Source organism: Hemiscyllium ocellatum, chromosome 15 (genome assembly GCF_020745735.1).
Source record: "Hemiscyllium ocellatum isolate sHemOce1 chromosome 15, sHemOce1.pat.X.cur, whole genome shotgun sequence".
Taxonomy (NCBI): Eukaryota; Metazoa; Chordata; class Chondrichthyes; order Orectolobiformes; family Hemiscylliidae; genus Hemiscyllium; species Hemiscyllium ocellatum.
This window is the reverse complement of record NC_083415.1, coordinates 6,542,401-6,646,142: the sequence shown is the minus strand read 5'-3', so window position 1 is coordinate 6,646,142 and position 103,742 is coordinate 6,542,401. Positions and strand designations below refer to the sequence as shown.

General features: G+C 44.4%; 2 protein-coding genes and 1 pseudogene across 4 annotated transcripts; 2 read left to right on the top strand and 1 right to left on the bottom strand.

Moving 5' to 3' along the window:
- Positions 1-25,020: 25,020 nt before the first annotated feature.
- Positions 25,021-94,943, bottom strand: bcl2l1 (BCL2 like 1). Of its 2 annotated transcripts, none has more exons than XM_060835941.1 (2): positions 94,391-94,943; positions 25,021-25,141 (listed from the first exon to the last, which is right to left on the bottom strand). In XM_060835941.1, exons 1-2 carry the CDS (start codon positions 94,859-94,861, stop codon positions 25,103-25,105), a joined length of 510 nt encoding a protein of 169 aa, XP_060691924.1. In that variant the 5' UTR covers positions 94,862-94,943; the 3' UTR covers positions 25,021-25,102. The 2 variants fall into 2 exon arrangements, with proteins under 2 accessions (XP_060691924.1, XP_060691923.1); XM_060835940.1 differs by lacking the exon at positions 25,021-25,141 and adding an exon at positions 60,905-62,158 and having other exon boundaries at positions 94,391-94,942.
- LOC132822687 (cytochrome c oxidase subunit 4 isoform 1, mitochondrial-like) lies at positions 29,543-54,989 on the top strand. 2 transcript variants are annotated; one of them, XM_060835939.1, is made up of 5 exons: positions 29,543-29,731; positions 46,377-46,467; positions 48,067-48,231; positions 49,017-49,148; positions 54,665-54,989. In XM_060835939.1, exons 2-5 carry the CDS (start codon positions 46,377-46,379, stop codon positions 54,799-54,801), a joined length of 525 nt encoding a protein of 174 aa, XP_060691922.1. In that variant the 5' UTR covers positions 29,543-29,731; the 3' UTR covers positions 54,802-54,989. The 2 variants fall into 2 exon arrangements, with proteins under 2 accessions (XP_060691922.1, XP_060691921.1); XM_060835938.1 differs by having other exon boundaries at positions 29,545-29,679.
- A 7,595-nt stretch (positions 94,944-102,538) lies between the features above and the next one.
- On the top strand, positions 102,539-102,940 carry LOC132822638 (small ribosomal subunit protein eS12-like; annotated as a pseudogene).
- Positions 102,941-103,742: the final 802 nt, after the last annotated feature.

Sequence of the window (103,742 nt, the reverse complement as noted above, 5' to 3'; positions counted from 1 at the left end):
TCATATGACGTAAAAACACAGAAAATGGTATCAGAAGTAGGCCATTCAGCTCTTTGAGCCAGCTCTGGCATTCAAATGATCATAGCTGATCATCCAACTCGGTGCCCTGTTGCTGCTTTGTCCCCATATCTTTTGATTATTTAGTCCGAAGAACTGTATCTACCTCTTTCTTGAAAAGATAGAATGTTTTGGCCTCAACCATTTATTGTGGAAGGGAATTCCACAGGTTTACCCTTTCTCCTCATCTCAGTCCTAAATGGCCTATCTTTACACCGTGACCCCTGGTTCTGGACTACCTAGTCATCAGAAACATTCTTCCTGCTTTTACCCTTTCTGGTCCTGTTTCTTCTAATCTCCAGTGAATATAGTCCTAACCAATCCAATCTCTCTTCATGCATCCTGTCACTGACTCCCACAGCTACCTAGACTACACTTCCACCCACCTTGCCCCTTGTAAAAACACCATCCCATACTCCCAATTCCTTTGTCTCCGCCGCATCTGCTCCCAGGAGGACCAGTTCCAATACCGTACAACCCAAATGGCCTCCTTCTTCAAAGACCGAAATTTCCCCCCAGCCGTGATCGACGATGCCCTCCACTGCATCTCCTCCACTTCCCGCTCCTCTGCCCTTCAGCCCCGCCCCTCCAATCGCCACCAGGACAGAACTCCACTGATCCTCACCTACCACCCCACCAACCTCCATATACATCGTATCATCCGTCGTCATTTCCGCCACCTCCAAACGGACCCCACCACCAGGGATATATTTCCCTCCCCTCCCCTATCAGCGTTCCGAAAAGACCACTCCCTCCGTGACTCCCTCGTCAGGTCCACACCCCTCACCAACCCAACCTCCACTCCCAGCACCTTCCCCTGCAACCGCAAGAAATGCAAAACTTGCGCCCACACCTCCCCCCTTACTTCCCTCCAAGGCCCCAAGGGATCCTTCTATATCCGCCACAAATTCACCTGCACCTCCACGCACATCATTTACTGCATCCGCTGCACCCGATGTGGCCTCCTCTATGTTGGGGAGACAGGCCGCCTACTTGCGGAACGTTTCAGGGAACACTTCTGGGACACCCGGACCAACAAATCCAACCACCCTGTGGCTCAACACTTCAATTCCCCCTCCCACTCCACCAAGGACATGCAGGTCCTTGGACTTCTCCATCGCCAGACCATAGCAACACGACGGCTGGAGGAAGAGCGCCTCATATTCTGCCTAGGAACCCTCCAACCACAAGGGATGAACTCAGATTTCTCCAGTATCCTCATTTCCCCTCCCCCCACCTTGTCTCAGTCAAATCCCTCGAACTCAGCACCGCCTTCCTAACCTCTTCTTCCTGACCTCTCCGCCCCCAACCCCACTCTGGCCTATCACCATCACCTTGACCTCCTTCCACCTATCGCATTCCCAACGCCCCTCCCCCAAATCCCTCCTCTCTACCTTTTGTCTTTCCTCATTCCTGAAGAAGGGCTCATGCCCGAAATGTTGACTCTCCTGCTCCTTGGATGCTGCCTGACCTGCTGCGCTTTTCCAGCACCACATTTTCAACTATATTCCCTGGAATGTATAACCTGCTTAAAGAGCTTGATAGGTTTTCACTGAAAAATTATTTTCCATTGCTGGGGAGTCTCAAACTACATAAGGGTCATGTTCTCAAAATAAGGGATCAACTTCGGACTGAGATGAGGAGAAATTGCTTAACTCAAAGATTTGTGGATTTTTGGAATGCACTACCCCAGAGGACTATGGATGCTCAGTTATTGAGTATCAAGCCAAAGTTTTATAGATTTTTTTTGGATATTAAGGAATTTAACAAATTTAGGCCTAGTGAAAGACAAGGAAATTGAGGTAGGGAATCAGCTGTGATGGATGTAGGTTTGCTCGCTGAGCTGGAAGGTTCATTTCCAGACACTTTGTCACCCGACTAGGTAACATTTTCAGTGGGCCTAGTAAGGTGACAAAACACCTGGAAATGAACCTTCCAACTCAGTGAGCAAACCTACATCCAAAACATCAACCTGAGCTTCAAAACTTCTCAAAAACTCACTCATCAGCTGTGATCATACTGAATGGCCTACTCCAGTTTCCCATTTTGTGTGTTCTCATTTTCTAAGATACATGTGTGATGTGAATTTATAACCCTCTCCAGTTCGATAGTTGCCACATGATCGAAAGAATGGAAGGAGTCTTGCTCCTCACATCCTGCCCCTGCCCCCATGAATACATCCTGAATACCGATCAGGTGATCAGCAGAGGGAACTCAGTTCTGGGATTAATCTGTGATGTTCCCATCATTGCTCTCACAATTAACAATACTAACGACCTTTCTCTGATCTGTGCAGATACGCAGGGACCTAAACATATTGCGAATGCTTAATTGTTTGAACGAAAAACTTGACCTCCTGCAACAAGTAGTCACCGAGAGTTGGAAACTTCTGCACTTGGACATGTGTTATTATCAATACCTCACTACCGCTAGGTGAGAAAGGGAGAAAAGGATAGTACCATAGTTAAAATTATTGCTATCAGAACAAATGTTTGAATATAGCAGAGGTTAAATAGCTTAGCTGAAAATATGGAGCAATTTTATCCACTAGAGAGAGACACTGTCCATGTTAGAGGGCTGCACACTCTGCCTACCAAGCTTTTAGCCAAGTTTCAGATGCCTCTGAACAAAAAAGTTGTCGATCCAAAACCGACTTCAAAGACCTCAGCAGGTAACCAAGGCTGGAACTCCAGTGCAATTGTGAGGGTGTCCTGCAGTGTAGGAGGTGTCTCGGATGAGATATTAACCTCGGATGAGATATTAACCTCGGTCGAGTCGACCCTCAGGTAAATGCTAAAGACATCCTGACACTTTTAAAGAATAGCAGGTGTGTGATGTCCTGGCCAGTATTTATTGCTCAACAACTACTTAAAACATCATCTGGCCATTTATTTTATTGCTATTAGTGGGTGCTTGCTGTGTGCAACTGGCTGCTATTTTTCCTACAATACAGTAATGAGTAATCTAGTGATTCTGATGTGTGGAAGTTGGAATGTCTTGAGGTTAGAAAAGGTGCTGTCTGGAACTGGATAACAATTAGAGATTACAAAGTTTCAGTTTAAACTGATACAGTTGCTGTTTCCTTTGTCAGTGAAATACTGAATGGTTGGTTGAAATGTTGACTCCATATCGGCCTTTTGTATCTCAGCCATGTATTAGAATAGTGATCTTTTCCTCATCACAGCAGTGACATGGACTAAATATTAATTTATTTACATCCATTGTTCAATTTAAAGTGATCACTAACAATGAAAGGAAAATTTCCAAGTAACTCAAATCCTTCAGGTCAGAGTCTTAAAGCTGCAGTTTAGTATTTGCCTTCCTCAGCTGACTCCTCCTGATCCTCCATTTGGCAGGGTTATGAGTGTCAGATGTTCAAGGGCATTTCTGTGTGGGTTTGTGAGAGATGATACAAGGGTCTGAAATGCCCCTCAGCCTCAGCTTCATATGTGCATCTACTTCAGTAATGCTTTCTGGGAAAGCGCTAGGTAACCTCAGAGTATAATGCAACACATTCCCCAGGCAAAAGACAAAGGAAGATTATCCTGAATGTGTAAAGTGTGACTAAAATAGTGTTTTGTATAACTTCAGCATTTCCTCATTGCTTTTGAATTCTACTTTTATTTTTAAAATATAGAATCCATATGTTTTTAACAGCTTTGTCAATATATCTCCCCATTCTAAAGCTCTGTGTACCGGAACCTAAAATTCTCTTACAACTCTTAACATTTAAGAAGTTGTCATTTGATAATGTTTATTTCAACTCAAACGATAGAAAGACAAAACAGAAGATGGCAATTCATTGGTTCATTTCCCAGGGCAGTGTTTTGGCCAATTGGAATCAATCTGTATGTTTAAATTTAAACAAAGATTGGCAGTTAGCTGTCAGTCATCATCTAACTGGTGCATTCTGCCTAGCAGTGCCTCTATCAGTCAGATACCATTTGCCGAACAGTTTGCACGCTCTGCTCGTAAGATATAAAACAGGTTGTTTTTCTCTTTACATGGGTATTTCAAGTGAGTTGTCCTGTCAAGTGCAAGATATAATGCTTTGATAAAATGTCTGTTTTCAAATATATTTCACATTTTAATATATATTTTGTATCTTTATTTTTCCTCCTAAAATGTATAAGCTGTCCTTTCTCTGCACCCAACATCAATCTGTACAATCAATATATCCCATTAATCCATGCTGTCTGAAGTGACTATGGTCTGTCCTCTGTATCTGTGTTATCTGGACATTTGGGTTCAGGTGATCTTCATAAAATGAGAAGAGCAATGATTCGATCACTCTTTATACTCTGCAAAATGGCTATTGACCAGGACTCTCTTTTATGTTCCTTAACTAACCTTCCATTCATGCTCCTGCATCCCAGCAAATGCCTTAATTTTATTAACAAACTGCCTATGTTTCTCCTTCCCAAAGACCTTCTTTAAACACCATCCAATGCATTTTTATTAACAGTGAACTCTGCTATTTTCTCAAAAACCTCTATCGATATATATCATACTGAATATGATGATGTTTACAAGTCCATGCTGGCAGCCTTCAAATAACCAGTAATGTTGAGGTGAATATTAATTTGATCCCATTTGGAACTGAAACAATACCATTGAACGCTGAAAATACACGTGTTACGCATTCAAGCTTTGCATCCCAGGTGACCATAGATGTTTGGATACAATTGTCGCCATTTATGAATTAACCATCTGCACCTCCCCTGAGCGAAACACTTCACTGAGATTTCATATACAGACTGGAATCCATCCCGTTGTATTTCAGTCTGCTGAAAGCTAGGGGATGGAGAGTAGAAAATTCCACACTACCGGTCCAACTGACAAGAATCTATGAGTTGTAACATTTTAAGTATACCAGCAAGTAGACAGACTGGATGCGAGTACTTCCCTCTGTTTGAGGAATCTAGAACCAAGAGCCACAGTCTCAGGATAAAGAGTAGGCCATTTAGGTTTGAGATGAGGAGACATTTCTTCACTGAGGGAGTGGTCACTCTGTGGAATTTGCTACCAGATGAAGCTGCAATCATAGTAAATGGCAGTACTGTCTCAAAGGGCCGAATGGCCTACTCCTGCGTCTGGTTTCTGTGTTTCTAATCCAGCTCCACAAGTGGCTGGATCTTCCTCCTCTCCCCTTTTGTCAATGACACTGCTGTATTGGTGTACTGAGGTGAGAAGCTCTGGTCAATTAATTATGAACATTCTGCCAAGGCTCCATGTTCATCACTTCAATGCTCAGGGATCAGAATTACTTATTTTTTTAAAAATGAACAGGACTCAACAGGAGCAGAAATAATTTCATATTACTTCAGCAATAACATTGAAGAGGACAGGGGCTATTATCCCTGGAGCCTCGAGGCTGAGGGGTGACCTTATAGAAGTTTCTAAAACCATGAGGGGCCTGGTTAGGGTGAGTAGCCGAGGTCTTTTCACCAAGATGGGCGAGTCCAAAACTAGAGGCAGAGGTTTAAGGTGAGAAGGAAAAGATTTAAAAGGGGCCTGAGAGCAATTTTTTTGTGGAGAGGATGGTGCATGGATGGTATGAGTTGCCAAAGGAAGTAGTGGAGAGTGGTACAATTACAGCATCTAAAAGGAATCTGGATAGGTACATGAACAGGAAGCGTTCAGAGGGATATGGGCCAAATGCTGGCAAATGGGACTAGATTAATTTAGGATATCTGATTGACATGGATAAGTTGGATCGAAGGTTCTCTTCCTGTGCTGTGTATCTCTCCGACTCTATTTGTGGCACTCACCATTTTAACCAATTTTGTTAGCATATTTGCTGGGAGCATGCCCTTGAATATGCAGAGCAGATAGCTCATGTTGTCTGTCAATCAGCAAGGAATGCTGACTTGATTGTAGTGGTGCTTTTTTTTAACATCCATGCAGCCCTAACAGCATCTTTTAACTTCACAAAGCTGAACATGAAACCGGCCATTAAAAGGAACAAATCCACCAGAGCTCCTGAGAGGGTTCCTCAGCTACTTTAAGGTGGATTTCTCCTGGCTCTAGGTGGTGATGTGACATGTAATGATGCCTTTGCTTCTGACTTTGAGTTCAAATCACACTCCTTGCTCCCAGACATGGATTATGTAGTTTCTTTGTCCTTGGTTGGTACATCTGACTGTAGTACCAATGAACACACCCTCAATTCCTTGTTGAACAAGCCTCAAATGTCATACAATCCATGTATTACCGGCCACCCAAGACCTCACAGACAAATCATTCTCTGTTCTGCATTCCCATAAACGTTTATGTGTTATTGGCTATCCCAGTGCTCCTACACAGCATAGCTGTTGAAAACTGCTGACTTTCACTCGGGGAGGTTGGTCCTGAGCTGTCTTGGATCCAGGTCCAGGACTATATCACCAGTAATAGGCAGAAATAAAGGCATTGATGGGGTGGCAGTGGTAGGAGTTTGCAAGCTGATATCCTGAAAGAGGACAGCGGGTTTGTCCTTCACTGCCAATCCCCTAGATAGCACTCCAACAATTGAACTGAATTATGTTTATTGTCACATGAAAACACATGATTATAGTGAAGTGTTTACAAGTCACCATTTATTGCATCATTTTAGGTACAAGGGTTGCTAGGTATAGTATCTAGTAATTCTGGTAACTTGCTGCTGTAGGAAGATGGGAGGCTACTTTTTCTATTCATTCATGGGATGTAGATGTCAGACAGGACCAGAATTTATTACCCATCCCATGGTGCCCTGGAGAAGGTAATGATGGGACACCTTCTGAAACGACTGTAATCCATTTGATGCAGGTATGCCCACAATGATGTTAGGGAGGGAGCTCCAGGATTTTAACCCAATGACTCTGAAGAAATAGCTGTGTATTTCCAGGTCAGGGGGATTAGTAACTTAGGGGTGAATTTGTAGGTGTTGGGTTTTCCCTTGTATCTTTCCCTGCAGGGACTTACCTCCTGCTCTGACTACAACCTGAGACCCTGCTCCTTATCAAACCTGAATCATTTACAGTATCAGTATCCAAGCTGGTGCTTCTGCATATCAGAATGACTGATGTTGTTTCATCTTTATCCGTCTCTCCTTATGGGTAACATGGTGGCACAGTGGTTAGCACTGCTGCCTCACAGTGCTAGGGACCTGGGTTCAATTCCAGCCTTGAGCAACTGTCTGGGTGGAGTTTACGCATTCTCCCCATGTCTACATGGGTTTGCTTATAAGTGCTGTGGTTTTCTCCAACAGTCCAAAGATGGGTGGGTTAGGTGGCTTGGCTATGGGAAATGCAGGGTGGCTCTGGGTGGGATGCTCTTCAGAGGGGTTATAGGAATAGGGTAGGGAGATTTGGTTTGGGTGGGATGCTGTGTGGAGAGTCAGTGTGGACACGATGGGCAGAATGGCCTCTTTTCATACTGTAGGGATTCTATAATTCCACCATCCTTGGTTTGTTCCTGTACCTGTTCCCCTGCCTGGCCAGATTGCAGTTCTTTGGTATCTGGAGAAAGACACAATTACAGGGTTAAGGTGAACATAGAACAATACAGCACAGTACCGGCCCTTCAGTCTTCAGTGTTGTGCTGGCCTTCTATCTGACTCTGAGATCAAATTAACCTACATACCCTTCATTGTACTAACTTCTATGTGCCTATCCAAGAATCCCTAATGTATCTGAGTGGGTGAGTAGAAGTCAAGAGGTGCTTGCTTACAACATCTGCCACTTTTAATTCAGGGTGAGGGCAAGTGGGATATGAGAAAGTAGACTAACACTGATATACCGTCCTCCTTAAGGATTTCCCCCTGCTGTGGCTCTGGCCTCAACCACTTGTAATACTAGGACGCACCATCTCCTCCCAAAGGCCAAAGACAGGCAGCAGTGCCTGACTCACCAGTTGGCCACTGCCTCTGGTTGTGTGCCACCTTCTCCTGCAAGAATCAAAGAGATTTAACAGCTTAGAAAGAGGCCCTTCAGCCCATTGTGTCTGCCCTAGTTATTAAACATTCTTCTACTGTTGGCCTGTTTACTTGTATGCTGTGGCATTTCAAGTGTTGAACAATGTACCTCTTAAATGTCTTGAGGGTTCCTGCCTCTGCTACCTATTTAGGCGGTGAGTTTCAGATGTCCATCACCCTCTGGGTGAAATAAGTTTCCTCAAATTTCTGTGAAATCTCCAGTCCCTGCCTTAAAACTATGCCTCTAGGTATTGACCCCTTTCCTAAGTACTTACCCTCTACAGTGATTTGGTTAATAAAGACAAGTATCCCACATGCCTTCTTAACCTGCTGCCTTCAAGGATTTATGATCAAGTACAGCTCTGAACTTCAGTACTTCCGAGGGTGCTACCATTCAATGCACGTGTACCCCCTTGCCTTGTTAGTCCTCTCAAAATGCGTCTCATTTTTCAGGATTAAATTCTATTTCAACCCATCTGTCCAGCCCATCTATTTTCTAAGGTTTTCCACCAATCTGTTTAATGCACCATCAGTTTTCATTACATTCATAACTAAATCATTAACATACACTACAAACAGCAAGGTATTCAGCACTGAACCCTGTGGTACACCAGGCTTCCAATCACAACACTACCCTTTGACCATCAGCCTCTGCTTTCTGCTGTTAAGTTAATGTTGGATCCAGTTTGATTCAGGAACAGCTTCTTCCCCACTGTTATCAGACTTTTAAATGGACCACTCAAGTGTTAATTCTGATCTCTCATTCTCCACTTCCCCTGCAGCTGTAACACTATTGTGCACTCCCTTCTGCTCCCCTGATGCACCTTCTATGGTACGATCTGTACAGCATGTAAAAAAAACGCTATTCACTGTATCGCAGTAAAATGTGACGACGATAAATTCGTCAACCAATTTGCCAAATTTTCCTGGGTCCCATGGGTTCTTAGCTCCTTAACCTGTCTCCCATGCAAGACCTTGCCACAAGTTTTACTGAACTCCATACGGATTGCATCAACTGCACTACTTTCATCTACACACCTAGTTAGCTCCCTCAAAACATCAATCAAATTTTTTAGGCATGATCCCCGCCCCCACCCCCCCCATCTTTATTAAATGTTGCCTCTCAAAATGGAAATTTGTTCTGTCCCACAATTATTTTTTCCAATAGTTTCCCTACTACAGTTGTTACATTCACTGGCCTGCAATTTCCTGGTTGTCCCTGACACACTTCTTGAATAATGGAACCACATTAATTGCCCTCCATCCTCTGGCACCTCTCCTGTGGCCAGAGAGGATTTGAAAATTAATATCAGAGCCTCTGCAGTCTCCATCCTGGTCTCCCACAACAGCCTGGAATACATCCTATTTGGTCCTCTGTCTTTATCCATTTCCAGGCCTGTTAAAATCACTCAAAGTCTTTTCTCTCTCAATGCATGGTCACTTGTAATGTTGGTCACTCAGTCTAATTATTACCCACATGTGAAGTGGAAATGTATGTAGTTCAGTACACACAATTCTGTTTGTATAATTTTTTGCTTATCCAAGCTGGGTCCATTAGCAAATTCTTGAGTCATCCACTTAATTATAAGATTCCCCAAAATGCTGACAATTTCCTCTAAACAAGATGTCCAACAATGCACTGTAACGTAATGGAGAGGTTAGAGTTACATCTCTTCACATCATTAATGGAAGACCTACACTCCATGAATAACAGTGACCACACTTTATTCCTACATTCCTGGTTTATGTTAATCCCACTATCATTTTTACTACACTGTAGAGAGTTTATTGAGACTCCCTCTTTAAAATAATTGGATTGTGGTTTATAACAATAGTGGAGATAATGTAATTCCCTCTTTGATTGATCTCCAAAGTGAGAACACCATATCAATGAAATCAGAAATATAAGAAACCTTCTTTAATTGTCATTTATTTATATCAGAGAGTGATGAAAGGAGGCTGAATAGTAACTTTCAGAAGGGAATTCAATGCAGAATTGAGTAGGAGATGTTTCCATTGTCCAGGGGGAAAGACCAGACATGAGGGATTGAATGGCCTCCTGTTACCTTGTTTGAGTCCTTGATTCTTATCTATCTGGTTTCCCAGTACTTCAGGATTTTCCATATCTCAATTATTCTGATTTTAAGGAGTGTATTTTTTCCTGTTCTTGAACCATATTTTCTCTCTGCAGATTTTTCCAGTGGCTTCCTGAGCGAATTCGAATTCCTTCTCGCAGGGTCATGTGCAGATCCTCACCGTGTCGATTCAGGAGACGTTGCTGCACTCGCTCCTGCTGGGAGAGCCTGCTGTGATCAGTGAGTACACGTCATCCGACAAGAAAACAACCACTGTGTGTTCACAGCCAAGTCAACATCGATCAGGGGCACATTCTTCCATAAGGAGTGTCACTCATGTTTAAAAATGTGGAGGTGCCGGTGTTGGACTGGAGTGGACAAAGTTATAAATCACACAACACCAGGTTTATTTGGAAGCACTAACTTTCAGAGCGCTCCACAGCTACTTTATGAAGGAGCAGCACTCCGAAAGCTAGTGCTTCCAAATAAACCTGTTGGACTATAACCTGGTGTTGTATGATTTTTAACCCTGTTTAAAGAGACTTTATAGGTAAAAACCAATGACTGCAGATGCTGGAAACCAGATTCTGGATTAGTGGTGCTGGAAGAGCATAGCAGTTCAGGCAGCATCCGAGGAGCAGCAAAATCGATGTTTCGGGCAAAAGCCCTTCATCAGGAATAAAGGCAGAGAGCCTGAAGCGTGGAGAGATAAGCTAGAGGAGGGTGTGGGTGGGGAGAAAGTAGCCTAGAGTACAATAGGTGAGTGGGGGAGGGGATGAAGGTGATAGGTCAGGGAGGAGGGTGGAGTGGATAGGTGGAAAAGAAGATAGGCTTGTAGGACAAGTCATGGAGACAGTGCTGAGCTGGAAGTTGGGAACTAGGGTGAGGTGGGGGGAGGGGAAATGAGGAAACTGTTGAAGACCACATTGATGCCCTGGGGTTGAAGTGTTCCGAGGCGGAAGATGAGGTGTTCTTCCTCCAGGCATTAGGTGGTGAAGGAGTGGCGGTGAAGGAGGCCCAGGACCTCCATGTCCTTGGCAGAGTGGAAGGGGGAGTTGAAATGGTGGGCCGCAGGGTGGTGTGGTTGATTGGTGCAGGTGTTCCGGAGATGTTCCCTAAAGCGCTCTGCTAGGAGGCGCCCAGTCTCCCCAATGTAGAGGAGACCGCATCGGGAGCAACGGATACAATAAATGATATTGGTGGATGTGCAGGTAAAACTTTGATGGAGGTGGAAGGCTCCTTTAGGGCCTTGGATGGAGGTGAGGGAGGAGGTGTGGGTGCAGGTTTTGGAATTCCTGCGGTGGCAGGGGAAGGTGCCAGGATGGGAGAGTGGGTTGTAGGGGGGCGTGGACCTGACCAGGTAGTCACGGAGGGAACGGTCTTTGCGGAAGGCGGAAAGGGGTGGGGAGGGAAATATATCCCTGGTGGTGGGGTCTGTTTGGAGGTGGCGGAAATGTCAGCGGATGATTTGGTTAATGCGAAGGTTGGTAGGGTGGAAGGTGAGCACCAGGAGTGTTCTGTCCTTGTTACGGTTGGAGGGATGGGGCCTGAGGGCTGAGGTGCGGGATGTGGAGGAGATGCGTTGGAGGGCATCTTTAACCACGTGGGAAGGAAAATTGCGGTCTCTAAAGAAGGAGGCCATCTGGTGTGTTCTATGGTGGAACTGGTCCTCCTGGGAGCAGATATGGTGGAGGCGGAGGAATTGGGAATATGGGATGGCATTTTTGCAGGAGGTAAGGTGGGAAGAGGTGTAATCCAGGTATCTGTGGGAGTCGGTGGGTTTGCAAAAAATGTCGGTGTCAAGTCGGTCGTCATTAATGGAGATGGAGAGGTCCAGGAAGGGGAGGGAGGTGTCAGAGATGGTCCAGGTAAATTTAAAGTCAGGGTGGAATGGGTTAGTGAAGTTGATGAATTGCTCAACCTCCTCGCGGGAGCACGAGGTGGCGCCAATGCAGTAATCAATGTAGTGGAGGAAGAGGTGGGGAGTGGTGCCGGTGTAATTACGGAAGATCGACTATTCTACGTAGCTAACAAAGAGACAGGCATAGCTGGGGCCCATACGTGTGCCCACGGCTGCCCCTTTGGTCTGGAGGCAGTGGGAGGATTCGAAAGAGAAATTGTTAAAGGTGAGGACCAGTTCGGCCAAACGAGTGAGAGTGTCGGTGGAAGGTGGAAGGGTACTGTTGGGGACGTCGGGAGAGGAAAAAAACGGAGGGCTTGGAGGCCCTGGTCATGGCTTATGGAGGTGTAGAGGGATTGGATATCCATGGTGAAGATGAGGCGTTGGGGGCCGGGGAAATGGATGTCTTGGAGCAGGTGGAGGTTGTGGGTGGTATGTGGGGAGTTCCTGGACTAGGGGGGGTAGGACAGTGTCGAGGTAGGTAGAAATGAGTTCAGTGGGGCAGGAGCATGCTGAGACAATGGGTCGGCCAGGGTGGTCAGGCTTGAGGATCTTGGGAAGGAGGTAGAACCGGGCAGTGCGGGGTTCCCGGACTATGAAGTTGGAAGCTGTGGGTGGGAGATCTCCTGAGGTGATGAGGTTCTGTATGGTCTGGGAGATGATGGTTTGGTGATGGGGGTTGGGGTCATGGTTGAGGGGGCGGTAGGAAGAGGTGTCCTCGAGTTGGCGTTTAGCTTCATCGGTGTAGAGGTCAGTGCGCCAGACTACCACTGCGCCCCCTTTATCTGCTGGCTTAATGGTGGGGTTGGGATTGGAGCAGAGGGATTGGAGGGCAGCGCGTTGTGAGGTTGAGAGGTTGGAGTGGGGGAGGGGGGTAGACAAGTTGAGGCAGTTAATGTCCTGGCGGCAGTTGGAAATGAAGTGGTCGAGTACGGGTAATAGGCCAGCGCGGGGTGTCCAGGTGGTTGCAGTGTGTTGGAGGTGGGCGAAGGGGTCCTCAGAAGGTGGGTGGGAATGATGATTATGAAAGTAAGCTCAGAGGCAGAGGAAGAAGTGTTCGACGTAATGGCGTGTATTAAATTTATTGATGCGTGGACGGAGGGGGATGATGGTGAGTCCTTTGCTGAGGACTGATCAATCGTCCTCAGGGAGGGGGAGGTCTGAGGGGATGGTGAAAACTCGGCAGAGCTGGGAGCTGGGATATGGTGTGGGTGTGGAGCTGGGAGTAGGGGCGGAGCCTGTAACTGGAGTGGGTGTGCTGATGGGGGGAATGGGGGTGGAGTCATGAGCAGGGGTGGTGTTCCCCTCGGGGTTTTGGGGCCGGGGATGGTGACAGTGGGGTCTGTGGGGGGGGGCGTGTCAACTGAATGCAGGTGAGTGGCGCTGGTGGGGGCGGAAGTGGTAGCAAACACGGCAGTAGCGGGGGTGGACGTCACTCAGTATGTGACGTCAGTGATGATGTGAGGGCCGGAGGTGATGTCACATGTGGTGCATTGTGAGGGGCAGACGTGGCTGTAGGATAAACATCAAAAACTGTAAGTACAACAAACCTTTATCTACCCACCTCCATAACCAGTGCTGCTCAAACACTCCAGTAGATTCCCCCGGCCTCTGGAACTGCTTGGACGCCATTAGCCATGCGGCTGGTGCAGCTGCCACCCCCACGCTGATTGATGATGTCACTTCCGCCCCCATCATGGCCGCTCCCAGGAGGACCAGTTCCACCACAGAACACACCAGATGGCCTCCTTCTTTAGAGACCGCAATTTCCCTTCCCATGTGGTTAAAGATGCCCTCCAACGCATCTCCTCCACATCCCACATCTCCGCCCTCAGGCCCCATCCCTCCAACTGTAACAAGGACAGATCGCCCCTATTGCTCATCTTCCACCCTACCAACCTTCACATAAACCAAATCATCTGCTGACATTGCCGCCACCTCCAAACAGACCCCACCACCAGGGATATATTTCCCTCCTCACCCCTTTCCACCTTCCGCAAAGACCGTTCCCTCCGTGACTACCTGGTCAGGTCCACGCCCCCCTACAACCCACGCTCCCATTCTGTTGCCACCTTCTCTTGCCACCGCAGGAATTGCAAAACCTGTGCCCACACCTCCTCCCTCACCTCCATCCAAGGCCCTAAAGGAGCCTTCCACATCCATCAAAGTTTTACCTGCACATCCACCAATATCATTTATTGTATCCGTTGCTCCTGATGTGGTCTCCTCTACATTGGGGAGACTGGACGCCTCCGAGCAGAGCGCTTTAGGGAACATCTCCGGGACACCTGCACTAATCAAGCACACCGCCCTCACCACCAGACGCCTGGAGGAAGAACGCCTTATCTTCCGCCTCAGAACACCTCAACCCCAGGGCATCAATGTGGACTTCAACAGTTTCCTCATTTCCCCTTCCCCCACCTCATCCTAGATCCAAACTTCCAGCTCAGCACTGTCCCCATGACTTGTCCTACCTGTCTATCTTCTTTTCCACCTATCCACTCCACCCTCCTCCCTGACCTACCACCTTCATCCCCTCCCCCACTCATCTATTGTACTCTGCTACTTTCTCCCCACCCCCACCCTCCTCTAGCTTATCTCTCCACCCTTCAGGCTCTCTGTCTGTATTCCTGATGAAGGGCTTTTGCCCAAACGTCGATTTTACTGCTCCTCGGATGCTGCCTGAATTGCTGTGCTCTTCCAGCACCACTGATCCAGAATAAAGAGACCTTGTACCAATTCCAACCAACCATGACCCCAGTCCACAGCAGGTGCAACCCATATGTCTACACAATCCACACCCCAGAATTGACTTCACCCCAGCATTATCCAAATCCCAGCTCTATCCACCTCCCCGCTGCCCCACATTGTCCACACACCCACACTTCAACCCAACAGCACTAGCTACCTCCCATCATTGTCCACCATGCCAATACTATACAACCCACAACACTGCCCTCTCCCCACAACTGCTCACCTCCCCCAGCATTGTCCATCCCCAACACTGTCCACCCCACCCCCAGCACTATCCACCCCCCCAGCATTGTCCATCCCCAACACTGTCCACCTCACCCCAGCACTATTCACCCCCCCCAGCATTGTCCATCCCCAACACTGTCCACCTTGCACCCAACATTGTCCATACCCTCCCAGCACTGTTCACCCCATCCCCAGAACTATCCACCCTATCCCCAGCATTGTCCATCCCCAACACTGTCCACCCTATCCCCAGCACTATCCACCCCCCCAGCATTGTCCACCCCCAGCACTGTCCACTTCCCCCCCCAGCACTGTCCACTTTCTAGCACTGTCCACTCTCTAGCATTGTCCACCCCTGCGGTAGTGTCCACCCACCTCCCCCCCCAGCACAGTCCACTCTCTAGCATTGTCCACCTCCCTAGGACTGTCCACTCTCTAGCACTGTCCACCCCTGCAGTACTGTCCATCCCCCCCAGCACTGTCTGCTCTCTAACATTATCCACACTCCCCCTCGCACTGTCCACCTTCTAGCACTGTCCACCCTCTAGCACTGTCCACACCTCCCCGCACTGTCCACCCTCTAGCACTGTCCGCACCCCCAGCATTGTCCACCCTCTAGCACTGTCCACACTCTATCACTGTCCACTCCCCAGCACTGTCTACTTCCCCAGCACTGTCTACTTCCCCAGCACTGTCCACACTCCCAGCACTATCCACCTCCCAGTACTGTCCACTGTCCACTGCCCCAGCAGTGTCCACACTCCCAACACTGTCCACTGCCCCAGCACTGTCTGCCTCCCAACACTGTCTATACTCCCAACACTGTCCACACTGCCAGCACTGTCCACCTCCCAGCACTGTCCACACTCCCAACACTGTCCACTGCCCCAGCACTGTCTGCCTCCCAACTTTTCCTGATGAAGGGCTTATGCTCGAAACGTCGAATTCTCTATTCCTGAGATGCTGCCTGGCCTGCTGTGCTTTGACCAGCAACACATTTGCAGCTGTGATCTCCAGCATCTGCAGACCTCATTTTTTACTGCCTCCCAACACTGTCCATACTCCCAACACTGTCCACACTCCCAGCACTGTCCACCTCCCAGCACTGTCCACCTCCCAGCACTGTCCACTGCCCCAGCACTGTCCACACTCCCAGCACTGTCCGCCTCCCAACACTGTCCACTGCCCCAGCACTGTCCACACTCCCAGCACTGTCCGCCTCCCAGCACTGTCCACTGCCCCAGCACTGTCCACACTCCCAGCACTGTCCACCTCCCAGCACCGTCCACTGCCCCAGCACTGTCCACCTCCCAGCACTGTCTGCCTCCCAGCACTGTCCACACTCCCAGCACTGTCTGCCTCTCAACACTGTCCACCTCCCAGCACTGTCCATTGCCCCAGCACTGTCCACTTCCCAGCACTGTCCACCTCCCAGCACTGTCCGCCTCCCAACACTGTCCACTGCCCCAGCACTGTCCACTGCCCCAACACTGTCCACCTCCCAGCACTGTCCGCCTCCCAGCACTGTCCACACTCCCAGCAATGTGCACCTCCCAACACTGTCCACTGCCCCAGCACTGTCCACACTCCCAGCACTGTCCACACTCCCAGCAATGTGCACCTCCCAACACTGTCCACTGCCCCAGCACTGTCCACTGCCCCAGCACTGTCCACACTCCCAACACTGTCCACTGCCCCAGCACTGTCCACACTCCTAGCATTGTCCACACTCCCAGCACTGTCCACTGCCCCAGCACTGTCCACCTCCCAACACTGTCCACTGCCCCAGCACTGTCCACCTCCCAACACTGTCCACACTCCCAGCACTGTCCACCTCCCAATACTGTCCACTGCCCCAGCACTGTCCACTGTCCCTGCACTGTCCACCTCCCAGCACTGTCCACCTCCCAACACTGTCCACACTCCCAGCACTGTCCACCTCCCAACACTGTCCACCTCCCAACACTGTCCACACTCCCAGCATTGTCCACACTCCCAACACTGTCCACTGCCCCAGCACTGTCCACCTCCCAACACTGTCCACACTCCCAGCACTGTCCACACTCCCAACACTGTCCACACTCCCAGCACTGTCCACTGCCCCAGCACTGTCCACTGCCACAGCACTGTCCACCTCCCAGCACTATCCACTGCCCCAGCACTGTCCGCCTCCCATCACTGTCCACACTCCCAGCACTGTCCACACTCCCAACACTGTCCACCTCCCAGCACTGTCCACTGCCCCAGCACTATCCACTGCCCCAGCACCGTCCACTGCCCCAGCATTGTCCACACTCCCAGCACTGTCCACTGCCAAAGTACTGTCCACTGCCCCAGCACTGTCCACACTCCCAACACTGTCCACACTCCCAGCACTGTCCACTGCCCCAGCACTGTCCACTGCCCCAGCACTGTCCACCTCCCAGCACTGTCCACTGCCCCAGCACTGTCCGCCTTCCAGCACTGTCCACACTCCCAGCACTGTCCACACTCCCAACACTGTCCACCTCCCAGCACTGTCCACTGCCCCAGCACTGTCCACACTCCCAGCACTATCCACTGCCCCAGCACTGTCCACTGCCCCAGCACTGTCCACACTCCCAGCACTGTCCACTGCCCCAGCACTGTCCACACTCCCAGCACTGTCCACTGCCCCAGTACTGTCCACTGCCCCAGCACTGTCCACACTCCCAACACTGTCCACACTCCCAACACTGTCCACTGCCCCAGTACTGTCCACTGCCCCAGCACTGTCCACACTCCCAACACTGTCCACACTCCCAGCACTGTCCACTGCCCCAACACTGTCCACCTCCCAGCACTGTCCGCCTCCCAGCACTGTCCACACTCCCAGCAATGTGCACCTCCCAACACTGTCCACTGCCCCAGCACTGTCCACACTCCCAGCACTGTCCACACTCCCAGCAATGTGCACCTCCCAACACTGTCCACTGCCCCAGCACTGTCCACTGCCCCAGCACTGTCCACACTCCCAACACTGTCCACTGCCCCAGCACTGTCCACACTCCTAGCATTGTCCACACTCCCAGCACTGTCCACTGCCCCAGCACTGTCCACCTCCCAACACTGTCCACTGCCCCAGCACTGTCCACCTCCCAACACTGTCCACACTCCCAGCACTGTCCACCTCCCAATACTGTCCACTGCCCCAGCACTGTCCACTGTCCCAGCACTGTCCACCTCCCAGCACTGTCCACCTCCCAACACTGTCCACACTCCCAGCACTGTCCACCTCCCAACACTGTCCACCTCCCAACACTGTCCACACTCCCAGCATTGTCCACACTCCCAACACTGTCCACTGCCCCAGCACTGTCCACCTCCCAACACTGTCCACACTCCCAGCACTGTCCACACTCCCAACACTGTCCACACTCCCAGCACTGTCCACTGCCCCAGCACTGTCCACTGCCACAGCACTGTCCACCTCCCAGCACTATCCACTGCCCCAGCACTGTCCGCCTCCCATCACTGTCCACACTCCCAGCACTGTCCACACTCCCAACACTGTCCACCTCCCAGCACTGTCCACTGCCCCAGCACTATCCACTGCCCCAGCACCGTCCACTGCCCCAGCATTGTCCACACTCCCAGCACTGTCCACTGCCAAAGTACTGTCCACTGCCCCAGCACTGTCCACACTCCCAACACTGTCCACACTCCCAGCACTGTCCACTGCCCCAGCACTGTCCACTGCCCCAGCACTGTCCACCTCCCAGCACTGTCCACTGCCCCAGCACTGTCCGCCTTCCAGCACTGTCCACACTCCCAGCACTGTCCACACTCCCAACACTGTCCACCTCCCAGCACTGTCCACTGCCCCAGCACTGTCCACACTCCCAGCACTATCCACTGCCCCAGCACTGTCCACTGCCCCAGCACTGTCCACACTCCCAGCACTGTCCACTGCCCCAGCACTGTCCACACTCCCAGCACTGTCCACTGCCCCAGTACTGTCCACTGCCCCAGCACTGTCCACACTCCCAACACTGTCCACACTCCCAACACTGTCCACTGCCCCAGTACTGTCCACTGCCCCAGCACTGTCCACACTCCCAACACTGTCCACACTCCCAGCACTGTCCACTGCCCCAGCACTGTCCACCTCCCAACACTGTCCACCTCCCAGCACTGTCCACACTCCCAGCACTGTCCACTGCCCCAGTACTGTCCACTGCCCCAGCACTGTCCACACTCCCAACACTGTCCACACTCCCAACACTGTCCACTGCCCCAGTACTGTCCACTGCCCCAGCACTGTCCACACTCCCAACACTGTCCACACTCCCAGCACTGTCCACTGCCCCAGCACTGTCCACTGCCCCAGCACTGTCCACCTCCCAGCACTGTCCACTGCCCCAGCACTGTCCGCCTCTCAGCACTGTCCACACTCCCAGCACTGTCCACACTCCCAACACTGTCCACCTCCCAGCACTGTCCACTGCCCCAGCACTGTCCACACTCCCAGCACTATCCACTGCCCCAGCACTGTCCACTGCCCCAGCACTGTCCACACTCCCAGCACTGTCCACTGCCAAAGTACTGTCCACTGCCCCAGCACTGTCCACACTCCCAACACTGTCCACACTCCCAGCACTGTCCACTGCCCCAGCACTGTCCGCCTCCCAACACTGTCCACTGCCCCAACACTGTCCACCCCCCTAGCACAGAGTGGCAGGTACAAGTTAGATTCCACGTTTAAGGTGAATCCAGATGGCCTTCTTTGTGATTGTGGGACCAGTCCTTCTACATTCATTACTGATTGAAACCACGTTCCTGTGAATATCCTGACAAGTGATTAATGCTGACTACTCATATTACTTGTATACTGCAGGGATCCTGACCTGGTGGTAACAAATGCTCTTTTTAACACAAGATTTGTTGCAATTTGTTGTAGATTTTGAGCTTTCTGTTAGATTTTTCTCTTTTTGTTATGTCAGTTCAAAATTAAGCAATTTTTGCTTTTGACATTTTCCACCATTATTCTTGATAAATATGTCTTTGACAAGGAAGGGGAGTTTGCAAAGGCCTAACAATAGCAGGAACTAGCAAGCCATCAGGTGCTAGTCTGCATTCAGCACTGCCTGAACCGTTAATTGTACTTGACACAAGCTTGGCTGTGTCAGGGAAAATCGAGTTTCACATGTTCAGTCTACCACAAATGACAACGTCTGTGTCAGTCAATCTATGAAAGACATTACCATGTCATGATGTTTTCCTGTTCCCTCAAACACACCCCAGGGACATTGGCCAACTCGGGCAGTTTGAGGTTCAAAATGCCTCAGAGAGGCATAGAAAATAGGAACAGGAGTAGGCCATTCAGCCCTTCGAGCCTGCACCACCATTCAATATGGATCATAATTGCTCATGCAGTTTAAGTATCCCATTCCCACTTTCTTTCCACACGCTTTGATCCCTTTAGCCGTAAGGGCGACGTCCAGTCCCCTCTTAAATATATCTACAGAACTGGCCCCAAAGGCTTTTTGTGGTAGAGGTTTTCACAGGTTCACAACTCTCTGAGAGAAGAAATTCTTCCTCATCTCAGTCCTGAGTGTATTACCCCTTATTCTTGGTTAAAAATCACAAACCCCAGGTTACATACCTGTAGGAGAAAGTGAGGACTGCAGATGCTAGAGATCAGAGTTGAAATGTGTGGTGCTGGAAAAGCACAGCTGGTCAGGCAGCAGCCGAGGAGCAGGAGAGTCGATGTTTTGAATGTCATTCTTGATGAAAAGCTAATGCTTGAAATGTCGACTCTCCTGCTGCTCGGATGCTGCCTCACCGGTTGTGCTTTTCAACATCAGGTTATAGTCCAACAGGTTAATCTGGAAATAGTAGCTTTTGGAGTGCTTCACCTTCATCGGGTGGGGGGGTGGAACAGGGTGATAAGACCCAGAATTTACAGAACAACCTCAATTATCAAATGAAATGGGCGGGGAGTATTTTGTTCGGATAACTGATTGCTTGGATAACTGATTTTTCAGATAATGGATAATATTTTTACGGGACCTTGGGATCATGTTCGGATAATCCAAAATTTGGATAATCGATTTTCAGATAACCGAGATTGTTCTGTAGAGCAAAAGATCTTAGTGTCATGCAACTGAAATGATATATTGAGCAAATCTAGATTGCTGTTAAGTCTTTCATCTTTTGGAATGGGTTGCAGGTTTCGGTTCATTAATATGTAAATCCCAGAACTTCTTCCCAATCACATTCTCGAGATAACTTAATGTTTTATTAAAAAAACGGGACATCTCAGCTCAAACAATACGTTAAGATGTGAGGTTAGAGTCTGTCTGTATCCCAATCTTGAGCCGGGCTGGTTCTATTTTTAAAGTGGGAATTTATAAAATGGATTGACTGGCTGCAGGTTGTGTGTTTTTTGAAAAAAATAGAAAGTATCTGCAGTTACAATTCTACAAATGCAAATTCACCCCATAAACTTATATGTGTGTGCACATGCATGTGAGGGGGAGAGAGAGTGTGAGTTAAGCATGTGAGTGTGTTTGCATCTGAATGTGCTTGCATGTGCTCGGTAGAGGATGTGCGTGAGTGTGAGGGAGTATAAGCTTGTGAGAGGTTGTTTGCATGAGTGTGTGTGTGTGTGTGTGTGTGTGTAGTGGAGTCACCTGTAGTGTGACATGAACCAAGGTCCCAGTTGAGGCCATCATCACGGGTACCAAACTTGGCACACACAAAGTCTATGGGATGAATTTGCATTTGCAGAATTGTAATTGCAGATATATTCTATTTTGTTCAAAAAACACAGAACCTGCAGCCAGTCAATCTATGTAACATTTTATAAACTCCTACTTTGGAAATAGAACCAGTCTGGCTCAATATTAGGATACAATCAGACTCTAGCCTCAAACCTTTAATGCATTGTCTGAGCTGAGATGTTACTTTCTTTTATAAAACTTTAAGTTATCTTGAGATTGTGACTTGAAAGAAGTTCTGGGATTGACACAGTAATGAACCAAACCTGCAACCCATTCTAAAAGATAAAAGACTTAACAGTAATCTAGGTTTATTCAATATATCGTGCCAGTTGCATGACACTGAGATCTTTTACTATAAATTCTGCATCTCATGATCCTACTCCGCCCAGCTACCTGACAAAAGTTAGTATTTCCAAATACACCTGTTCGCCTATAACCTGGTACTGGGTGATTTTTACCTTTGTCCACTGCAGTCCAACACCAGCTCCTCCACATCACCCTGATTCTTGTGACCCCTAGTTCTGAACTTCTCCAAAATCAGGAACATTTTTCCTGTATCCAGCCTGTCCAGTTCCATCAGGATGTTATACGTTTCTGTGAGATTGCCCCACATTCTTCTAAATTCCAGCAAGTGCAAGCCCAAGTTGGTCCAGTCTTTCCTCATATGTCAGTCCTGCCATCCCAGGAATCAGTCTGGTGAACCTTTGCCGGACTCCCTCAATAGCAGGAATGCCCTTTCTCAGACTAGGAGACCAAAACTGCACATAATATTGTAACTGAGCCTTCACTGGTTTCCTCAAGAAGAGGTGACATCATGTGGTCATCAGGAAGTTTATTAACCACGTGACCTTCATGAATAGAAAAGGTTTTGCATTCAGCTAGTGCACAGGTAATTTCTGCTCAAAGAGATGTTATAATGCATTCTAAACCTCAGCTTACATCGAGCTGAATTTTCTGTATCTCACTTTTTCAGAATCAGAGCATTGATGGTAGACTCTATTCGTGATTTTGGGCAACACCAGCTGATGGCAACATATTATATAGAAAAGTCTTTTATGTGAAGTGCAAAAGATTGCTATGAATGTTTGGAAGTGTGAAATAAAAGCAGAAAATGCTACAAGCATATGGTAGGTCCAGCAAACCTCTGCAGGAGAAGGATCACTAATGCTGGTTGTGACCCAGTTCCAATGAAGAGTCACACTTGAAAAAGTGACCTCCTCGGCTTAGTTCTACCTGCACTTCAGTTCCAGTATTTTGTGGATTTACCCATGATGCAGGAACTGTGGCTACACTGTGAAGGGGTTGGGTGTGCATGCAGACTCAGTACACAAAGGCACATACATAGAGACAGATAGGCACTTTCCAACTCCAACAGAACACACAGCTACACAAACAGAATAACCGAGCAGTTGGGTAATGGTGCTATTCGAAAGGATTTGATGGAGGTTACCTGTGAATTTTCAGTGGCAAAAGGAACTTGTCTGATGATGTTAATGCAAAGCATATCTATAATAGTTAAGATTGATTTCAATTAAGTTGTACTCCTGTTTTAAATGATCAAGAGAAAATGTTCATCAGGTCAAGAAAGTTTGAGAGTTCTGTGTAATTGGCATTGAGATGAAATTGCAGCATTTCTAAAAACCTTGACACTAATATGATGACAATGTGGGCTGCAGATGAGCTCAATGATTGAACTCTGAAAGTGAGGAATATTTTACAATGTTGCTATGTTGTACTGGATTGAGTTGTATGACTTGACAGCCATCATTGGCATCTGTCATTGGTAAACATAACTGTACAATTAAGAGAAACAAGGAAAGACAACAATCAAATATTTCATTGAACAATGGTCCTCATGCTACTGGGATCAGGAGTGAAGGAGGTGCAAGTGAATGTAAAATTCCTAATTCTGAAGGCTTGCTATGAATAAAAGGTGGGCCTTGTGTGATAAAAGCAATAGAAATAAAAATCAGGACCTCAAACTCATTAGGGGGAAATCTGAGTTTGAATGAAAACTAAAATTATCAAATTACAGCACTCAAAAAGACTGAATGTGAAAGACAGACAATATTGGCTGACAAAAACAAAGTGCTGCAATACTCAGCAGGTCTGGCAGCATCTGTGGAGAAAGAAACTCTGGAGTTAATCTTTTGACTTTGGTAGAACTTATCTTCATTATATTTCCCAATACCACTCCAACATAAAAAGAAATTTGTTTGTTACCTCTTCTGCTATGCCGACAGGCTATCTCTCACCAAGCCTAATCTTCTGAATACCAAACTAGTCTAGTCAACAAACTCCAACCTTCAAATTCACTTAGGGGAAAGTGAGGACAGCAGGTCCTGGAGATCAGAGTCGAGAGTGTGGTGCTGGAAAAGCACAGCCGGTCAGGCAGCATCCGAGGAGCAGGAGAGTCGACATTTTGGGTACAAGCCTTTCATCAGGAAGTTCTTCAACTTGGTTTCATCTAATTATTATTACTGTGAATCAGGTTTGCTCTTGTAGCTACACAAATTGAATGGAATATGGGAAATATGCTGAGTATTTCTGGCCTGCATGTATTACTGCCGAATGGTCTTGAGAGTGTAGAAATCACTGATCAATAATTAAACTTCACTATTAACTGATCAGAGACTGCAGAAATCATTCATGCAAATCTACAATAATAAGTTCCAAACAATATACTTTTTTTTATTTTAAACATTATAAAGGTATACTACATGACCATTCAAAGTTGACATTAAATAAAATGCAAAATAAATTACAAAATGTTTTCTATATTTGTATGTTGCTAAATCAGTTTCATCCAAAACTGCATGTTACTCAACAAGATGTGGAGGTGCTGTTTTTTTAGATTAACTAGTGTGGAAACAGGCATTTCAGCCCAACAAGTCCACACTGACCCTCCACCTAACACTATGGGCAATTTAGCATGGCTAATTCACCTGACCTGCACATCTTTGGATTGTGGGACACAGGGAGAATGTACAAACTCCACACAGACAGTCACCCAAGGCTAGAATGGAACCTGGGACCCTGGTGCTGTGAGGCAGCAGTGCTAACCACTGAGCTACTGTGCCACTCTCTATGTTGGACTGGAGTGTACAAAGTTAAAAATCACACAATCAGGTTATAGTCGAAAGGTTTATTTGGAAGGACTCATTTTCTGAGTGCTGCTCCTTCATCAGGTAACTGTGGAGCAGGAGCATAAGACACAGAATTTATAGCAAAAGATCACAATGTCATGCAACTGATACGATATATTGAGCAAATCTAGATTGCTGTTAAGTCTCATCTTTTAGAATGGGTTGCAGGTTTTGGTTCATTAATATGTAAATCCCAGAACTTCTTTCAAGTCACATTCTCGAGATAACTTAAGGTTTAACTGTGGATGTTGGATATCTGAAACAAATCAGAAATAGTTGGATAAACTCAACAGGTCTGGCAGCATCTGTGGAGAGAAAGCAGAAGCAAAATTTCAGGTTCAGTGGCCTCCTTCAGTACTGGTTGTAGCCAGGGAAAGGTTGGTATAGATGCTGAAGACAGGGGGGCAGTTAACAATATGGACAAGGAGCCCAGAGGGGGAGAGAGAGAGAGAGAGAGAGAGAGAGAGAGAGAGAGAAAGAACAGCAACTGGGCAGACAAAGGAATGGATAAAAGTGAGCTGAGAAGAAAAGCTGCTAAGGGTCCTCATTTTCCATCCCACCAGCATCTACATCCAAAGGATCATAAACTGCCACTTCCTCCAACTCCTGTGGGATGCTCCCTCCATTGTCATCTGCAGGGACTGTTCCCTCCAGGTCACCCTGGTCCACCCCTCCTGGACACTTTCCCAAGCAACCACAAAATTATAACACCTACCCATTTACTTCCTCCCTCCTCTCCATCCAAAGCTAGGTGAAGCTGTGATTTACCTGCACTCCATTCAATCTAGACCACTGTATTCACTGCTCACACTCTGGAGAGATGAAAGGCAGACTGGGCGATTGCTTTACAGAACACATGTTCTAACCGCAAAAATAATCCTGATCTTCCTGTTGCCTGTCACGTCAGTACACACCGTGTTCCCTGGCCAATGGTCTCAGGCTTGTTGCCATGTTCCAGAACAAGCTGGAAGAACAGCATCTCATTTTCCACTTGAGGACCCTTAACCTTTCAGGTCCCAATATCAAGTTCAATAACTTTATAACCTGAACACTTTATTCCAATTCCTTTCCCCATTCCCATACCCCTGGCCCTGTCATGACAATAAGCTGCTTTCAGCATAGCTAACACACTCTCATCTACTTAAGATCCCCCATTAGCGGTTATTCATTCTCCCAGGCTGACCTTTACCCATTCCCTTCTTTGCCCAACTACTGATCTCTCTGTGGGTTCCATCTCCACCTGTTGGTTACTTCTCTTCCATCTCTCACCACATCCATGAGTTCGGAATTTATATCTTTTTCTAGCTACGACCAGTTCTGAAGAAAGGTCACTGAACTTGAAACATTGCCTCTGCTTTCTCTCCACAGCTGCCTGATTTGCTGAGTTTCTCCAGCTATGAGTGCAGGTTGCTCATATCATTCACAATTACAGGCAATATTGCAATGTTCATTACATGTCAGTCATATAGCTCAAGGAATTTTTGACAGCCTTCGATATATGAAGAATGAAGGACATTGCAGTGGTTGTCCCAAGTTTTAGTGAAGTCCTCATTGCATTGTCCTCGACCCTGGAAAATAAATGCCTTCAAGACTTGGTCACAGACAACTCTTTGCGCTGAAAGACTTGGGTTGGCCTGACAATTTTCTAACTGAATTGATGGTCCTCCAGCTGCTGTTGACTGTTTATCTCAGGATGTATCCTGAGGAACAAGTGTAGAGCAGAACCCTGTGTCTCACAGCTGCTCAGTCTGAACCTTGATAAAACTTGCATCTTTTTCCAGTTCTGCCTTTTAATTCATTCACAGGATGTGTGCATTACTGGCAGGGTGTGTGTTTATTGTCATTGAGAATGTACTGATGAGCTGCCTTCTTGAAACATTGTTGTCACTGAACTGAAGGTAGACCCACAATGCTAATAGGAAAGCAATTCAGGATTTGATACTGAAGGAACAGTGATAAATTTGCAAATCTGGATAGAGAATGACTTGGGATCTTGCAAATGGTTGTGTTCTGAAGTATCTGTTGCTCTTGCCCCTTGAGGAGATATAGAGTCATAGAGATGTACAGCATGGAAACAGACCCTTCGGTCCAACCTGTCCATGCTGAACCAGATATCCCAATCCAATCTAGTCCCACCTGCCAGCACCCGGCCCATATCTCTCCAAACCCTTCCTATTCATATACCCATCCAAATGCCTTTTAAACATTGCAATTGTACCAGCCTCCCCCACTTCCTCTGGCAGCTCAGTCCATACACATATCACCCTCTGTGTGAAAAAGTTGCCCCTTAGGTCTCTTTTATATCTTCCCACTGTCATCCTATACCTATGCCCTCTAGTTCTGCATTCCCCCATCCCAGGGAAAAGACTTTGTCTATTTACCCTATCCCTGCCCCTTATAATTTTATAAACCTCTATAAGGTCACCCCTCAACCTCCGACGCTCCAGGGAAAACAGCCCCAGCCTGTTCAGCCTCTCCCCATAGCCCAAATCCTCCGACCCTTTCACACTGTGACCCCAATTTGAAGCATGAAGGTTGACATGACCCCTCAGAGAGTGGATGCCTAGTTCAGGAGTGCTGTTATAACTCTATCAGAATTCCAAAACAGCCATTGTTGGTTCCCAGGGCAGGAGCCTGAAATATCAATACTGGGAGGGGTCCTGACACTCCCACCCCCAATTTCAGAAATGATGTTTTGACAAAGGTCACAGTCCATTTGAAACATTAACTCTTTCTCTCCACAGATATTGCCTGATGTGCTGAGTGTTTCCAGTATTTTCTGCTTTTATTTTAAGATCTCCTACTGTCACCCACCAATTTTCTATCTTTTTGTTGCTTACCTAGAAATGGTCAGGGAAGGAAGAGGAGATCAAAGGTGGAGAGGGGAACTCAAAGGAGGGTATAGTCAGGAGATTGGAGGGGTAAAAGATCAAGGAACAAAAGCAGAGGCAAGAAAGGAGATTGGTGCATAGAACAGGAGGGGATTGGTACACGGGAAATTGGAAGGGGAGCCAATACTCCAGAGGGGTTGGTGTGCATGTGATTGCAGAGCAAAGCTGCAGATTGGACTTGGGAGGAATTGGGCAAAATAAACAGGAGATCGGAGAGTGGAGAAAGAGATGAGAGGTCAGTGAAAAGATTGTTGGGTGCAAGGGTTTGACAGGAGATCATAGAACTCATCACAGAATCCCTACTGTGTGGAAAGAGATCATTCAGCCCAGTGAGTCCACATTGACCCTCCTGAACATCCCAACCAAACCCACTCCACTGTCCTATCCCTGTAACCCTGCATTTCTCACGGTTAATCTACGTACCATCCCAGACATTTGGGTAATTTAGCATTGCCAATCCACTTAGCCTGCACATCTTTGCACTGTGGGAAGAAACCGAAACAGACACAAGGAGAATATGCACACTCCACACAGATAGTCGCCTTAGGGTGGAATCAAACCTGGGATCGTGAGGCAGAAGTGCTAACCAATCAGCTACTGTGCTGCCCCAAAGGAATCAGGGAAGGCAAGAGCATAGATCCAAGAGGGAAGATGAGATCAGAGGGTGACAGCACAGGAAGCTTATGGGGAGGAAACAGGAGGTCAAAGGAAGGCAAAAGATTGGAGCTGGGTCATTTGTTGGAGCATCGGAGGGCAGGGGATCCCAGAAAGGTTAGTGACCTGAGAGAAGAGACAGGAGATTTTGTCATTTACATAAATGATTTGGATGAGAGCAGAAGAGGTACAGTTAGTAAGTTTGCTGATGACACCAAAATTGGAGGTGTAGTGGACAGCAAAGAGGGTTACCTCAGATTACAACAGGATCTGGGCCAGATGGGCCAATGGGCTGAGAAGTGGCAGATGGAGTTTAATTCAGATAAATGCAAGGTGCAGCATTTTGGGAAAGCAAATCTTAGCAGGACTTATTCACTTAATGGTAAGGTCCTAGGGAGTGTTGCTGAATAAAGAGACGTTGGAGTGCAGGTTCATGTTAAGTGCAGGTAAGTGTATTAATCCTGGTGTTCAGTTCATCAGTGTAGGTAGTGCTGCACTGTCTAAAAAGATCCCTGGCATTATTTTGAAGGTAATGGCCAATATTTCTCAATCAAACATTTACAGAAGGTTTTTATCACTGTCTGTGAGAGCCGTTTCAAATCCAGCTGACCTCTAACTTCATATCAAAGACACCACCTCAGTACAGTATTTCACTGACTGCAAATCACTTTGAGTCATCCAGAAGGATGCCATTTGAATGCAGGCCTTCCCATCAGTGAGCTGGCCCATCTGATTTTGGGGAGTCTACTCAATTTCTGTTGTTCCGGGGTAAGATCGGTATGTCACAAAGCAGAACTGTTGCCTGTTTTGTCGCGCTACCTGAACAAGCTCAGTGTTTTCCATATGAGGTTATTCCCTGTCACTGGCTCCTCGCTTGTTCAGAGACAACAGCCCGAGTATTTAAAACATGAAATAGCGGCAGACGGGTCTTGGTGACCAGTCTACGGCCTGGCCTGGTCTTGACCTCGGTTGCTGGGAGCTGCACAAAGCCAGTTGGCAAGAGGCCGCGGGGGGGGTGGAGCATTAGGAAAAGGGAGTCTGAAATTTGGCTGCAGATTGGGAGATTTTTCGGTGGTCCCGAGTTTGGAAGGGGAGAGGGGGTCAGCGAGAAGTTTGGGAAAGTTTTTTTTTCTTTGCAAAAGTTTAATGCTGGCGGTTCCCATGATTCCGTGCTGAGGGGTTGTCAGCAGACGCCTGGTTGTGAGAGGGAGTGTTTTCCGCCCAGTTCACCCTGACTCCATCCAGGGACAGGCCCAGCTCTGCACAGACCAGGCTCAGGCTCAGGCTCAGACTGCACGGTAAGGCTAGCTTCCCCTCTGACTGCAAACACTCCAACCTCCAGCTCTCAAGGTAGGGGACAAAGCGGGAGCTGTTCTGCACTTGGCCATATGTGCCTTTCCCGTTCCTCTTCCGCCTCAGGAAGGTCACACAGGACACCGGGTTCTGCTTTTCTCTCTGCGCTAATGTTTCCCATTTTAAAAAAAATAAAACCGAGTGGAATCGTTTAAAAAAAAGCAAAAATGCAGCCGCGTGTAGCCTTTCCAAAGACCGTCGGGGAGTGGGCTGGCGGAATGAACAGAAAGGAGAAATAAGCAGAAATAGAGCAAGAGAGGGGGATGGGAATGAGGAAAAGGTGTGTGTGTGTGTGTGAGAGAGAGAGAATTAGCAGAGAGGAAGACGAGGGTGAGAGTAATGAGGCCACAAGAATGAAGAAATTAATGGATTAGGGTAATAATTGTAACGCAGAGAGAGACACTCTCTAGCGGATGGGATTGTAGAGGACAGGCAGGGTAAGGATTGTGTGTGTGTGTGTATAGAGCCCTAGGATCAGGCCTCTGGGTTTGGAACAGCATCTCTCCGCTGTCCCCTGCTGGATGGAGCTTTGCAATCGTTTCCCGGAGCGAAAGGTTTGCCGCTTCGTGCTAAATCATGTCGCTTTCCGGGGCCATCGCCCTGTCAAACCCCCTGAGGTTAGAGAAGCACGTTTTAAGGTTTTCACTGATGTCAAATCGATGAGCGTCAGTCAGTCAGTTTGTGAAGCATAAGAAGTGATTGAGGTAATGATTACGTCGTGTCAAGATTGGGTTTCAAAAATCTGACGATTGTAAGCATATAACTGCATCAAAATCCGAAACGGAAATAGGCCATTTGCCTCAACTGGTTCATACCTGTGTTTAGGCCTCACCCCATCAACATGTCCTCCTGTTTCTCTTTTGCCTCAAACGTGTTCAATTTCTTCTGAGACATCTGTGCTATTTGCTTGAAATGCTACTTGTGATAGTGAGTTTCACATTGTAATCACTGTCTTACTGAAGTGTTTCTCCTGAACCTCCCGTTGGATTATTTGTAACTATTTTGTATCCATGAGCCCTGATTTTGATCACTCCCCATGAGTTGAATCATGTTTATGTCTAACCCATAGGCGTCCTATCTAATTTTGAAAGATCTCTCTCCATTTACTGTCTTCTGTTTCCTAGAGGAAATTACCCAATTTGTTCACCCTTTCTTGATATTTCTAATTTCTCTTCGGTAACCTGCATGAAATATACTTTCTCCTCCACCAGTGGGGAAATTATGTTGTGCTCCTATTGCAAATATGGTCCAACATTGTCTGAATACAATGTCTAAATAAAATGTCCTTGTCTTCAATTCTGTTCCTTTGAAACTGAACACCAAAGTTCTGTTCATGATTTTTGCAGACTTTGTGGGCGGCACGGTGGCACTGCTGCCTCACAGCGCCTAAGACCCGGGTTCAATTCCCGACTCAGGTGACAGACTGTGTGGAGTTTGCACGTTCTCCCCGTGCTCCGGTTTCCTCCCACAGTCCAAAGATGTACAGGTCAGGTGAATTGGCCATGCTAAATTGCCCGTAGTGTTAGGTAAATGTAGGGGTATGGGTGGGTTGCGCTTCGGTGGGTCGGTGTGGACTTGTTGGACCGAAGGGCCTGTAAGTAATCTAATCTAACCTGTGTTGCTAGTTTTAATAATCTGAGCTGAGCAAATCTTTCAAAATTAGACAGGCATAATGGCTTTGTGGTATTATCAGTAGACTATTAACCCAGAAAGTCAGCTAATTTCCTGGGGATCTCAGTTCAAAACTTGCTATGGCAGGGGGTGGAATTTGAGTTCAGTCTTAAACAAAACAAAATCTGGAATTAAGAGTCTAATGATGAAACCATTGCTCATTGTCATGAAAAATGGTTCACCTGGTTCACTAATGGCCTTCAGGGATTTCCAGCTTTATCTGATTTGGCCTAGGCATGACTCCAGACTCTCAGCAATGCGGTTGCCTCTTAACTGCTCTCTGGACAGTGAATGCCCTGCTCTGACTGAAGAATAATAATAATTTGTGATAGAGAACTGAACATCCCTTTCATGTCCTCACCTCCATTTAGACTCTTGTTTCCAAGCAGTGTGTGGCCTCCTCTATTATTCTTACTAAATGCACTGCTCACTTTTCTGTATTGAAATTAATTTGCTGTTCAAATGTCCATCCTGCAAGTTAGTTAATGTCATTTTCTTGTATTGTTTCATTGTCTTCCACAGAACTAACTATATCATTCAGTTTTATGCCAGTTGCAAAGTTTGAAATTCTGTTTTCAATCTGAGTGAATTTCCAGGAACAAGCTCAATTCATGACCCCTAGAGTCCTGTGTGCTGTTTTGATTTCCATAACAACAAAGGAAGGAGAGAATTAAAATGTTTAATTGGAGGTTCATTGGATTGATTGCTGGAATAGGAGTTGACCACAGGGGAGAAATTTAGAAGAGTGAGGTGACTTTTTTTTAATCAAAAACACAATTCTGAGAAGGCTTGGTAGGGCATATGCTAAAAGACTACATTTTCTGACTGGACTATTGGAAATGACAGAAATAGTTTAATGCTCCAGTGTTGGCCATTCACTACTGAGATGCAAAATATCTTCATTCAGAGAGTTGTGAAACTTTGAAAGTTTTTACCATTGAGAGTTGTGAATGATATATTGTTGCATAAGCAGAGATTGAGTTTTTTTTTAGATCAAATGGAATTTTGCTTAAACCTTTTCATCTTGCTGTCATTGGGGCAGGTGCGAGTATATCACCTTTTGAAAGGGACAATTCATACCACATATACAATGAGTAAACAAGTAAACTCTGGCTCAGGTGTTGGTCATGGGGAATGCACAAATGAACAATTAAGCCCCAGGTTTTCTTAAGGAAAGCTGACTCTAGTTGAGGTATGGGAAGTTGCACTGGGAGCCAGTCACAGTCATACGTTACACACATCAATCTTTTGATCCAACCCATCTGCACCAACCAGAGATCCCAGTCTGACCTAATCCCATTTGTCAGCATTTGACCCATATCCCTCTAACATCTTCGAGTTGCTTTTTAAATGTTGTAATTCTACCAGCCTACATAAATTCCTCTGGCAGCTCATTCTATACACGCACTATCCTCTGTGGAAAAAGTTACCCCTCCGCTGCTTTTTTTTAATATCTTTCTCCTCTCACCGTAAACTTATGCCCTCTAGTTCTGGAATCCCCTACTCCAGAGAAAAGACTGTCTATTTATCCTATCCACACCCCTCATATGATTTTATAAACCTCAATAAAGTCACTCCTCAGCCTCCGACGGTCCAGGGAAAACAGCCCCAGCCTGTTCAGCCTCTCCCTATAGCTCAAATCCTTCAACCCTGGCAACATCCTTGTAAATCTTTTCTGACCCCTTTCAAGTTTTACAACAACCTTCCAATAGGAAGGAGACCAGAATTGCACGCAATATTCCAACAGTGGCCTAACCAATGTCCTGTGCAGCCACAGTGTGACCTCCCAACTCCTGTACTCAATACTCTGACCAATAAAGGAAAGCATACCAAACACTGCCTTCACTATCTTATCTACCTGCGACTCTACTTTCAAGGAACTATTAATCTACACTCCAAGGTCTCTTTGCTTAGCAACACTCCACAGGGGCTTACCATTCAGTGTATAAATCCTGCTCTGATTTGATTTTCCAAAATGGAGCAACTCGCATTTATCTAAATTAAACTCCATCTGCCACTCTTCGGTCCCGTTATAATCTGAGGTCACCTTCTTCGCTGTTCAATATGCCTGCAATTTTGATGTAATCTGCAAACTTACTAATTATACCTACTATGTTCATGTCCAAATCATTTATGTAAATGATGAAAAGTAGTGGACCCAGCGCGATCCTTGTGGCACTCCACTGGTCTCAGGCCTTCAGTCTGAAAAGCAACTCTCCATCACTACCCTGTCTTCTATCTTTTGAGCCAGTTCTGTATCCAAATGGCTAGTTCTCCCTGTATTCCATGAGATCTAACCTCGCTAACCCCCCCAACGCTCCTTGGATGCTGCCTGACCTGCTGTTCCTTTCCAGTGACACACTGTCAACTCCATAGCGATCAGTCTACTGCTCTGCCCTCATCAATCCTCTTTGTTACTTGTTCAAAAAACCTAATCAAATTTGTGTGACATGATTTCCCATGCACAAAGTATGCTGACTATCCCTAATCAGCCCTTGCCTTTCCAAATAGGGAATCCTGTCCAGCAACTTGTCCACCACCATTGTCTGGCTCCCCAGTCTATAGTTCACTGGCTTTTCCTTACCATCTTGCATAAATAGTGGCACCATGTTAGCCAACCTTGGGTCTTTGGCACCTCACCTGTGACTATTGACGATACAAATACCTCAGCAAGAAGCCCAGCAATCCCTTCCCTAGCTTCCCACAGAGTTCTAGGATACACCTGATCAGGCCCTGGGCACTTATCCACTTTTATGATTTTCAAGACATCCTCCACCACCACCTCTAATATGGACATTTTTCAAGATGTCACCATCTACTTCCCCATATTTTATATCTTCCATGTCCTTCTGCACAGTAAACACTGATGCAAAACATTCGTTTAGTATTTTCCCCCATCTCCTGCGGCTCCACACAAAGGCTGCCGTGCTGATCTTTGAGGGCCCCTATTCTCTCCCTAGTTACCCTTTTGTCCTTAATGTGTTTATAAAACACCTTTTGGATTCTCCTTAACCCTATTTGCTAAAGCTGTGTCATGTGCCCTTTTTGCCCTCCTGATTTGCCTCTTAAGTATACGCCTATTGCCTTGTACTCTTTTAAGGATTCACTCGATCTTTCCTGGCTATACCTGACATAAGCTTCCTTTTTTACTTTTTAACCAAAATCTCAATTTCTTTCGTCATCCAGCATTCCCTATACCTACCAGCCTTTCCCCTCACCCTGACAGGAATATACAGTCTCTGGACTCTTGTTGAAAATGTGTTGCTGGTTAAAGCACAGCAGGTCAGGCAGCATCCAAGGAACAGGAAATTCGACGTTTCGGGCTAAAGCCCTTCTGTACGGTTATCCACTTTGGTGGCAAGAACAGGAAGGCAGATTACTAACTAAATGGAATCAATTTAGGTAAAGGGACAGTACAGAGAGATCTGGGTGTTCTTATACACCAGTCAATGAAGGCAAGCATGCAGGTACAGCAGGTAGTGAAGAAAGCTAATAGCATACTGGCCTTCATAACAAGAGGGATTGAGTATAGAAGCAAAGATGTTCTTCTGCAGCTGTACAGGGCCCTGGTGAGACCACACCTGGAGTATTGTGTGCAGTTCTGGTCTCCAAATTTGAGGAAAGACATTCTGGCTATTGAGGGAGTGCAGCGTAGGTTCACGAGGTCAATTCCTGGAATAGCGGGATTACCTTACACTGAAAGACTGGAGCGACTGGGCTTGTATACCCTTGAGTTTAGAAGACTGAGGGGATCTGATTGAGACATATAAGATTATTAAAGGATTGGACACTGTGGAGGCAGGAAACATGTTTCCGCTGATGGGTGAGTGCCGATCCAGAGGACACAGCTTAAAAATACGGGGTAGACCATTTAGGACAGAGATGAGGAGAAACTTCTTCACCCAGAGAGTGGTGGCTGTGTGGAATGCACTGCCCCAGAGGGCAGTGAAGGCGCAGTCTCTGGATTCATTTAAGAAAGGTTGGATAGAGCTCTCAAGGATAGTGGAATCAAGGGTTATGGAGATAAGGCAGGAACAGGATACTGATTAAGGATGATCAGCCATGATCGTATTGAATGGTGGTGCAAGCTCGAAGGGCAGAATGGCCTACTACTGCACCTATTGTCTAATAGTCGGGATCCACACTTAAGGAATTACAAAGAGGATTGATGAAGGCAGGGTGTGAGTTTTAATCTGTATGGACTTCAGTAAGGCATTCAACAAGGCTTCTCATGGTAGACTGATTAGCAAGGTTAGATCACATGGAATACAGGGAGAACTGGCCATTTGGATACAGAACTGGCTCGAAGGTAGAAGACAGAGGGTGGTGGTGGAAGGTTGCTTTTCAGTCTGGATGCTGTGATCAGTGGAATGCCACAAGGATCGGTGCTGGGTCCATTACTTTATATCATTACATAAATGATTTGGATCTGAAAATAGTTAATAAGTTTGCAGATGGCACCAAAATTGGAGGCATAATGGACAGCAAAGAAGGTTATCTCAGGAGAGCAAAATGTTGACCAGATGGGCCAATGGGCTGAGGGGTGGCAGATGGAGTTTAATTTAGATAAATGTGAGGGGCTCCATTTTGGGAAAGCAAATCTTGGCAGGACTTATACACTTAATAGTAAGGTACTGTGGAGTGTTGCTGAACAAAAAGACCTTGGAGTTCATAGGTCCTTGAAAGTGGAGTCGCAGGTAGATAGGATAGTGAAGAAGGCGTTTGGTATGCTTTCCTTTATTGGTCAGAGTATGGAGTACAGGAGTTGGAACTGTACAGGACATTGGTTAGGCCACTTTTGGAATATTGCATGCAATTCTGGTCTCCCTCCTATCTGAAGGATGTTGTGAGACTTAAAAGGGTTCAGAAAAGTTTACAAGGATGTTGCCCAGGTTGGAGGGTTTGAACTATAGGAAGAGCCTGAATAGACCGGGGCTGATTTTCCCTGGATTGTCAGAGGCTGAGGGGTGACCTTATTAAGGTTTATTAAATCATGAGGGGCATGGATAGGGTAAATCTTCCCTGGGGTGGGGGAGTCCACAGCTAGGGGTCATAGGTTTAGGGTGAGAGGGAAAGGATAAAAGAGGGACCGAAGGAGCAATATTTTCATGCGGACAATGGTGTGTATGGAATGAGGTGCCAGAGGAAGTGGTGGAGGCTGGTACAATTCCAGCATTTCAAAAGGCATCTGGAAGGGTATATGAATAAGAAGGATTTAGAGGGATATGGGTCAAGTGCTGGCAAATTTAGGATGCGGTCAGCATGGGTGAATTGGATCGAAGGGTCTGTTTCCATGCTTTACATCTCCAGGACTATGACATGTACGTTGTTATCATCTGTCTCCCTTTTATTATTGAAAATGGCCATCTGTTAGATGCGGAGAGTTATCTGTTTTCCATCCTCACCGTATATAGGTTTTCACATCGTGAGAAAGCACCAATTGACTTTGTTCAGATTGACCTGTTAGATAGCTTGTCTTTGCTGTCCAAAGGAAGCCATGCCACTATTTGAGATTGCTTCCCAGGCAGTCCTTGTCTTCTCCCAGTGGCAGGTGGACTTGCTACATTTTGTCATTGTCACAGAGACAGGCCCTTTGGCCTAAACTGTTGCATGCTTTCTAAAATGTCCATTAATGCTAATCCCATTTCCCTGCACTTGGCTCACACCCTTCCAAACATTTCCTATTCATGTATTTGTTGAAATACCTTTTAAATGTTGTTAATGTGCACGCGTTAATTATTTTGACTGGCAGCTCATTTCTTATGCTACCACCCTGTGTAAAAAAACAAGTTGGTCATTAGGTTCCGTTGTTTCTTCTCCTCTAACCTTAAACCTATTCCCTCGAGTTCTTAATTACCTGACCCTGGGAAAAAGACGGAGTGCATTTACCCTATCCACCCCCCCACCCAATTCTCCTAAGCACTAAAAAAAGGTCCTAGCTTGTCCAACCTTTCGGTATAACTTAGACCATTGAGTACAAGCAACAGTCTTGTAAATTTCTTCTGCACTCCTTTTCCGTTTACTTACAACCTTCCTATAGCACGGTGACCAAAACTGAACACGATACTCCATGTGCAGACTCACTAACGTCCTGTACAACTGCAGCATAACTTCCCAACTTCTATACTCAGTGCCCTGACTGGTGAAGGCCAGTGTGTCAAAAGCCTCCTTCACTCCCCTGTCTACCTATGACTCCACTTTCAGAGAACCGTGCACCTGAACTCCAAGGTCCCTCTGTTCCACTACACTTCTTAAGACCCTACCATTCACAATGAAACCTCTACCTTAGTTTGACTTTGTAAAATGCAAGACCTCACACTGAGCTATGTTTGCCATTGCTTGGCCCACTTTCCCAGTTGAACAGGGTCGTGCTGCAATTTCTGATAATCTTCCTCACTGTCCACAATACCTCCTATTTAATGTCATCTGCAAACTTACTGATCATGCCTTGTACATTCCCATCCAAATCATTCATGTAGATTACAAACAGCAGTGGGCCCAGCACTGATCCCTGAGGCACTCCATGAGTCACAGGCCTCCATCCTTCCACTATTACCCTCTGCTTCCTACCATCCAAGCCAATTATGTAGCCAATTTGCCAGTACCCCCTGGATTCCATGCAATCTAACCTTCCAGAGCAGCCTACCATGTGGAACCTTATCAAAGACCTTACTGAAATCCATATGGACTGTCTGCCACTCTGCCCCCGTCAATCTTCCTGGTCACTTCATCAAAGAACCCAAACAAATTTGTGAGGCATGATCTCCCTACCATAAAGCCACATCTCTTATATCTTTGTTTAGCTGAGAAAGGTGCAATGTCTTGATGTTATTTCTGTTTGCACTGGAATATATATAGTTCCTAGAAAGCATAGTGAGTCACATTGTTAACTCATTGGTTATTAATGTAATGTTTAGTTCACTTAAGTCTTTTCTATCAATTTGGTTAAATCACAGAATCACATTGAATGTTGGGCAGTCTATTGTATTTTGTTAGTGGGGTTGGTTGAATATGCTAATTACAGTGCCTATTGTGAATGGCTATGGAGACCTGCCTTAAAATATAATTTGTATATGTCCTACATATCTGGTATCACATTGGCACTGAAATGCATATACCACTTTACATGTTGTTAAAATTAACTATGTAATTTTCAGCTTGACAATAACATTTTGTTAGTGGTGAATACTGCTCATATTGTTACTACATATTATTCATGCAAAACAGTTTAGCCTTAATGGAATTAAGAGATGGGGAGATGGGTCATGAAAGTGACATTGAGGTACATTTACAGCAGTAAAAATAGGAGCCTTCCAACTTGCTGTGCCATACAATGACTTTGTAGCTGATCTTATGGTTCAACAGCATTGTCTTGCACTGTTCCAATATCTGTTGACATTTTTAATATGTAGAAATATCTCCACCTTGGTTCTGAACATGTCCAATAAATGAGCTGCCTTAGCCCTCTGGTTGTAGAGAATCCCAAAACTTCACCAGCTTTTGAGTAAAGAAACCCCCTCTCATCTCAGTTTAAAATGTCCTGCCCTTTATTCTGAGAATATGTCCCCTGGTCCGTGACCCCACTCCATCCTCCCCTCCTGTCCATTCTAGGCAAGAGAATGTGTGCTGTCTGCATATGTCCTGCATGTGTCTTGTTAAGCCTGATGAGAATTTTCTATGTTTGAGATCGCCTCTTAGTTTTCTCAACTCTGGAAAACACAACCCCAGTTTCTTGAATGTTTCCTCATAGTACAATCCATCTGTGCTCGAAATAAGCTTGGTCAACCTCATTACACTTCTCTAATCATCAGCAAAACTACATGATATTTCCAAGTGTGGTCTTGCAAAGCGCAATATAGTTGGAGTAAGATCTCTTTGCTGCTATACTGAGATCCTCTGGTAATAAAATCCAGCTTATCATTTGCTGCCATAAATGCTTGCTGCATCTGCATATTAACTTTGTCATGAATAAAGGCATCCAAGTGCTTTTGAACTCCAACACTTCCCATCTTCTCACTATTTTAAGAAATACTACTTGTGTGCTTTTCGTACCAAAGTGGATACTCTCCACATTGCATTCCATCTGCAAAATGTTTGCCCACTCCCTTAACCTGTCTAAACCTCCTTGCATCCTTGACTTTGCATCCTCCTCACAACTTGTGCTCCCACTTAGTTTTGTGTCATCTGTGAATTTGGAAATGTTACATTTAGTCCCTGCACCCAAATAGTTGATCTAGATCATGAAGAGCTGATGCTTGAGAACTGACCCTTGTCATAGCCCACAAGTCACAACATGCCAAACTGGAAGTGACCCATTTATTCCAACTCGGTCAACAGATCTCCAGAGAACAATCTGTTATTCCGTGTCAGTATGTTCTACCCAAAGCTAAGGGCTCTAACCTAGTTAAGCAAATCTTGTGGGACCTTACTGAAAGCCTTCTGAAAATCTAAATATACCACACCCATCTGAACTATTTTGCTAGTTAAATGCCCAAAAGTGTGCCAACGAATTTATCAAACATGATTTGCTTTCCTAAGTTCGTGTTGACTTCCCTATTGTAGAAGGTAAGTAGTAAGAGCAGGAATAGGCCATCTGGAACCTAGAGACTGTTCTGTCATTCAATATGATCATGGCTGATCTTTTAATGGACTCAGCTCCACTTACCTGCCCCGCTCTCCAAAACCCTTCATTCCTCAACTGTTCAAAAATCTATCTATCTTTGTCTTAAAAAAAAATTCAACAAGGTAAACTCAACTGCTTCACTGGGCAGGGAATTCCAGATTCTCAGCCCTTCGGGTGAAGAAGTCTCTCCTCCCCACAGTTCTAAATCTGCTATTCCTTGTTTTGAGGCTGCGTCCTGTAGTTCTAGTTTCACCCGCCAGTGGAAACAACCTCCCTGCTTCTATCTTATCAATTTTCCTCATAATTTTACAAGTGATTATAGTTCCAGTCTACTCAACCTCTCCTTATAAACCAACCCTCTCAACTCCGGAATCAATCCAGAGTGAACCCTCCTCTGCACCCAGTGTCAGCACATCTTTCCACAAGTAAAGAAACCAAAACTGTGCACAGTACTTCAGGTGTGGCCTCCCCAGCACCCTGTACAGCTGCAACATAATCTCCCTGTTTTCAAACTCCATCCCTCTAGCAATAAAAGACAGTTTTCCCTTTGCCTCCTTGATTACCTGCAAACCAACTATTGTGTTTCATGTACAAGGTCACCCCAATCCCTCCACACTGCAGCATGCTGCAAATTTTCACCACTTAAATAATAATCCATTTTACTGTTCGTTCAATCAAAATGGATGACTTCACATGTACCAATGTTGTACTCTCTGCCAGACACTTGCCTATTCATTTAACCTAAGAGAAAATGAGGACTGCAGATACTGGAGATCAGCGTCGAGAGTGAATGGTGCTGGAAAAGCACAGCAGGTCCGGCAGTAACTGAGAAGCAGGAGAATTGATGTTTTGGCAGGAGCCCCTCATCAGGAATGAGGCTGGGAGCCTCGGGTGGTGAGATAAATGGGGGGGGGGGGGGGCTGGGGAGAAGGTAGCTCATTCCTGACAAAGGGCTCCTGCCTGAAACTCTATCCTCCTGCTTCTCGGATGCTGCATGACCTGCTGTGCTTTTCCAGCACCCCACATTCTCGATTATTCATTTAACTTATCGATATCCCTCTGCAGACTGTCATCTCCATACTTTTCTCTACCACTCATCTTTGTGTCATCTGCAAACTTTGACAGGCTGCATTTGATCCCCTATTCTAAATCATCTTTGTAAAAATTGAAAACAATTGTGGTCCCTGAGGCAGACCACTAGCCACTGATTGGCAATCAGAAAAACACCCATTTATCCTTTTAATGGATTCTTTCATTTTCCTGTGACTGGTGTTTGGATAACAGGTCTGCAATTTCTGGTTATGTTTTCCCTCCTTTCTTCAATTACATAGGGATTACATTTGTACCTTTCTAACTTAGAGGGTCCATTCCAGAGACCATAGACTTTTGTAATACAATCCTATACAGCCAACTGTTTCAGCATTGAGCACCAGGTAGTGGGGATTTATCCATGTTTAAGTCCTACTCAGTTCTCTAGTCCTGATTTCTAACTAATACAGATATTCCGTATTTTGCAGGTCCTCATTTTACACTATTCCCACGATATTTCTCATGAGGATGTGTTTTGCCTTCATTTTGCACTGCTGCCTCACAGCGCCAGAGACCCGGGTTCAATTCCCGACTCTGGTGACTGACTGTAAGGAGTTTGCACATTCTCCCTGTGTCTGTGTGGGTTTCCTCCGGGTGCTCCGGTTTCCTCCCACAGTCCAAAGATATGCAGGTCAGGTGAATTGGCCATGGTAAATTGCCGGTAATGTTAGGCAAAGGGGTAAATGTACGGGAATGGGTGGATTACGCTTCGGCGGGTCGGTGTGGACTTGTTGGGCCGAAGGGCCTGTTTCCACACTATAAGTAATCTAATCTAAAAAAGGAAGCGCACAGATTTTGTTTAGTTTTGCTGCCGTTTCCTTATTCCCCATTTTCAATTTTCATGACTAGTCACAATTATTTTTACTTTTTGTCCCCCATTTTTACTTACTTTAGAAAATTTTAGTGTGTTTGTTTTTAAATTTCTCACTAACTTATTCTCATTCGGTTTTCCCTTAATCTTTCTCCTGGAAGAAATCCCCCAAAAGGAAGACCATGTGAACTCCTTCTATACCTTAGCCCTTTGGAACTAGATCCCCTCGCTACAGTACAAATGCCTGTGTTAATTAAAAGAGCTGCCCCACCACCTTTTGAGTTTAGCCCTTTCTGAATTTTGTGATATTCAGTCTCGGCTTTGGTTTCCGGGTAGCCATGTCTCCCTCGTGGCTATTCAGCTGAACCAAGGGTATTCACTTTGAATAAGGGAAATTATGAAAACAAAGGCCCAATTTTGCTAAGCTGGGTTGGGATAATACGTTCAAGGATTTGAATGTACCCAGGCATGTCCATTCTTAAATACATTTAACTGTCTTTAACTAGTACAGACGTAGAGCAGCTAACAAGGTTGTCGGCTGTGGCTATTGAAAGAAGTTCAGGATTGCATAAGATTGAGAAAAGGCAGATAAAGCAATAACAATAAACCTGAGGATTGGGAAATTGTTCAAATGCAGCAGAACAGCATCACAAAATGTAGGTCGTTTAGAGGCAGACTCAGGAGAATTTGTATTGGGGAATAGAGACATGGCATTGAAGCTAAATGATCACTTTGTGCCTTTTTTTCTCACTGAGGAAGATACCAGAAATCTCCCAGAGATCCAAGTGGCTAGGGAAAAGGAGGAGCTGAAGGAAATTGGGATTTGTAAGAAAGTTGAACTTGGAAAAATTAATGGGGCTGAATATTGACAAATGCTCTGGACCTCGTCTACATTTGAGTGCTGAAGGAGGTGGCTATAGAGATAGTCCGTGCATTGCTGACTTTTTTCTTTGAAAATTCTATAACTTTACCTAACGATTCCTATGGATTGGAAGGTGGCACTATCAATCCACTATTTAGAGAGGGCACAAATGAGATGTGATATTATTAAAAATTCTCTAAATATCTAAATGGATAAACAGGGTAGATGCAGGTAAGGTGGGAGTCTAGAACAGGGGGCACATTTTAAAATAAGAGATCCCATTTGGATCTGAAGTGAAGACAAGAGAATTTTGTAAACTCAGGGTTGTGAATCTTGGGAGTTTTCTCCGCCCTTGAGAATGTGTTTGAGATAGACATGGATAGATTTCTGATCTGTTATATGGATGGGTGGATACAAGGTTTTGAAGAGTTCCATCAGCCATTATTGATGGGTTGAATGGCCTACTCCTATTCTTGAGAGAATACTTTTGGACTTCTATTTCAGCTGAAATTTGCAACAGAGGTGATAAACTGTTGTGGGCATACAGACGCAGAGCACTTAATCCAGTATTTTCACTTTTAGTAAACTCTTGTCCTATCTGCTGGCCCAGTCTTCAGTTGGCAATCATTGCTATACTGATTATAATATTTTTGTAACTAGCTTGATCTCTTACCTTGCAATTTCCCTATAATTTATTCAGTATTCCTCGACACATTCCCCATTGCCCCATGGTTCAAAGCCCTCTCTACTTCCCTAGTTATACAATTGATTGGGAAATTGGCCCTTTCACTGGCTCAGCTGAAATCTGTACCAACAATAAAGCTCCTACGTTCCCCTGTGCTAGTGCTAATGACCCATGAATCTAAAACCATTTCTCCCATGCCAATCTTTGAGTCATGCATTTGTTAAATGATCTTATCCCTGTGCCAATTTTCACATACCTCTGGTAATAATCCAGAGATCATTGCCTTTTGAGATTCTGCTTTACAATGTTGAGCCTAGCCCCCCTTGCACCTGTGTAGATTTTTTTTCTGCCCATACCGATGTCCATGTTGATGACAATGGCAGCTGAATCCTTTCCCGTCCCTGAACTGCACTCCAGTCCTGAGTCAATATCCCAAACCCTGGCAGTGGGCATGAGAAAGGGCCTTCTGGATTCTCACTCTTGGTTACTGAGACCCATGTCCATACCCAGCCATGTCTTCCCCTTCTCCCACCACCAACTTACACACACACACATACACAGCAGAGACTAAGAATACTGCGGCAAGTAACTCCTCACCTGACTCGCTAAAGCCTGTTCACCATCTAGGCCCAAGTCAGGAGTGTGATGGAACACTCCCCATTTGCCTGGATGGGTCCAGCTCCAACAGCACTCAAGAAGTTTGACACCATCCAGGACAAAGCAGCCTGCTTTGATTGGTACCATGTTCACATGCATTCACTCCCTCCATCACCAACACAAAGTACGTACTGCTGCTACTATCTACAAGATACGCTGCAGAAATTCAACAAGTCATCTTAAACAGCACCTTCCAAACCTACAACCACCTTTTCATCTAGAAGGATAAGTGCAGCAGATACATGGGGACACCACCACCACCACATGCAAGTTCCCTTCCAAACCAGTCGCCACCCTGACTTTGAAATACATCACCATTCCTTCAGTGTCCCTGGGTCAAAATCCTGAAATTCCCTCCCTCAGGGTCTACCTACAGCTGGTGGACTGCAGCAGTTCAAGGAAGCAGCTCATTGCCAAGTGCTCAAGGGGCAACTAGGGATGGGCAATAAATGCTGGGCCTGACAGCGAATGCAACATCAGAATTTTAAAACTCACTTTTGTACAGAATGATGAGGTTTGAAGAGTTCTTTAGGCACGCCCAGCTTCTGTTCCTGATATTCTTAAGATCTGAACAGGGGATTGAGACATTAGCCAAATTCTACCCATTAGCTCATTTGAACTGCCATGACAGACTCTAAATGTGAGCAAAGGTAGTCCACATCTTTCACTGAGGGGCTTTTGGGTTTGGACCGATGGCAAAGGCACCTTGTCAGATCTAGCACACTGCCCTGACTTCCCACGATGCTTCAGTGATCTGCCTGAGTTCATCTTCACAAGGAAGTAGGATCTCCATTGTTAAAGATTATTGACTTACTTGTAAATAAGTAGTTAGGTAGAGGGAAAGAAGCAGAGAACAGGATTGAAGAGGGGGAGAAAAATCTGGGGTCCTGGCACCATTATGTATTTTTGTGCAGGGGGACAGCACTTACACCATTAATGATAGGACCTTGGATAGTGTTGAAAATGTGTTGCTGGAAAAGCGCAGCAGGTCAGGCAGCATCCAAGGAACAGGAGAATCGACGTTTCAGGCATAAGCCATTCCTGAAGAAGGGCTTATGCCCGAAACATCGATTCTCCTGTTCCTTGGATGCTGCCTGACCTGCTGCGCTTTTCCAGCAACACTTTCAGCTCTGATCTGCAGTCCTCACTTTCTCCTTGGGTAGTGTTGTAGAATAGAGGGAGCTAAGGGTTCAGATACATAGTTCTTTTGAAGTTTGTATTACTTATACACAGGTTGGTTAAAAAGACATTTAACACGCTTGCGTTCATGCTCAGCCCTTTGTGTACAGGAGTTGGGAAGTCCATTGTTGAGGTAACAGCACATTGGTGAGGCCCCTTCTGGAACATTGTGTCCAGTTCTGGTCACTTTTTTTTTGAAAGGATATAATTAAGCTAGAGAGGATTCTGAAGAGACTTACCAGGATGTTGCTGGGATGGAAGTTTTGAATTACAAAGAAAGGGTTGAGAGGTGACCTTTTTGTAGAGATTTATAAAATCATGAGGGATATAGATAGAAAGAATTAATGGTCAACGTCTTTTCCTTAGGATGGGGGATTTCAAGACTTGGCAGAATATTTTTAAGGTGAGAGGAGAGAGATTTTAAAGAAGACATGAGGGACAAATGTTTTACACGTAGTTTGTGTGTGGTATTAACGTCCTGACAAAATGGTGCATGAAGACATTTGGATAAGTACAGGGTTAGGAAAGGTTTGGAGGGATATGGGCCAGGAGCAGGCAGCTGGGGCTAGTTTAGTCTGGGATTACAGTCAACATGGACTGGTTGGACTGAAGGGTCTGTATTTGTGTTGTATGACTGTATGAAGTTAGCTGTTTTTTAAAATGTTGCATTATTAAACATCTGCCCCCACTCCACCCAAATTCCCCAATGGACATCCTAGACCTACCAAGTTACAAACCAGTTGTTGTATCTTGTCCAGTTGTGACAGATGTTGGAAGATAATATTGTCAACCAACAAATTCTAGACAGATGTAGCTTCACCAGAAACTGGGAGGCAGTGTGAGATGGTGACAAGACCATGGATGTTTAGATGAGGATGCTGTGCTGTTTCCATGGAACCTGATTTGTCACCAACTCCTTCACTGTGTAACCTTTCACACTTTCTGTCAGTTGTAATTTTCTCTGTCTAGTGAACCTCCATTCCATTGCTCCTAGATGTACAAACCTGTTCCTAATAAATCTTGGTGTTCCTCTGTGTGTTTAATTGTGCACTGTTTCTTTTGTAGATGTTGGGACTGTCTGTGTTTCAACGTTCTCATGTCCTGAAAGCTCGGAGTCTTTTATCTGCTGTCAGTGTTCGAGCAGCACATGGACACGGTAAGTGTGCAGAGACCATCTTCTGAATCCCTGCCATTAGCTTACATTGGGTAACAGGATAAGCTTGAGTGTAATGGGTTAGATAGGGTGATCATGGTCTGTACAGGAATATTTAGGACCAGGCCTGGGTGAAAATCTACCAGGCTACCTCCTCCTGTTTTAGGATCCAGTGATTCTGGTTGGGTGTATTAGTGGAGCCATCTCATGAAGGCTGTGCTGCAGCCCACAGTTAAACAAGTCAAAGCTCAGTCTGAGCCCAGCATTGTAGAATGGCTCTTAGGGTGACTATTGGAACGTATTTGCAGTTGGAGAATGATTGATTGAGCAATAAGTGGCTTCAGGAAAGGAAGCAAATGAGTTTAAAACATGACACCGAGGAGAGGATTCGAACTGTTTAGGTACTCTCTGAGGTGTCACCCTGATGCCCTTGAGATGGAGCTATTGGCCACAATGACAGAAATAGAGAGAGCACATTGCTGAAGGTCACCCTGAGTCAGGTGCTGCTGAACAGAGAGGGCCCCCAGCCACCGCTAACAATGCTGTCGTCATGCTTAGGCCGAGTTGTCATGAGCTTTTATCTCGTGTTTAGCTGACTCAGCAACAGCCATATGTACCTGGAAACAGTCCAAATCACCAAGGAGTTTTTCACATTAAATTATTGTTGACAGACGTACCAATTTGGATTTCAATTGAACCAGTTGCTCAAAGCATGCTAGTGCTGAGGAATGTGACAGTGAACATCAGTTCGTCCCAGGACAGGTACAGTACAAGGTTGTATACAGAGTAAAGCTCTCTCTGCACTGTCTCCATCAAACATTCCCAGCATGAGTGCAGTCTATGGTTAGATGGAGAGTGAAACTCCCTCTAAACTGTACCAAGAATATGCTACCAAAGGTTCCAAACTGTGGTTAAAAGACACAGGTGGGTTCCAAGTCATGTGACTGACTGTAACCATTGAGACAAAGGCATGTATTGCACGTAACAACTGTCCATGGCCCATCTTGGAGAATAAGTGGAAAATCATTGACATCTACTTGTGGGATTGTGGTAACTTATTCCATCATGAGTTTTTCTTGGAGAGTTCATTTCTGTGGCAATTTAAGGGTCAATAATTAACATTCCTGCCCTAACAGGAGGTCTCCAAAGTGTTGATTATCTGGCTGACTTTAACTTCTCTGCAAGGTTGCTGCTAAGACCACTCATGGTCATTGCACCTTTTTGGGATTTTTAACTTCTGTTAAACAGTCACAATAGATTTGTATAATTTGTTCATGACAAATAGTTTAGTACTGTACTGACTCAGGCCTGGATTGTAATTACCCTGTTCATTACGCCGAGAAGTTTCAGGCTGAAGTTTGATTTAAGACCAGGGATTGTTTGGTTTAATGAGCTCTGACTTGAGGAACTCATTACCTGACTTGATACCTCTGGTACCTGAATGGGTTAAAGAGAGTAATAGAGATTGATCAGTGAATATGAAACTGCAGAAGTGAGAGGGAAGAGAGTCCGCAGTGAGCCCCATGAGTCTTCCAGGACACTATCTTTATATGTGACAGGGCACTGTGTGAATGACTGACACCTCAACCTATTTCTGTCCAGAGATTGTTAAAAGTGAAGACCTCTCGATGCCCATGTACTGTGATAGGAGGGATACACCTCTCCCTGATATTCCTTACGTACGGAAGCTAAATACAGAACAGACCGCCCTGAAGGAAAAGGAAAAAGGGTCTTGGAAAAACCTGACCAACGAAGAGAAGATTGCATGTAAGCATAATGGGTTTCTTGTGCGTTCTGGGGTTTTCCTGTATTCCAGGGTGTCTTGGTGCTGGGAGGGGAATTCCATAGATTGGAGTGTTTCTAGCTCAGCAAGAAACGGGTTTAAATATGGACTGAAGTTTTCTCTACTCCTTCCTGAGCTGAGAACAGTGTGCCTCACTTGGTCATTTTCCCTCCAGGAAGCTGTTCTGCTGTAATCTGTACAGTAGAAACTGCTGGCTTAATGGGGATCAAGATTTGTTGCCACTGTGCACACACAGCTAGACTCCAATTCCTTGAGCTCATTCTACCTGACGGGGAGCAGATAAAAGAGGTGCACTTTTAATTGGTCAAGAGGTAAACCCGTCCCAATGGCATTGTTTGATTCACTGCATTGTGTCTAATCCAGAGTGGTCAGGACTTAATGGAAAAGTGAATAGTTTTGTACTGAACATCACAAGTTTGTTCCAGAGATTCTGGTCCTATCTCTGTTGTTTTCCACGACCATCACGGACAACTTGAATGTCCAGTATCCCGCTTTTGCAGTTCAGAAAAGTATGATTCAAAGTAAGATTTCACCTGCATTCCTCTCCAGTCACTAAGGTGAGGGCAGAGTTTTGATAATATTTGTCACAATTCTGAAAATCCACTTGTGGCCTATACGGTGAGGTTCATATCAGACAATAGGTTTTCATGATGGGAGCCCTCGTGTTGACTGTGGGTGAAGTGCACAGTGGGTACAGAAGGGGATGGAGAAAGCTGATCATTTTACTGGTGGTTGTGTTTTATCCTAGTGTATCGCATTGCTTTTCATCAAAGCTACCACGACATGACTCAATCGAGCAATGAGTGGAAGACAGTGCTGGGTGGAGCCTTCCTCTTTATAGGATTTACAGGCCTGATTGTGTGGTGGCAGAAGGCCTTTGGTGAGTCTCTACTCCTCCTGTACTGCCTGAAACTTACTTTATACTAGTGACTGACCATCGACTGAGAGACCTCTTTAGGATTTAGAGCATCTTCTACTGATTCAGCCTGCAGTGAGCTGTAGAGCTCCACGATATGGACTTGAATTGCCCAGTGGGAGTCAGGGACCCAGTAGTGCGGTTTCAGTTGGTTTCTGGATTCGGGTGTCCTGTGGTTTCCCTAGGTGTCTCTATGATTGGGGATTGTTAGGGCAGCACAGTGTTTCACAAAGCTATATGTGACGCTTGACTCGAGATGTGACCGTGTAGAGACTGGCTAGTTGGGGAAACAGAAGAATGTTACTGACCAAGGATTGGAGGAGATGCTGTTGACTGAGATGCTGTGGGCACTGACTAAACAGATTAGTTTTGTGTGTGTGTGTGGGGAGGGGAGGGGGGGGGGGGGGGGAAGCAAGGCTTGTTGGTGGCTCTGAGAGCAAGGAATCTCCGTGCTTTTCCAGTGTTTACTTAGTCATGATACACCAATCATGCGTAAGGCTTGGTTACCGGAAGAGTGCTGGGAGAGAGTCAGAGTCATACAGCAGGGAGATGCTGGCAGAGTTGGAGGCACACTCTCCTATCTGAATTGGCCACTTGCCCAAAATAAAGTGGGGCTAAATTTGAATCGCATGAGATATTGCATCATTTACCCTCTGATTGTATAAAGATAACATAATCACATCCAACTTACAAATGTACCACAAATGGGTGGGACGCAGAAGGAAAGAGCTATGACCACTTTTAAACTTCCAAAGCCGTCTGAACTATAATAGTATTAGTAATGTGAAAACCTATGCTTTTAAAGTAATTTGTAAAACTCCCATCATTTCATTTAGTCATATTGATTTCAAGCTCTGTGCATTCTCCAAGACTCAGCGAAGCCCCTTTTTGAGCCTAGGCCAGCTGCACATTTTTCCCTGTAAACCTGACGGCTGCACATTTCCTGCTGGGTGCTGCTCCCTATAAGTACGATGGTGGCATGAGCTTGTCAGAATCTCAAATCCAGCGTCACCTTGTGGCCAACAGAGGCAGTGCAATTTCATTGAAAACCTTTAGGAACACAAGACAAACACAGTCCCAGGAAGAAACAAGAAGGGACATGGGGAGTGGGATAGTTGGTGATGCTGAATTTTGCTTGTTTGCCCAGTACAGCACGAATAAGCCATGTGAAGGTGGTGTTGTAGCCCTTGGAATAGTCCCTGCTTCTGGGACTGGAATTCAGAGACCATGAGGACAGGCTATCACCATGAAGTACTCTGGCACCACCTCACTAGATGGTTTTTAAAACCTAAATCCCACAGCACATCTTCAAGAGGGGAGTTCTCCCCAATGGCTTGGGCAATATATTTCTCTCAACTGTTTTCACTTTTTTAAAAAAAGCTGTTGGTTTGCCCTGTGCATCATTGTAGCGTTTTGGTAGAATTGTATACAAAGTGGCTGCTACATTTCCTACTCCACAACAAGGACTACACTTCAAAGATACTTCAAAATGTTACAGTTGCTAAAAGAAGATACATGTCATCAAAGCTTTTCAATTTGCAAATGTACTAACTTTTGGAAAAACCTAGCATTTCTACTGATGAAAATTCTGATTGGTTAGCAAGTGGACTCTGTAGAGGCATTGCCATTGATTTTCCCCTTTTTATTCTTGTGAATTATCCTGATAAACATGACAAAAGTTTGCAACGAAATGTCTTTTTTTAAATGTTCAAAGGTGCTTAATGGAAGTCAAGTGTTGTGGGATACCCAAAGGTTGTGATCCTGCATCATTTGCTCCTCTTACTGCAGCTCTGTTCCCTCTCCTGTACCAGGCAAAGTATCCATGATGCTTCCAATTTCCCATTCGCTTATAATATCATTTGAAATCAGAAGGTCCTATTCCACAGCCAAGCTGATGTCTGCCATCCCTAACTCCAACCTCTCTCCTGTCTCTGGGGCTTGTTTGATTTCCAGATGGAGAAAAACTTCCTCCACCTCGATCTCTCACCACTGATGTTGAACCAGATGGGACAGCATTTTGAACTCCCATATCTCCTCCCAGAGCTGAGTTTCAGACTGCATGTTATCTCTTTCTGTCTTCAGAACATCAACAGGTGTTTGAATTTTAAGGAAATTACAGCATGACGGGAGGTGAAATTGAGCAAAAAGATCAGCCAGGCACTTTCTGAATTGGAGAGCAGGTTTGAAAAACTGGAGGCCTGCTCCTAAATTCTTGTGTCCTTACTTCAGAGCATCCCTACAGTGTGGGGGAAAAAAGCTCTTCAGCCCAACAAGTCCACACTGACCCTTTGAAGAGTAATCCACTCAGATCTATTCCCCTACCCTATATTTACACCTGACGAATGCACCTAACCTACACATCACTGAACACTATGGGCAAGTTTAGGATGACCAGTTCACCTAATCTGCACATCTTTAGACTGTGGGAGGAAACCAGAGCACCCAGAGGAAGAGAATGTGCAAACTCCACACAGACAGTTTCCCAAGACTGGAATTGAACCTAGGTCCCTGGTGCTATGAGGCAGTGGTGTTAACCACTGAGCCCCTGCAGGGTTGGAGGATTTGTTGTAGTATTCTCCAATCCTGCTTTGTTACTGCCTGAGCCAACCATTTCAATGCTGCCTTTATCAACCTCACATCTTTCAATTCTACTTTTATCAAACATACCTGACAGTTCCATTATAAAATGTATAGTGTTTCATTTTGTAGAGTTATGTGACATACCTGAAGTGAAATGATTGCTAGCTAACTTCTGCTTGGATTATGTTATGCTCATTGTGGTGAGATTACCAAAATGAGATATGGCAGTGAAGTTATATTAAATGTTGTATTTGTGATGACTAGTCAGTGAAAGAAGGTAAAATTCATTTTCACTAGAGATTAGTTTATCCCGTGCAAAACCATTTTTTTCTTTCTTCATTCATGAGATGTGGGTGTCATTAACAAGGCCAGTATTTGTTACCTATCCCTAATTGAATTGAGCAGTTTGCTAGATTATTGTGGACATGCAATCACATGAAGGTCAGACCATGTCAGGGCAGCAGATTTCTTTCCCTGAAAACCATTTTTTTTTTACAACATAGTTCAACATTAATTCCACTACTTTTTAAATTTCAGATTTATTGATTTTTGAATTTAAATTTCACCAACCGTGAAATGTGAACTAGGCTCCTGGGCTACTAGTGTAGTGGGTGAGGGGTGATAGTCAGCGGGAAGTTTCCTTATGCATTTTTGACCTGATGCCATAACACTTCATAGGGTCCGGAGTCAATGTTGAGCATGCTGAGGGCAGCTCCATCTCTGCTGCATGACACGGTGTTGCCACTCTGGCTTGGTCATGCTGGTATCTGGGACATTATCTGTCAGGTACAATTCCAGGAGTATGACAGACTATATCAGGCTGTCGCTTGACCAGTCTGTAAGATAGCTGTCTCAGTTTTGGCACTAACCCTCTAGATGTTGGCAAGGAGGACTCTGCAGGGTTATCAGGGCTATATTGGCTATTGTCATTTTTATTTGAGAGATCTCGGTTATCTGTAAGAATAATAGGGTTGGACTTGTAGGGGATTTTAACTTTCCAAACAGACTGGGACTGCCATAGTGTTGGAGTGGAATTTACGTGTGTACAAGATGATTTTCTTATTCAGAATGTGGATGTACCTACTATGGAAGGAGTAAATCCTGCTATTGGGGAAATAAGGCAGGGCAAGTCACCGAAGTGTCATTGAGGAAGCACTTTGGGATCACTGATCTAATTCTATTAGTTTTTAAAATAGTTATGGAAAAGGACAGACCTGATCCTCATGGTATTAGGAAAGAACTTTCAATGATTGATTGGAGGCAGATATCTACAAATAAAGGGATGGCTGGTAATGGAAAGGCTTCAAAATAAGAATCCAGAGACAATGTGTTGCTGTTACTATGAAGAGCAAGGCTGTTAAGTGTAGGCAATACTGGATGACTAGAGAAATTGAAGCTCTTTTCAAGAAAGACAAGGAAGCATATGTCAGGTATAGACCAGGAGCGAGTGAACTTGTAGAAGAGCATGAAGACAGTAGGAGTATATTGGATTTATAAAGGGTAGGCCACACTTGATTGATTTGATTAAAAATTTGAAGTGATTGAGTAGCTGACAGGAAAAGGTCTCTATGCTGGGCTTTCAGAGGCATTCTGATAAATTCTCTCATACGAAACTGTTAGCTTTAGGTCATGGAATTGAAGACCTCTTTGGCCTGGTTAATAATTTTGGAACTGAAAATGTATTGCTGGAAAAGCGCAGCAGGTCAGGCAGCATCCAAGGAACAGGAGAATCGACATTTCGGGCATAAGCTCAATAATTTGGAAGACTGGCAAAGACAGAGGTGCTTTGGGCAGATACACTCATTGGCAGGACATGACTAGTTCAGTCCTGCAAGAAACTAGATTGTGTCTCAACCATTGGTTATATTCATGAAAGAACTTAGATGATGGAGTAGTAAACTTATTAATATCTTTTGTAATTTTATCAGATTAATGGCAAACAAATTTTAATGCAGGAAGTTGCAAGATGATCCACATTTGATACAATGGATATCACAGTACTTTTATCTCATAAGCTAGAAACAATGGTTGGCCAGAGAGACTTTAGTCGAGACACGCAGATCATTAAAAATGTCATAAATATTGGTCCATAAACTAGAATACAAGAGAGCAGAAATCTTATCACTTATCAAAAGCCCAGGTTAAGCTATATCTACAATCACCGCTCAAGAAGCACATGGTCACTTTGGGATGCAGCATGGATTTAGAAGTAATGATACACGGATTGAATTGTGAGGCAAGATGACACAAGGGTTATATTCCGAAACTATAGGGATTAAGAGATGGGGTTAAAGGCAGGTTAATAGAATTAGGTCACAAATCAGATAGCATTTCATGGAAACTGCATTGTTGTTCCAAGGACTGTCTGGCCTATTTGTCCGTATAACTATTTTAGAAACCCATCTCTCCTCTTCTCTTTTTTTTTTAAAAAGAAACTTGCCACAATCCACCATTCCTGCCCCAAGAATTTCTTCCTATCCTCTAGCAGTAGGAGTAGGTTTTGTTTCTTTAGGGGAAGTAACTTTAGACAAAAGAAAATCCAGACCCTCAGGTTGATGTTTAGGGTCATGGGTTTCAATCCTACGTGGCAAATGGTAAAATTTTTGAATTCAATAAAAAGCTTGTTTATTGATTTGTCAAGGGAAAAAAAACCAGGTTCACAATGTAATCTGCTGTCCTCCATGTGATTACAGACCTATGACACAGTTCACTCTTTATTGCTGTATGAGCAATTTGGGATGGACACTTAGCCAGTAACACCTACATTTCATGAATTTAGAAAAAATATAGCTGACCACAGTTGTAGACTGAATGTAATGTCTGGGCAGTGGGTAAAATTTGAGCATGATTCTAGTGTATAGACCTATTAACTAAACATTTGTTTCTACATATTTCTACAGTGTACCCTCCCAGGCCACACACCTTAACTGAGGAGTGGAAGGAAAAGCAGGCCAGAAGAATGCTGGACATGCAGATAAACCCTGTTGAGGGATTTGCCTCCAAGTGGGATTATGAGAAGAATGAATGGAAAAAGTGAAGTTGCTACTTAAGCAAGGGCATGTATTATAACACAACCGGCAACTTTAAATGGTTTAACCTCATGTTAATCTTAAACCTCTCCAGGGTCTCTGATTAATTGTGAAATGACCACAAACATTCAAGGTTGACATCAGTCACACATCTGAACAAAATGCAATTTATAATAAAGATTGCTCTTACAACAAAGTTCACTACACTCTGTACTGATTGGTATGTTTGGGAAATGTCCCTTGCACAACTCATTGCTGGAAACAAATAGGCAGTGTTGAAAAACATTAGGAGGAAGCAACCTTGAACTTGCAGTACTGCACTAATGTGTGTAAATGTACTTATTCGGTTTACATAGAAGGTGGATTAAAAACACAATGTTGGAAACTCTGTCTGGCAGTGACATGTGAGAGAAAGTTAATGGTACAGATCAATGACACTTCATGAGAAGTTTGTCTCCATAATAATACCTTACTTGCTGAATATATCCAGCATTTTGCTTTTATGTTAGAACAGTCATTGTTATGATGACTGGAACGTGCTTCCAGAAGTTCCGGCTATTAAGTGGAGATGCCTTTGCATTAGCATTAACAATGGACGAGGATCAAGCCCTCTAGCTGTGTACAGTACAATGGAGTCTGCTTTGCCATCTTAATAGGATCTTGGCTGATCTCAACTTGGCCTCCACTCCACTTTGCATTCTGCCCCAATAACGCTTCAACCTGTGAAATCAGGGGTCTCATTCACTGCACTTGGGTGAATTCCATAGATTTAACCCTTTTGAAAGAAATAATTCCTCCTCTGCTCTTTTAAATCTGCCACCCTTTAAACTGCCTAAAACAATTACCGTATATTCTAGATTGAGCAGATATTTCCCTTTGTGGGACAATTTGTATTCTGTCAATCCTTTTTAGCATCTTCTATACCTCAATTAAATCTAGTCAAACTTCTAAACCAGAGTACAGGCCTTAATGATCTGTTTTCTCTTAAGATGAACCTGTCATTTTATCTGCAAAATTGGCTCCCCGCGTGTTCTATCCTGCATTTAAGTCGGTAATATAGATTGTAAATAGTTGGGGTTTAAGGACCGAACCCTGTGGCATCTCACTAATTACAGCCAAATCCCCATTTATTCAGACTCTGATTTCTGTTGGTTAGTCAATGCTCTAACCAAGCTAATATGTTACCTCTAACCCTGTGCGATGTTATGTAATAACCTTGTGTGTGCATCCTGGAAGTCTAGATTTTAACCACATTGACAGGATCCCCAATAATCCTTTTCACTTGTTACATCTGCAAATAACTTTCTGAATAATAGTGCTTATATTAGCATTTGACCAATTCACTAAAGTTTTCCAGAGTCTAATCAATTTTGGAATATTATAAGCAATGTATCCGGTATTTCTTTAAGCCATTAGGCTTTCGGGACTGATCTGCTTTTCAGCCCACTAGCTCAGTACTTTTTTGAAGTGATAGTGAGTGTTTTATGCTTCACTTTTTCTACAAGCTCTGCATTACTTATTACTATTGCAATGGTTTGTGTCCTCCAGGGAAGATGGTACAATGGTAACTAGTAATCTGGAGGCCTAGGCTAATGCTGTGGACTTAATTAGCTCAAATCCCAACATAACAGCTGGTAGAATTTAAAAGGTTATAATAAAGGAACCAAGACACCGTTTAAACCATGTTGAAATTCGAGAGTCTAAGACAAAGCTAAATGGCCTGTAATACTGGAAGTGTAACCGGTCAGGTGGATTAATGAAGGGTAATGATTGATGTGGATTTGTGATATTTTTATCAGACTGGTTGATGAAGGGGTATCTGGCAACTCAGTATTCAGGGTATTGGATCTTCAGGGGCAGGTGTGAAAGAGTTCGTGTTGCTTTATTGAAGAGCCTGTTACTGTCGTAAGGACAATAACTTCAGATGAGGCTTTGAGAGTTCATTTTAGGAATTAAAAAGGAGGCAGTCACGTTGCTGGGGAGTGAATTATAGATCCCCAGTTAGCAAGCAAAAGTGGAGCATTATATATATATAGATAATTCATGGGACTATATTAAAATAGGGCATTTCTATTACAGGATTTTCCCTGGCATAAAGATAATCGTAGTGTAATGGGTGTACAAGAATTGGCTGCTCAGGAAACTAAGGGAGGAAATTACAGGGCTGCTGACTCAAATTTTTAATTCCTGTATGGCAAAGGGGACATGCCAGAGCAGATGATGACAGATTACGTGGTTCCACTTTTGAAAGATGTTCAGGAGAAACCAGGGGGTATTCAATGAATTGCAGAACATTTAGTTCAGAAGAACAAAGGAATCTTTGGCTTGCTCATCTACAGATGGCTGAAGGTGGCAGCATGTAGAACACTTGCCTTTGTCAGTGGTGACATAGATTATAAGAGGAGGGAAATTATGTTGAAGCTACACAAAATCTGTGTTTGACCACAGGTGGAGTGTGCACTAGACTGTGATCGCACTGGAGGCTATGCAGAGGAAAGGGTTGCAGCATTTTAAGCAATGAAGAGAGGCTGGATAAACTCAGGCGGTTTTCTTTAGAGCAGAGGAGGCTGAGGGAGATCTAATAGAAGTGTATAAGTTTGAGGGGAACAGAACATAACCATTCCTGTTAGACGGATTAAAAACAAGGTAGCATAATTTTTTAAGGTGAAGGGCAGGTGGTTTAGATGGGATTGGAAGATTTTCACCTTTTAGAAGGTGGTCGGTATCTGGAATGTACTGCCTGGAAGAGCATTTTAGGCAGGAATCCTCCCAAACTTTAAACATGTACTTGGGTGAGCATATTAAATGTCAAAACATTCAAGGCGATGGGCCACATTCTGACAAGTGTGACTCGTGTAGATAGGTTGGTGCTTCTTGTGCTCTTATCAGAAGTCACACAACACCAGGTTATGGTTCAACAGGTTTACTTGAATTCACAAGCTTTCACAGCACTGTTCCTTTGCTGGTTGGCACTGCTGCCTCACAATGCCAGTGACCCAGGTTCAATCCCAGCCTTGGGGGACTGCGTAGAGTTTGCACGTTCTCCCAGTGTCTGCATAGGTTTCTGCCAGGTGCTCTGATTTCCTCCCACGGTCCAAAGATGTGCAGGTTAGGTGGTAGATGTGAGGTTATGGGGAGAAGGTGGAATGTTTTTCAGAGGGACAGTGTAGACTTGATGGGCCAAATGGCCTCCATCTGCACTGCAGGGATTCTATGACTATCAAAAGCAATTACATAGGCATCCTCCACAAAGCCAACCCCTCTTTCTGCTGTCATATGCCCACCAGAAGAGATCCATGTCATGGTAAATCCAAATGTGGTTAGAAATTTGAACTGAGGACATTCTGGTTAAGTTTGCAGGCAATACAAAGATAGGTAGAGAGACAGGCAGCATTGAGGAGGTGGCGACATAGCAGAAGGATTTGGACAAGTTAGGAATGGGCAAAGAAGTGGCAGATGGAATACAACTTTAGTAGAAAGAGGCATAGATTATTCTCTAAATTGAGAAAAAAACTCCCAAATCTGAAATATAAAGAAACTTGGGAGTTTTAATCCAGGATTCTCTCAAGGTAAACTTGCAGGTTGAGTTAGGAAAGCAAATGCAATGATGGCATTTATTATATAAAAGCAGGGATGTACTTTTGAGGCTCTGGTCAGACCACATTTGGAGTATTATGTGCAGTTTTGGGCCCCATATCTCTGGAAGGATGTACTGACCCTGAACATGTTAATAGGAGGTTCACGAGGATGATCTCAAAATGAAAAGGTAAATATTTGAAGTATGTTTGAGGACTGACTCTTGAGTGGAGTTTAGAAGGATGGGGGGGGGGGGGTGTGATCTAATTGAAACTTACTGAATGGCCTGGACAGACTGGATGTTGGGAAGATGTTCCTATTGGTAGGAGAGACTTGGACTGGAGGACACAGCCTTCGAGTAAAGGGGAGATCTTTTAGAATGAACTTCTTCAGCCATAGAACTAGTGAATCTGTGGAATTCATTGCCACCATTGTGGAGGCCAGCTCATTGAGTGTATTTAAGACAGAGATAGATAGGTTCCTGTCAAATGGATGAAGGCTTACAGGGAGAATGGAGTTGAGAAACTTGTCAGCCATGATTGAATGGTGCAGCAGACTCAGAGTTGAATAGCCTAACTTCTGCTCCTACATCTTATGTTTTCAGCACCAATCTCTTCCAGATTATTTTTTTGATTTGAGATAAACTGTGTACTCAATGTTATGTAAACACAAGAAAACAGTGAAGTCTAGACCTAACCACTGCTTGGCACCAAACTGGCAAAACTCCATTGACTGGCAGAAGATTTAGATGCATGAACAAAAATACTTAAGTTGTGATCTTGGTTGCATTGACTGAAAACATGGTGCAGTAAATTCAATAGTAACTTACAAATATTCTCTCTTGAATCATCTATAGCCACAGGTGAGGTGCCAGAAGACTGGAGAGGTTGGCTAACATGGTACCACCATTTAAGAAAGGTGGTAAGCAAAAGCCAGTGAGCTATAGAATGGCGAGCCGGATATCATTGGTGGGCAAGTTGTTTGAGGGAATCCTAAGGGACAGGATTTGCATGTATTTGGAAGATGGGGATTTATTAGGGATAGTTAATATGGTTGTGTGTGGGGGAAATAGTGTCTCACTAATTTAATTGATTTCTTTGAAATGAAGAGGAGGATTGATGAGGGAAGAGCAGCAGACATGATTTACATGGTCTTCAGTAAGGCGTTTGACAAGGTTCCCCACAGTAGACTGGTTGGCAAGGTTAGATTATATGGAATACAGAGAGAACTAGTAATTTGAGTACCGAACTGGCTTGAAGGTAGATGGAAGGTGGTGGAGGGTTGCTTTTCAGACTGGAGGCCTGTGACCAGAGGTGTACCACAAAGACAGATGCTGGGTCCACTGTTTTTCATTTATATGCAAATGATTTGGATCTGAACATAGGTATGGTTAGTAAGTTTGCAGATGATACCAAAATTGAGGGTGTAGTGGACAGTGAAAGTAGTTGCCTCACATCACAATGGGATCTTGATCAGATGGGCCAATGGGCTGAGGAGAGGCAAATGGAGTTTGATGTAGCTAGAGAAAGCTGCATTTTGGAAAAGCAAATCAGGGCAGGACTTATACACTTAATGGTAAGGTCCTGGGGAATGTTGCTGAACAGAGACCAGGCTCATAGCTCCTTAAAATAGAGTCCCAGATAGAGAGGATAGTGAAGGCAGCATTTGGTATGCTATATTGGTCAGTGAGTTGGGTCATTTTGTGACCTAACCAGGACATTGGTTAGGTCACTATTGGAATAGTGTGCACAATTCTGGTCTCTCTCCTATAGGAAAGGTATTGTGAAACTTGAAAGAGGTCAGGAAAGATTTAGAAGGATGTTACCAGGGTTGGAGGGTTTAAGCTATAGGGAGAGGTTGAACAGGCTAGGGTTATTTTCCCTAGCTTCAGAGGCTATGGGGTGATGTTACAGACATTTATAAAATCATGAAAGGCATGGATAGGGTAAATAGACAATTATTTTTCCCCCGGGTGTCGGAGTCCAAAACTAGAGGCAGGTTTTAAGGTGAGGGGAGAAGATTTAAAAGAACCTAAGGGGCAATGTTTTCGCACAGAGGTGGTGCATGTAGGGAATAAGCTGCCAGAGAAAGTGGTGGAGGCTGGTACAATTCCAACATTTAAAAAGCATCTGGGTGGGTTTATGAATAGGAAGGGTTTAGAGAGATATAGGCCAAATGCTGCCAAATGGGACTAAGTTATGATGGCAGGTTGGCGTGAACAAGTCAAACCGAAGGATTTGTTTCCACGCTGTACAGGTCTATGTCTCCACAGTGCTGTAAAGTCAGAGTTTGAAGAATGGGACTAGTTAGATTTTAAAAAGCTGGTCTAAGACGACCAGATGATCTCTTTTTGTGCTGTATTGTTGTGAGATTCTAGGATTCTGCTGTTGTGACCCAGAGACACAGGCAATAAGGTCTCCTGCTCCTGACCAAGCACACCAGTTACTGTGTGGCTGGAGATGCTTTCTTCAGAAAATTGTCCATCAGCAGAATCAGAAAGGAAAGGCAAAAACAAAACATCAGAAGTCAGTGCTCTTGTGTTTAAAAACAAGTCATTTTAATTTAAATTTTAAGACTGTGTAAAGTAGTTCGCTTCTAATGTGGTGTGAGCAGCAAATTAAAAAGGAATGATTACAGTGAATAATAGTGACTAGTAGTCACGTCTTCAGCATCCTCACATGATAGCGGAAAACTTTCTTAAAATAATTCTGAGCCACTTTAAGGAACATGGACAACCCATGTGCCGCAAAACCTTTTCCAAACGATCTTGTCAAAATGGTTGAAGTCTTGCTTTTCATTCCTGCTGAGAAGCAGTGGCAGCTTCAACTTCAGTTCAAACAAGATGATCAAACTTTCCTGCAGTATACCATTAAGACAATGCCAGAAATCAGGGAGCCCATCAGAGACAGGCTTTGTATGGTCACCCCCACTCAAGCACCACATCAATATTCCAGCAGGTAACAAAAAATCTAAAAATTTGGTATAAATAAAATGTCAGTCAGCCTTCAGTTACAGGAAAACTCTGCTCCATTGCCTAGGTTATCACCAGCAGTTTCCAGTTGAAGGTGTTGCCCACCATTTCCTTTGATTTTGAGCTGTAGTAGGCCATTGGCATCTCCAGAACAAGTAGCAGCTTTCTTGCAGGCCACTCTAACTTCATTCCTCCTCTGGAATCCAAGCAACGGGGCTTTTCTTCTGTGCAGTCTGACCCGTCTGTACTATTCAGTCACATCAGACATGATAGATCTTAAAATTAACACCTCAGTGCAGCGAGGGGGCTGCAGTGTTTGTGGATTTTTGCCAATACGGCACAGAGCCATGTCAATGAATAGAGATCTTCACTGTATAAGCTGCTGGTCAGCGCCTGCACTCCAGGTTCAATATTCCTGAATTAAGTTAGCTTTAGTTACTGATGTAGTTCCTTTACTTGCGGATAATCTCGGTTTCTGTCACAGCACCTGCATGAATGCTTTGTAATTGTAAACTGAGTACCCAAACACAATACATAAACAGCGGAGAGTGTTCCAACACAAGGAGTAAGCTGAGATCTATCGATGCAGCTTTCATGGCCAAGCCATTCTGCTAAGATATTCTTCCAATGTAATGGCTGTTGACCAAAGCTTGCTTCTTAATGCAGTCTCACTGCTGTTACCTCCTCCGGGCTAAGAATGCAGCAATGGCCAAAGTCGCACCCACAGCTGTTAGTGCCATAAACCATTTTACAACGGACTCCTGCAACTGACGGTTCCGAGCAGCAGCATTATTTCCATACAGTTGTACAAAAGCATCCTGGAAAAAGGAAACAGCACAAGTTACTTGTCAGCAGACACTGCTTTTGACACTAGTGAAAGCTCAATGTTTCCATCAGCCATCATTTCAAATTGCACAAAAACAAATCAAAGCCCATGGTTGAGTTCCCAATAATGTGGCCAAAAATCAAATCAGACCCACATAAAGGGCAAAGGCCACCCCACCCCCATGTTCTATCATTGCTTAGGTTAGCCAGTCACAGCCAGGTCAACAATGGAACCATGTTGGATTTAACGAATTCACTGTGGGTGAGGCTGTTCAAGCTGAATGTACTACCTGCCTCCTGGAAATAACTACTGTACATAGTTTCCTAGGTCAATTCAGAGGGGATTAGGAACAGTGCTGTGGGGGGCTGGAACTGCGTACAAGACAGAACAGGTACAGCCCCTAAGGAACATTACCCAACCAATTAGGTTTTCATAACAGTCTGGCAGCATTCATGGTAATTTTTTCCTGATGCCACTAATTTTCTACAAATGTATTTAATTCAACATCACATATGGTGGCAGTGTCGTTGGACCAGTAATCCAGAAACCCAGGCTAATTCTCTGGGAATACAGGTTCAAATCGCACCATGGCAACTGGAGGGATTTAACTTCATTTAATAAACACAGACCTGTAAACTAGTCTGTAATGGTGAAAACCTAGTTAAATCTGCTGTCCTTATCTACACGACTCTATACCATGGCTCATGCAACCATTGTTAACCCTTAACTGCCTTCTGAATCAGCTGAGCTCAAATCAAGGCAATTAGGGATTGGCATTATATGCCAGCAACATCTCACAAAAGAATAAAAAGCATGGAATTGCTAGTCTGGTATTAAAACCACTATCCTACTATATTCCTCCTTCGCCCATGATTAGCATTACTACTACTGGCCTTGGCCAGAGGATCCCAATTATGGACCAGAGACTTACTCTGGAATTTTATTTATGCTTTTCTTTAGAACATATATACATACAAACAAGGTCAATCTAGGGCTGTGATGTCCTCCAGTTAAATTAGCAGCCAGCTCTATCTTCATACATAATAATGATCTTTAGTGAAGGAATGGAGGCTGCAAGCAGCTCCCAGAGACTATCCCAGAGAGTCCATTTTGTTGCCACAGGATGCTAAAGAGGAACATTTATATGTTATAACAGCATGGAGTAAGCTGGGTCACTGGACCTGAAACGTAAACAATGCTTTCTCTCCAAAGATGCTGCCAGCTTTGCTGAATTCTCCAGCAATTCCCGTTTTTCTTTCAGCACAGTGAGCCTTGGTACTACCAAATCATTTCAACACAGTAAAAAGAAATCCAACAAATTGCAGTTAAATAACTTGAGTAAACGATCATAAACAGCAAACACAGCTACACATAGTATTACTCTGCTCCTGAACTTAGATAGTGCGGGGCTCTGTTTTGTTGTGGTTTGGAGTTACCTTGAAGCATTGATTGAATGGTGGAGTGGACTCGATGGGCCGAATGGCCTTCCTTCCATTCCTATGTCTTATGATCTTATTTTAAATGTGTCCATGTGATAAGGGCAGTCTGAACTCTCAATAATTTAGAACTTGCACCTTAATATACATATATAAAACTTTTTAATCAATCCATTCTATATCCAAGATCTACATGGTGTGCTAAATTCTTGTCGACCCCACCACACTGCCACATTCTGACTGAACATTACTTAAGTGTAACTGAGCTGGAGTACAAGAGAAGTACACACAAGTCGAATTTGCCAATTTGAGTCCCATCAAACCCAACTTTAGATTTGCGTTAACATGTTAATTAGTCAGAACAACACAAACAAAACAGCTACCAAATTAGCTTGCTACATGTATAGGGGAATCATACAATGGAGATACCCAAGAATATCACTGAGCTATCGGGGTGAACTGGTCCCTTTTCAAATTCACTGTTCCGCAGTTGAACCATCAAGGTGGCCAATTTGTCAAGCTGGGAGATTGAAGCAAATTCCTTTTTGAGCAATCTACATTTTAGGTATCATGTGATATGATAAAACTCACAAAGGGTGCATAAGGACCAGGAGACAGTGGAGAGCTCACAGGGACATCCAACATGTATGGGTTCAGGTTTGATTACCTGGGTCTACAGGAAACCAGGTTAGAGATTAAGGAGGAATCTGTTGGAACAGTGGTTTTGGTACTGGATTAGCAACTCACTGATATTTTCAGTTCAGACCCCACTCTGATAACATGTTGCATTCAATAAACTCAAGATATACTAGCAAAAGCTACTAGATAGTTGTGAAAGCCTAATTAACTGGCTAGTATCATGCATGGATAATAAATGCAGTATTATAAATGCAGATGCTGAAAATCTGAAATAAAAACAAAGTGCTGGAGAAACACAACAGGTTTGGAGTTTCAGTCCAATTTGACTTGAACTATGTAGAGTTTCCTAATCCCTCTGAACTGACCTAGGAAACTGCTTAGTTATTTCTCAGCAGATAGACAATAAATGCAACCTTACCTGCATTACCCATACCGAGAGAGCATGTTAATTAAAATGAGGGAATTCCCACTGTTCCCCTGGCTGTGAATGAATTAACCAGAGCAGCGATCTTAGAGTCCACACTGGGACTTTGCTGTGATTACAACTTCCATTATAATAAATATTTTATGACTCTATATGACTGGTGTACAATTAGTGAACTTGTATTTAGACAACACACTCCAGCCTGAATCAGAAGGAATCTTCAATTGAGTTTAAGACATTTCCTAATAGCACAATTGCTAAATAGAATGAATGGACACGCGTACTTATATTTCTTACGCAGTCTGTTCCACAATATGGCTTTTAGATGAAACAGACTTTTGTCAACATTCATTGATACAAAGCTGCAGGTGAGATTCAGACACACATACATAATCCAGGTTTGAATTCTGAAAATCAATAGGTCGCAGAAATTAATGCTGAGGTCCTGCGACAGTGTTGTGCTCTCCACTCACACGATCAAGAACAAATACAGCATGTACGGGCCAAAACAATGGGCAAGATATTAGAAAATCAACAAAGGCCAAAATCAATGTGAACTTTGAACCTCTGGCACCGAATCCAAAGGAGATCAATTAGCCCGTTTGTAGACAATCTATTTGAAAGGCTGCAGGATCACTGAGCAGCTTTCTTATCTTAATTCAGTTTAACTGAATTGAAAGCACTCCCTCTCTCACAAACCAAGTAGGAGTTCAAACTCCACTCAAGCACAACCTGAGAAGCTATGACAAACAAAAAATGGAATTGGAGAAACTCAAACTGGCAGCATCTGCGGAGACAAAGCAGAGTGAACATTTTGGGTCCAGTGACCCTACATCAGAACTCTGAACTGCCTGTTTAGCTGCATAAGAGAGCAAAGGTTGCCATATCCCCAACCATTTCATTCAAATACGTCTCTGCTTGTACTACGTACAGGAACAGTAAATCATACAAACAGGCAACTGCTTCTGTGACAAAACAGCTGATACAATTCAATAGTAAACCATCATCCTAAGATTAACGCATCTGCTGTTCATGCATGTTATGACGTATTAGATTAGATTCCCGACAGTGTGGGAACAGACCATTCAGCATGACAAGTCCACACTGACCTCCAAAGAGCAACCCACCCAGACCCATTTCCCTCTGACTAATGCGCCTCACACTATGGGCAATTTAGCATGGCCAATTCACCTGATCTGCACATCTTTGGATGGTGGGAAAGAAACCAGAACTCCCGGAGGAAACCCACGCAGACAGGGGGAGAATGTGCAAACTCCCCACACAAGCAGTCATCTGAGATGGGATTCGGACCCAGTTTCCTGGCAGTGTGAAGGAGCAGTGCTAACCACTGGGCCACTGTGCCACCCAATGCTGGACTGGAATCCAAGGGTTCTGACCCAGAGGGAAGAACACTACCACTGTTGCAAAAGTTCTACATTTCTGCTGTATAAATGAAAGGTTTGCCAAATTTCCCTAAATTGGGAGGAGTAATAAACAACACTGTCCTTATCAACATGGTCAAATGCAAACAGCCTCACTATTCACTGGCCACACCTATATTCCTGACACCCCACCCTCCTGAACACATTCTACTGCAACACTGACAGTTCCCACCAACTTGCACTATCCATCACTTCATCTGCCTTTCATATCTTAGCCAATCTCTACTCAAGCTGTCAGGGATTGTGATAAATATACTCATCTTGAGTGCAAGTGAAGGGGCCATAACTTATAAAAGCAGCCTGTCTGACTGGCATTTCAGCCACACAATCGTCAACATTCACTCCCTCCACTCCCAGTACACACAGTAGCAACAGTCTATATCATCTACTAGATGCACTGCAGAAATTCACCATGGTTCCCAAGACTGCACCTTATAAAATCAATATCTGCTATCATCTAGAAGGACAAAGGTAACAGGTACATAGGAACACCAATATCTACAAGTTCCCCTCCAAGTTACACACCATCCTGACTTGGAAATACTGTGCATCACTGCTCCATCAGTGCTGCTGGGTCACAATCTTGGAACACCCTTCCCAGCAGCATTGTGGGTGTTCTGTAATAATGATTATTTATAACTAAATTGACTAACTTCGGGTAAACAATTGTGAACAGTCAGCAAATGACTACAAGTTAAAACTCTAATCCTACATAAACTCTCCCTTACACACAAACAGAAAATTAAATGGGTGTTTATAGGTGAGGAAAAGGCAGGGAAGGCAGCTTGGTTTCTGTGGACAGATCAGAGAGAATTCTTTTGCTGAATGCTGCTTCATGGTATTCCTTCTCCAGATACTTCCACATATTTGCAGGAGCACAGGATGACTGGTTCACACTTACAAAAATATCTGATTGTAAAAAGCCATAGCTTACAGCAACTGAAAACTAAACTAGTATTCATCAGGCTTCAAGTGGCTTTTACTGCTGAGTACAGAAAGAGCTCTTGAGCTGATGGAGATCTCAAGGCTTCCCTGTTCACCTTGTTCCAGACTCAAGCTGGTCAATTACCTGCGATTCAATCCGATAGTTGTTGACTAGCAAGCAGCCATTGTCATAGCAATCATTAAGGCTACAGACCAATCAGATACTTGTCGCCTGCTCAAATCGATTTATGTACATCCTTCGTCCAGCTTGTCTGCACCTTCTCCTACAACTGCTGAAACCAACAGCTGTGTAAACAGTACAGGACTCTTAATGCCTGACAGATGACTTGCTTTCAAAACATGGAGTAATCCTTCGGTAATACTGTTTTAAAACCATCCTTTTCCCTTTTTACTCTACATCAAAAATACAGAAATGGAAGACACATTATGTCTTTACATTGTTGCACTTAAAATTGAGAGGAGTTAAACATATACATCCTTTCCTTTGTGGGTGAGTCCAAAATTGGAGAAATAAAAAGTCAATTAATTCATTCAAGTAATCAAATCAATCTGGAATGCAGCAAGAATCGAAGAGTTCTTGTGGGGCAGTGGCAGTGTCTCTACCTCAGAGCCAGGAGGTTTGGGTTCAAGTCCCACTTGCTCTGGAGGTGTGTCATAACGTGTCTGAATTGATTATAGATATACTTTTTAATCACGAGTTGCGATAATGCCGACCTTGCGACTGTAACACGAAACAAGTCTGGAACATATTGCCTGAAAGGTTGGTTGAATCACAGAGTCATTCAAGAGTCAACCAAGCAAATATAAATAAACTAATAAATCCAATAAAAATGGAAACACTTGTTCAAAGACTTTTAAACTTCTGCAACAGGTGTTTGCAGCACACTAGAGTTGCTTCACAAGGGAGACTGTGGGTTCCATGATTTGTTGATGAGCACTCTGGACTGAGTTCAAATCTTGGTGCAACCTCATTTCTTGAAGTCAGAGTAGCAGTAGCAGTGGAGATTCTCAATAAGTGCCTGAGGATCATGGCTCAAATCACGCTCAGGTCAGAGCAGCAGAATTCAAAATGGCTGACTAAAGTGACATCAGCGATGATTGGTAGATACTTTAAGCTGCATTAAGGAAAGGGAAGAGCTTCTTTACAAAAGGAAACTTAAGCAATTTACTAATTGGTTTAAACTTAGGATAAATATTTTAACTAAAAGTAAAATAGAGGAGCTCAGTGTTCCATGTTGCAGGCTTGCAGTTTATGGAAGATGTTAGAGGCTCCTGGCAGTTTGGAGAACCACATATGCAGGAAGTGCCAATGATTTGAATAGCTTGAGCGCTTGGTTTATGGGCTTGATAGAGGCTTGAGGGACAGTGGTGCATACATGGACTGAACATTACTTGGACAGCATGATTTTAGATGGAGTCACCCAGCAACTTTAGGAAGCCAGGGAAGGAATGGGGGAACTGGTCAAGAGAAGGGTTGCAGGCAGTGGGAGAGTCTGAAAAGGCAGCAGAGGCTGGTACCTTCGCAACATTTGAGAACTGTTTAGATGACCACTCAAAATGCAGTAACAAACAAAGCTACTGGCGAAATGCTGGAAAATGTAATTCAAGTAGATAAGTGCTTGATGAGTGACATGGACACAACAGGTAGAAGAGTCTCTTCCAGTGTTGAGAAACTATGATTACATCTACAAAGATGCTGTACGAAGGGTATCTTGATCAGGTGAAATGAAGAAAGGATAGTCAAAAAGGCACATTAAACATGACCACCAAGTATGGTCAGAATGGACTGTATCCATGCTATAAATCTTGAGTACAGACAGGGACTGATAGCAGCATCTTACTGGTGTGTAGCATTACTCAGCGGATTAGCTTGCTGAGCAATCAGGGAGCCTTCCCACCATTAGTAAGCCAGTGAGGTAGAATCAATCGTCCTGAGGGGCCAATGTGTTGCAATACAGCTGTCTTCCCTTTGTAGCTGGCATGCTATATCTGAGCCAGAACAGCAGTCTGGAGGAAACCGATAGCAGAAGGACAGAATTGGGTGAGCCTTTTTGGGAGGTGGCCTGTTGCACATCTGATACCAGTCACGCTGCTGGAACAAACAGCCTTTCTTGGAACTTTCACATCAGCAGGACCACGTACAAATATTTCTCTGGTTATTAAGACAAATTTCAAGAATTTCCTCTGCTCTTTCAGTAAAATCAGGACACACCCCAAATCAGGGCTCACAATAAATTGCAGTGAGCTAAACAAACACTTCTTTATGGTCTCTCTCCGATACCAATCTCCAAGTGGGCGGCACGGTGGCACAGCAGTTAGCACTGCTGCCTCACAGCGCCAGAGACCGGGGTTCAATTCCCGACTCAGGCGACTGACTGTGTGGAGTTTGCACATTCTCCCCGTGTCTGCGTGGGTTTCCTCCGGGTGCTCCGGTTTCCTCCCTCAGTCCAAAGATGTGCGGGTCAGGTGAATTGGCCATGCTAAATTGCCCGTAGTGTTAGGTAAGGGGTAAATGTAGGGGTATGGGTGGGTTACGCTTCGGCGGGTCAGTGTGGACTTGTTGGGCCAAAGGGCCTGTTTCCACACTGTAATGTAATCTAACCTCTTGCCCCAACTCCTAATGTCCCACTATTAAATCTTTGCTAACACTTAGCACCTCCTAAATATCCCACTGCAAATGCATAATGAACCAATTCCCTTGCATCTCCTATTGTATTACGTTCTTCCACAAAATAAGTCACTGTAGATCTATAATGACTGTCTTCACACCCAGTATATATCTGAATTGCAGCAGCAACGTACTGGTTCCAATCTGCACTAAGTCGAACTGAAAGCCCTTTAAAGCCTCACTAATCTGTAAATGAAATGCCCAAATCGCAATGGTACTCTTATTTCCTGCAGCCAAGAGACGTTATGTAACTTTCATCAGATAAAACCACCCAGAATACAGTAAAACAAACCCATCTGAAGATAGCCAGGCAGTGTGCCTCAATAATGCACTGAAATATCAACCTACCCTATATGTCTACATACAGAAGTGCACAGAGAAGCTAAATATTCAGTCCTTTAAGTTTTAGGTAAATGCAGTTAACACTTGCAACTTTTAAGTCAGCCATAAGTCTGGACTTTGAAATCTTTAAAGTGTTCACATTTGCGTTACTAACTTATGTATTAGATAAAGATACAGACAGTGAGACAACTCTAAGAGACCACATCTCTATTGTTTTTGGAACTATGGACTGAAAATCTGAAAAACGGACACTGTTTTAGGAGAGAACACAGGAGTTATTTGCAGTTTTGGGAAAACAAGTAAAGCTAACTGATGCATACGGACCAGCGTTACGTTTCAGAGGCATCAAATCTGGACAAAGTAGCGCTATTTGTTATGGGTCCAGGAGTGCTCAGTACAGCAACAAACCTCTGATTGATCAGAGTGCAGCTTAAAACAGCCTGTGAGATAGAGAAGCAAAGAAACTTTGGAGTTAGCTACAATCTTTTCTCTCTCTCCTTTGCAAAGTCGTCAACATTTTTTTTTAAAAAAAAGACATTCAAAAGTATTGTGAGAACTAATTCTGAAACTCAAAGACCACAAGGCAGAACCAGCTCAACCAAGCAAACAGTGAACTATTAACTAAGTGTTGCTGTACAGGTAATGCTAAGGCTTCAGGAGGAATTGAGGATGTTGAGAGATTTTATTTACTGGGCGATACAGAACACTTAAACAAACGGGTGCAGCAGGCTGTGAAGAAAGCAAATCCTTTGTCGACTTCCATGGCAAGAGTACTCGATGCCTTGCTGCAACTGGACAAGGCCTTGGTGACAGCCCACCTGGAGTAATGTGCAGAGTTTTGGTCTCCTCGTGGAGGGAATGCAACCAAGTTTCTACCAGACTGATTCCTGGGATGGTGGGACTGACATACAAAGACAGACTGGATCGATTAGGCTGGAATTTGACTGCAATTTAGAAGGGGGTCCAGCTAGGAAGGACATTTCAGTCAATCAAGAAGTTCAGAACCAGAGTTCTCAGCTTAATGAAATGAGGTAGGTCCATGGATAACTGAGATAAGGAGAAATTTCCACACAGAGAACTTTTTTTCCACAGAAAGTAGTTGAGACCGTTAAATATCGTTCTTAGAACTAAAAGGGGATCAAAAAGGTACAGAGAGAAAGAGAAAATGGTACTAAGCTATTCTGAAGGTAACATTAAATGAGACAATCAACAGCCACGTACCATCCCGATGGGTCTTGATTGTTAACTGTTGTGCACTCATTTGCTGTAGAAATGATCAGCTCCAAGAGAAACTCTGGCACAATGGAAGTTTAAGTTACACCCATCCTACAAGAATGTTGATAACTTTCTATGTAACCTCGAGATATGGACCACAGACAGATGGCTATCTGCAGGACGAGGCTTTGTCTCAATGGTAGCAGCTTCCCCCCTAGTAGGTGGAGTCATTTGGCTCCAACAGAGTTGAACTCGGCTGCCAAATAATACATACAATATTGAAACCACAGACAATTCAGGGATCAACACTGTTCCATACAACATCTACTGACAATATCAAAACCCCTGACAACAGATTTGAAAGCAGTAAGTCTCTGGCCTGAGCAGCAACAACTTGTTTTGATGCTCTCCAAGTAAAGCCTTATTTGTTCAAGAGTGAAGCAAAAGTTACATTTCAGAAAACCCTCCTCAGATGACCTGACCGTTAAATCTCGTTTTAGTCTTCTGGGCTTCCATTTCAAAAGTGAGGGCATTTTTAAACTATAAAAACCCCAAAGAATTACGGGTGTTGAAACTCAAAAACAAAAAAATATAAATTGCTGAAGAAGTTGAAGTGCTGAAGGAGGGTCGCTGGACTTGAAATATTAACTCTGTTTTCTCTCCAGATGCTGCCAGGCTGGAGGTTTCCCAGCTATTTCTGTTTCCGTGTGTGTTTGATGTTTTTAAACTGGTGCCCCTTGATTGTTGTGTAGTTAAATTGCTGATAATTGAAGAATCTCTTTATCCTTGCAGATTCTATCTCCTCCTGTATGTTTGTATGCATACCAGCATCATGTATACCTGAAATGTCTATTCTCCTGCTCCTCGGATGCTGCCTGACCTGCTGTGCTTTTCCAGCAACACACTCTCGACTGTGACCTCCAACATCTGCAGTCCTCACTTTCTCCTTTTTCTAACTGTATGAAATAAATCCAACTACAGTTTTAACTTTATCACTGTACTGTTACAATCTTCAGAAAGGCAGAGCCTGGAAACAGAGGCAGTGAGAGAAAAGTGCCCCAACTACGTTAGAAAAAGAAATGGGGAAAATTCATTTACAATGTTCTTACAGACAGGGTGATAGGAATACAGAGCAAAAGACCAGAAAAGTGCAGATGCTGGAAATTAGAAATAATAAACAGAAATTACTAGAAAAACTCAGCTCTGGCAGCATCTGTGGAGATAGACCTGCTGAGTTTTCCCAAAAGGGATTTTATCTAAAACTTGTAATCTTTGCAACACGTAATGTAAATGAAATTTTCCCACTCACACAAAGGAGGATTAGTTTTTCAATTATTCCTGTTCACCCCTGCCATGAGTTATCCCAGAACCTTGCTGTGTGAGCCCTTCCTAATCTCCAATGAGTCGTCGTGAAACCCAGCCCAGTCCGTTATGCAATCCAGCCTTCCATTCATTCACTCGGTCTATACTTCCTTTTGCCTCAGGAAAGCAACTAATGTAATTGAAGACTCCTCTCACCCCAGTCATATGTGCTTCCATTGGGTGGAAGGTACAAGTTTGAGTACAGGCGCAAAGAGATTCAAGAACAGCTTCTTCCCCGCTGTTAGACTTTTGAATGGACCTCTCAAATGTTACCATTGATCTCTCTCTGTGCACCTTCTCTGCGGCTGTAACACAGTATTCTGCACTCTGTTCTGTTACCTTGATGCACTTTGTATAGTACAGTCTGCTTGCATAGCACATACACCACTTTTCACTGCATCTTAGTACATGTCACAACAATAAATCAAATCAAATTATTCACAGGCCCAGCCAGGTATTTCAGGATCCCTTCTAAACAAGTCACAGCCATCATTTTCAGCTCAATCCCCAATTGTTTGCAAAACAGTTTGAGCTATTCTAGATAAGTACCCAAAAGTTTGCAATAAAGCTAATGGTGCTAACTGCTAGGACCAAATGATAGATCACTTAGAGAGTTGGTTCACCAGAGACAGCAGTAGCTCACTAAGCTCATCAAGACAGTTCTGCTGGCCTTATATGACAGCAACGCAAGGCACTTCCATTAAACTTAGACTAATTACTGAACCCACTGCTCTCAGCTTTTGCTCATCACATCCCACTTCATCAGATGATCGGCCAATGTTGCAATTAAGAGTGATGCTTGATGACATGACTTGATATTATGACTGGATCAGTAGCAGGGCATTTTGCACTTTTACATGAATTTGTAAGTACAATTGATTTTGTAAATATTCAGATATTTATTCTGGTACAGAAAGCAGCATGACAGAATATTGCAGGAAATGGCCATCACCAAGGCAGGTGCCACCATTCAGATGTGATATTAAATCAAGACCCTGTTTGCCTTGCAGGTCTCAAACATGGTTTAAAATTCAAGAGGAGGGGGATTCTCCCAACATTCTTGGTTTAACATCATTTAAACAGATTACTTACTCATTTGTCGCACTGACGCAAGACAGAACAGTGGCTCAGTGGTTAGCACTATTGTCTCTCAGCACCAAGGGACCTTGGTTCAATTCCCACCTCAGGCGACTGTCTATGTGGAGTTTGCAAAACTCCACGCGTCTGCCCGAGTTTCCTCCCACAGTCCAAAGATGGGAAGTTTAGGTGAATTGGCTATGCTAAATTGCCCATAGTGTTCAGGGATGCGTGCGTTAGGTGCATTAATCTGAGGTAAATGTAGAGTAGTAGGGAAATGGTTCTGGGTGGGATATTGTTTGGAGGATCAGTTGTTGGGCCACACTGTAGAGATTCTATTTAAATAAAAAGGAATCCTTTTGTGCATAAATTAGCTGCACATTTCTGACATTACATGTAATGGCACTTCAAAAATATTTGTTTGGCTGTAAGCTGCTTTGAGATGTCCTGGGGATGTCAAAGCTGCTACATTTACTACCTTTTTCTATTCAATGTGCTGCTTGACAACACGAGAGTGGGCACAGATAACCTGTCAGGGTACACCTGCAACATCCTGTACCAAAGCCTGCAGATCTCTACAACACCGTGCATTCTCACAAAAAAAAGGTCCCAGAAATTCTGAAATGCTGAATGATATATTACTAACTCTGCTTGTCTGAATGGTGTGGGGGGTCTGACCCATATCCGTCCCTGACTGCCGAACATTAATTTGGTGATGCTCCTTCAAAACATCTTTCTTGTAAACATACCAATTAGGGCCATTCAGCCACTCAAGCCTACTCTGTCGTTCAATAGCATCAAGTGTCTTTGGAATTGTCGCCCTTAAAGTCAGTGGAAGCAGAGTCCTTGAAGGGTTTCAAAGCAGAAGTGGATAGATTCTGGTCAGGCAAGGGTGGCATGATGGCACAGTGGTTCGCACTGCTGCCTCACAGCTCCAGGCACCTGGGTTTGATTCCAGCCTTGGCCGATTGTGTGGAGTTTGTACATTCTCCCTGTGTCTGCCTGGGTTTCCATGAGGTGCTCCTGCCTCTCCCCACAGTCCAAAGATGTACACGTTGGATGGATTGGCTAAATTGCCCTGCAGTGTCCAGGGATTTGCAAAGTGCGTCAACCATAGTAAATGTGGGGTTATGAGGATAGGATAGGGGCTGCGGCTGGGTGGGATGTCTTCAGAGGATTGGTGCAGACTTAAATGGGCCAAGTTCCTCTTAACGCACGGCGGTAATCATTCTAAATGCAGGGCGCAATTTTACTCCAATCCATTTGTTGTTGGCTTAAATAACTGGGAATGTGTTTGGAGAATAAATATAAAATAAACCTGTTGGCCCAATTTCCATCTCAGCACCATATTCACAATATACACCTGCGCTGTCAGTCAGAGACAGAATCACTGATGCTTTCATTTAAGTTAACTCTTCTGATAGATTAGTGGATAAATGCTGTGTCAAACATGGCATGCACAGGGTGTGAAATTGATGAAGTGTGTCAATAGTTGGGTTCTGGTCTGATGATGATAAAGCAGCAAATGGTTTCAATATTTTTGGGCAAGTTCAATACATTTGTGAGAAGATTCGTAGCTCGGGAGCTCGTTGTTGTGATTCTGTTCGCCAAGCTGGGAATTTGTGTTGCAGACGTTTCGTCCCCCGTCTAGGTGACATCCTCAGTGCTTGGGAGCCTCCTGTGAAGCGCTTTTGTGATGTTTCCTTCGGCATTTATAGTAGTTTGTCTTTGCTGCTTCCGGTTGTCAATTCCAGCTGTCCGTTGCAGTGGTCGGTATATTGGGTCCAGGTCCATGTGTTTATTGATTGAATCTGTGGACGAGTGCCATGCGTCAAGGAATTCCCTGGCTGTTCTGTTTGGCTTGTCCTATAATAGTAGTGTTGCCCCAGTCGAACTCATGTTGCTTGTCATGACAACAGACGACAACTCACCAGAACGAAGGATCCGATACCCAGCATGAGCAAAACCAATGTAGTGTACAAAATCCCATGCAAGGACTGCACAAAACACTACATAGGACAAACAGGAAGACAGCTAACGATCTGTATCCATGAACACCAACTAGCCACAAAACAACACGACCAGCCATCCTTCATAGCCACACACACAGATGACAAGCAACGTGAATTCGACTGGGACAACACTACTATTATAGGACAAGACAAACAGAGAACAGCCAGGGAATTCCTAGAGGCATGGCACTCATCCACAGATTCAATCAATAAGCACATTGACCTGGATCCAATATACCGACCACTGAAACGGACAGCTGGAACTGACAACCGGAAGCGGCAGATTCAAGCCACTACAAATGCCGGAGGAAAGATCACAGAAGCGCTTCACCGGAGGCTCCCAAGCACTGAGGATGTCACCTAGACAGGGGACGAAACGTCTGCAACACAAATTCCCAGCTCGGCAAACAGAACCACAATAAGTTCAATACATTTAAAAACTGGTTTGGAGGTCTGCATTTAAATCTATCCCATTTAACGCTGTTTCACTTTACCATGGATAAGTTACTGGAGCATGTAGTGTTGTTGAAAGCTATGAAATCCATTTTAATAAAAGCCAAAAGAACCATGGATGTTGTAAGGCAAAAACAAAAACAGAAATTGCTGGAAAAGCTTAGCAGGTCTGGCAACATCTCAAGAGAAATCAGAGGTAACATTTTGGGTCTGGTCACCCTTTCCCAGAACTCAATGCACAGCAATGCGGTTGACTCTTTACTGCAATCTGGGCAATTAGGGATGGGCAATAAATGCTGGTCAGGCCAGCCACACCCCCACAACTCAAATGAAGGAAAAAGAAATAAACCAATGGTAGATTCAGTTTAATATTGTTTACCTTTCTCCATCAAATGTCCTTCTTTCTTCTCACTTGATGTTTCCCCACCATTGTGGGGGAACAGGGCCCTTGGCTGTAGGTGATCCATTTCCTACACTTTCTTGCTGCACTCATACATTCTCTTCTTTTCACTGGTCTTTATTTTCCAGTCCACCAGCTTCCACATCCAAAGAATCACAAGCTACCATCTCCAGTAGGATGCCAGCATTAGACACACATTCCCCTCCCTCCTCTTTTAGCATTCTGCAGGGACGGTCACTTCCTGGACACCCTGGTCCACTCCTCCTCTACTCCCAGCATCTCCTCACACCTCCATGTTACACCTTCTGCCATTGCATGGGAATGTAACACTTGCTCGTTCGTCTATCTAAGCCTCTAAGACACACCTTTCTCTTACCTTGGCTTACCAAAATGCATTCCTTTATCTGTCCAACTGGATTTCAACTCCATCTATCGGACTACTCGCCTTTCTCCTCCTGTCTTCAGCATTTTTCCTAGCTACTACCACTTCTGAATGGTCACAGGACTCAAATTCTGCTCTCTCTCCACAGAAACTGCCAGATCTGCCGAGTTTCTTCAGCAATTTGCTTCAGATCTTCTGTATCCACAGTTGTTTGTTTTATTTACCAACTCAGTACTCTCTTCCCACTTTGTCCACGTACCCTTTGATCTCTTTAGCTCCAAAAGCTATACCTAATTCCTTCTTTAAACATTCCCAGTTTTGGCCTCAATTGTTTCCTGTGGCAGAGAATTCCACAAACACACCACTCTCTGGGTGAAGCAATTTCTTCTCATCTCGGTCCTAACCGGCCAACCTCATATCCTTAGGAACCCATGGTTGCAGACTCCCTGGACAACAGGAATATGCTTCCAGCATTTACACCATCTTCTCGTTTTAGAATTTCATAGGTTTCTCTGAGACTAACCCCCAGGATCTCCCTCCCTCTTCTAAACTCCAATGAGGAGAATCCTAACTGATTCAGTCTCACCATCCCAGGACTCAGTCAGGTAGACTTTTGTTACACTCCACCTATAGCCAGAACATTCTTCCTCAGATACCATTTAAACAAATGAGAAACGAGTGTAACAGACAATGCTGGACAAACTCATCTGGTCTGGCAGCATCAGTGGAGAGAGAAACAGAGTTAACATTTCAAATGTGGTATGACTTTTATGACTTCATCTGTTCTCCACAGATGCTGCCAGACTACGTTTCTCCATCACTGTGTTTGCATCAGATTTCCAACATTTTCAGTATTTTGCCTATAAAGAGCAAAAGTAGACCAGTCCTTTGAGCCTATTTCGCCATTTAATAACATCACGTCTGATCTGATTTTAAACTTTAACTCTGCATTTCCTGATGTCCAGGAATCTTTCATTACCTTGGTAATATCGGTCTTAAAAATATTTAAAGATTCTGCCTTTAGAACAAGGGAATTCCAAAGATACTCAGCCCTCAAAATAAAAATGTTTCCACGTGTCTGCCTTAAAGAGAGTGACCAGAATCAAAAAGTGTGATGCTGGAAAAGCACAACCAGTCACGCAGCATCTGAGAAGCAGGAGAGTTGACGTTTTGAGCATAAGCTCTTCATCAGGAATGGTGACCCCCACAAGAGGAAACATCTTTTCACATTCACCTGGTCAAGTCCCAGCAGGATACATGGTTCAGCCTCTGACCTGAACTGAGATCATTCTTCAAGGCAGCCCGTCTCTGTGCTCGACCTTGTGACTTTCCCCATGCCTGGCCATCAAGAGTGGAGCGGAGACCCCATTGCCTGCAGTCTCCATCAGGGATTTCTTATTCATCAGGCTCCAGACTACCTGTTTGAGCAGCTGCTTGTCCCTGGCAATGTTTTAACTGTTGCCTGTCAGGCCCTCTTGCAAGCCAACAATGCCCCCAGTCCCCCCTCAGACACAGTGGAGCTGCTCCTCTCGACAGGCAAGTGCTTGGGAGTTCTTGCCTCTCCACTTGGCAGGCAGCATGTTAGCTGTGACTGAACGTGGCAGCTATTGCTCCCCTTTCACTCTTCTCAGATAGTACCCAGAACCACAGGGCTCACAGACAGTGCAATAACACAGGAGAGCTGCTGAAGTTAAACTAGACTGAAGGATTGAAGGCAAAGGACCTTCAACTCTCAGACTAACGTGGGGTACACCATTCAACTGATGAAGAATATCACTCAAGAGGAATACAGTTGGCTTTGATGCTGTCATGAGGTCACAGAAGAAGGATGTGCTCTTGTTAAACAGTACTGCCCCATCCTCTGAGCCAGGAGACCTAGGTTTGAGTCCCACCTGCTTCAGAGGTGTCTCATAACACCTTAGAACAGGTTGTGAAAAAGAATAGCTTAATTCTCCATCGGACTTTGGGCAGCCAGAGAGGATTTCAATGCAAGTTTTCTTGAGAGAAAAGACACCGAGCTTTTTCTTGCGTAAGTTGTGCTGATCAGAAATAAAACAAAGGCCTGGGTCCTGCAGCCGGGCAACGTGGAGCCTGGAGGTGGTGGCGGCGGTGGCCAGCCTCTCAAAACGATGCTATTAAGCACTGGTTAAGACATCTTCGGAAACAGACAACAGCTTAAACAGATAGTTTGGAGCCTGCTGAATAAAGGGTCCCTGCCACAAGTCACAGGCAGCAGTGTCTCAGCCTCACTGTCAGAGATTTCACCACACAGACTGGCCACAAATAGGAATGTCAAGGAAAGAAAAGAGCAGGGAGAAGGATCAAGTAGTAGGAAGCGATTTAAAAGGCAAGCAGGAGGTACTGAAAGTGGAAAAATTCAAATTTTTTAAAATATTAAAAACCTTTCTTGCTTTCAAAGTCATTTGATTTACTCTAGTAGGAACTTAGCAATGTAAAATATTTCAATTTACAAGGGATAAAGGATTTTTTTTGGTGATAAGGAATTCCAGTTTTAACATTGATTCGTCTAGAAACCGACTTTACTTGAAGTTGTGATTTTGTGGGGTACAACTACAGCTAAGTGAAAACTTCCTGCAGCAGTCACAAAGCACCACAGCAATGTGGAGATTGTGAAATTACATTCCCAGCACAGCAAATTGTGAAATAAGCTCTGTAAATCTGATATATTGCTGGCACCAGAAAGCCATATGGAAGACCAACAGATTGTGCTAAAAAGGAAAATGAATCATTCATCTGCTTCCAAGAAAAAAACGGCTGCAGCTCCTAACTGGTGCACATGACTGTGGAGCAAAAACTGATGTGGTTTGCATTGGTAAAGGTCATGAAAATGCTTCCGTGAGGAAATACAGCACTTTCACTGATTTGATTTCAGTATGGATTATTTGACGTGACAGGCACATCCTGGTGAGGCTTGGAAGTGTAGGATAGCAAAACAAACATCATTATTGTGGTCACCTGTGCAGAGAAAGTCACACAAACTGCTGTCTGCAGGTGACTGTGAGGATGAGTTATGCAGCAGCGCATGTTGTGAAGCACAGACAACTAAGGGAGGTCCACGTGACAGAAGAGATTTTTGATTGACAAGAGAAGTTAAGATCACAACCAGATCAAGCATGACATTGAATGGTGCAGCAGACTTGATGGACCAAACAGGTGAATGTTGCTCTTAGGATCAAAGTCCTGCACACATGTCCACCTAAACTCCAGGTACCAGAACACATCATCCTGAACAACAATATGCCAACGAGTATAATTACAGTAAATACTAGACAAAAGGTGATCATCAACATTTTCACTCAACGAAGGCTGTGTGAAATATCACAGATTTCGATCAAAAAATAAAATGTTCCATTGACAAGATTCTGGCAGAGCAGACAAGCCCATTTCACAAACAAGGAGTGGCAGTCCCATGATGTGGTGCTAGGGTAAGGACTGTGACAAGCTGATTTATTCAGCTACAATACAGCCTCCCACAGCTGGTGGTAACAGTGATTCATCTCTCCCAGATACAAAAATAAATAACTTGAGGTAAGGTTCTGCACCATTTCATTAATTGATTTTTCCAGATGCATCTGTTCATCCAGAACATTTTCACTGTCTATACGATGCTATTTCCTCATTTGTGAAAGAACATTGAACTCTGATTCACCCACAGTTCCAATGGTTTCCAAACTTTGTACATCAGATTTCACAACAACGTCACAAGTGTTTGACACACTACCTTAGGCAACACTGCTCTCGTTATCATCACGAGTACATCAAAAACAGCCCATCCACTCCCCTGCATGCCCAACTTATTGCCTCGTCTCGATTGTTGTTCAACCCCATATCCTCTCCGTCTGTCACTCTCCCCAACTGGCTACATTCAACTGGCAGGACCAAAACTACTCAAGTTAAAAAGATACTGCGATTATAGCAATTACACAGTTGTCCCCCTAATCTACTCTTGTTGAGACTGCTCTCTTCAACCCCTCACATCCCACTTATGGCCAGCCGAAAGACACTCTACAATGGATTCCCTACCACAACCTGCACAGGCCACCAGTGGCCATTCCAACAACTATCAGCCTGAAAGATTCGTTTCCACATGCAAGCTAACAACACCCACCCTTACCTAATCATCACCCTGGTCTCCAGAAGCACTGCTGTGTTATCTGAGCACTAGTCTGTTTGGATGCATTGGAACCGAATTACTTTGCAGTAAAGCAAAAGGCACGTGGCTTGGTTGCTCAGCTACCTATGCAGGCTCTAACCCATAGCCAGCATCTTTATTGTTCTACTCAATCATTTGCTGAGCTACAAACCTCAAAACCAGTCAGTCAGTCAATCACCAACATCACTTATTCCCATCTCCATAACCTGCACCAAATCTATTTTATACTTGCCAAGGCGCTCATCAACACCTTGGTTAAGTTTAAACTAGACTTTGCCTATAATTTCCTTTCAGGCTCTATCCTCCTGATCTAGAATTCTGCTAATCAAATCAGAGCCTGCAGCCAAAGTGGATGAACTTTACAATTCTGCCCTTTCCCTCACCAGTGCTTTTATTTGATACTCTTCACTTTCATTCTAATTCTTCTATGAAATCAGTCTGAGCCATCGAAGTAGTGTGCACTTCTGGGTTTAAGACTAGCCCTCACCATAATCCCACCATCATTGGCTTACACTCCACTTCCCAACATTCATTCTCCAATTCACCTCCTAAACACAAGTTTCAGAAAATTCTCAAAATCTTTTCTTTCTACCATGTCATCAGCTACTTGTTCTCAGGTTTACTCAATTCTTGCTGATCAAATACCCACTTGTGAGCAGCTCAAAGTGATAGATGTCTTGAAAATCGCGTACAGCACAAGTGGAAAGAAATTGTTTCCATCTGCACATGAGTCAAAAGCATGAGATCACTTCTTTAAAACAAGTGAACAAAGAGGCAGAAGCAAAAGGAGGAAAATTCACAATTCCGGAATGCACTGTGAGTCATGGAGGAGGATTCAATCAAGGGTGTTCACAAGGGAACTAGATAATTATCTGAATTAAGACGATTTGCAGGACTATGGGAAAAAAGGTAGGATTTGGGACCAATTAAGTTTCTCTCTCAGTGCACTGATAAACATGACAGGCTAAATGGCCTCCTTCCACATTGTAAACATTGACTTTAGTAAGGCACCCTGGAAAAGTTCATTCAACATGTCGGAATGAAGCCTAATTGTTAAGCATGCAGTAACAGTCTGAGCAATCTAAATGATACAAGTCAGCAGTAAGAGTGAATACCATAGTAATGGGATGACATGCTCAATGAGTCAGCAGCCTTCTCATAACCTGAAAGTTCCGATACAATCCACACATTCCAGTTTCCAAAACAACTCCATAATCACATTTCACTGGGCAATTATTTGCAGTGCTCAACTCCCTTTGCTCAGCGATCGTTCCTTAACCCAAGAATGGAGTCAACCTGACTGCTAGCCTGATGCTATCAAATTATCTGATTTGGCCACTTGAATGATACAAAATGCTAATTTAATCGTGCTGTAAATTACTAATGTGAAACTGAGCTTAAGAACCAATAATTATTTAGGCAAATTATTTTTTAAAATTCTCAGTAACAGCACCAACATTATAGACTTCTACTTCCTGGCTCTGTCAATTACAAACGTTACAGTGTATTCTCCTCGAAGACTTGTCATCATCACCTACTTATCCACAATGACATGCAAACAGTGATTCTCACCAGCAAACCAGAGGTCCTAACTCAGTGACATCTAGGGTCAATGAAACACCCAAAAAAACAATAAGGCCCTCTTCCAACTGGCTCCCACAGCACAACACTGACAGCAGAGATCAAGCAAATCTTTAGAAAAGCATAGAGACAAGTAGGAATATATTTAAAAGGTAAATCACGAGGGCAAAAAACAGACACGAGACAGTTTTGGCAAATACAGTTAAGGAGAATCTCAAGGGACTTTACAAATACATTAAGGACAAAAGGGTAACTGAGGGAGAGAATACATCCCCTCAAAAATCAGTCTATGTGGAACTGCAGGAGATGGGGGAAGATACTAAACAAGGATTTTGATCAGTCTTTACTGTGGAGGCGGTCATGGAAGGTATAGAATGTGGGGAAATAGATGGTGACATCTTGAAATATGTCCATATTACAGACGACGAGGTGCTGGATGTCTTAAAATGCATAAGGTGGATAAATGCCCAGGACCTGATCAGGTGTACCCTACAATGCTGTGGGAAGCTAGGGAAGTGATTGTTGGGTCCTTTGCTGAGATTTTTGTTTCATTGATAGTCACAGCTGAAGTGCCAGAAGACTAGAGGTTGGCTAATGTGGTGCCACTATTTAAGATGGTAAGGAAAAGCCAGGGAACTATCGACCAGTGAGCCTGACGTCGGTGGTGGGCGAATTGTTGGAGGGAATCCTGAGGGACAGGACACCTACTTGGTTGAGTTTTTTTGAAGTAGTAAAGAAGAGGATTGTTGAGGGCAGATCGGTGGATATGATCTATATGAACTTCAGTAAGGCATTCAACAAGGTTTCTCACGGCAGACTGGTTAACAAGGTTAGATCTCAGGGAATACAGGACAACTAGCCAGTTGGACATGGAACTGGTCCGAAGGTAGAAGACAGCAGTTGGTGGTGAAGAGTTGTTTTTAAGACTGGAGGCCTGTGGTGTGCCACAAGGATCTGTGCTGGGTTCACTGCTTTTTGTCATTTATGTAAACTATTTGGATGTGAACATAGAAAGCATAGTTAGTAAGTTTGCAGGTAACACTAAAATTGGAGGGGTAGTGGACGGCGAAGGTTATCTCAGAGTATAACTGGATCTTGATTAGATGGGCCAATAGGTGAGGAGTGGTAGATGGAGTTTAATTTACATAAATGTGAGATGCTGCATTTTGGAAAGGCAAGTACGGGTAGGACTTATGCATTTAATGGGAAGGTCATGGGAAGTGTTGCTGAACAAAAACTTGCAATTTGGGCGGCATGGTGGCTCAGTGATTAGCATCGCTGCCTTAGAGCACCAGTGTCCCTGTTCAATTCCAGCCTCGGGCAACTGTGTGCAGAGCTTGCACATTCTCCGTGACTGCGTGGGTTTCCTCTGGGTGCTCTGGTTTCCTCTCAGTCCAAAGATGTGCAGGGCAAGTGAATTGGCCATGCTAAATTGCTCATAGTGTTAGGTGCATTAGTTAGGGGGAAATGGGTCTTGGGTGGGTTACTCTTCGGAGGGTCAGTGTGGACTGGTTGTGCTGAAGGGTCTGTTTCCACACTGCGAGAAATCTAAATCTAAAGTGTAGGTTCCTTGAAAGTAGAGCTGCAGGTAGATCGAGTAGTGAAGATGGTGTTTGGTATGCTTGCCTTTATTGATCAGAGCATTCAGTATAGAAGTTGGGGGGGGTCACGTTGCAGCTGTACAGGACATTGTTAGGCTACTGTTGGAATATTGTATGTAATTCTGGTCTCCCACCTATCGGAAGGATGTTGTGAACTTTGAAATTGTTCAGAAAAGATTTACAAGGATGTTGCCAGGGTTGGAGAGTTTGAGCAACAGGGAGAGGCTGAATAGGCTAAGGTTGTTTTCCCTGGAGAATCAGAAGCTGAGGGGTGACCTTATAGAGGTTTATAAGGTCATGAGGGGCATGGATAGGCTAGATAGACAAGATCTTTTCCCTGGGATGGGAGGAGTCCAGAGCTAGAGAGCAAAAGCTTATGGTGAGAAGAGAAAAGATATAACAGGGACCCAAGGGACAACGTGGAACAGATACCTCAAAGCACTGGACAATTACCGCCAGGGGCACAGAATTCACCAAATCCAACTCTCAACAGCAGAGACCTCTTTCAAATCAACATGCCCAGCATCAAAAGGTCACTTACACATGGCATATTGTATGTCATATGCCTGACACTGGGCTCCCAAAACAAGTGATCAACTCCCAGATCAGTAAAACATTAACATCCTGAAAGAGATCAAACAAGTCACTGGCTTATGATTGACCAAACTGGAGTCACTTCATTCAGGAACGCACTGAACACATCAAGAAATTTGGTAGGGAACTCAGAGGTGTCTGGGGAAGCAAACAATTCTACAAACAAGTCATCCACCCCAACCCTTCAAGCACTACCTGCCCTTCAGGTGGTAGAGTCCGCAGATTGTGGAGTCAGCCATCTAAGAATCCATAAGCCAAAGTTAAAGTAAGTCATCCCAGATCCAGTGGGACTGCCTAAGATGATTCGTTGACTGGCTCAACATTTATTAAGCTGGTACCAGAATTGGTTCACAAACATTTATATTGTACATTTAACATACTAAAATGCACATAGCTTGACACCTAACCACATGGCGTGATCAGGTCAAATGATCAAAAGCTCTCATAAATAGTAGGTTTTAATTAATACCATGAAGGAGGTAAGTGAAATGAAGAGATGTAGGGTAAGAATTCCAGAATTTGGGGTCTAAGCAGTGGATGACACATAGAACGGAGAATACTCAAGAGGCCAGAATGACAGTAATGCAGGTATTGTGAAAATGAAGAAGATTTCAGAGAATGCAGTGGGTAAGGGCAACATTATGAATAGATTTGAAAATAGGTGCGAATTTTAAAATAACTATAAATAAAGACATTAATGATGCAAAGTAAAAGAATGCTAGTAAGAGAAGGTAAATTTTAAGCATCCAAAGGTAAATAGTCCAATCGATGATTAGAAAATTAGTGATAACATACATTTGCCAGAATTAGTAATGGTTGAACTTATTCCAGCTGTAAACATTTCACACGTCTCTCAGAGTACAATGGGATCTTGATCAGATGGGACAATGGGCTGAGGAGTGGCAGATGGGACTTTAATTCAGATAAATGGGAGGTGCTGCATTTTGGGAAAGCAAATCTTCGCAGGACTTATACACTTTAGATTAGATTAGACTTACAGTGTGGAAACAGGCCCTTCGGCCCAACAAGTCCACACCGACCCGCCGAAGCGCAACCCACCCATACCCCTACATTTACCCCTTACCTAACACTACGGGCAATTTAGCTTGGCCAATTCACCTAACCCGCACATCTTTGTGACTGTGGGAGGAAACCGGAGCACCCGGAGGAAACCCACGCAGACACGGGGAGAACGTGCAAACTCCACACAGTCAGTCGCCTGAGTCGGGAATTGAACCCGGGTCTACAGGCGCTGTGAGACAGCAGTGCTAACCACTGTGCCACCGTGCCGCCCACTTAATGGTAAGGACCTAGGGAGTGTTGCTGAACAAAGACCTTGGAGTGCAGGTTCAATGCTCCTTGAAAGTAGAGTCGCAGGTAGATAGGATAATGAAAAGGCGTTTAGTACGTTTTGCTTTATTGGTCAGAATATTGAATAGAAGGGTTAGGAAATCATGTTGTGGTTGTACAGGACGTTGGTTAGGCCACTTTGGAATATTGCGTGCAATTCTAGTCTCCTTCCTATCGGAAGGATACTGTGAAACTTGAAAGGGTTCAGAAAAGATTTACAAGGATGTTGCCAGGGTTGGAGGATTTGAGCTACAGGGAGAGGCTGAACAGGCTGGGGCTGTTTTCCCTGGAGCATTGGAGGCTGAGGAATGACCTTAGAGAGGTTTATAAACTCATGAGGGGCATGAGAGGGTAAACAGACAACGTCTCTTTCCCTGGGGGGGGGGGGGCACGGGGGTGAGTGAGGTGAGTGAGAAAAAGAGTGCAGAACTAGAGGGTATAGGTTTAGGGTTAGAAGGTAAAGATATACCTTCTTTACGCAACTTTTTCACGCAGAGGGTAGTACTTGTACAGAATGAACTGCCAAAGTGGTGGAGATTAGTATAACTGCAACATTTAAAAGGCATCTGGATGGGTATATGAATAGGAAGGATTTGGAGGGATATGAGCTAGGTGCTGGCAAGTGGGATTAGATTAGGTTAGGATATCTAGTCGGCATCGACAAGTTGGACCGAAGGGTCTGTTTCTGTGCTATACATCTCTGACTCTTTGTCCCATTTCCATGAAGCTGACAGCAGTTTTAAGATAAACACAAATCTTAATCAGTATTGAGACAATTGACTGGAATGTGAAATTTCAATGCCAATATCCTGCTTCTTCAACTGTACAAATATTCATATTATTTGAGAATCTGGGTGCTAAAATGGACAGAAATCTGGCCATTAAAGTCAAAAAGTCCCTTTGAGGCCAGAGGCCAAAACAGCTTTTTAAATCATAATGTAATTCCAGCTGTCATCTGGGAAGATAATTGCTAAGTTGTTTATTGACCATCAGCAGAGAGAGGGAGAGAGGAAGGAGGATGCCGTGGGAAGAGCTCTATGACATCACAGGTGTGGTTACTAACATTATTTAAGCAGTCAGGGCTGGAGAGACATCATGAGGCACTTGGAGGTGAGAAGAAGGCTCCAAAAGGAGAAGGGTAGGGAGGGGCCAGAGAGTAAGACATCCTACAAAGATGAAGTTTAAGGAATTGACATTAAGTAATAATGAACTGAATCAGTGATTTGTTTTCAGAATCTCGGAAAGCAACTGAAAGGAATGGCATCCAATGAACCTGAAGAAAGTTTCCAAACAGAAAGAATTACCACTGTGCCAGCTGAGCAAAAACAGAGGTAGGGGTGACTTTTCACCACGGTTTGAGTGTCTTTAAGAGAAATGCTGAGATAAAGGGAATTCATCTTCCTTCCTGATGTTTGTAATGACATTTTTCCATTTTTCTTGTCTTTTTGTTGTTTAGTGTAACGATTTGCATTTATTTTGTTTACTTAAATATTATCCATGCTTTTTTGTGTAACAATTTCTTGTTTCTTTTTCCAATGACAGTGGCAGCATCATGTGAATACATACAGAGAGTGACCTTCACAAACCAGAAGAAAAAGTATGCTCCATGAAACCAGATTTCACTCTGGGATTTGACTTGCTCAGTAATGACATCAACTGGGATTATAACAAGGTCATTCTGACACAGGAACCAGTACCAACAATTACTAAAATGGCTGTACTCGGTGCATGTAAACTCTCAATAAAAGAGAAGGATATTCCAGGCAGTTAACATACGACTGCTAACCCACCTAATGCATAATCAACTCCAGACCATCACCAAACTGTTTTGCTTTTGCAAACGAAGTTAACTTGCAGCATGCTGTGTCCAGTTTCAATGGGCACAATCTACAGTATAAAATTTGCCATAGAATCCATAATGTGGAAGCAGACCATTTGGCCCATTAAGTCTACACCAATTCTCCTAACAGCATCCCAACCAGCTCCACTTTATCTTTGTAACCCTCCATTTCCCATGACTAACCTATCTAGCCTGCAAACTATGAGTAAAAAGTGAGGTCTGCAGATGCTGGAGATCAGAGCTGGAAATGTGTTGCTGGTTAAAGCGCAGCAGGTCAGGCAGCATCCAAGGAACAGGAAATTCGATGTTTCGGGCACAAGCCTGATGAAGGGCTTGTGTCCGAAACGTCGAATTTCCTGCTCCTTGGATGCTGCCTGACCTGCTGCACTTTAACCAGCAACACATTTTCAGCCTGCAAACTATGGGCAATTTACCGTGGCTAATCCACTTATCCTGCACATCTTTGGACTGTCTGAGGAAACCCATGCAGACATGGGGAGAACATGCAAACTCCACACAGACAGTCTCCAAGGGTGGAATTGAACCCAGGTCTCTGGCACTGTGAGGCAGCAGTGCTAACCAGAGTCACCATGCTGCTCCACCATGATTGGCTTTAAACTGCCAAAAAGACCTCTCTGATCTGTGGAAAAGAACAGCGCTCAGCACACAAGCTGCTGCTATGAATTTGAAAGGCAAATCATTAAGAGGTCCCATCTCTCCCTGCAGTCTTGGGGAGGAATCACAAAGTGTCCACCAGTGCGACTGGTGGGTACTGCAGGATACTAACCATTTCAATTATAAATTAGACTATGATTAACTTTTATTTGTCTACATGATTGCACATTTTGTGTCATCGTAGTATTAGACCCTCCTGAGTTAACTGGTCCACTGCAAAATAGTGGAAATCTGTCCCTCCCATGCTGCCATTAAACATACTGGACCAGTGTAAATTATAACTAGAATAATTGTTCAAAAAATTACATTTCCAAAATCAATATCCCTAACTTTGACCAGTTGAGATCAGTATAATTCTCAGAGCAAACTGGCAACATCCTCAAGGTAGCCAAGAATCCCCGGGTTCTTATTACCACCTTGTTATTTCAACAGAGACACAGCTGTTCCATTATTACCTGGATTGATAAAGCATCATTACCAGATGACAATTTGTGATTCCCCCCTCAAAGGTACACCTGGATTTACGCTGCCTCAAGCAATAGTAGAGAATGGGCATCTGCTATAAAGACACCGTATTGTTTAAAAACTCAAAGCTACGAAGAGTAGAGCTTTGTCATGTATAAAAGGCAGCTGCTCTTTGCAAGTCAGTGTTACCTGAAAAAGAGGTAAGAAGCTGGTAATTCTGTGCAATTCTGAAAGGTGATGGCTTAGTGGCATTATTGTTGGATGATTAATCAGGAAACTCAGGAAAATGTTCTGGACACCAGATTCAAATCCTGCCATGGCAGATGATAGAATTTTATTTCAATTTATTTTTTAAATCTGGAATTAAGAATCTAATATTGTCTATGAAAACATTGCCGATTGTTGGAAAAACCTATCTAGCTCACTAATGCCCTATAGGAAAGGAAATCTTCCATCCTCACATGCTCTGGTTGACATGTGAATCCAGACACTCAAATGTGATTGACTGTCAACTGCCCACTGAAATGGCCTCCCAAGCTACTCAGTTCAAAGGCAGCTGGGGGAGGCAATGTTAGCCGGACAGCCAGCGATACCCATGCTCTGTAAGTGATTAAAACAAAAGGCATTTAGAATCCTATGCCTTCAACATCTCTCAACAGGGCAATGGCATTAGTGCTCAGAGTACCAGATTAATAAAACAAAAACATATGATATCACCATATATAACACAAATAGTAAAGCAGGATAGGAAGGAGAATAGCAACAAAGGGAAAGAGGTTCCACCACAGTGGCTAGTTTAGGGAGGAGGGGAGCAAAATGGATATCATTCACTGCTGTCTTCTGTCTTTGAAAATGTTTAAATGACTGCCAGTCATTGACTGAGTAGATCAGTCTCACCGTCAGGAACACGAATTAACTGAGCAGTCCGTGACACTAGTGAAATCAGAATAGCAATATGACAGAGGTATCAGGAATAAGGTATGAGGACGACAGGAGTGCTGTCAGCTGAGATGCTACATCTCAAATGGTTATTTCTTTTGCTTCATGTTACTGAGCCGTTCTAAAAATATGCTATTCTCATTTCATCATCTCTTGTTAGGACAGTGTTAAACTCAGGAAAGGTCATCTGATCTACCATGCCTTTGCCTTTGTCTCTCATTGTACAAACTGCACTGGAAGGAATTCTAATCAAGGAGTCAACAGATGAGACAATGATGTGCAAAGTTAATGGCTAATAGCTGTAACTAATCTGATGAGCTTTACTGGTGAAATTTCCCGAACCACCAGCTAGCCGAGGAACAAAGATAGCCCTTACATCATCTAAACTACCTGTTTACAGACATACACAAAATAAGGAAAAAAGGATGTGATATTTAACAGGGAGTACTTTGCAGATCAGAAACTAGCTTTGGCAGAAGCAATTGAAGTTTCAGGTCTTGGTCTTTTCTTGGCATTCCAGTGGACATGTGACTTGAATGGCCTTTCAATTACAACATGACAATATGCAGAGGAAAGCCAATTCAATTACCTCACCTAAACCACGCATATGGCAGGTCTAATTCAATTGTATTAGTCTGAAAGCCTGTACCAGTCCATAAAAGCCTGGGTATGAAGGAACAAGTTCTGTTTACCCATAATACTTTGGCTCCTCTGAGATCGCAGCATTTTCTTTTTTACAATTCAGAGCTCTTTTACATTCCTGATTTTTAATTGAATGGTCATCCTTTCAATTTATTGGTCCTCAAGGTAGGCATTTCTCTCCTTACAGCTAATAGCTCAATTCTGGACTCCCCAAAGCCGCTCCATTATCCATCCATCATTGTAGGCACAAATCAGCTTTTGTGTGACTACTCTCCACTCACGTGGATGAGTAAAGTTCCATCAATATTTGAGAAGCTCAACACTATTTGATTGGCACTCTTCATTACTGACACACAGCAGTAGAAATATGTACCATCTACAAGATGCAAGATGCAGTTCAGGCTTCTTGAAAGCATCTTCCAAAGGTATGATCTATCCTATTGTACCTCGAAGGATAAGGACACCAAAAACACAACCACCTGCAAGTTCCCCTCCAAGCCACACATCACCCTGACTTGGAATTACATAACTAGTCTTTCATTGCCACTGAATCAAAATTCAAAACTGTTTACACACCATGAGTGTACCTACACAACACAGGCTACAGCAGATCAAGGTGAAAGGTCATCAACACCTCAACGGCACTGTGGGATGTGTAATAAATGCTGGCTGAATCAGTGATGCCCAACAGAACAAAAAAAACCCTCTTCACCTATTCCTTAATTTGAGACCCTGTTTAAACTGCTCTAACCTGTCTAATTCAATGAGGCTACATCAAATATTGTTTGATAATACTGTTGTGAAATGCTTTTACACATTCTAAATGGTGAAGGCACTAATAAATACAAGTTGTTGTTGAAGAGGAATGCATCATCCTTTAACTTACTTTGTGCTAATTCTAGTCTAATGTGTGCTGAGGTAGGCAGAAATGAGATGTCTTTCAACTATCCCCAAAGTTGACTTTAATGAAATTTCCTTATTGTACTGATTATAACTGTGACAGGTACATAGCAATTACAATTACACATTTTGTCCTTTTAACCTAGGATTTACCTGGGGGGAGGAATTTGAATTTTGTCTTGCTGCACACACTTGTGATTACAGGTCTGGGCAACACAGGAAGCACTTGAGGTAATGAATTAAAAATAACATATGGCAAGGCTATTTGAAATTTAAAATCTATTTGATCTGCTGTTCCAGTTACTAATACAATAACATAGCTAATGTAACACCACCCTGGCGAGACAGGTAGCAGCTGAGTGGAAAATTTCCACCTCATCTCAACAGCAGTGTGTAGCAATGGAGGTTGAAATTCAATGTTCGAAATTACACAGCAATCTCAGTCTTAGAAAGGTTTCTATAGATCAGTCTTCACACCGGTCAGCTGCTGAGTACAATGGATTAACATTTAAAGAGATGTGAACCAGATTTATACATGTATTTCAAATTATACCAATTACTTGCATCTTTAAACACCACAGTCCTACTTCTGCTCCAGGCTTCAGGCAAACACATGACAGACTCTCGAACAAAGATCAGAAAGGTTCCTCTCTTCAGGTGTAGAGATGTGTGTTACATCCTAGTCTCAAAGGCTACCTTAAAAATTAACTTTGCCCTCCATTAATTCACATATTTCAAACGGTTTGATAGATTACCTCCAATAAAACACTTGGTCAAGTAGTTTGGGACACAGAGGTTATAGCAGACTTTACAGAAATGCAAGTCGGTCTTTCTGATAAAAAAAAGATAGAATTACTGTAATTTACGACTCTAATTCAGAGCACAAAAGCCTATTTGGCTCATCATTTCAGTGCTATTAAAAAGAGCTCACCAACCTGATCCCACATTCCAACTCAATCTGTTTTTAATAGTGATCATGTGGAGGTGCATGTGTTGGACTGGGGTGGACACAGTTAAAAATCACATCAGGTTACAGTCCAAAAGGTTTACTTGGAATACAAGCTTTCAGAGTGCAGCCCCTTCATCAGGTGGCTCAGGTAAATGATGACAAAGCAGCGCTCTGAAATCTTGTACTTTCAAATAAACCCGTTGCGTGATTTTCAAACTTTGTTTTTAATAGGTTATGGCATTTCAAGTGCAAACCAAGTGCCTTTTAAATATACTAAAGGTTTGACTCTATTTGCTTTCCAGGCAGTGAATACTAAACCCACAGCCAAGAAAATTATTCCTCACTTTTTTGCAAAAACCTTTTACCAACTAAATAACATCAATGATCTCTAGTATCTGTTGAGGGAAATAGTTCCTTCCTATCCACCCAATCTAGACCCCTCAAATTTTTTTCATCAGAAAAAAATCTTCCCACTGCTGTTCTTATTCCAATGAAAATATTTTCAGTTTATCTAACATTTCCTCATAGCTAAAATTCTCCACTCCTAACCACACCCTTGTAATTCTTCTCTGTGACCTCTTGATTGTGTTAGCAGAACTGTACATAGTGCTCTGCTGAGGTCAACCAGAACTTTATACAGCAGAAGCAAAATCTCTCCCTCAAATATTCTACACTGGTTAATAAGGAAAGCATTCCACACAAATTTATTAACTGTTTTTATCCCCCCAGAGATATGTGGAGTGTACTCAAAGTCCCTCCATTCCCACAAACTACACAATATCATACCAGCTGTTATCATTTCTTTACCCTCAAAATTTATCACCTCTCATTTCTCCAGATGGGAATTTTGTTTATCTACCTGACCAACATGTTGCTATCTTAATGCATTCCACACATTTCTCACTCGTGCCGCTAATTTAAAAGTTCCAAGGGATTGACAATTTCTCACCAATTAAGGACATGCTGTTTAGAAGAGCTGATGTCAAACCAGCCCACAACACTAAAACAAATTAATTAGGAGTTTATATACTCTAAAGAACTAAACACTTCTGTCCTATTCTAAACCAGACTTCAATTGGGTGTAAGAGCTTGGGTTTAGCTCTCATACGCTTTCAGAAAAATACTAACTACCAAAATAAACTGTGTTAAAATCCTTCTCAGCACACGGCAGAAACTCCGATGTGGTACAACATGAAATAACAGTACAACTGAGCATCACAGCAAACTAAATTCAGAGTGATTTAACATTTTCCTAAATTAGCAAACTCAGATCAAATCAACACCACCTTGGACATAGAATCGCAGAATCATACAGAATGGATCAGTCTACTATGTCTGCCAGCACCCTAAAAGGAGACGTCAGAGCCAAATACTCATGCTGGGGAATAGGGTTAAAGATAAGGGGTCAGACTCACTATGTAGCAGAAGGAGGATTATAGGGCTATGGATTAAGAGCCTGAAGGATAGTTTGTTGAAGGATACGAAGGTAAGGGATTAGAGGTCAGGTACTTCATGTGGAGGGTGAGGGGTTAGAGTTAGGGATAAAGATTCAAATACCATGGGTGGAGAGAGAGAGAGATTGCTGAGGGAATACAGCACAGCAACCCCACAGTAGAGGGTGAAGGGGTTTTGGGTTAGAGCTAGGGGTCAGGTACCCTGTACAGGCTGGACTTTGCCGTGCAGGGAGCTGGTGGATGCAGTTGAGTCGAGCTCTTACCCAGCCACCGTGCTGCTGGATCCAAGGCTCCAGGTTGTTCTCCAGGTAGGTACTCATCCAGTCGGCGATGCGGGGCACCAACGCGCCCATCTCCTTCTCCGCGCTCTCCACGCTCAGCGCCGCCCCGAAACAGAAGAAAGCCACCAGGCGGCCCCAGTTGACGCCGTCACGGAACAGCTCGCCCACCACCTGCTCGAAGCGCTGGTACGCCGTGTCGGGGGTAACGCGGAGCTGCGCCGACAGGTCGCTGAAAGCCCTGCGGTAGCGCAGCTCGAACTCCTCGGCGGCGTCCAGCAGGGCCTGGCGGGCCCGCTCAGCCTCGGGCCTGCCGCTGTACACGGCCGCTCCCGGCTCGGGCTGTGTCCCCAGGCCCGCCGCTCCATTCTGCTCACACAGCCACCGCCAGTTGTGGCCCTTCTGCAACAGTTTGTAACGAAGGAAGTCAGTGACCAGCTCCCCACTGCTGTACATCCTGCGGCCTCCACACCCTCACGCAGCCGCCGGCATGACGGACACCAGACTCACAACCTGCCCCACCCCCCACACAGGGCCAGGGCGTCAGGGGGCCACACCCACTGACACAGCAGCTCCGCCCCCTATCCGGCCAGCGCCAGCTCATAACCCCGCCCACACAGGGCCAGGGAATCAGGGGGCTACGCCCACAGACACGGCAGCTCCGCCCCCTACCCGGCCAGCGCCAGCTCATAACCCCGCCCACATAGGACCAAGGCATCGGGGGCCACACCCACTGACACGGCAGCCCCGCCCCCTACCCGGCCAGCGCCAGCTCATAACCCCGCCCACATAGGGCCAAGGCATCGGGGGCCACACCCACTGACACGGCAGCCCCGCCCCCTACCCGGCCAGCTCATAACCCCGCCCACACAGGGCCATGAATCAGGGGGCCACACCCACAGACACGGCAGCCCCGCCCCCTACCCGGCCAGCGCCAGCTCATAACCCCGCCCACACAGGGCCATGAATCAGGGGGCCACACCCACAGACACGGCAGCCCCGCCCCCTACCCGGCCAGCGCCAGCTCATAACCCCGCCCACACAGGGCCAGGACATCAGGGGGCCACACCCACAGACACGGCAGCCCCGCCCCCTATCCGGCCAGGGCCAGCTCACAACCCCGCCCACACAATAAGTCCCGCCCTTCGTCACGCCCGTTCAGCCGGCGTCCCACACTGGCCCCGCCCCCCGCGCGCGCACCGTCGAAGCCCCGCCCACTGCGCCCTCGCCCTGCCAGCTCCCAGATCAGGAAGGTGTGTCATATCGCGGCAAAGCTGCACTAAGGTGGACTCCATAGCCAGCACCTTTCATATCAGGCAACATCCTCGTAAACCTTCTCTGCACCCTCTCCAAAGCTTAGGTCAGAGTGGTGCTGGAAAAGCACAGCAGGTCACTCCAAAGCGTCCACATCCTTTTGGTAATGGGGCGACCAGAACTGTGCACAGTATTCTAAATGTGGCCAAACCAAAGTCTTGGACAATTTTAATGTCACCTTCCAGCTCTTATACTCAATACCCTGTTCAATGAAGGCAAACATACTATATGCCTTTTGACCACTCTATCCACCTGTGCAGTAACCTTCAGGGTACAATGGACCTGAACTCCTCGATCTCTCTGCTCATCAACTTTTTCCAAGGCTCTTCTTTTTACAGTATAATTCGCTCTACAATTAGACTTCCCAAAATGCATTACCTCACATTTGCCTGGATTGACCTCCACCTGCCACTGCTCTGCCCAACTCTCCAGTCTATCTATATTCTCCTGTATTCTTTGACAGTATCCTATGCCTTCTGCGACTCCATCAATCATCATGCAAACTTATTGATTAGACCAACGATGCTGTCTTCCAGGTCATTTATGTAAATGCTGTACATCTCTATGACTCTATCACAAACAACAGTGGCCTCAGCACTGATCCCTGTGGAACACCACTGGTCACCTTCCTCCATTTTGAGAAACTCCCTTCAACTACTACACTCTGTCTCCTGTTGCTCAACCATGTCTTTATCCACCTAGCTAGACCACCCTGCACACCATGTGACTTGATTTTCTCCATTAGTTTACCATGGACAATCTTATCAAACACCTTACTAAAGTCCATGTATATGACATCTACACCCCTTCCTTCATCTATCAACTTGGTCACTTCCTCAAAGAACTCTAATAAGTTGGTAAAGCACATGTTGCCTATCACTGATAAGCCCATTCCTTTTCAAATATAACTAGATTTTACCCCTCAGTACCCTCTCCAGCAATTTTCCTATCACTTATGTCTGGCTCACTGGTCTGTAGTTAACTGGAATACGCCTGCTACACTTGTAGAGGGGAACAACATTAGCAACCCTCCAGTCCTCCGTCACTTCACCTGTGTTTAAAGATGCTACAAAGATATCTGTCATGGCCCCAGCTATTTCCTCTCTTGCCTCCCTCAGCAACCTGGGAGAGATTCCATCTGGTCCTGGGTAATTGTCCACCTTAATATCCTTTCGTCTACCCAACACATCTTCCCTCCTTATGTCAATGTGATCCAGAGTAAACAAACATTTATCTCTAATCTCAACATTCATCATATCCCTCTTCTCAGTGAATACTGATAAGCCCATCTCTTTCCAAATATAAATAGATCCCATCCCTCAGTACCTTCTCCTGCAAATTTCCCACCACTGATGTCAGGCTGACTAGTCTGTAGTTACCTGGAATATCCCAACTATACTTCTTGTACAAGGGGAAGTTGAGAGGTGACCTTACAGAGGTTTATAAAATCATAAGTGGTTTAGACAAGGTGAATGGCAGGTGTCTTTTCCCTCGAATGGGGGATTTCACGACTAGGGGAAAGGATTTAAAAAGGGCAATATTTTTAGACCAAGAGTAGATCATATGTGGAATAAACTTCCAGAGGAAGTAATGGATGCGGGTACAGTTACAATGTTTAAAAGATATTTGGATAAGTACATGAATAAGAAACATTGGGAAGGTTATGGGTGAAACACAGGCAGGTCAGATTAGTTTAGTTTGGGATTATGATTGGCATGGACTGGTTGGACTCAAGGGTCTGCTTCCATATGACTCTATGACTTTATAAACAAATCACTACTAGCCATGAGCAAGGTACTGGTATAGTTTGATTCCTGTAATAGTTTCCTGTCACATCCTCGATCTCTGCATTTGCTGAGTCCTTCTGTTTTATCATAAACCATGTCACCATATCTGAAATCCTACACCCATCCCAACAAGTCTGATGCAATATCTTAATGCTGTCCTCAATCTTGCAACTTTAATGAATACTTTTACACCAGTGCTGATTGCCATTCCTTCGAGTGGTGGAGAATCATCGTGCAGTATTGAAGGCAACATTCTGAGCATGTACTAATTGATATGGACTAAAACCACCAACTATTTATAAGGAACATTTTGCATTTACTGTAATTTTCAGTTCAACTGATTTGCCAGTATTTTGTGCAGTGCCTCATCAATTATTTTTGGATTAGATTAGATTACAGTGTGGAAACAGGCCCTTCAGACCAACAAGTCCACACCGACCTGCCGAAGCGCAACCCACCCATACCCCTATATTTACCCCTTACCTAACACTACGGGCAATTTAGCATGGCCAATTCACCTGACATGCACATCTTTGGACTGTGGGAGGAAACCGGAGCACCCGGAGGAAACCCACGCAGACACGGGGAGAACATGCAAACTCCACACAGTCAGTTGCCTGAGGCAGGAATCTTTCATGCAAGCCATTGCTGAATGGACTTTCTGCAACAATTTGCATTACTACAATATTTAATTTCTCATGCAAATCAAAATTTGTCATCTGCAAATTCACCTCTGTTATCCATTGTGACCCAAGGCCTGTGCTGGCCCACTTTCCCATGACTTTGTCCACCATAGTCCACCTCCCCTTATTGTTTATCGCCATCTATATGCTAAATCTGGTCGCCAAAAAATCTAATAGACATTCTGATCTTTGTTCCAAATCTTCAGATCCACAGCTACTATTCTTCTTTAAACTTCAGACTGAAGCAACACTTCCAAGCAGGTATGGTGGGGTTTTGCAGTATTTAATTACCACAATACAATGTGAGCAGTTCGACAAAGGATTCCTGTTTTTTACCCACAACCTTGATGTCCTTTAGCAATAGCTGTAATTTTTGTGAGGAGCAGTGAGCAAATTGTTTATGTGATTTCATATATATATACGTCATCTTATCAACCAGACTCATGTCTACACACATCATTAACACTTCTTTGACCTCTTGATGAGAAAATCTTGAGTTATCTCGGTGGAATATTCCCGGATCCTGTAAAATGCGAATTTACTGCATTACTAAATATAAATGCTTAAGTATGTTTGGACATGGAGAATGATATTTTTTTTTCATTTAACACTGATTCAGCAACATGATATGTCATTCTGAATGACATCAGTCCATATGAGATGACAGTATCCTGCAATTTCACAGGGGTGAACCACTATCTTTAAAAATGATAATGAATTATCACCCCCCCCCCCCCCCCCAATTGAAAGTAGGTAGAGCTTTCATACTCTTTGAACCAATTTTTGTCTGCTTTTTGTTGCAACAGTTCAATCAACCAACACCAGACACAGTGGAGTTACTGTCACTATCTGGTACCACACAATCGAATGACTCAGCAACAAAGCTACTGTTGGATCAACTTAAGTCTTTGACGACAAACACAGTATTTTCTTGCTGTCCAAATTCACCTTCAGAACAATTTCTTTCATGAAGTAATTAAATAAAAGCAAAGTACTGTGGATACTGGGGTTCTCAAGTCAAAACAAAAAGTGCTGAAGAAACACAGCACATCTGGCAACTTTGGCAGGGAAAGATTAATATTTCAAATGAGTATGACTGTTCATATTGTGGATACACAGGACTGAGGGAGTAATAAAGGGTGGGGGGGGGGGGGTTGTGGGAGAGAGTGGGAGTGAGGGCCCAGAAGAGAGAGAGAATGGGAGACAGGGGAACGAGAGTAAGGTGGCTGGGAAAGATGCAGAGGGTGTCTCCAGAATAGTGGATGGGTCTGGGAGTAATGGGAAAGAGGGGGGTGCAGGAGAGATGTTCAGGGCTGGGAGAGAAGCAGGGGGATCCCGGGAGAGATGGAACGAGCCTCAGGAAAGAATAAAAAGGGGGTGCATGAGGTGGGGAGGTGGCCGGGAAAGAGGGTAAGAGCTCCAAGAAAGAATATAAAGGGAGGCCAGGAAGTGGGAGAATGGGGGCCAGGTGGTGGGAGAGGAAGTGGGTGCCTGGGATGGAGGCGGGAGGTTCAGGAAAGAGAGGACCTCCCCCAGCCCAGGTTGAGTTTACAAGGTGCAGAGAGTTCAGGCACTGGTGTCTGCAGATGCAGTCTTTACAATTAACAAACAACAAACTCTGCCCACCCGAGAGTAGTGTAACGGCAACAGAAAACAAAACAGAGGAGTGAACTAGTGAGGGGACTCAATCGAAATGATGTTGGTGTGGGAATGAATGCGCTCCAGCAAAATACAGCTCTTCATTTACAAAAAGTCCTGTTCAGACTAGTGTTGACACAACTCTGGTCCAGGTGGGAAGGTGGGTCTTGAACCTAGACCTTCTTCCTTGGAGGTAGGGACACTTCCACTCAGTCCCTTCCATGGCCTGTTGCCTGGAGCAGACCCAGGAGCAGACCTATGAGGAGGTCCTACAATGCGCCCCATCCTTCATCAGGTGCCTGAATGCCAAGAACATGGGGCTGAAATGTAACCAAAAACACAAGAAAATCTTCAAATAATTAAAAAGGGGAGTGAAATTACCCATAACCAATGTATACATGGTCCGTGGACTCCAAGTGCTGCAAAATAAATCGTTGAGCTGAGAGTCCATGAAGTGCCAATAGTTGCGATTGTGTGGGACAGTTGCACGCAACACCTTCCACTGCAGCTCCTTGACAGAAAGAGGGAGGACTCTCATATAGAGAGATGGGAATCCCTGCTGCCTGGCAGCAAATAATCACACTCAGGTATGTCTGGGCAACAGACATAAGAATCAAGATGGTTGGTGTGCAGCCGCAGCCTGTACAAATAGCATATCTTTGTGATGCAGAAGAACACATAGGACATTCCAAAGAGATGGCTCAGGTTGCAGGACATGTGCTCCTGATGGAGTAGAACCTGACTCTTTTACTCTTTTATACCCAGAAGCTATTTTCCCAACCACCCAAAGTTACTGTGACCATTTTTGTCTTTTCCTTGTTTTTGCATTTCCTTTCTTTTAACTACCATTAATAAAACACCAGTGCAGCCAATTAGATATTTATATGCTAGGTTCATTAACGGCAATGCAAACCATCAAACGTGACGGGGAGGTAGGGAGAGCGAGGGCAAGGACTAAATCAAAATGGAGCTGGAAGAGGAAATAAAGCACTGTCTCCCTGTCAGTGCCCACTTCTCTCTAAAGAGATCAAGACCAAAGAACTTCACTCTTTTTCTTGTGTTTCAAAATGTAACACACTTCAAGAGCAAACTGGACCTGAATACAGGCCTTCTGGATCAGAGATAGGGACATGATGACTGTACCATAACAGCTCTTTTAGGAACATTGTTTTTCATTATTTTCTCTTATAGCCAGAAGTGCTATTGTGCACAACTTTCCCACCACCAAAATCTCTTGCTTTTTAACCGATTGCTCACCTGAGTGGCCAAATGATGCTTACTAGCAAAGCCCATTACGGCTAATGGAAACCGTTAAAGATGTCGGGGTTAGGAAGAGCAGGAAAGAACTAAATCATTATTGAGTTAGAAGGGGAAATAAAGCACTGTATCCCTCGCAGTGCCCACCTATCTCTAAAGGCATTGAACCCATTGATGGACACTGCATGGTCCCTCTTCAATAACACCTGAGCTTGAACATAGCTGCCAAAGAGGGGCAGACAGTCACAGGTAAGACTCCTTCCACAGCCCGCTGTCTGGGCCTGTTTATAGCCTGTTTATAACCAGACCCAAGAGCAGATCCACAAGAAGGTCCTTCAAAATGCCAATACCCCTATGCACTGGATTATCAAAGATCAGGAGAGTAGGGCTGAAGTGCAACTTTTAACATGACAAAAGATTTTGCAAATAACTAAAAAGTGAAGCACAATCAATTTATACATGGTCCACAGACTCCATCGCATCACAAAATAAACATTTGGGCTGGGAGGAGTAAACTGCTACAATCTGCAATGCAGCATTCTCCACCCATGTCCCCAATAGAAAATGGGAGGACTCCCACGCAATGCACCCTCCAATGGGGACCCCAACCGCGTGGCGGCATAAAAGCATGCCAGGTGGCAGACATAAGAACCTTCCTCTTCAATACAGAGTCTAATGAATGTCATCTGTTCTCAATCAAACCTGGGCGTCCTGGACCCTTAAAGAAATCTGTTTTTCCAGCACTGACAACTCCTAACAGTACTGTCCTGGACAGTTGCATCTGCAGCAAGCAGTTTGGTGAGGAGGAGGTCAAGTATATTTTTTCTTTTTTTTTCCCTCATCATCTGCCACAGACCCAACCTAGCAGCTCAATCAAGAGTGCTGCAGCTGAGTCATTCTTGATGATAAACACTGTTCCCCTCACAGAGTACATTCTATGATCTTGCTATCTTCAGTGTGTCTTCCAAGTGGTGTTTCAAGTGGAGAAGTACTGGCTAATCAGCTGGGGTGGGCCGGTGGCATGGTGTAGGATAGGTTGTAATCAGCATGAGATTTCCTTCCCAAAGCCATGAGAATTTAATGTTGTGAAATCCCAGAGCAACTCCCTCATGAATGAAAACAACTGTCCTGCCACCTCTGGTAAGTACATCCTAGCCCATCAACATGACAGGAAGGATGTCTGGAATATTGTTTGTAAGGTATGATTCCTTGATAATGTCTGTGTCAAGCTGTTGCTTGACTAGTTTATGGGACTATTCTGCCAATCTTGACACAAATGTTGTTATTCAGGGCAGGTTACTGTCTGTTACGTGTCAATGGATAGCCAGGATCAGATCCCCTCTGTGGTGGGAGTAAGATAACAGTGTGATAGACATTTCTTTGCCATCTTGTCCCCTCAATCCTTTCTCTGTCCTCGTGCATGAAACCACCACCTTCCAGCACTGCCAGTCCTGATGGCCAAGGAACGCACAACTGCAGGTAATGTCATGATGTGAATACTGCATTTCAGGAAGTATTGAAAACTGCATGTATCCATGATAACTTGTGTTGTCCTCTCTGGAAAGATGTCAAGGTGCAAGTGGCAGGTTCACGGGTGTGCCCTGACAGGCAATTGTGATGAGGCACAATACATTGGTAGTTGGTAAAAGCACTCTGTTGAGCATGGGATCCACCTGGTGAAGGCTGATGATGACAAGAAGCTTAGTGAATGGATAGGTCTATGCAAACCAGACTGAGAAATAAAGTCTCACAAGATTGTAGGCTGTACTTGTATGATTGTCAAGAATTATGGCAAAGATCATCAAGCCAAGGATGTCATTGACAATTATTTCCAAGGAAAATTATATGTTTTGTAAGTTAAAAAGGAAAATGTAAAAGAAACATGTGATAAATTAGGTGATTCTGGGCCATGGGCTTACGGACTGATCAGGCTGAAAATGTGTTGCTGGTTAAAGCACAGCAGGTTAGGCAGCATCCAAGGAATAGGAAATTCGACGTTTCGGGCATAAGCCCTTCATCAGGAATGAGGAGAGTGTGCCAAGCAGGCTAAGATAAAAGGTAGGGAGGAGGGACTTGGGGGAGGGGCGATGGAGATGTGATAGGTGGAAGGAGGTCAAGGTGAGGGTGATAGGCCAGAGTGGGATGGGGGCGGAGAGGTCAGGAAGAAGATTGCAGGTTAGGAGGGCGGTGCTGAGTTGAGGGAACCGACTGAGACAAGGTGGGGGGAGGGGAAATGAGGAAACTGGAGAAATCTGAGTTCCTTCCTTGTGGTTGGAGGGTTCCCAGGCGGAAGATGAGGCGCTCCTCCTCCAGCCATCGTGTTGTTATGTTCTGCCGGTGGAGGAGTCCAAGGACCTGCATGTCCTCGGTGGAGTGGGAGGGAGAGTTAAAGTGTTGAGCCACGGGGTGGTTGGGTTGGTTGGTCCGGGCGTCCCAGAGGTGTTCTCTGAAGCGTTCCGCAAGTAAGCGGCCCGTCTCCCCAATATAGAGGAGGCCACATCGGGTGCAGCGGATGCAATAGATGATGTGTGTGGAGGTACAGGTGAACTTGTGGCGGATATGGAAGGAACCCACTGGGGCCTTGGAGGGAACTGATCAGACCAGGCTCAAGTATTGAGTCTCCTGTGTACTGTGGTATGTGTGGGTAAATGTCAGTGA

Coding starts and splice junctions, on each gene's coding strand:
- LOC132822687 (XM_060835939.1), top strand. CDS start 46,377: ATGTTGGGACTGTCTGTGTTTCAACGTTCTCATGTCCTGAAAGCTCGG. Junction 46,468..48,066: donor TCGAGCAGCACATGGACACG/GTAAGTGTGCAG, acceptor ATTTCTGTCCAG/AGATTGTTAAAAGTGAAGAC. Junction 48,232..49,016: donor CAACGAAGAGAAGATTGCAT/GTAAGCATAATG, acceptor GTTTTATCCTAG/TGTATCGCATTGCTTTTCAT.
- bcl2l1 (XM_060835940.1), bottom strand. CDS start 94,861: ATGTACAGCAGTGGGGAGCTGGTCACTGACTTCCTTCGTTACAAACTG. Junction 62,159..94,390: donor TCCAGCAGCACGGTGGCTGG/GTAAGAGCTCGA, acceptor TCCTTTTTCCAG/GATGCTTTTGTACAACTGTA.